The 141,913-nt window shown below is 35.0% G+C and overlaps 15 protein-coding genes and 2 long non-coding RNA genes across 25 annotated transcripts in view; 7 read left to right on the top strand and 10 right to left on the bottom strand.

Annotated features, from left to right (window-relative positions):
- LOC108984319 (F-box/kelch-repeat protein SKIP20-like) overlaps positions 1–435 on the bottom strand; it is a 2,134-nt gene extending 1,699 nt beyond the window's left edge. The window contains exon 1 of the mRNA XM_018956237.2: positions 1–435. This exon is cut by the window's left edge and continues 1,699 nt beyond it. Coding sequence (XP_018811782.2) covers positions 1–55 — 55 coding nt within the window. The 5' untranslated portion in view covers positions 56–435.
- Positions 436–24,425: 23,990 nt separating this feature from the next.
- LOC109011233 (MLO-like protein 1) lies at positions 24,426–31,917 on the top strand. Its single transcript, XM_035692650.1, has 14 exons — positions 24,426–24,792; positions 24,902–24,959; positions 25,072–25,337; positions 27,453–27,569; positions 27,662–27,722; positions 27,934–28,028; positions 29,118–29,192; positions 29,308–29,396; positions 29,706–29,755; positions 30,245–30,285; positions 30,758–30,967; positions 31,065–31,132; positions 31,236–31,296; positions 31,401–31,917. Exons 1-14 carry the CDS (start codon positions 24,670–24,672, stop codon positions 31,677–31,679), a joined length of 1,593 nt encoding a protein of 530 aa, XP_035548543.1. The 5' UTR covers positions 24,426–24,669; the 3' UTR covers positions 31,680–31,917.
- Positions 31,918–36,684: 4,767 nt separating this feature from the next.
- On the top strand, positions 36,685–40,171 carry LOC109019453 (MLO-like protein 1). 3 transcript variants are annotated; one of them, XM_035692651.1, is made up of 8 exons: positions 36,685–36,919; positions 37,002–37,083; positions 37,229–37,488; positions 38,080–38,196; positions 39,042–39,251; positions 39,349–39,416; positions 39,520–39,580; positions 39,672–40,171. In XM_035692651.1, exons 1-8 carry the CDS (start codon positions 36,797–36,799, stop codon positions 39,948–39,950), a joined length of 1,200 nt encoding a protein of 399 aa, XP_035548544.1. In that variant the 5' UTR covers positions 36,685–36,796; the 3' UTR covers positions 39,951–40,171. The 3 variants fall into 3 exon arrangements, with proteins under 3 accessions (XP_035548544.1, XP_035548545.1, XP_035548546.1); XM_035692652.1 differs by having other exon boundaries at positions 36,686–36,919; positions 37,026–37,083; XM_035692653.1 differs by lacking the exon at positions 38,080–38,196 and having other exon boundaries at positions 36,686–36,919.
- Positions 40,172–41,054: 883 nt separating this feature from the next.
- On the bottom strand, positions 41,055–48,790 carry LOC109009007 (serine/threonine-protein kinase rio2). The gene is made up of 13 exons (XM_018989363.2): positions 48,445–48,790; positions 48,301–48,347; positions 47,974–48,044; positions 47,748–47,861; positions 47,478–47,653; positions 47,285–47,373; positions 46,134–46,251; positions 45,842–45,915; positions 45,637–45,684; positions 44,090–44,258; positions 43,204–43,335; positions 42,377–42,490; positions 41,055–41,517 (listed from the first exon to the last, which is right to left on the bottom strand). Exons 1-13 carry the CDS (start codon positions 48,526–48,528, stop codon positions 41,329–41,331), a joined length of 1,425 nt encoding a protein of 474 aa, XP_018844908.1. The 5' UTR covers positions 48,529–48,790; the 3' UTR covers positions 41,055–41,328.
- A 1,636-nt stretch (positions 48,791–50,426) lies between these two features.
- Positions 50,427–56,254, bottom strand: LOC109009133 (guanosine nucleotide diphosphate dissociation inhibitor 1-like). The gene is made up of 13 exons (XM_018989542.2): positions 55,829–56,254; positions 55,044–55,106; positions 54,849–54,932; positions 54,614–54,721; positions 54,338–54,510; positions 53,831–53,942; positions 53,631–53,711; positions 53,456–53,518; positions 53,142–53,243; positions 52,833–52,957; positions 51,451–51,661; positions 51,279–51,353; positions 50,427–50,779 (listed from the first exon to the last, which is right to left on the bottom strand). The coding sequence occupies exons 1-13, from the start codon at positions 55,913–55,915 to the stop codon at positions 50,729–50,731; spliced, it is 1,335 nt and encodes a 444-aa protein (XP_018845087.1). The 5' UTR covers positions 55,916–56,254; the 3' UTR covers positions 50,427–50,728.
- Positions 56,255–59,729: 3,475 nt separating this feature from the next.
- On the top strand, positions 59,730–65,659 carry LOC109009221 (ankyrin repeat protein SKIP35-like). The gene is made up of 4 exons (XM_018989657.2): positions 59,730–59,804; positions 60,075–61,262; positions 61,947–62,379; positions 64,542–65,659. Exons 2-4 carry the CDS (start codon positions 60,658–60,660, stop codon positions 65,346–65,348), a joined length of 1,845 nt encoding a protein of 614 aa, XP_018845202.1. The 5' UTR covers positions 59,730–59,804; positions 60,075–60,657; the 3' UTR covers positions 65,349–65,659.
- A 1,577-nt stretch (positions 65,660–67,236) lies between these two features.
- LOC109009294 lies at positions 67,237–69,057 on the bottom strand. The gene is made up of 2 exons (XR_001999031.2): positions 68,520–69,057; positions 67,237–68,109 (listed from the first exon to the last, which is right to left on the bottom strand). It is a non-coding gene; the product is annotated as an uncharacterized LOC109009294 (long non-coding RNA).
- A 5,054-nt stretch (positions 69,058–74,111) lies between these two features.
- LOC109009381 lies at positions 74,112–77,801 on the bottom strand. The gene is made up of 3 exons (XM_035691938.1): positions 77,638–77,801; positions 75,538–76,493; positions 74,112–74,468 (listed from the first exon to the last, which is right to left on the bottom strand). Exons 2-3 carry the CDS (start codon positions 76,489–76,491, stop codon positions 74,463–74,465), a joined length of 960 nt encoding a protein of 319 aa, XP_035547831.1. The 5' UTR covers positions 76,492–76,493; positions 77,638–77,801; the 3' UTR covers positions 74,112–74,462.
- A 3,227-nt stretch (positions 77,802–81,028) lies between these two features.
- On the bottom strand, positions 81,029–84,495 carry LOC109008672 (inactive glucose-1-phosphate adenylyltransferase small subunit 2, chloroplastic). 5 transcript variants are annotated; one of them, XM_018989099.2, is made up of 9 exons: positions 84,105–84,495; positions 83,665–83,955; positions 83,195–83,464; positions 82,943–83,110; positions 82,677–82,780; positions 82,457–82,571; positions 82,161–82,259; positions 81,860–81,985; positions 81,029–81,356 (listed from the first exon to the last, which is right to left on the bottom strand). In XM_018989099.2, the coding sequence occupies exons 1-9, from the start codon at positions 84,288–84,290 to the stop codon at positions 81,240–81,242; spliced, it is 1,476 nt and encodes a 491-aa protein (XP_018844644.1). In that variant the 5' UTR covers positions 84,291–84,495; the 3' UTR covers positions 81,029–81,239. The 5 variants fall into 5 exon arrangements, with proteins under 5 accessions (XP_018844644.1, XP_018844727.1, XP_018844438.1 ...); XM_018989182.2 differs by having other exon boundaries at positions 82,457–82,568; XM_018988893.2 differs by having other exon boundaries at positions 82,943–83,464.
- Positions 84,496–86,050: 1,555 nt separating this feature from the next.
- On the bottom strand, positions 86,051–95,238 carry LOC109009474 (6,7-dimethyl-8-ribityllumazine synthase, chloroplastic). Of its 2 annotated transcripts, none has more exons than XM_018989985.2 (9): positions 95,135–95,238; positions 94,631–94,830; positions 94,430–94,545; positions 94,121–94,216; positions 93,583–93,678; positions 93,363–93,441; positions 92,571–92,617; positions 92,424–92,483; positions 86,051–86,547 (listed from the first exon to the last, which is right to left on the bottom strand). In XM_018989985.2, exons 2-9 carry the CDS (start codon positions 94,800–94,802, stop codon positions 86,509–86,511), a joined length of 705 nt encoding a protein of 234 aa, XP_018845530.1. In that variant the 5' UTR covers positions 94,803–94,830; positions 95,135–95,238; the 3' UTR covers positions 86,051–86,508. The 2 variants fall into 2 exon arrangements, with proteins under 2 accessions (XP_018845530.1, XP_018845612.1); XM_018990067.2 differs by having other exon boundaries at positions 94,631–94,827.
- Positions 95,239–100,759: 5,521 nt separating this feature from the next.
- LOC109009297 lies at positions 100,760–103,298 on the top strand. Its single transcript, XM_018989736.2, has 3 exons — positions 100,760–101,355; positions 102,600–102,645; positions 103,070–103,298. The coding sequence occupies exons 1-3, from the start codon at positions 100,760–100,762 to the stop codon at positions 103,115–103,117; spliced, it is 690 nt and encodes a 229-aa protein (XP_018845281.1). The 3' UTR covers positions 103,118–103,298.
- Positions 103,299–103,625: 327 nt separating this feature from the next.
- Positions 103,626–105,255, bottom strand: LOC109009300. The gene is made up of 2 exons (XR_001999026.2): positions 105,152–105,255; positions 103,626–103,960 (listed from the first exon to the last, which is right to left on the bottom strand). It is a non-coding gene; the product is annotated as an uncharacterized LOC109009300 (long non-coding RNA).
- A 132-nt stretch (positions 105,256–105,387) lies between these two features.
- Positions 105,388–114,043, top strand: LOC109009299 (4-hydroxy-tetrahydrodipicolinate reductase 2, chloroplastic-like). Its single transcript, XM_018989738.2, has 8 exons — positions 105,388–105,668; positions 110,285–110,522; positions 110,999–111,132; positions 111,302–111,376; positions 111,631–111,732; positions 113,070–113,179; positions 113,284–113,371; positions 113,784–114,043. Exons 1-8 carry the CDS (start codon positions 105,489–105,491, stop codon positions 113,850–113,852), a joined length of 996 nt encoding a protein of 331 aa, XP_018845283.1. The 5' UTR covers positions 105,388–105,488; the 3' UTR covers positions 113,853–114,043.
- Positions 114,044–115,414: 1,371 nt separating this feature from the next.
- Positions 115,415–122,132, top strand: LOC109009301 (poly(ADP-ribose) glycohydrolase 1). 2 transcript variants are annotated; one of them, XM_018989740.2, is made up of 11 exons: positions 115,415–115,733; positions 115,828–116,019; positions 116,218–116,321; positions 116,915–117,119; positions 117,298–117,402; positions 117,621–117,739; positions 118,160–118,303; positions 119,206–119,350; positions 119,522–119,716; positions 121,170–121,232; positions 121,773–122,132. In XM_018989740.2, the coding sequence occupies exons 1-11, from the start codon at positions 115,479–115,481 to the stop codon at positions 121,944–121,946; spliced, it is 1,701 nt and encodes a 566-aa protein (XP_018845285.1). In that variant the 5' UTR covers positions 115,415–115,478; the 3' UTR covers positions 121,947–122,132. The 2 variants fall into 2 exon arrangements, with proteins under 2 accessions (XP_018845285.1, XP_018845284.1); XM_018989739.2 differs by having other exon boundaries at positions 119,203–119,350.
- A 930-nt stretch (positions 122,133–123,062) lies between these two features.
- Positions 123,063–126,218, top strand: LOC109009302 (thioredoxin-like fold domain-containing protein MRL7L, chloroplastic). Its single transcript, XM_018989741.2, has 6 exons — positions 123,063–123,255; positions 123,484–123,671; positions 123,767–124,302; positions 125,144–125,225; positions 125,310–125,421; positions 125,858–126,218. The coding sequence occupies exons 2-6, from the start codon at positions 123,486–123,488 to the stop codon at positions 125,992–125,994; spliced, it is 1,053 nt and encodes a 350-aa protein (XP_018845286.1). The 5' UTR covers positions 123,063–123,255; positions 123,484–123,485; the 3' UTR covers positions 125,995–126,218.
- A 1,289-nt stretch (positions 126,219–127,507) lies between these two features.
- LOC109009298 lies at positions 127,508–127,846 on the bottom strand. The gene has a single exon (XM_018989737.1). The coding sequence runs from the start codon at positions 127,844–127,846 to the stop codon at positions 127,508–127,510; it is 339 nt and encodes a 112-aa protein (XP_018845282.1).
- A 3,787-nt stretch (positions 127,847–131,633) lies between these two features.
- LOC109009303 lies at positions 131,634–133,998 on the bottom strand. Its single transcript, XM_018989743.2, has one exon. It carries the CDS (start codon positions 133,875–133,877, stop codon positions 131,817–131,819), a length of 2,061 nt encoding a protein of 686 aa, XP_018845288.2. The 5' UTR covers positions 133,878–133,998; the 3' UTR covers positions 131,634–131,816.
- Between the last annotated feature and the right edge of the window lie 7,915 nt (positions 133,999–141,913).

The raw sequence follows: 141,913 nt of genomic DNA, 5'->3' as shown, positions 1-141,913 counted from the left end.
GTTGTTGTTGTTGTTGTTTCTGGAAATTCTCGGTACTGCTCTCTGTTTGTCCCATCGCTTGTTTTCCTATACTAGTAGGTATCTCTTCCAAGAATTCAAAAAACTCCCTTTAAAAAAGGATTCAAAGAAAAGATTGTATCAAGATTGAAAATAAGAAATAGGAGGTGGAGAAGGAAACGAGGAGGATATTCGGTAGCTCCTCTTGAAATTGCAGGATGAATCTTGTTTTCTCGTGTATACAAGGGATGGACACAAAACAGCTCAAGAGTATGGAGGCTGTGACTCTCTCTTAAAGGAGAAGAAGAGACATATATTTGACAAGTACTAAGAGAGGGAGAGAGAGAGAGGGAGAGAGAGATCGGGAATGGACCGGCATGACCGACCTTTGGGTAGGGATGGGACATTGACATAAATGGTTTTCAAGATAGGCTCTCCTCTTCGAGTGTGTGCGTATGTGTGAGAGAGGTTTTGAGGATAGACATCATGTGATTTTTCTTTAATTATTATGTACAGACAATTGTTTGATGTTCAGAAAAATATAAAAATACACACACATATATATACATATATATATTTATATTTATATCAAATTGTTTCATCCCCTAAACTACCTTTCAATTATGTTCTATAGCCTGGAATTTTTTTTTTTATTTTTTATTTATATATATATATATCAAGTGAGACTGTGAGAGGTCAAAGAGGAATGTCAGCATCACAGGGTGGGGGCATTTTTATTAATCAATCAAGCTATTAATTGTCTTTGCCCATTTCCACTTTAATCTTCTTTTTCTCCTTTTTTTTGTGTTTTTTTAGCATAATCCTTCCTTATTTCTGAAATATATCTGCTAAACACTTGAAGATGATATTTTTGTAAAATGGTATTATTTTTATATGATATTTTATAACAATACCTCTCATTTTAAAACATCATTGTGAAATATGTTGTGAAAAATATTTTATGTTCATCATTTTTCATACATACATACATATATATATACATACATACATACATATATATATATATATATAGGAGGTCAGAGAAAAAGAAAAGAAAAAAAAAAGTGGAGGATGATGGGAGCTTTATAGACACGTAAAGCTGATCCAACTCATAAATACATATTGCATTCTCTAGAAGGCAGACAGTGGCAACAAAACAAGGAAAGAAATTATATATATATATATATATATATATCCACACACACATTGGATCTTCTAGAAGACACTGGCAGCAAAGATAAAGATAAATGGAAAGGGCCAAAAGAAAGAAAAGGGGTCTTCTAGAAGGCAAAACAGGTAATGGGGAACCATCCCTACGCGAGGTGCTTGTAGATCCGTGAGAGTTTTGGATCTTAAAATCTCTCTTCACGGGACCATCTCTACTCCTAAATTCAATTTTTTATATATATATATATATATATATATATAATTATCCCAATTCGATTTGACTTCTTATAGTTCTGAAACATGACATCCTCTAGAATTTTTTATCCACCTCAATTTCAATTCTTTTCATGAATAAACATACCTCTAAACCAAGGCCACCCATGCCATTTGTGGCAACCGACCCTCGAATGTCGGGAAAAAGCAGCAGGACAACCCTTGAGGGCTTGGACGGCATTGTCTTCTTGTTATAATCGTGTTAAAGTGTTCCAGCTCCAAGTAGAGGCCGGACAAAATTTAAAAAGAATAGAAGGAAGAATAGACTAGTAGGAAAGAACCAATATTTCCACAGGAATTGAAGGTGATGGTGGCTAATCAATTACTTCTTTTGTATATTTATCACATATCATTTCACAGCAATATGACATCTTTTTTGGAAGTATAAGGTCTATCATTGATGAGGCCAACTTTCGAAATATTTTAATAATAAAAGGATTACATAAAAATAATCTCTTAAACTGATATAATTTGATGTGATTAGTCAGATTATAAAATTTTTTTAAATTATAAAAAAGATTTAATGAATCAGATGAAATCACGTCAATTTATAAAATTATTTTTTTATAATTCTTTTATAGATGTAATAATAGTCTTCTAGAAAATATCAAATCCTTTTAAAATCGAGACGATAAGCCTCATGCATCTTATCCTCCCTCTCTCTCTCTCTCTAGAAGAAAGATCTTCCAATGGCCGCAAATGAACAATCAACATTTGGAAAAAAGAAAAAGAAAAACTAATGCTTTCATGAGTCAGGATGATCCACCCACATCTCGATCAATAGTATCGACAAGTACTGCAACATGCATGGTAGCTGCGAAAAAGTAAACAAAACGCCGCGGGAGATGCCCCCAAAATCCTCCCTAAATTTCTCAGGATGTGATAAATGGAATGAAGCTCTTCAGTCCATGCATGCTTTGATTAAAAAGAAAACAAAAGAAGTTATAATTCAATGAATGCTTTTGATTAGTAGTGGAGAGAGAGAGAGACCTCACAGAACAACCAGTCAACAAGTCAACTATAAAGAACAAAAGTGGCCATAGGATTGAAAGACTTATCTCTGCAGTACAGTAATTAAAAAATCTACGTGGAGCATTCTCGCCATCAAGAAGATACCCAAGATGAGTGGTGATCAATATTGCCATTTTGCATGTGAAATATCCTTAATTTCTTTCTTCATAACTGCTAGTTTGGCTAAGTTTTCGTTTGAATATTAAGATGAGATGATTTGAGAAGAGTTTAATAAAATATTATTTTTTAATATTATTATTATTTTAAAATTTTAAAAAAATTAAATTATTTATTAAATTTTATATAAAATTTAAAAAAATTATAATAATAAAATAAGATAAATTAAAACTTAGAATATTTTTATATCTATGCCGGCCCTGTGATTAAGCAATAACATGCTGATTTGTTTTCTTTCCTTCTTCTTCTTACAAAAATAGTCACAATAATGAGTTTTTATTCTTTTGCTGGGCATCCTTCTGTTTCATTTAAAAAAAAAAAGATTACCTCCTTTCTTTGACTTGTAAACATGTTGATGTTGATGTTTTTTTCTTTTTCTTGGGCATGTAGAACTGTCCCATCAATCATTTTCTGGACTATTCTCAATTATTCATTAAACTATAATAATATAGAATTATATATCTGTATCTTTATCTCAATCCTCCTCTCTGCATACATCTAAGTAGTATTTTATTTTATTATTATAATATTTTTAAATTTATCTATAAGATATAATAAATAATTTAATTTTTAAAATTTTAAAATAATAATAATATTAAAAAATAATATTTTAATAATATTTTTGTAACTTTTATCTAAAATTATTTTATTTTTAAATCCAAAGATCCCCTTACATTCATAAATACAGAAAGAATATTGAGAAATCTGTACTACTTGTACTATGAAGTAAGAAGCAGATAATCTTGATCATTTTTTTAGAATGAGAAATTACTTACATCAGCTTATTATTTATGTAATTCTCAACACACTCAATATTATTGAGTTTAAAAAAAAAAAAAATTATAGTGTATTAAGAGTGCGGCTGATGCATAGCCGTGCTTTTTTGGAATTTCTTTTTACCATGGATGTTGCCGAGTGATACAAAACATCATTGGATGCCTTACCAAAAAGTAATGTTATATAGAGTCGTGAAATACGTAAACGTCGTATAGTCGTTTTGAAAAAAATAAGATCTATTATTAAAAAATTAATTTATTTTTATATAAATTTTATATTTATTTATTTTTTTCAAAATAACTACACGACACTTATATATTCACAACTGTAAATATTATTTCTCCTAACCAAAATAACGTTAGTCCCGACTCCCGCCCCCACATCCCAGCTGATAGTCAAGCACGTTCTGCATAATCCCAGACTAGATGAATGGGAAAAAAAGCCTCTGTTTTTAGGGGCCAAGAACCAGGCCAAGTCGCAAGAAATTGACAAGTTTAAATTCTTGAAAGAAAGAACAGCCAGCAATGATTACTCTAAAGTCAATCCACTAGTCTGGATCTTTTTCTATACTATCAGGACACCAGCACCATATTTTCATATATCCTTCATTGATCCCTTAAAAGTAAATCCAGAATACTGCCAGCAACTTGTTCATCAGAAATCATTATATATATTCTTTCTTATCCTCACGAGTCAGACAGTAGTGCCTTCATACGCTTTTTCTTGCAACAACTTGTTCATACGAAAGAAACTAAGAGAAGGAATAGGATTAAGATATGTTCAAGTTCTTACCTCAATTGAGAGAGAAATAAATAGAATAATGAAATCAACTCTATAATTAATATTTTAACAGAGAGTAAAGAAATTTTGGGGCTCTCAAGAACTCCAGAGATATTTTTTCAGAAGAATATTAGAGAGAACATAAAAATTAAAAGTTGTTAAGTATTCTTTATGATGCTATTTAAGTATAGTGAGAACTTTAATTTATATATATATATATATATATATTTTTTTTTTTGAGTTAGAGGAGGGAGATTTTGAATTCTAGACCTCCAATTTGAAAGTTAAGAATATACCAATCAGGTCACAAAGTTTTGATAGAATCTTTATTTATAAAAAAATTATATATATATATATATATATATATAAAATGAATGGAATTGTGAAATTTGGATCTATTTTACCATTGGCATATATATATATATATATATATAGCATTTATCGTAATACATGGTGCTTTGCATGTGTACACGAATAACTGTTACATGACTTAAATATCTCCATTATAAGTGCATTGCTTGTACTTTATGATAGAAAATAAATCAGATTATATATATTTAAGTAAAGCAGTTTTTTTTTTCTTGCATATCTTATACTGTTTATGTTACTGTTCATAAACAGTAATTATGAACAGTAATGAGTTTTTTTTTTCTATTTATTTTTGAGTTTGTCCGTGTGAATGTCAATGTGCGACATAATACCACAATCGTGTGTGAAGAATGAGAGAGAGTGAGAAAGGAAAAGTAGAAAAAAATATTAGTTTTTGGATTTTAAATTCCAACCCTTCATCTTTAATCTTCAGATTTAATCTAATAGTAGAAGTTTAAATATTGATTTAAACTAACATAAAATAGATAATTAAAATTTAAATATTATATCATACACTTAAAATTAACTTAAAATTATTTAAAATTTAAATACTGATTAAAATTAATTTAAAATAGATAATTAACATATAAATATCAAATCAAAAATAAATTATTAAATTTAATTTATAAAATACTAATCTTTCATCATTAAATAAATAATGAAATTTTGTTAAATATTTTAAAAAAAGTAAAACTATATAAATAATTATAATTTAAATATAATTTAAATATGATAATATTCTTAATTAACTAAAGAGAACTGCTACAGCTAGGGGTGTGCAAAATTTCGAGAATTCCGACTCCGTCCGACTTCCGCTCCGACGCCGACGCCGACTCCGACGGAGTCGGAGTTGTCGGAATTCGGAGTAGCTCCGAATAACTATTCGGAGTCGGAGTTCCTGGTAACTCCGACTCCGACTCCGATTTTTTTTTTAAACCCAACTGTAAAACGACGTCGTTTTACAGCTGGGTTTAAAAAAAAAAATTGAACTACACCGTTCCACTAAATATGGAACGGCGTCGTTGCATATTTTCTAACCCTCCAAAACGCAGCCCCAGGTCCCCCGTCCCCCCTTCTTCTTCCTTCTTCAGTTCTTCTTCCTTCTTCTGCTTCCTTCTTCCTTCTCCCTTCTCTCTCGCGTCTCACTGAACCAGTGAACTGTGAAGCCGTCTCGAGCCTCATGTCTCGTGTCTTTCTTACCAGCGTGCCGCCGTTCGTCATTGCTCCTCCGTGTCGCCATTCCTCGTTGCTCCTCTGTTCAGCTTCCACCTACGGTGAGAGAGTAAGGTTATGAGCCCTAAATTTAATTCAAGCACGTCTCTTATGAATTGGAGCCAGCAGTTGTGATTTTTGTGAATTGATTGTATTGAATATTCAATATAGTCCCAACACGGTGCTCAAAACCCTGATTTTTACATTGTATTGAAGACTTGAGCTCGAGCGAGGTGTCGAGTGCAAGTCCAGCGTATGTTGTATTGAACATTGGCTCGAGCAATATGTTGAGCGGAAGTCGAGCGAACCTTTCTGGAAGAGTTCTGCTCGAGCGCTACATCGAGCGCTCATCGAGCGAACCTCTCTGTATGAGTTCTGCTCGAGCGCCACGTCGAGCGAATCTCTCTGGATGGGTTCTGCTCGAGCGCCACGTCGAGCGAACCTCTCTGGATGGATTCTGCTTGAGCGCCACGTCGAACGCACATCGAGCAAACCTCTTTGTATGAGTTCTGCTCGAGCGCCACTTCGAGCGCACGTCGAGAGAACCTTTCTGCATGGGTTATGCTCGAGCGCCATGTCGAGCGCACGTCGAGCGAACCTCTCTGTATGGCTTCTGCTCGAGCGCCACGTCGAGCGCACGTCGAGCGAACCTCTCTGGATGGTTTTGGCTCCAGCGCACGTCGAGCGCACGTCGAGCGAACCTCTCTAGATGGGTTCTGCTCGAGCGCCACTTCGAGCACACGTCGAGCGAACCTCTCTGGTTGGGTTCCGCTGAGTCGAGCGCACGTCAACCGAACCTCGATGTAATAATACATTGATACAATAATATATTATGATACAATAATACATGTCATATTGTATAATACAATAGCCTAGTTTATTTTTAAACTAATTTTTTGCTTCTAATTTAATTTTTTCAGCTTCATTGATTGTGATATGGATCCTAGACATAGTGGGGATGATCGTCCACAAGGGGATGTGGCGGATGCCAATGTTACAACTCCTACACCGGTGGGTACTTCCACCCCTAGAGTCACATCTAGGGCAGCTACATCTAGAGCAGCTACATCTTGTGTGAGTAGTCGACTCTCACTCCCAGTTGATATAGAGGATGAGGATATGTTCAACGAAGAGGAGGAGATGTCACCTATTGAGCAAGATCAACCACCACGACCTTCTAAAAAGAGGTTGTGGACATGTGAACATTTCACCAAAATTCCTTGTGATATTGCGAACCCAGTAACAAGATGCCATTACTGTGGATCACTTTGTGGATGCCATTCGAAGAAGCAAGGTACCAGTGTGTTAATAGCACATATAAATGGTTGCCAACGATATAAGATAGCGAAGGGATTGCAAGCCACTGATCAGACCAACCTCAGTTACCAAACTTCTACAGCCACTGATGGTACACAGACTAAGAAATTGGTCATCCCTCAATACAGTGAGAAGATGTTGAGGGACATGCTTGCAGAGATGATAATTACTGATGAGATGCCATTTACCACAGTCGAGAAAAGAGACTTTCGAAAGTTTCTAAATTTTGTTGAGCCACGATTTCTCATTCCATCATGGTATACAGTGATGCGAGATTGTATGAAGAGGCATGCGAAGGACAAGGAGGAGATGAGGAAGATGTTTATTACCACTGGCCAGAGAGTGTCTTTTACGACTGACACATGGACTTCCATACAGAACGTCTGCTACATGTGTATCACAGCACACTACATTGACAGTGAGTGGATTTTGCATAAAAAAATTATTGGTTTTAAAGAAATTGTGGATCATAAAGGTGCATCCATTGGGGCGAAGATGGATGATTGTTTAAAGGACTGGGGAATTCGAAAAGTGCTGTGTATTACAGTTGACCATGCCAGTGCGAATGAAACAACAATTGATTGGTTTAAACGGAACACGACGGTGAGAGATGATGTCATTCGGGCCCACGAGTTTATTCACCTTCGATGCTGTGCTCATATCATTAACCTCATAGTTGTTGAGGGATTAAAAGAGGTTCATGATTCCATAACCCGAGTCCGCAACATTGTACGATATGTGAGGGGTTCTCCTCAAAGGCTTGCCAAGTTTAAGGCAATAGCAGAATATCTGAAAATTGAATGTTCTAGTATGTTGTGCTTGGACGTTCCGACTCGATGGAATTGTACATACATGATGTGGCACAGAAGTACCAAAAAGCATTCGAGCGGATGGAGGTCGAGGATAGGGGCCTGAGGTATGCTTTGTTGGAGCCAGCAGGACAGGGGCTTGGTGCGCCGGACGCACATGATTGGACCAGTGTGAGTTATTTTGTTGAATTTTTAAGAACTTTTTATGAGATAACCATGCGGCTATTTGGATCCAAATATACGACTGCGAACTCATTTTTCAGCGAGCTCTCGGAGCTTCACTTCCAGTTGAAAAATAGTTGTACTGACTCTGCTGGATTGTTATCTGCTATGGCTACGAGGATGAAGATCAAATATGATAATATTGGGGGAATATTGAGAAGATAAATAGATTGCTATTTGTGGTTGTGATCCTTGACCCCCGAGTTAAGTTGGCCGTTCTAGAATTTTGGGTAAATTCCGTCCTCGGGGCAGTGAAGGCAGCAGAGTTTATTAGATTGTTAAAAAGTGATGTTGATGACTTATATAATCACTGCAATACTAGTGCTCAGCCTTCATCCGCAATTGGTAACTCTTCACATTCGAGGCCGACAGGATCGACAGTTTCCTCAGGTGATACTGACCCATCTGTAGGGGTTAGAGGCAATCGTATTATACGGCAGTATCATCAACTCATGTCAACAAGGAACATTATGCATTGTATATCTGAGGTTGAACGATATTTTATGGAAGCTGTCGAGGCACCTAGTGATGTATTTCAGTTATTAACTTGGTGGAAAGTTAATTCCACCAAGTATCCAGTCATTTCCCGTATGGCCCGATATGTGCTAGCCATTCCTGTCACTACGGTTGCCTCAGAGTCGGCATTTAGCACTGGAGGTCGCGTGTTAGATGCTTATCGGAGTTCATTGTCACCGTCAACTGTGGAGGCCCTCGTTTGCACACAGAATTGGATAAGTGAAACGCCCATTGGACTAGATACCGTTGGCGTTGATGCCGAGAGCTATAGGCTTGAATCGGGTAAGTTTATATGCTTTTAAATTATGATTTAATTATTTTTAATGTTTCTAACTTCTACTTTTTATGATTTTATAGATCTAATTGTGAACCCTAACATAATTACCGATGATTGAGAGTCTGGAACGGACGCTACTTGAGAGTTGGGATGGAGTTGAGAGAACCTCCTTTCTTGGTCAGAATCAAAATATTCTTTTACCGTATTCAATTTTTTATTATCAATTATTTTCATCTATTGATTGCTACTTTCTATCTTCATTTCAGGCATGACCAATGGAACAAAAAACATTTGAGTGAAATCCGTGTTTAATTTTTATGTAGTTATATTTCAAGGCTGAGTCATATTGTTATTACGTTATAAATGAGATTGTTATAATTTATGGCTACATCATACATGTTATTTACTTTTTAAACTATTTATATAGTTATATTTATGTAGTTATATCCCGAGCAAAGACGTGGGATAAGTACTATTTATTCTATAATTTCTATTAGTACTTATCCATCATCTCTCAAACGTTTATAATTTATTATCCAACTGAAATTAATCGAATTATACAAATTCGTACCATCATTCTTTTCTATAAAATTTTAAATTTGTGTAATTTTCAACTCATGAGTCATAAACACTTTTAATGCTAAATTTCAGGCGGACATAAAACAAATTAAAGATATAATCAAAATTCAGAAACAAAATCAGAAGGAATATTTAAATTATTGAAAACTCTTGAATAAACAAAATATTTGTAGATGGTTCACTTTTAAAAAAATATATATGTTGCTCACTATCTGAAACGAAATTGAACAATAAAATTTAAATAATAATAAAAAAAAGAACAGAAAACAACAACTAGAAATTTATTTATTTATTGAGTTCAGAAATTTAATTCGGAGTTGGAGCTCCGACCTCCGTTCGGAAACTCCCTCCGAACTTCAGTCGGAGTTCCGATCGGATGTCGGAGCTCCGACTTCTGTTCGGAGTTCCGATCGGAGTTCGGAGCTCCGACCTTCGATCGGAATCGGACTCCGACAAAGTTCGGAGTCGGAGTCGGAAACGATAACTCTAACTCCGTCGGAGTCGGAGCCCACCCCTAGCTACAGCTACCGAAAAAGTAGTCCAAAAATATGTCCTGAATGTGTATTGCACTTTTTTATTTTTATTTTTATTTTTTCATGTATTTTTTTAATCATCATAAATATTTTTTAAAAAAATAAAAAGTACACAACATCATTAAAAAAACACTTCCTTAATCACTAGGAAAAAAAAAAAAAAGGGTGAGAGAGGGAGAAAGAGAAAGCGAGATGAAAATGAAACTTTTTATGATTTAAATCTAACCATTCATCATAACTCTCCAAATTTCATCAAATGGTAAAAATTTAAAGACTGATTTAAATTAATTTAAAATAGATAATTAACATATAAATATCATATCATAAATAAATTATCAAATTTAATTTATAAAATACTAATATTTCATCATTAAATAAATGATGAAATTTTGTTAAATATTTTTAAAAAAGTATAACTATATAAATAATTAGAGTTTTAACATAATTTAAATATGATAATATTCTTAATTAACTAAAAAGAACTGTTACAATTAACGAATAAGTAGCCTGAAAATATGTCATGAATGTGTATTTCACTTTTTTTTTTCTTTTTTTTTTTTCATGTATTTTTTTAATCATCATAAATATTTTTAAAAAAATAAAAAATTTACAAAATTATTAAAAAACACTTCTTCAATCACTAGATAAAAAAAAATTTTAAAAAAATTAGGCAAACGTCCCTTGGACGTTACTTACTGCTAGTATATATATATATCACCCTAATACTTAAAAGCGTGTATAAAACATGAACAGTAGTGAATAGTAGCAGCCTTTTTCTCAGTTGTTTTTTCTCAGTTCCGATTTTAATCTTGTTTTTCTTCTTCGTTCAGTTCCGATTTCTAGCTCCGATTTCCACACTCAAAATATCTAATCGTTACATACAGATAAACGTAAAATAAATATCTAATCTTTACATATAAGAGATGAGATATCTGATCTACACACTTTCATCTCAAATTTACAGAACACTTCAAATTTACAGAACAATTCTCGCATATTTTTTTCTTCTTTCTCCGTGTGGGTTTCGGTGAGGGACACGGAGGCTGCGCGTGGGGGATTCCGAAGGTGGGTGCCATGGTCGGCGCCTTGAAGGGGACTCGTCGGTGGTGGTCGTGAGGTTCGGTGGCCACGTACGGCGGCGTAACGTGAAACAAATGGGTGAAACCCATTTCCGTTCGGTCTCCGTGGGGGAGACGGAGGGCTGCGCGTGGCCCACTTCGAAGGCGGCTGGGATGGTCGCCGCCTTGAGGGGGACTCCTCCGTCGTGGTCGTGACCGTCGGTGTCGACGTACGGCGGCGGAAACTCAAAAAAATCAAAGAGACCCATTTCGGTTCTCCTTCCACGGAGGAGACCATGGCTGCGCGTGGGGAAGATTGAAACTGCCAGGGATGCTCGCCGGCGTGAGGAGAACACGCCGACGTTGGCCGTGACGATAGCCGGGACTCGGCGGCGCCGGGCAGCGCTGGAGGAGAACCACCGTGCTGCGGAATCGCCTACGAGAGAGAGAGAGTTTAAGAAAAAATAATTGTGTTAAATACATTTATTAAGTATTTATATGTCCTACAATTTAATGTTCAATAATAATAATTTTTTTTTTCTTTCCTTTACAAATATACTTTTGTTTTTACTGTAATATTATATTGTTGAATTTTCTACATAGGTTGAACTCCGTGAAGTTGAAAGTGAAAACAAGATATCCCAACAACAAGCTGCTCATAAAAGTATCTAAAGTATGGATCCTTTAACTTCTTAATTTCATACTGTAAATTAATAACTTAAATAATTTATTTTGCTTCATTGATTTTAGAATTTTTTAAGTCAATTTTTTAATGTCATTTATTCAATATTTATTCTGCATGAACTTTGAACTGTTTCAAATTATAATTTCGAATTAGTTTAAAAATTATTTGAAGGTTTTTACATTATATATTATTTATATGACATAATTTAATTTAAAAAATAAATTTTTAAAATTTAAATCTTATGTATTCAATAAAATATAACTAGCAACAAAAATAATATTAAAAATTGTAACACAGTCAATTACATTAATAAAATGTACAAATAAAATATAAAAGTGGCTACATATAGAATTTTTATATAGGAAAACTTTATCAACAAATCTATTTCTATATGTAAATACTTATATCAATATTTATAGTTTTACTTATATAATTATACAGAATCAATTATTGAAATATTAAAAATTTTAAAAATTGAAATTTAAATTAAAGATTTTGATAAAATAAAGTACGTACTTATTAAAAATAATATTGTATATAAACTTATACTCTAAAAGATGCTTGAAAAATAAAATAAAATAATAATTTTGTGAATATTCAATGATAAATTATCTCGGCTATATACAACAATAATCAACAGTACCACAATAATAAATGAATTTTACTACACAACTTCTATCAAATTTTACATTTTATATTTTTTTGAATTTTTTAAATTTTTAATATTTTTTTTAAAATTTTTTTGTGAGTTTATTCTTTTTTACATTATATATTATTTATATGACATAATTTAATTTAAAAAATAAATTTTTAAAATTTAAATCTTATGTGTTCAAGATAATATAACTAACAGCAAAAATTATATTAAAAATTGTAACACAGTCAATTACATTAATAAAATGTACAAATAAAACATAAAAGTGGCTACATATAGAATTTTTATATAGGAAAACTTTATCAACAAATCTATTTCTATATGTAAATACTTATATCAATATTTATAGTTTTACCTATATAATTATATAGAATCAATTATTGAAATATTAAAAATTTCAAAAATTGAAATTTAAATTAAAGATTTTGATAAAATAGAGTACGTACTTATTAAAAATAATATTGTATATAAACTTATACTCTAAAAGATGCTTAAAAAATAAAATAAAATAATAATTTTGTGAATATTCAATGATAAATTATCTCGGCTATATACAACAATAATAAACAGTACCACAATAATAAATGAATTTTACTACACAACTTCTATCACATTTTACATTTTATATTTTTTTGAATTTCTTAAATTTTTAATATTTTTTTTAAAATTTTTTTGTGAGTTTATTCTTTTTAAATTATTTCAAATTTTCTATTTATTATACATATAATAAATATTTGATAAAAAAATAATAAAAATTAAAAATAATATGGAGTGTAGAGTGTTAGAAGGCAGTGAAGATTTTTTTATAATAAATACTACTAACCAGTATAAATAGTAATTAACAGTGCTATAGTATGTGATACAATAATAAACAGTACTGAACATTACTCGTGAACAATAATAAACAATTACAGTAATAAACAGTTCTAAACAGTAAAATAAATGAAAGAATTTTATTAAATATTTTAAAAAATTAAAATCATGTAAATAATTAGAGTTTTTAATATAATTTAAATCTCATAATATTTTTAATTAACTAAAATCATTTCAGTAGCAAAAGAAACAATTATGTAATATTTAGTCGTTTTAGACTCTACTTTCAGTAACCAAAAAAATAATTATGTAATATTCACTTTCCTGACTTGCTTAAATATATAGTCTGTCTAAATCTATTATCAGAGACTTTAAACAATTATAGTTTACTTAAACAATTAATTATATTTTCTTCATAGACCTTATCATTAAATTCTCTTATTCTACACTAGATGTTTATATTTTAGAATAACCTAATACAGGGCAAACGTGCATCGCACGTACATACACTGCTAGTATATATATATATATATATATATATATATATGTATGTATATGAAAGTCGTATCCTATTGTACGTTTGATGCCAAGCGTTGAAAATTATCGTAGATGGAGGGAGATGTCACCTTGTCCTTTCACTTTCTGCTATTCACATAATTTCTAATCAATCTAATTAAAGCTCACCCATTTAAATCCTAATTATTAGTTTATTAGTAATCAAAACTTATAAATTTGATTCTCTCTCTTCTTCTTCTTCTTCTTCTTTTCTTTTTTTTTTTAATTTTTTGAATAATTGACTTAATCTTAAGAACATTGACATTGATTTCATCGAAATTATTTCTAAAATTTGATGAAAAGTACATGATTTCTATAAATACAATACCTCCGTAGCCATAACCCTACATTGAATTAGCCATTCAAAATAATAATATAATAATATTTTTTTAATAAAAATATTTTAATTTTAATTTTTATATTTTATAATTATACTAATCATATATTAATTAATAATTTAATTTGATTCTTACATTATTATTACAAGACGGTTAGAGATTAAACATGAATAAAAAAGATCTTTAGAGATTAAAATTGAATAAAACATAAATTTGATGAGTGAATAGTAACCTTTCAAATTTGAAGAAACTCATCCATTTAATGTAGCTCAAAGTTTCTCACTTATTTCTTAGACTAATCCAATATAATTCTATTTTGATAAAATTCATCATATTTTATATTTGACTAGACTTTTGATGAAATCAATGTCAATGCTTAAGAGATAAGGTCACTAAAAGGGGTGAATGCTATATAAAAATGCAGCACCATGCTCAACATTTGAAAACCAAATTAAAAGTATAGAAATTGGTCATTGGTGAATAAGTAATATCATATATATCATGCACGAGTCTCGTATATTCATTTTATAAAAAAATAAAATTATCATACAAAAATTGGTTTTTTATTTTTTTATGTTTATCCTAAATTTCCTTTTTAAAGGGTTTATAGGTGGGTCGACTTCAACGAGAGATAGACTTTTTTGGGAGAGACTAAGGTTTGCTTTATTTTCACAATTTTTTTCAACTCATTTCATCTCATTTAATCTAATTATTATAATTTTTTTAAATTTTCATATAAAATAAAATAAACAATTTAATTTTTTTAATTCTTAAAATAAAATAATATTAAAAAAATATATTCTAAAAATATTTTATTTAATTTTTAATTTTAAATTCAAATACTCATTTTATTTCATGTGTAAAAACAAACCAAACCAATTATCTAAAACGGTTTAAAAACACATGACAGAGTTTAGGTAAGAAATTTACAATAGTCAAGTATTCCCTAAATATAATAGAATATAGATTAACGTTGAGAGGGGGAGAGAGAGAGAGAGAGAGAGATTACAAGAAGTCTGGCCAATCTCCGTGGCCCGTGGGTGTCAGCCTCTTCGTTGAACAAACTGGGGCCAAATCTCCCTCGATATATGGATATTAATTGCCTGGCTTTACGGTGTTTACACGCCATTAATGGAAAACAAGGAATTAAGACGAACCAAAATCCCATTCATTCAGGTCAAGATCATTGTGCTCCGCAAGACACGTGACAATTAAGCTTGATATTTATGATCCGCCAATGCCATCATGTGAAGAGTGATCATCATGACGATTCAAGTTTTGTCAATGTAATGGATGGATTATACTTGTGTAAATTCTTATATCTCTTTTTATTTATTATTTATTTTATTGATAAAAGTAAAAAGCACCGTATCGACGTCCAAATTACTACCGTAAATTAGAGATAATTCTAATTTTCTCCCTTTCAAAATTTTAGACATTAACAATATCCATATATATGCGTGGAAAATATTAGCTAGCAAATTCAGCCTTTTAACCTCAAATTCATGGATAAGAGGATCATTAATGTTAGAGGTTTGCTATATAGAAGCCACTATAACAGTGCATTCGTTGTATACACTACGTGGCCGCTTTTTATTTTTGTTTGTTTTTTCCTCAAAAAAACCAAAACGTGCATTTTGATTCAATTTGAAAATTGGTTTCCTAATTTCATCCCCATTCGAATTCATCCCGCGAAACATCTTCTCCCTCGACAGCAACCTCAGTCAGCTTCCTCTACCCAGTGCCTCCCGACGACGCTGTCTCTCTAGTCAAAGCCACCGAGCGGCACTTCTCCGTCTACCCAACGCCGCCACTTCCTGCAAGCTTGTTGAAGGGAGCAAACCAGAAACCAGATTTGAATCCCGCGAAACCCACATTTCTTCCTTGCCACGAACCCGCGTCGGTTTCCTCTTCCCAGTGCCACCTCGCGACAGTTCCTTTGTTCAGCGCCACCTCGCGACGCTCCTACGTCTCCCTAGTGCCGCCACTCCCCTCAAACTTGTGATTGAACGGACCAAACCAACGACAAGTTCCAACAACTCTGTTTTGCCAAATGGTTTACTCAACTTTGTAGGTAAATATTGTACAATTTTCCTTTCCACACTATTATGTTCTTCATTTGTACATCGAGATGTGATTTTTGTATTTTTTGAGATGGGTATTGTGGCTTAGGGCATGGGTTTTGGTGAAGCTCTTGGGTTGCATTCTCTAGTAAGGTTATTTTTGTCTTGCCCTGTGATGAAACATTGATGCTAGAGGATTAATCACCGGATTTCAATTTTTATAGGTGATTGGAATTTCTTTTATGAGTTTAAACTTTTATATGCGGCAAGAGAAAAAATGCAAAGAGTTTGTTCAAGCTTTTGTTGATATTTTTTTTTCTTTCTCATTTAAACCTTCACCTTTCAATTTTCTTTATGTTGGCTTTAGTTGAATGTCTTTTATTAAGTCTTTGTTACTGAATTGTCCACTGCTGGAGAGTTCGAGCTTGACGAAATGTTGAAGTGTAGGTTGCTCAGACACGGAAGGTGTTGCAGTGTAAAAACTTGAAGGTGTTGTACTGAGCTGTAAGGAACAATTTATTACATCTTCAGCATATGAATTGACAGATATTATGTTTCAGCATATTACTTCATGAAATGCATATGCTTTGGCTTTGAACCACAGAGATGCCTTGTTTAAACCACCAGTGCAATCTTTTGACAAAGTAGGCAGGACTTGGAATGTGATTGCACCAAGAAGTATTGTTTTGATTTGGTTCTCTACACCAGAAAGTTGATGAAAAGTTGTTGGTAATCTTCTTCATAAACTCCTAGAACAACTTCAGGTATATATGATATGATCAACTTCATTGATCTAAGCATGATATGATGTACTCTTTTGGTTAAAGGTTAAACCCTAGGATCAGTTCTACTTGTGTGTGTTTCTCTCTAGGCATCATGAATTTTAGTAAAAACAAGTTATCGGGATTTTTATTTTATGAGGAATGTGAAGACAATTTATGCTGCATCCCAAGTCTGTTTTGACCATTTATGTTCACTATTTTAGGTTATTCCCCTTGGAGAAGAACCATTGCGTATGAGTATTTGATTTAAGTATCATTTGTCCTTAAACTCAGTATACTCATGGGTGTATAGATAGGAGTTCTTTGACTTACAGATTGTTTTATTGCTTTTAAGTGTCATTTGAGCAGGTCTCCAATGGGTGTATTTTTGCCATTTTTTAGATCTGGTTTCAACCAAGTATTTTGAGTGGCACTTGTTTCGGATGGAGGATTTTGACAAGATTGGAAGCGAAGACAAGACCACGATGCACTTCTTTTGGATGGAGGATTTTTACATTTTCATTTGCTATATATTTAGTTCTTGTATAACATGCACTGATCTCTGTATATATTGTATGAGGCAAGACCACGATTTTTATTTGTTGTAAGTTTATTACAGCGTTATTACACAGATTTTTGAACAGTGTTATTACATTTGTTGTAATTAGTTTATTTGATGTAAATTTATTACAGTGGTATTACATTTGTCGTAAGCTCATTTGATGTGCTCATTTGTTGTACCATTTACAATATCATTACATTTGCAGGTCTAATTTTGGTTTTCTGAAAATTTCTGCTGGACTCGCATTGAGTATTGGTTAAGCAAATTGCATAGTACTGTATTATCTTTGAAAGGTTTTGCAACTTCTGGTGGAAAGTTTGTATATTTTTCAATACCTTTTCCCAACTAACTAATTTCCCTTGCTTTTGAAGCTAAATGGAAATTTTGTGTTATGGGATCATTATCCTTTGAGCAACTAAAGTGCCTCTATTTTTATGGTTTTTTAAAAGTAATTTTCAGTTGTACATTAGTCAATGGTGCTTTTGTTATAGCTGGTATTGAAAAGAGAGAGCTTGTTTGAAAAGCACTGACATATTATAGGCTTGTTTTGGACTTGTTTGTGGAATTATGAAAAATTCACTGACCTCCCAAACGTCTAATTTTCATTTTTTGGGTTTATTTATAGCTTGATGAGCATGTACTATAATAATAATATATCGTTACGAGGACTCTTAAAATAGCAAAAAAGTCGAGATCAAACAATGTGCACAAGTTGTTTTCAACTTTTCATTACAAAGGTTAATTTAATGAACCAAGATATTTCCCTTTTGTACATCATAACCAAAACATAGCTGGAGTACCCCTTTTGTACATCATGACAAAAAGATAGTGGGAGTACCAAGCCAAAACTATTACAAATGTGACAACCTAATACAAAGATAATAATCTTTGCTTTTCCTTTTGAAGAGTTGTCTCTCTCTCTCTCTCTCTAGCAAGTGAAGTATATCCGCTCAAACAAAAAATTCACATCTCCTCGCTTCTCCCTGCACACAGTATACCATGCAAAATCAAACTCAAAATGTTGCACATAAGTTCAGATTTGTAATACTAAAATAGAGTCCTTTAATTTCAGATTTGTAAAAGACTAGCTAAATACAAGTACTAGACTGCTAAATTACAAAGTATAAATCCATCAAACAAGTTGTGTCAAATATAATTAGTACATCACTAAATACGTACTGACAACTAGAAAAATACAAGACATTTTAAAGCTTACAATCTAGCAAGTTATCATCCTTAATTCTAAACCCCAATACTGACTAGCAGCTAGGAAATTACAAAGTATTTTAAAGCTTAAAATCCATCAAGATCCAAGTTTCCACTGCAGGGTAGAGCAATAAGCACTTCTTTCGGATGGAGCATCTCCAAGCATGGAAGTTTAAAAAACATACAAACAATTCTACCCCAAACAGGTTCAAAAATTTTTTTTTTCAATGGTTGTGTTTGTAGTAGTCAAAGCTCAAGAATTCTGCCATGTCATTATTGAAAGAGGTTATGTACATGTGGTACTTGCTGATCTTTCTAAGCAAGATCTTTTTACAAACTGGGTGTGCATCATAACTTTGGCAAAATGGGTCGCTCCTCCTGATCACATTACGTCAAAGTTATTCATTTTTTTTATTCTTTGGATTTCAAATCTTTAGTATTTTTTTTCTTTATAATTTTTCAACAAGTATCCTCCATCATATGTTCATTTTACTTAACAGGAGTATGAAATGGAAAGTCACTCCACAGAAGTATGAAATGGAAAGTGACTACTCCTCAGACTTAAACTGGATCTGCCAATTTGGTTGTCTTAAAGACCCTCTTTGCATCCTCTATCACAGACATTAATCTGATAAAATTGCATGCATGTTTATCAATTTATTGTCAAATGTTACAAAGATCTGCTTGATGAATGAGTTGAGCCACAAGAAAGTGTTTATCATATAAGTTTGTGACATTTTGACTGAGAGGGATGGCAACAATTTGTGTGTTCATGGTGTTTCTGTCCATGCTTTATTATGTGGTCGAAAACTCAATATTTATTCTTAATGATTTTTTTTCCCCACAGCAAAGAAAACTCGATAGGATAGAGAAGGAAATAAAAACCCTAGATTTTGAGATCGACTACAACATTCAATCCAGAGATCGACTACTTTTAGTAAATTATTATCAATTTGGGGCAAAATTACAAATTTCTATATATGAACAATAGATCTCATGTTAAAGAAGATTATTTATGAAAATATATGAAAATACATCACCCCTCTCGTAGATCTCTGGACACGGGTTCTCTTCCGTATGGTCTAGACTCACACCGTCACAGGACTGAGAAAATGCAGCATGAAGGATTTTGGGTGAAAGGAGGGTGAGCTGAAGAAAAATCTTCGCGGGACTAAGATGGAGAAAGCTACATTAGTGGAGATTGAGGTGCTTGCCAGTTGAGAGGATGAAGGGAGGGGGGGAGATGAAGGATTTCTTTGGGGGAAATCATAGTTAAAGCAAACGAAGCAAACTAGTGGGAAATCACAGAGAAGAAGAAAAAGACATCCAGCTTCGCACTTGGGGTTGGGGGGGAGGATGGATGAATGAGGGAAATGAGGGCTAAGAGAGGGAACGGAGCAAATCGGTTCAGTAGTGTTAGTGAACCCGGTCTACATGTCATGTGAATGGCTGCTGTGAAGATTTTCTCTTAATGTTATTCTCCTTACCTAAAAGAAACAAAAAATAATTGTTAATCTCCAAAAGTGATGTTCACGTTTACCAATATTAATTTGGTATAAACCTACCATTTTAATTTTCCTCTCTACAACCAAGTTGGATGCTTGCTATCTTTTAACGGAGATAAAATGAATCGAGTTGGAAAACAACTCTAATGTTACGTTTAGCACCGTATAAAAATTCGAGATTCCGATTTTGATATCAATTTCGCTTCAATTCTGCATCATCAAAATCGATGCTCCTATAAAACGGAGATCGGGATCATAGTTTTTTTGCTTTTTTAGTCAGAGTTAGAGTCAAATCTGTTGTCGACTGACTCTAACTTCAACTCCGACTTATATCTCCGATTCCGATATTAGTATATATAGATTATAAAAATATGTATTATTTATATATTGATGATATATATTCATATAAATCGTCTAGATCTTATGTTATAGTATAAACAGACTAATGGTCTAACATATGTAAATATCATAATATTACTATCATATATAGTCAAGTATAGAAATAATATACTTGACTAGCTAATGGTGAGTAATATGTAAAAGTCTAGTATAATAACATGTAATGGTCTAATATAATAAATTAATAACATGTAATATTATAGTATAATAATATAAAATTAGACTCTGGTGAATTAGTAATTGTTAATAATCAATACTAACGATTAAATTTAGTGTTTAAAAATTATAAAATCCATAAATAAAAAACTTAGGGTTAAAACAAATATTAAAACTAAATATTATTTAAAAATGGGCTTAGTAAATTTGAAATTTGAAAGCCCACAAAAAAATCTAGTAATACATAAAGTATTATTTAAAAATGGGCTAAATATAGAGCCCAGTTAGGGGTGGGCAAAATTTCCGAGCTCCAAACTTCGTCCAATTTTCAACAAGGCTCAGACTCCGATGCAGTCGGAGTTTGCAGAATTCGAATTTTGACTCCGAATTCCGACATTTTGTAAAAATCAAATTTTTTTGTTCCAAGTAGGGCTGATATCGGTCCGGTCCGGTCCGGTCTTGGGCCATAATGTGGACCGGACCGGACCTATTCGGTCTACATTTTCTCCACCCTGGACCGGACCGACTCACATATAGGTCCGGTCCATTTCGGTCCGGTCCGGTCCAGGGTCGGTCCAGTCGGTCTGGACATGCCTAAAATGGGCCATTCAGCCCATCTAAATGTGATTTTTTTTTTCCCAATTTCAATTATTTTCGGCCCATTTCAAATTTAGTATATTTTTTTAACTAAAACTATTTTAAAAACTTAATTTTGAAAAATACAATGATAAAAAAAAAGTTAAAAGTTAAAACTAATCTATATAAAATAAAAAAAACCAAAAAAAAATAATAATAATAATACAGATTTTGCCAAGGATTGCTACCCACTGATTTTGTATGTTAATATATATGGAGTATCAACAAAAAATAATAATAATACAGATTTTGCCAAGGATTACTATACTAATACTATATATTATATAATAATACATTAGTAATTTAGTACTAGACTATTAGTATATTTTTTTCTAATACCATATTAGAGTCTATTACTATACTAATAGTATATATTATATAATAATACATTAGTAATTTAGTACTAGACTATTAGTATATTTTTTTCTAATACCATATTAGAGTCTATTACTATACTAATACTATATATTATATAATAATACATTAGTAATTTAGTACTAGACTATTAGTATATTTTTTTCTAATACCATATTAGAGTCTATTACTATACTAATAGTATATATTATATAATAATACATTAGTAATTTAGTACTAGAAGTAGACTATTAGTATATTTTTTTCTAATACCATATTAGAGTCTATTACTATACTAATACTATTATACTATATATTATATAATAATACATTAGTAATTTAGTACTAGACTATTAGTATATTTTTTTCTAATACCATATTAGAGTCTATTACTATACTAATACTATATATTATATAATAATACATTAATACTATAAACTTATAGTGATTAGTTATTATCAATCATGATCAATATAAGTTATAACTTATAACTATATAATAGATTAATAGTATTAGTATTGGACTATTAGTAATATAGTATAGGCTATAGCTATATGTTAGTAATATACTAATATTAGTTATAGTGATTTAGTATAAGTTATAACTATATTACTATAACTATAAGTCTATAAGTCTATAACTATTAACTATTGTCTTAGACTCTTACTCTATGTTAGACTATTACTAATTTACTAATATACTATTAGTATATATTTTTATTAATACCATATTAGACTTTAGAGTCTAGAAGTAGACTCTAGACTATTAATATAATACTTGTATTAGTATAAATATTAATAATTTAGTATTACTATAAAATTATAAATATTACTATTAGTATAAACTTATAAATGTGTATTAGTTAATAATTACTTAATGATGAATTAGTGATAGGATTAGGTTAATTAGTCAAATGAAAATTATATACTTAATATATATAAATTATTAAATTATATATATATATTTAATTCGGTCCGGTCCGGTTCGGTCCGGTTCGAAAACCAGCCGGACCGTGGACCGGACCGAATTAATTCGATCCTCTTATTTTTGGACCGGACCGGACCGGAACAACTCTCGGTCCGGTCCGGTTGTTCCGGTCCGGTCCGGTCCGGTCCGGACCGAATTGGCCGGTCCGGTCGGTTTTCCCGGTCCGGACCGCCCGATTATCACCCCTAGTTCCAAGTGATATTCACTCGAGTGTGGCTCGAGCGAAAGTCACACAAATTGTTTACTCGACATCACATAGATTGTTCGCTCGAGTCTATTTTTTATTCCAATCGGAGTTTCGAGCTCCGACTTGAGCCGGAGTAGGAGGTCGGAGTCAGAGCCCACCCCTAAGTCCAGTGAAGGTTTAAAAATGTGGGCCGTGCCAAAAAAAAAAAATTCTTATCCCGCAAAAAATAACCCAAAAAGTACAAGCATAATCACACCAAAAAAAAACTAGGTAAAAAAAAAATAATAATTAATGCATACAATTAATGAGAGGAAAACCTCTAATATGGGCTACCTACGTTTACCAGCTTCTCACGTAATTCCTTTTTTTTTTAATGACTGTGAATCATTAAAGAATATTAATATTTTTGAAGGTAGAGAGCGAAGAACTCCTTTTAAATCGAATGTCAAAAGTGTTTTTTTTTTCCCCCTCTCAAACAGTATATATAAAAGTGCTCCCAATTAGCAGTTAATGAGAGCAAGAGGCTAACTTGTATTGCCATCCATGGGATACTTGGTTGTTAATTAAACATCTTTGATACTTTGTTGTTAATGTTTATATTTAATGCCTTAATTAGCAAGTTGGCTGCCATAAGTAATTCTTAATTTTCTCTAACACATTTAATTATAATTTGCATATGCCGGCAGGTTGAGCAAGATCAGTACATGATCATTGGTGCTCAGATTAATCTTCTAGCATGTTACAGCTTCATTCATCATAAGGTTGTGTGCTGAGGATACACGTGAATTAATCTGGTACGTATATTAATTCATATATAACATGGTAAATCATATTGAAGAATGAGTTTTTATGTCCAATTTAAGAGTATTTTTAACATGCATGGATAATATATATACACATATATATATATATATATATATATCATTGTACGTGGACATGATTGAGATCCATATTGTCATGTTCATTTACGCGTTTTCATGCCATTAAATCAGATGAAAACTTGTTTAATCCGATTTATCGTCTTACTTTAATAATTTTAAGAGAAATAATATTTACAATGATGAAATACGTAAGTGATATACAATCTCTTTAAAAAAATGAATAAATATAAATTATATATAGAAAAAAAATTAATTTTTTAATAATAAAATCTACTATTTTTCAAAACAATATTAACTTGCATACTCCACGAAATTAGGCATTTGAATGAATCCAATAATATTTATCAAACATTAAATGTTATTATAAAAATCTATATAAATAGTAATAGCTCGATATATAATGTTGTACTTACTTAATGTGTATATATTATTTATACTTTAACCTTATTTGAATATATAGTAGCTTCAGAAAATCTAATTTATATATATATATATATATATATATATAAAATTAGATTTCTTCTTTGTTTTGTTTAAGGTTAAGTCAAGCCGTGTGTCAGAGTAGAGTTGAGCAGTTCTTTCTGGTTGTCCGTCGTTTTTATACGTTGGGTTCAAATTAACAAACCTGTCTCTCTCATTTTTTACAGTATTTCTTCTCTTCGCAACAAGCTGCGATACTGACGTATTTCTGGGGTTATCCTCCTCCCATTTTTGTCATCGATTCTATTCTCTTCGTCCCTTTTTTTTTTTTTTGTGTGGATATGGAGTTCTTCAAGACAATAACTTGAAACAGAAGACACCATATATATTCATTCTGGTTTTGGTTAAGGGGAGAGATCGGTACAGAGAAAGATGGCAGGGGGAGGAGAGGGAACAACTTTGGAGTATACCCCAACGTGGGTTGTGGCTGTTGTCTGCAGTGTCATCGTCCTCATCTCTCTCGTTGTCGAAAGAACCCTCCACGGCGTTGGCAAGGCATGCACATATATATTTTTTCATTTATCTTCTAGTTCTCACCTTGTATGTACGTGTACTAGACCGATCTTTATTCTTCAAATTGATGTTTTTATTTTTATTTTTGCAGTATCTCAAGAAAAATAACCAGAAGCCTCTCTTTGAAGCATTACAGAAGATCAAAGAAGGTCACGCGCGGCCATATCTTCATGTTCCTCGATCTCTTTCTCTCTACACAAATATGCACTTTTTTTTTTTTCACCATATATCTGATGGTATTTTGAAGGTGAATTAATGCAGAGTTGATGCTGTTGGGTTTTATATCACTGCTGCTGACAGTGTTCCAAGATCGGATTGCCAAGATTTGTATTTCGGAGGTTTTGGCAAATAAGTGGTTACCCTGTAAGAAAGAAAAAGATAATGATGATGATGATTCTTCTTCTTCTTCTTCTTCCACTGCCCATTTTCAAACCTTCTTCAAATATCCCAGCTTTGTTGATCTTCCTGCGGGGACTGCCCGCCGTCTCCTTGCAGAGGCCTCTGCTTCCACTGAGAGCTGTGCAAAGGTACTGTACTTAGTCTGTTACCTTCACTCATTCTTCCCACTCTCTTCTTCTTTAAAAGTCTTTGCCCCTTGTCCTATTAATGACCAAAGCTTTCCAAAATTTTCATTTTAACAAGAAACCACTTGTGATTGACTATAACATGATTAAGAAAGGTCACATTGATTAGTCAGTAATGCTAATTTAGAATTAGCACAAGTCTTGTACAAACTTTTTGTAAAAAAAAATAGACCCACTTAAAAAATTTATTTTTTTTACATTAATTTTTATGGTATGGTCCACTTTTTTTATAAAAGGATTATGCGAAATTTGTATATTTAGTATTTGTACAAAACATTAATTTAAGAAAAATATCAATGAATTTCTATTGAGTTGCCCAGCTTGCATCAAACTCCTTGGCAATATTTTAGGTGAATTAATTTTCATGAAGTTGTTTTAATTTGATCATTTCAATGCACCAATTCAGTTCATATTCGTTAAGTTGAGCTTCCTTGAAAAAAAAAAAAGAATTCCCATATGATTTGTTTTACATATATTAATTAAACACCTAGAATTCTAGATATAGGAATATTAAAATAAATATTGGCGAAGTTTCAGATTAATTAGAACAATAAGCATAATTACTCGATCATGAACTACCGAGGAGGGAGCATTAGTTTTAAAGTTTATATCTTTGGGCTCCTAATTAAATTTGACTTGACCTTCTAGACGAATGAGTCAAACAGTTGTGAACTTTGATCTTCTATTCTATCATCTAATTAGTTCAATCTGATTAATTTTGAAACTCAAAGCCTCCTCTGATTGGTTTGGTCTGTTTACTCCCTACACTACAACTCTCTCTCATTTCAGAAATACAAGATTTTTATATTTTCTATCAATGATCTTGAAACTAGGCGCAGTTAAAGCATGTAATAAACCCCAGTTTTCTAGCTGAGGTTTGCTGGCATGAATCTGCCCTTCAAGATTTGAAATCAAGCGAGTTCCCACTGTAAAATTTTCAGGTACCCAAAAAAAAAAAAAGGACTGTAAAAAGTTTAAGCAAGTCTATTCAAATTAATGTCCCTTGCTCTTGGGTGACAGTACCAGAGCGATTGTTCATTTGTAAAGGAGACATCTGACTTACACCATTGCTAAAAAGGAGAGAATTTTCACTTTGCTTGCATTTTGTTCATACTCTTACCTAAATTGATCTTAGCTTCTTATTCTATTATAATATAATTAAATAATTAAATTTATTTATTCTTATCAGTTTAAATTTGTAGAATAAATGATAATTTAATATAATATTAGAGTCGTGTTCTGAAGACTCTTTACTGTACACTTCATCACCATAAAATTAAATATTTCAGGTATTTGAATGGGAGTCTGCCGAGGAGTGTTTTTGGATTTGATATCATAAACTCTGTATAAACAAAAAAGTAAATCCTCGTGGCCACTAGACGGTACCATTTCAGTGTGTAATTACCCAGAACTTTGTTTGGATATCACCAATGAGGTCAAGCCAGAGAAAACAGGCATGACCTGCTTCCCAAATAACCTCAGATATTCACATGGAAGAATTTATGGGGTTTATATTCCAAAGCTCCAAAAAGAACCACTAAAAACAAGCATTTGTGGACTCATTTGGGTAGAAAATAATCATTTTTATTGAAAAGAATTAGTCACAAATAAGTAGTTTCTAACTAAACTTCGGTTCGTTTATCTTGTAGTGTTATATAAGTAATGTATCCTTGTCTTATGGGAATTGGGATATAACTCGTAGTTCCAGAGTAATATGCTTTTCCGTCATTGGTGACTGCAAAAGAATTGCAGAGGATTCAATTTCATGCCCCTTTTAAAAGCTATGGGAAGTTGATTGGTGTCCCACTGTCCCCTCTGCTTAGCAGTTTCCCTCCTTTTCTTCTTCTCCTCCTCCTTTTTCCGTCTTTCTAATTGCCTACACGCCAATGTCAGCCACAAAAATGATATTTTTACTCTGTACTGGACGAAAAATACCATATATTATATACCTTTCAGGCATACACTCGAAGTCCCATTTGTTAACCATGGTTTGACTGACACCTTTTTTGAACTGACATATCTGATTAGTTTCTGCTTTTCTTTACATCGTTTTTCCAGGGAAAGGTCCCAATGTTATCTCTTGAAGCGCTTCATCACCTTCACATATTTATCTTTGTGTTAGCTGTTGTTCATGTGACTTTCTGTGCTTTAACCATCCTTTTCGGAGGAGCAAAGGTAAGTTGTCCCTATTCTTGTTCTTGTCTCCTAGAGTTTCTATTCTAAAACCTTATTGTCAGTTGTTCTGTTTTACGTTTTCAATGGCATAGATACGTCAATGGAAACAGTGGGAAGATTCTATCTTAGGAAAGGAATATGATCCAGAAAGAGGTAATGCTCATTAAGCTAATATCTACAGACTCTCTCCCCTGTTATCTTCACCTGAACTCTTTTGGGCTGAATAACACAGAAATATGCGGAAAATTCTTCACTATAGATGGACTAAAACAAGTTTACCCTGAAATGTGTGGATTTTCTTCAATATCCAACAGCTAGTTGCCTCTGTTTACAATTTTTTTTTTTGAAAATACCGTGCGTGCAGTTCTGAAAACAAAATTTACGCATGTCCGAGAACATGACTTTATCCGGGGACACTATCGGGGTTTTGGCAAGGATTCAGCTTTGCTAGGATGGGTGGTAAGCTTTCGAATCCTTCATCATCAAGTGAAGACTAATACCAATTGTTATCACAACTTCTAAGAAAGCGATTGGTCGATGTAATTGCGAGGATACTCGAAGATATTACTTATGAACTGTTCTGATCAAGATGTAACATTGTCAATTCTCCGCCTTGCTTTAAAGTGTCTCTTTTCTTCCGGAATATTAAACTTTCGCTGCTGAAATTTATGAGAAATTACAGAATGTTCAGACTAACCACTTCCCCGTTAAATTTGTTTGATAAGAGTTGGCTTATTGTAGGATTTACAACTTCGGAATGTTTCTTGTTTTATCCATATTCCTAATAGAAAATTGTTGATATTATCACATTGTCTGTAGACAAGATTTTAGGTATGTTTATAAAAAATAAGCAATCATCTCTTGTAGAACCGGTTTTATGAGATGAGTTAGGCCCATGAATTTTTTCATAGTATCAGAGCCTGCCACAGGACGAATGGGGGCCCACACTACTTATCCCGTGATAAGGACCAGAAAAAATACTGGCCTGAACGCGAGGGAGGGTGTTGAGGAATAATCACACATTACTTGTAGACAAGGTCTTGCGCATGTTTATAAGGAATGAACAATCATCTCTTATAGAACCGGTTTTATGAGATGAGTTAGGCATAAGAATTTCTTCAAAAATTAACTTATTTTTTCAAAAAAATGTATCAGAAATTTTTTATATGTTCCTTCATGTCAGACTCCACCTAATCTTTTTCCCTTTTTTTTTTCTTAACCCAAGTTTCACTTAAATATTAACTACTCTGAAATACATAGGGAAAGGCAAGTTTCACTGCATATCAAGCTGAAATTAGAACATAAGTATAAATCGCTCTGAACCTCAAATGATGCAGATAATCTTTCTTGTGCTGTTTACATGATAGTAATGATCTAGAATACATACTTCAGTTACATAAATATAGAAATTCAAACCTTTCAGTTTGTGCGCCTGACTTGTGTGATGGATCAAAAACTTGGGCAGTAAATAAAATGCACTATTGTTTTCTTCTTTTTCCTGCCATTACTAACAACTGATTTCCTTTTTAATGTCCTCAATAATTTCAGAACTCTTTTTTCAAGCAATTTTATGGGTCTGTGACCAAAACAGAATATGTGACAATGCGACTAGGCTTCATTATGGTAAGTGATATAAAGCTCATTATTTATCCCTTTTTTCCTTAACTCTAAGATACTCTTCCTGAGTTCTTGTGTGTGTGTGTGTGTACACACACTTATATATACATATATATTGTAGACTCATTGCAGGGGAAACCTACAGTTCAATTTCTACAAGTACATGATACGTGCCCTTGAAGCTGATTTCAAAAAAGTTGTTGGAATAAGGTTAGTTGTGATAAGGAAAGATAGGCGAAGTGCATAGCTTCATTAGTTTCTTTTCTATGTTTATTTTTACTGTTCCTTATGTGAAGTACATCTCATAAGGTTGGCATGGATGGTTCTGCCCTAGACTCAACTTCCTTTTTTCAAAAAGATTCTGTGGAAGCTTGAAACCATGTATTCTGCTTGTTTTATTGTTTTTTTTCATGAGTCCTTTTATCCTGCATGTGCTATCTCTCCTTGACAGTAGTAACTGCTAATATGATACCTCGTAGTGGATAGATCTAACTAATTTTCTAACTTCATCAATTGCAGTTGGTATCTTTGGTTGTTTGTTGTCATCTTCTTGTTGCTGAACGTTTCTGGTAAGTGCTCTCCCTCTCCCTCTCCCTCCCTCCCTCCCTCCTAGATGACTGCAGCATTTTTGTTAGTGACAGTATAATTGGTTTTGGGCACATCGTGCGATGTATGGCCTCAGGCCATACTAAGAAACACACTTTTCTAGCTAGAACTTGAATTTTATGGTGAACTATATGTCAAAATTCTTATTTCATACTGAACTGACTATGGAACAGTATATTACATGCTTATTCTCACTCATAATATGGTCCTATCACTGGCTTGGAAAGTGGAGTGCAAAGTTTAGAGGTATATGTTTGTTATCATCCTTTTTTGATGTACACAGTTCTCTGGGCCACATTGCTCTATCATATTATTATTTAGAAGAATTCCTGGATTGGTATTCTGAGTTTAAAAGATTCTAATGAACATAAGGCCATGATCTTGCATCTCTATTCTAAGCTCTTCTACATCAAGATCACCACTTCCAAAGCATGCTCTGATTTTTCTTGCAGGTTGGCATACATATTTTTGGATTGCATTCATTCCCTTCATCGTAAGTTGTCCATCTTAGTTTTCCTTTCAAATCTCCCTTAATTTATGCACTTTGATTAATCACAATGTGTGAAAACTAGACCATTTGGTTTTTTTTTTTTTTAAATTCTAGGCGAAAAGGAAAGTCCAGCAAAGTTTCTATTCACACTTCTCCTTCCTCGAATTTAACCTTTTGATATCCACTAGCTTGCATGACAGATAGTATCAGAAGCCTCACACAGTTCAAATGCTCACATTCTTCTATGTTGAGGGTGTCTTTAACAATCTTCCTTTCAGGGTCAAAGTGTAGACACTGATGTATCTGATTTTTTTCTATTCCATTGACCATGGTTTAGTTCTTACTAATGAGTGCGTGATTCATGAAAATTGCACATTTCACTGCTCTGATCATCAGATTACATGTTCATCTAGTAGAAGTCCCAGAGAACATTTGAGGATAAGGACCTTAACATTTTAGTGATTTCTTTTCACAGCTTCTTCTGGCTGTTGGCACCAAGTTGGAGCATGTGATTTGCCAGTTGGCCCAGGAGGTTGCAGAGAAACATGTGGCAATTGAAGGGGAGTTGGTAGTTAAACCTTCAGATGACCACTTCTGGTTCCATAGGCCCAAGCTTGTTCTCCTATTGGTTCATATCATCATGTTTCAGAATGCTTTTGAACTGGCATTTTTCTTTTGGATATGGGTAAAACATAACTCAACGCTCATTACCTACTTACCAAAATCCATAAAATTTGAAACGTGAACTACAGACCGATCTTATCTTATGCAATCTATTGCAGGTTCAATATGATTTTGACTCCTGCATAATGGGAAAAATCGGTTTTGTCATCCCGAGACTGGTGATAGGGTATGCAAAACAATGATTTACATATGTTCTATTCTTGGAACCATATCTCTATATTGAGGCACAAAATCTTATGATTTGGTTCTATGCCAATTTGCATTCTCAGGGCATTCATTCAGTTCGTCTGCAGCTACAGCACCCTACCACTCTACGCAATTGTCACACAGGTTAGTTGGATCAGCATTGAAAACTTGTCTTCTTGTTTCAACATCTTTATGTTAGGATTCTTGGCTGATGAAAGTTGTTGTTTTTATGGTTCCCTGAAACGTAGATGGGAAGTTCATTGAAAAAGGAAATATTTCCAGAGCACGTACAAGAAGGACTAGTTGACTGGGCTAAACATGCCAAAAAGACCACAGGTTTGAGAAAGGCTGTCAATGGCACTAGGCAATACGGCTCTACCACTACTCATGGATCTAGCCACGTGGTTGGCAGAGAGACTACTGGTTTGGCAGTTGAGTTGACAGAGGCAGGCGAAACAGAAACTGCAATGGAAGAAGGCAATGCAGGAGAGATTGAGCATGCGAATGTCTCCCATGAACACAAATGAATTGAGGCCCTATAGTCGTTCGAACCTCTTACTGGAGTATACTGTTTTCAAAATTTACTGATTACATGTATAAAGCTCATTGGCTGGCAATCAATAAGAAGAGCAATTGAAAGAAATATCTTCCAAGAATATACAAACATGTAATATTTCTGGAAAATAAAACAAATTGCCATCCAAGTTTTGGTTTGCTGTCGATACAATATGTTGTTTTAGTCAATTATCATGATCTTTCAGATTATGTTTACTATTATGTGTGTGAAAGGCCTCCCCATCACCCGTCTAGCGAATCAGTTTATGAGCCTAAAGATTTAGGACCCGTTTTGATAGAGTAATTCTACTCTTAACCCACTTAAGTCTCCAGCACCAGGCACCAGTTGAGCTGGTTTTTTTTTTTTTCCTCAAAATGATTTGTTTTGAGGACTACTCCCACCGTCCCACGTTTTCGACCTTCTCCCCCAAATCTTCCATTCGGATTTGCCCCTCTGCCGTTTCTTACCAACCCCAACTGAACATTGTAGTGGATGGCGTGGTTGAACAAAGTGCTAAAAGAGAAGATGAGCATCTTGCAAGTGTCTATTGGGGGAAAACATAAAATGAAGGGAAATTTCGTGGAAGGCGACTTCGTCTTCGTCTTCATCTTCATCTTCGTGAAAACGAAACCAAAGAGTTGTTGCGGTCGCCGTCATCGTCTTCGTCTTTGTCTGATCCCAATATTCCATCTGTGGTCGTCGTCGTGGGTAGGACCAAAGCTTGTTGCGGTCGTCATCATCTGGTGTCATCTTCGTCCGATCCAAAATGCCATACCATATCTCTCTATCTCTTGCGAAGAAGAAAAAAATTGGTAGCCATCAAAACCATTCAAACCTCTTTCACGGTAACCAAACATGGAATTTTCCACACAAAAGACCCCTCAACACAAAGATTTTTTTTCTGTGCCTCAGCAAACTTTTCAACTGTCGAAACATGCAACGAATATAGAAACTTGGAATTATCTTCTTCTTTTTTCCCTTCGTTTCGTCCATTTTCTTGGGAACCAAACGGAGCAAGATTTGACGGTTACCTTAAATAAAGCAAACGAGCGTTAGCAGTAGAGCAAATCCAGTAATGTGTAATGCAGAGAAAGTCATTCATGGGGATTCGCCTGGCCTTCGTAGATGGAGATGCGTTCGTGGGGATTCGGCATTCACAAATGGAGATGCGTTTTACTCGAAGGAATTGGACCATTTTACTTAAACCCGGTCGGCCACATCAACTGGTGTGGGGGAGTTGGAGGCTAGATCGGCTTAAGACTAGATTTTCTCTACAAAGTATCTCAATTTATTTTATCAAAACGAGAAAACCTAGTACATGATTGGTGCTCAGATTCTTCTTGCACTCATCATAAGGTTGTGTGCTGAGGATACACGTGAATTAATCTGGTACGTATATTAATTCATATATAACATGGTAAATCATATTGAAGAATGAGTTTTTATGTCCAATTTAAGAGTATTTTTAGCATGCATATATGGATAATATATATATATATATATATATATATATATATATATAGTAGGTATTGTAAGCACCTAATCAACTTACCCAAAAATAATAAAAAGTTGCACCATGTAATAATTATTATTGTCATTTAAATGTAGGGATATTCAGATATTACTTCATGTGTAAGAAAATAAATCATTGTACGTGGACATTGAGATCCATATTTGTCATGTTCATTTACGCGTTTTCATGTCACTAAATCAGATGAAAACTTGTTTAATCGATTTATCGTCATATATATATATATATATATATATATAGTTGATGCGATCAATAATTTTAAGAGAAATAATATTTACAATCATGAAGTACACAAGTGCTGTACAATTCTTTTAAAAAAATATTAAATATGGAATAAATATTAAAAAAAAATTAATAGTAAAATCCACTTATTTTCAAAAAAATTACGCGGCATTTGCATACTCTACAGAATTAAATATTTGAATGAATCCAATAATATTTATCAAACATTAAATGTTATTATAAAAATCTATATAAATAGTAATAGCTCGATATATAATGTTGTACTTACTTAATGTGTATATATTATTTATACTTTAACTTTATTTGAATATATAGTAGCTTCAGAAAATCTAATTATATATATATATATATATATATAATATATATATATATATACACACACTAGCAGTTGGACAATATGCGAGGCACATTTGCTCGATTGAATGAAAATAGAGGAAATATAAAGTTTAGAACCAAACTAATTTCTCAACCAACTCTTTGGATAACTGTTGTGAACATACTATCTCCGATCATCATCAACTCTACAAACCTCTCGCCATCAATTTTTTTCTGGTGCAAGTAACCTCATGCAGCTTAGGTTCCTTGCATAAGCCACCCCCACCCCCTCCCACAAAACCCTCTCCCCTCTACTTTCTTTCTGTTCCTTCCCCAAAGGAATGGGAAAATCCGAAAAAATACAGTCCAGTGTATGATCAATAAGACATGAAAACAGACGCCAATCAAAGTTTCAAAACCTATAAATCATACCACTGTTAAAGGCCACTTCTCAGAAACTTAATTATAATCCAAAACAAAGAATAATATATTGATTATATACAAGGAAACACTCCAATTGACGGACCAAAATCTCAAAAGAGAGCAGTTCAAATTAACCACTTAAAGGCAAGACACTTGCCCATATAAACAAAGAGAAGTTTGAACAATAATGGAACATACGTATAGTCAATGCAGAGTCCACCTCACAATGAATACATCCAATAGAAGTAAAAAGGAACACGGCTGGATCACAGACTTCAAAAATCACAAAAAGCAACCAAAAATTTTGTACCATTAACTCAGCAACAAGCATACACCATGATGCAAAAGATGTCCAAGAAATGCTCATAAAAGAAAACTTCCTATAAAGCAAAAACGACCACCTCAATAACAAAATAGGACATTCTTGTTCAGTCCAATAAAAGCGATTTCTAAGCACACTTGATGAAGTAACCAAAATAAACTTCCAAACTCAGTAAAAGAAGAACAGTCAAAGAAACCCATTTATAACAACTCAATACCTACAAACCAAAATAAAAAATAAAAAATAAAAAACAATAATAGATTTTAAAAAACAAACCAGAACCCCAAGAAATATGCTGAAGACAACTTCAATAATAATAATAATAATAATAATATTGCATAACAATAATCAGGATGATGAGGATAAAAAAAATTCTTCATTACCTACAGTTAGCAGTTGTAGCTGCAAGGACAATGGTGGTGAATAGAGAAAAACACATTATTGGAGTGCAAAAGGAGTGGAACAAAGTGTCGATTTCCGTTTTCCTCATTTTTCACAGCAACCAAATAAGAAACAAAACAACACTTAAGATCAAATCCAATACGCCGATCAGGGAAGAAAAATAAAAAAAAGAATTTACTATTATTTATTAATAACAAGTAGTTAGATATTTTTTTAACATATATTATTTTTTTTAGTGATTTTATTAAATTTTTTTTTCTTCACTTTGTCTCTCTCCTCTGGCCCGATTCATCCCCACGGCCCATTCTCCTTCAGCCCAGCTGGGCGTCGCCGTGCGCAGGCCAGCCTCATCGCCACCACCGGCAAGCCCCCCTCTCGCCAATGACCAACCGAGGCACTACCAATGTCCCCCACGTGCAACCCTATCTCTCCCCTGCAGAAACCCATCCGAAATGAGTTTCTCCCATTTCTCTCAACCTGTGCTGCCGTATGCGGCAACCTAGCGTCACGACCACCACAAGCGACTCCCCCTCACGCCGGCGACCAACCCAGCCACCACCGATATCCCCCACGCGCAGTCCTATCTCTCCCCCGCGAAAACCCATCCGAAATGGGTTTCTCCCATTTCTCTCAACCTGCGCAGCCATACGCAGTCACTGCACGTCCACCACTTCACACCGTTGACAACCTCTACCAAACTCAGCCACCACAAACCTCCATTTCCCTCTTCGTCGCACACTGGCATTCGCATGCACACGACAACTCTCTCTCTTCCTCTCTTCAAACTAAAAAGAAACGAAGAAGAAAGAAAACAAAGATGCAAAAATAAATCTGAAACGAAGAATAAATCATACTGGGAAGAAGGGAAACGAAGAAGAAATATATTTATGTTATTAAGCTGTAGAAAGGAAACAAACATGCGAGAAAGAGAAGAAGAAAAACAAGATGCAGAAGTGAAATTAGAAGACTTTTGCATACCAAATGGCAAGAAGAAAAGCCTCAAACAGCACGGCAGAAAATTTTTCTTCCTTCACTTGAGTCTGAAAGGTTTGCAGATCCTAGAAAACCACGAGACGTATCTGCACTCCATCCCTTCTATCAATACTAGATATTTTCAACTGTCAAACACAATAACTAACCAGATGTTTGAGACTCAACGAAGAAGTAAAATTGTGACCGAAAGGAAGAAAATATCATGCAAAGGAATGACAGACGAAGAAGTAGACGCTGGACATTGCTCACTGTTTTTAACTGTTCATTACTGTTCATGTTATAGACGCTTTTAAGATACAGGAAGATATATATATATATATATATATAAGAGTAATGTTAGAGAGAAGCCACTATAGCAGGTCACACTTTGTACTCACTGCGTGACTATTTCTAGTTGATTGTTTCCAACACTCACTTAGGGAGATGTGTGGTCTAGATGATGTCACATCATGTGTACAAAATGAATACTCCCAATAGTGACTTCTATCTATATTTATACTATATATAATTAGATTCCTTCTTTGTTTTGTTCTAAGGTTAAGTCAAGTCGTGTGTTAGACTTGAGCGGTTCTTTCTGGTTGTCCGTTGTTTTTATACGTTGGGTTCAAATTCACAAACCTGTCTCTCTCATTTTTTCACGGTATTTCTTCTCTTCGCAACAAGCTGCGATACTGACGTATTTCTGGGGTTATCCTCCTCCCATTTTTGTCATCGATTCTATTATCTTCGTCCTTTTTTTTTTTTTTTCTTATTTTTTTGTGGATATGGAGTTCTCCAAGACAATAACTTGAAACATAAGACACCATGCATATATATTCATTCTGGTTTTGGTTAAGGGGAGAGATCTGTACAGAGAAAGATGGCAGGGGGAGGAGAGGGAACAACTTTGGAGTATACCCCAACGTGGGTTGTGGCTGTTGTCTGCAGTGTCATCGTCCTCATCTCTCTCGTTGTCGAAAGAACCCTCCACAGCGTTGGCAAGGCATGCACATATATATATTTTCATTTATCTTCTAGTTCTCACCTTGTATGTACGTGTAGACCGATCTTTATTCTTCAAATAGATGTTTTTGTTTTTATTTTTGCAGTATCTCAAGAAAAATAACCAGATGCTTCTCTTTGAAGCATTACAGAAGATCAAAGAAGGTCACGCGCGGCCATATCTTCATGTTTCTCGATCTCTTTCTCTCTACACAAATATGCACTTTTTTAGTGGATTTTGGGGTGTCTTTTCTTTTCTTTTCTTTTTTTACCATATATCTGATGGTATTTTGAAGGTGAATTAATGCAGAGTTGATGCTGTTGGGTTTTATATCGCTGCTGCTGACAGTGTTCCAAGATCGGATTGCCAAGATTTGTATTTCGGAGGTGTTGGCAAATAAGTGGTTACCCTGTAAGAAAGAAAAAGATAATGATGCTGGTGATTCTTCTTCTTCTTCTTCCACTGCCCATTTTCAAACCTTCTTCAAATATCCCAGCTTTGTTCTTCCTGCGGGGACTGCCCGCCATCTCCTTGCTGAGGCCTCTGCTTCCACTGAGAGCTGTGCAAAGGTACTGTACTTAGTCTGTTACCTTCACTCATTCTTTCCTTAATTTTTTCTTCCCACTCTCCTTCTTTAAAAGGCTCTGCCCCTTGTCCTATTAATGACCAAATCTTCCCAAAATTTTCATTTTAACAAGAAGCCACATACGATTGACTATATCAGCGTAATTACCCAGAAGACTATATCAGAGTGTAATTACCCAGAACTTTGTTTGGATATCACCAATGAGGTCAAGCCAGAGAAAACAGGCATGATCTGCTTCCCAAATAACCCCAGATATTCACATGGAAGAATTTCTGGGGTTTATATTCCAAAGCTCCAAAAAGAACTTCGGTCCTTTGATTGGTGTCCCCCTCTGCTTAGCAGTTTCACTTCTTTTCTTCTTCTTCTCCTCCTTTTACCGTCTTGCTAATTGCCTACACGCCAATGTCAGCCGCAAAAATGATATTTTTACTTTGTACTAGACGAAAAATACCATATATTATATACCTTTCAGGCATACACTCGAAGTCCCATTTGTTAACCATGGTTTGACTGACACCTATTTTGAACTGAAATATCTTATTAGTTTCTGCTTTTCTTTACATCGTTTTTCCAGGGAAAGGTCCCAATGTTATCTCTTAAAGCGCTTCATCACCTTCACATATTTATCTTTGTGTTAGCTGTTGTTCATGTGATTTTCTGTGCTCTAACCATCCTTTTCGGAGGAGCAAAGGTAAGCTGTCCCTATTCTTGTTCTTGTCTCCTAGAGTTTCTATTCTAAAACCTTATTGTCAATTGTTCTGTTTTACGTTTTCAATGGCATAGATACGTCAATGGAAACAGTGGGAAGATTCTATCTTAGGAAAGGAATATGATCCAGAAAGAGGTAATGCTCATTAAGCTAATATCTACAGACTCTCCCCTGTTATCTTCACCTGAACTCTTTTGGGCTGAATAACACAGAAATCTGCGGAAAATTCTTCACTATAGATGGACTAAAACGAAAGTTTACCCTGAAATGTTTGGATTTTCTTCAATATCCAACAGCTAGTTGTCTCTGTTTACAACTTTTTTTTTTTTTTCCTCATGAAAATACCGTGCGTGCAGTTCTGAAAACAAAATTTACGCATGTCCGAGAACATGACTTTATCCGGGGACACTATCGGGGTATTGGCAAGGATTCAGCTTTGGTTTTTTTTTAAAAAAAAAATTCTAGGCGGAAAGGAAAGTCCAGCAAAGTTTCTATTCACACTTCTCCTTCCTCGAATATAACCTTTTGATGTCCACTAGCTTGCATGACAGATTGTATCAGAAGCCTCACACTGTTCAAATGCTCACATTCTTCTATGTTGAGGGTGCCTTTAATAATCTTCCTTTCAGGGTCAAAGTGTAGACACAGATGTATCTGATTTTTTTCTATTCTATGTACCATGGTTTAGTTGTTACTAATGAGTGCATGATTCACGAAAATTGCACATTTCATTGCTCAGATCATCAGATTACTGCATGTTCATCTAGTAAAAGTCCCAGAGAACATTTGAGGATAAGGACCTTAACATTTTAGTGATTTCTTTTCAGAGTCTTCTGGCTGTTGGCACCAAGTTGGAGCATGTGATTTGCCAGTTGGCCCAGGAGGTTGCAGAGAAACATGTGGCAGTTGAAGGGGAGTTGGTAGTTAAACCTTCAGATGACCACTTCTGGTTCCATAGGCCCAAGATTGTTCTCTTATTGATTCATATCATCATGTTTCAGAATGCTTTTGAACTGGCATTTTTCTTTTGGACATGGGTAAAACATAACTCAACGCTCATTACCTACTTACCAAAATCCATAAAATTTGAAACGTGAACTACAGATGGATCTTATCTTATGCAATCTATTGCAGGTTCAATATGATTTTGACTCCTGCATAATGGGACAAATCGGTTTTGTCATCCCGAGACTGGTGATAGGGTATGCAAAACAATGATTTACATATGTTCTATTCTTGGAACCATATCTCTATATTGAGGCACAAAATCTTATGATTTAGTTCGATGCCAATTTGCATTCTCAGGGCATTCATTCAGTTCGTCTGCAGCTACAGCACCCTACCACTCTACGCAATTGTCACACTGGTTAGTTGGATCACCATTGAAAACTTGCCTTCTTGTTGTTCGGATTCTTGGCTGATGAAAGTTGTTGTTTTTATGGTTCCCTGAAACGTAGATGGGAAGTTCATTGAAAAAGGGAATATTTACAGAACACGTACAAGAAGGACTAGTTGACTGGGCTAAACATGCCAAGAAGACCACAGGTTCGAGAAAGGCTGCCAATGGCACTAGACTTTACGGCTCTACCACTACTCATGGATCTAGCCACGTGGTTGGCAGACAGACTACTGGTTTGGCAGTTGAGTTGACAGAGGCAGGCGAAACAGAAACTGCAATGGAAGAAGGCAATGCAGGAGAGATTGAACATGCGAATGTCTCCCGTGAACACAAATGAATTGAGGCCCTATAGTCGTTCGAACCTCTTTACTGAAGTTAGAGTCTACTGTTTTCAAAATTTACTGAATACATGTATAAAGCTCATTGGCTGGCATTCAATAAGAACAGCAACTGAAAGAAATATCTTCCAAGAATATACAAACATGTAATATTTCTAGCAAATAAAAAAACAAAAAACAAATTGCCATCTAAGTTTTGGTTTGCTGTCAATAGAATATGTTGTTTTAGTCAATTATCATGATCTTTCAGATTATGTTCGCTATCATGTGCGTGAAGGCCTCCCCAAAACCCGTCACCCGTCAAACGAATCAGTTTATGAACCCAAATATTTGTCTCGTTTGTTTTTTCAATCATTCTCATTTCATATCATTTCGTCTAATCATTACAATTTTTTCAATTTTTTATATTAAATAAAATAAAAATTCAATTTTTTTAAATTCTAAAATAAAAATAATATTAAAAAAATATATTTTAATAATATTTTATTTAATTTTTAACTTTAATTTTATCTCATCTCATCTGCAAAAATAAAAAAAGTTTAGAAAGCACATGAAAAAGATCCAATTCCCCAATTACACCCACGAAATTAGTGCGTTCACTCGGTAGAAATTTTGGAATGGGGCGACATGTCTTCTTGCGAAGGTTACAATCTCTAAGATTCACTATTATGGCGAAAAATCGACGACTATGGACCAAATACCACTTAAAAAAAAAAATTCCAACTCTAAATTGGATCCAAATATTTAGTGGGAATCAGAGGGATGGAATTAGGAGTGGTTTAGATTCACAGATGAGTTAAGATAAATTGATATGGTTTGCAAATAGTAAAATAAAAATTAAATTATTTATTATATTTTATATAAAAATTTAAAAAAATTATTTTAAAATTTGAAAAGTTGAATTGTTTATTATATTTTATGTGAGAATTTAAAAAAATTATAATGATAAAATAAAATGAGTTGAGATAAATTTTGAATGCAAATGAAGAATTTTGTATCCCAGGTTTGGTCATATCATTTGCCTGTCAGACCAGCTGAGAACAATAAACCATCTATAATACCAAGGCAAGCTGAGAATACTTCACATTAACAAGGAGAGCCCATTTAAGTAATAAATCTATAATTTACCCAAGACTTTTATATTACCACATGTAGAAAATAATTTTGTAATACAAAATTTTGGAGTAAGGCAAGCCATATGTGCCCCCGCTAGCTAGCTATATTATAAGCCTCTCTGGTAGTTTACAAAGCGATTTGGGTTTGTTTTCTTATTTCCCATCACCATGCTTGTTTGATGGTCAGAGCTATGCAGCAAAAGGTCTAGTTCCTCTCATAACTTCTTCACCATAAACCACATGATGTTTCTTTCACAAAATTTCACCAGCCGCTCATTTGTCTCTGGACTTTGGAATTTCGAGAAGAACTGCCACCCTTGTCTTTGTAGCTGTTTCTGGAGGCAAGACTCTTCCGTCCTCCACGCACTGATGCTATGACTCGTCGATTTTGCTTTCTCAAACGCTTTGTCAATTCAGCATCATTATTGTTCATAGTCTCGTTCTCTTCCTCCTGGAGGTTAAAAAATTACTGTAATGCCTCGTATACCATCACTAGCTTCTAATACATAATAGATATGTTTTAAGAGAAATGATACTTGCAGTCGTGAGTGTGCAAGCGCAGTGCAGTCGCTTTACAAAAAGTGAATAAATATGGAACCCACATGAAAAGAAATTAATTTTTTAATAGTGGACCCCACTCTTTTTCAAAGCGATTGCACGGCGCTTGCGCACTCCACGACTGTATGTAGCATTACTCATGTTTTAAACATCTCAGATAAACAATAGCTCTAAATTTACAAAAAATTAGACGCGAAGTGCAGCCCCTAATATGTTTTTTCAATTCTTTTTATTTTATAAGTAATCAAGAAGTTTTATTCATGGTAATAGGCAAAGCCCAAGTACATGTTTTTTCAATTCTTATTGGCTATTCTCAATATTTTTTCTATACAGTTGTCTTAACTGTAAGTACGATTTATATATCACATCCACAATATCAACAATGGAAGAGGATGAATGACGGATGAGTGCTAAAATGGTCCAAGTATTTTTATTCTAATTAATTAGTTATCCTAGTACACATGAGCTCTTAAAGTACCCAAACTTTGAAAGTAAAAGGACAAGAATCAGCAGTGACAGTAAGTAATAAGCAAAATCATGAAGAATTAGGCGTTAGTGGTGTGTTTTTGTTTTAATTGTAGGAACCATATCTAAAAACATCAATATTAACAGGGACTATCACATGGATGATATATCTGCAATATCATGAGTGAGACTGTACTCCAGCATCTTAAAAAGAAAACATTTACTTATACTCCAAACTTCACAGCATTTGCAACCACAGAATCAGAAACAAAAGAATGACAGCATACCTTGTCACTCGCATCTGGACATTCAGGTACACTGGTTTGACTTTGACCTGTTTCAGAATTTTCTTGGTTCTCCTCTACTCTGGCTTCTTCATCACAGTGAATTGTCTGCCCTTGCTGAATTTTATTACGTGTTAGCAATTACAATGTTCAATGCCCAAAAAAAGAAGCATAATATTGAAGAATACTACTAGAGAGAGAGAGAGAGGAAGATTTCTAGCCAAGCCCAGATATTATAAGATTCTAAGTTATAACTCAACTTTTCACAGCTCAATCAGTAAATATTGTTCCGACTACCCTATAACAAACAGAAAAACTTTAACCCCAAGGGGTTGGCCCAAGTGGTGAAAGCCTTGGTCTTGGGGTATTACTCCATTCAAGGTCCAAGGTTCAACACCTCACAGGTGCAAACAATCCTTTGGGGCCACACCTTCTAATGAAAATCCAGCGATTTAACCAATTCCGTGTAGGGAAATTTCCGAGAGTGTGGTGCATAGGACCGGGATTTACTCTGCAAGGGTGGGTCCACAGGGTCTTGCCTTGGAGAGGTTCCCCAAAATTTAAATAAAAAAAAAAACCACCAAACAAACAGAAGAACTTTAAATTTAGTTTATTCTATGCAAATTCATAGGTTGTGGCAATTTGCATTAACAGTGCTTTCTCTCCAAGCAACACTTCTAATTCCATCTATTGGGTGTTACCTTAAGGCCTCAAACCCCAGCAAATCTTTTGAGTCGGAAGCATAAATAGCTATACTAGAGTGAAACATGAATAACATAACTGCTAAAAAAAGAATAATATATTTGCTCCATCTCTTTTTAAAAAAATACCTGATCTAGCAAGTGCAGAGAATCAACACCATTGATATCAGATTTATTTAACTCAGAGTCAGAATTGCGTCCACCATCCTCACTTTCTTCATCGCTTGAATCCACATCCTTTTCAATCCCTCCTTCAATGAACTATATAAAATAGCAATATATTCAAGACCATTGATAGAGAATAATATATTGAGCCAGGTACACCCCACACCAGGAATAGTCCTAAAAAATTATAAAAAGCCTACCGCATGTCAACATTTGTGGAGCAAGCAGAAAACAACATCCATGAAAGGAGGAGCTTTCGGATTCCATAAACCTGTTATATCAGACACATCCTCTACAAGGAAGGCATCTGTACCATGGATGAAAAGCTTTGCAGAAAGAGTACAAAGTAATATATGATGACACCAGATTTGTCTAGTTCAAGAATGAACTGACGTCCACATGCAGAAAGATTTTGGCTACATGCATAAACTCTTAGGACTTTTTTTTTATCAGCAATATTTTGGAGGGAGAAGAATGAAGAGAAAATTGCTGACAAAACAGAGTAGGTTCAGCAACATGAAGTACTTCCAAAGTGCGCCCACTGTAGTAGAGTGATTGGTCCTAAAAGCTAGTATTAAATGAACATCTGAACGAGAACACAAATATAGGTGCGAGGAAGACAAGGTAAAAGGAAAAATGTGTGCAACCACGAACAGAGTTAGAACCAATACAGCAAGAGATGACAGGAAAACTATGGTTATAATAAGAACGATATTTTTTTTGATAGGTAGGTTATGATAAGAACAACATTCAGTGCAAGTACCTATGCTACTTAGATGTACAGCCATCCCTCCTCAGCCTATCTCTGTGAAGTGGTAATGGAAATTCAATAAAACATACTTTAGCATACCTTCTCAATGTCTTCTTGATCCTTTCTAGTAAATCCACTAGCTGCAAGTTCCTTGTCTAGAAAACCAACACCTTTTGCTATTGAAGAAAAGCGAGGCCTGCCACTTTCATCCGTGTCTACCTCTGAACCATCATTTTCATCTGGGCTTTCTTCAAAAGATAGGTTGAACCTACAAGACAAAAAGAGAATGATCAGGCATACCTAACTTTTTAAAGAATAATTTAAGAAATTAGCACATATACTAAACTTGAAGTTAGTTTGCATATATAAAATGTAACTACACTGTTTAATTAAACAAGGAATTTCTAGTGATTTAGAACTACATACTCTCATTCAGCTCTCTTAAGGTTTTAAGTAAAAAATTTTGGTCTTTCTTCCAGTAGGTATTGCACCATGTAATCATTTCTTCTTTGAAACTTTTTTTTATAGGTAATAAAATTGAAATAAATGGCAACAAAGTCTGATATTTTTATATTTCTACTTTCTGAGGTTTCTGTGGGACTACTTTTGCAGTGTGTTCCCTATTCTCCTCTTTGGAAGAATTTATTTCTTGATTGAAGGCTGAGGTATACAACCTCTGAGAAATACTCCTGACATCAGAAAGTGCTAAATGAGAACACACTTCTTACTTTGTGCATTCATAATTTGGTATCGACCGTCATCGATTTTTTCTTCTTAGTGATCCTTCTTCTTACAAGTATACAGAAGAAAGTTTAATCCAAACCCCCTCCCCCAAATGAAAAAAGAAATCCTATGGGTGGAGTTCAGTATTCCAACCTCTTAAAGTATTCCAATCTCTAAAAACCAAAGCCCTACTCCACAAAACTGATCAACAGATTATCACTTCAATACCATACAAATAAACAGTTAGATATAATATATTAAAGTTATAGTGCAAGTGTACTTGGGATATGCCTTCTTTTCTAATGAATAAAACTTCTTGATTACCTATAAAAAAAATTATAGTGCAAGTAATTTTCACGTTCTCATGAGTGCCCCTTCTTGCAATGGTACCATAATTCCTATGCTCATTCCCTTGTCTCCTCTCTTTACTTTCTGTATACTTTCTGCGTACACAGGCTATGCCTACTTCATTCATATCAATAATATTTATCTCTTACTTATAAAAAAAAGACTTTCTAAAAGCACTATTACCATTTATACAGTGCATATTGGTCCGTACCACAATAGCAATGGATGGCATGATTATTGATGGCATAAATAGGTTATTTAAAAGCAAAGACTGAAGTTAATTATTAAGAACTGGTTTGATTAATGGTAAGGTTGCTTGTCAGTAAAAGGGTATGTCAATATTTCTCATACAGAGGCATTTAAATAAATGACAGACTATGAAGCTTCCATCAAGAGGTAGTAATGGACTTAGAAAATATAGGGTTTTCTCCTTTATTTAATTTCATCTGGATAACAAGTAACAATAAATGTTGTTATATCCATTAAATTGCCACACATTTCATAAACATTCACGTAGGCAAAAAGCAAACCCCAAACAGCTTAATAAGAATTAGACTTCCAAGATACACACTGACCTCTTTCTGAAAAACTTGAAGATGCATTCAACATCACGATCAAAGTACCTGAAAGACGAGAACATATTGAGATACAAAAGAACTTCATCTGTCATCCAAATCACGAATATCAAATATAGCAACTAGATATTATAAAAAGCAAATGATCAGATATAAAATCAATAGGACGAAAGCATAATACATCAGAATAGATGGCATTTCTTACATCTGTGCATTACGATGGTCCATAGATACCATTTGTGGAAAATCAATCATGGTGACCTTCTCATCATCATCTATCTACACCGCATACAAATTGGCAAATAATTAATAGTTCACCAGTAAACTGAATGAGGAAGCTGATAAGAAATTTTCCACAAAAAGCATCATATCAATCCGATGAGGGAGTTGACAACCATGTGTGACAGATTAGGTCATTAGGAATATGGAGACCCAATATAAGTTTAATAATAAGAATACAGCTCTTAAGATGCAAACAGAGTGCCTTAATTGCCTACCATAATATTGAATTCGTTGAAGTCACAGTGAATGAGGCCATGTTCTGCCATACGAACAACAAGACCAATGATCCTTTCAAAAACCATATCTGGATTTTGCAATTGCTTAACCTGGACACTGCATTATATACAAATAACTGATAATTAGTACTATTTGATTTACCTGTCAAAAAAAGAAAAAAAAAGTACTATTCCATTGCTCAATGAAATTCCATTGGTGTTTTTCTAGTAATTCCAAAGCATATAGGCAAACAGAAGAAAACAAAGGAAAAAAGAGGGGAGGAGGGTGAAGGAACCAGAAGAGGACATGTCAAACAAAGAGGAGCTCATTGTAAAATTACCATCAGTTCTTATATTTCTTATCTCATTTTTAGACCGTTTGTATTCTATTTGATTGAGAAGTGGTGGCAAGGATAGGCTTTGTTGGGCTCTCTCAAAGTGTGATGTGTTTAAAGTAAAATCTTTTAATCATGTTCTATATCCCCATGATGGGAACCCTTTTCCATGGAAGAATATTTAGGAACAAGGCACCAAGGAGAGTAGCTTTCCTTGTTCGGACATTTGCTTTAGGAAAGATCCTTACTATAAATAACTTGAGGAAGAAGAGCATTGTAGTGATGGACTGGTGTGGCATGGGTAGGAGTGAAGAAACGATAGATCATCTCTTTTTGCATTGTGAGGTAACTCTTTGGAATGCAATACTCAGTTTGTTCAGTTTAGATTGTACATGCCCCGTAGCATGATGGAGCTTTGGGCATGTTGGAAAGGAAGGTTGAGTTTTACTTAGAAAGAAGCATGGTGGAAGATGATCCCAGGTTGCTTATTGTGATATACAAGGAGAAGACAAACTGGCCCTTAAGGGTTTCTTTTTTAAAACCTTGTATCATGGATGATTGCTCATTTGGTGTGTTTCTTTTCCTAACCTTCAGGACTTTATTATTTTTTTCGGTCAAAATACTATTTGTACCTCAGATGTACTAACAGTTCATATTAGACACCATAAAAAAACCTTTTACATCTTTCATTTCAGATTCATGGACAAGGGTTTGTATTTCTCCCAAAGTCATAACACATTTTTTTTTATATAAATGAGATATAAATTGAGACATGAACTGGGAAACCGATGAGTAAAATAAATAAGGAACACTCACAGAGGGTAACCTTGGACGAGTGACATAATCACACAATGCCTATTACAGTCCACAGCATGTGGAACAGGAAAACTGTGTTCTTCCAAAGCCTAATTGAGCAGAACACAAGTGTCAAGACAACACCTAATAACATCACAATAAATCGATTAAAAAAAAGGTAACACACACATGGAAAATAAAAGCAGCGGAGAACCTTCATAAAAGCAAACTCTTTGAGTGCAGCAAGCCGAGACAGATACAGCCAATTATAACTAGTACGATGCCTCAAATAGTCACGCTTAGATTTAACAGCTCTAAAAGAAACTCTACCGAGTCTGTGCAACTTCATTGCTAGGACTGTACCATCTTCAGTGGCAACCTCAAAGATATCTTGAAGAAAACAAACGAACCCATTCAAGAATGTCGTCAAGAAATGCTAACATATACTAGAAAAGGTAACGCATTACAAGGCAAGAAAAGATACCAGACTCTTTTCCAACCCCAATTTGACGACCAACAGCCACAAAAACTCCTCGGTTAACCATGGTCTTAATAGCAAGAAAATCATAACCCAGGTAGGTGAGCCGAAACCCATCATCTAGATGCACATAAGCAGAGATACTCAAATCAGGCATCAAAAATAGAAATAAAAAATTGTCGTGAGCTGTTCCATCAAAATTAAAGAGTATACTCAAGCGCAGCAAACTCACATTTGGAGGAGTCATGATGCAAGAGCTTATGCTTTAGCAGATTCTTCAAGACTTTGTAAGTACCCCCGTGTCTACATCATGCAAGGATTCATATACTATCAAAACAATACATAATACTTGAAGCATAGGAAGTATTACTAGCTAAGGAGTTAAGAATAGAAAGCAAGAGAGCGAGTAGGTGAGATAGATATATCTTATATAGCTGGAAAATAAAGTAAAAGTAACGGGAAAAATAAAAAAGAAGATCATACTTTTTTTCTAATCGTAAACAAAATTTTATTGAGCATACAATAGACAAAGGCCCGAGTACGAAAAAGAAGATCATACTTGAGAGAGGATATGCTGTCCACGAGTTCTGTAGGCACAATTTCATGCTGAAACCAAATGATAGTCAGATTTCAAAACATTAAAAAAAAAATTGAAGTATAATCCACACTGATAAATAAGAAATTGACTAATATAAATAAGTACATTGCGCATTCCCATTTCGACCGCGGTGAGAACTCTGAAATCATCCTTAGAGAGATATCTCAAGGCGTTCACGTCCAGCTTCATTGCGACCGCTACTTTGGAGGAAAACCGACGCCGCCGCCGCTGCCAAAGATGAATGCGCTGAAACCTAAGGATTGATTCACCTCGAGATTGGTTCAAGTATAGTGAATCAGAGCCTGAGATCAGGCCGGAGATGGAAAACGGGTGAATCCTCGGGTCAAGGACTGACTGTTCAAGGACTTTATTATAGAGTTAGAAGCGGCAGCGGCCGGGGAGAGGGAGAGAGAGGCCGAGGGGCGTAAGGGTGCGTAGGTTATAGGGTTTTGTAAAAACATAATAATAATAATAATAATAATAGAAAATAGAATCGGTGACGTTATCGTTATGGACTCCCAAGGGCATATGACGACAGGTGTGGCCTCGTGCTCGACCAGTATCCTTCTGCGCATCAATTTCATACCGAGGATACTGTATACTCAATTCATCTCATCATATTTAATTATTATAATTTTAAATAAATTTTAAATAAAATATAATAAATAATTTAATTTTTTTAAATTTTAAAATAAAATTAATATTTTTTATAATATTTTATTCAATTTTCATCTTAATTTATCTTATTTCAATTTACTATTTAAATTTATTAATAGATAGATTTTGCATGCTTTTTTGTAAAAAAAATATCACTATTAAAAATTTACACAGGACTGCATACTCTTAAATTATAAATATTACTTTTCATTTCATATTAATATTATTATTTTAATTATTATCATTTTAATTACTTATATAGCTATGGTATATGAATAATTGAATCTTGTCTACATTGTATTCTTGTTTAACGTATTTCTTCTTATTATATTGACGTGCTGTTATTTTAAAATAGAGCAATACTTGAATTATTTTCTTTAAAATTAATTCGATCTAATGTTTGATATATAGTATTATATTAAGGTAATGGAGTAATGTCAGTTTTAAGATATGTCATCGCGTATTTTTTTTTTTTTAAAGTGAGACATATCATTAAAAGGTAAATTTCTTTCATGTGGGTTTCGTATTTGTCAACTTTTTTTAAAGATAATGTGCACGAAACTTATACAATCTAGTAGTGTATAAATCATTTCTCAATACGATGAAATCAAATTGAAAATTTGTAAGTTACTAAACATTTTCGCAAATAAGATAATGATTGGATAGTCATATAGTTTTGGAATAACTATAATATAAGGTCTCGGCACCACACAACATCTATTTGATATAATTTTATTTGTAAAATAAATTTTAAAATTTAAATCTTACAAATTAAATTATGTCATATAGATTGTATGTGGTATAAAGGACTTAGAATATTGGATCCCTTGACTTGGCAGTACCACATGACATTGCCATGTTATAATAAAAAAACAGAACATAAAACTCATTTTGTTTCTTGTTATCACCAATATTAATTTATTATTATAATGTTATCACCAATACTAACTACAAACGTAGAAGTTTCGATCAATCTCCCTTATTTCCAAAATCATAATTTCATTTCTATTTTGTTGTGCCAAAGCAATATCACATCCTAAAATAATTTGAAGAGAAGATGACTCATAATTGAAAAAAAGGACTATTACGTTCTGTTTTTTTGTTTTTTTGTAGTAATATCACACTGTCAAGTTCAGCAGTCCATCTAAGCAGTAAACTAAAATGGCCAAGTACTCTTCAAAACCTATTAATTTACTACATTGTCGTCATCTATAGAAACATGGATGCGAGGAAAATGATAGGGAAGTGAATATTTTTTGGAAGAAAAATAGAAGATGTACAAAAGAAAAGGGTGGAAAACCGAGAAAAACACCACAGAGAGGCGATTTTGATACACTTTTCCCAAGAGAGATGCGATCCTGCGGCTGGATGCGATGCAATGGGGGCAAGGGAAAAACCACTCACAAAGAAAGCAGCACTGAATCCAGGGATTGCAAAGACCAAACAGCAGGTGGGGCAATAAGGAAAACGTCATACAATGCAATCCTAAGTAGGTTTCATTTCAAAGCTGCCACCATAAGTGTGCATCTTCTGATGCATGTCTTAAATCTACACATCGAGTACGTATGACAACAACATTTTATCACAATAACATATGGTCTAAGACAGCAAAAGAAAACAAGACAGACGAGGCATAATGCCACTTTCTTGACTGGCAACTTTGACACTCATGAGGAACTTGGAATAAAGCAGAATTATCATTTCAAGCACCAAGAGTAGCGTTCGTCAATCCTCATTCTTCTGCAGCACTGGCAGCACTTAAATCCACACTGAGGTCAAGAATCTGATCAAAAATACCAACCAATTATTATTTAACACATGGCGAGGGTAGAACAGGCACATCCAACTACTGATACAATTTTGTTTTTTCATAAAACAACTTTTTTTTCCAAAGAAAATATTCTACTGGCCACTAAAATAGTTTTTCTTACTATGTGTGAAAAGCTTATTTTCATCTTTCAATGGCCAAGCTGGCCCTTCCTAATTGTTGCTCAAAGCAAGTAAAACCTGGCCCTGATCAAAGATTATTTTAAGCAGTTCAACTTGAACATTATGGTGAAATTACTAGGCCAAAAAACTGTCCAATCAACTGTGATGCTTAAGACTTATCCTCATCACGTTCCATTTCGTTATATAGGTGCTCCATTTTTTGTCAACATATGTGATTAAGGTATCGTGATTTATAAAAATGGATATGCCTACAAGCATGTCCATGACATAAATGTGGACCTCAAGAGATGACTTAGACATGGACAGAGGAACAATTAATAAAAATTCACTACCTTTCCAGTTATCATGCTATACATGTTGAGTACATCCGTGACAGTTGACTCGAAGTGTGTTGTTGGATCGTAACTCTGTTAAATGTGAAAAATGAACTTTGTTAGCGTCCATCACATGCTAAAAGCTGCACAAGTAGCAATGGAATCAAGAAAACTTTATGAGATCACATACTGTGGATATGAAGCAATTATCCAGAGATGGTTCATTGACTGGTTCAAATCTGTCATAAATATCAAAGAATATCTCATCGACAGGTCCCAGAAGGTCAATTCCTGGCTTAAGTTCAGTCTCAGGATGATCAGTCTCTGCCTCTGCTGATACAAATGCAATAAATTTTCCCTTTGGAGCAACATTGTGGGAATAAGAGCAACAAAAAAGGTACCTGCCCAACCAAAGAAGGATACAAAAACTGAGCCTCCAAATAAAACATAAGAGAGGAAGAGTAACAAAATAAATATCCAACAAGTTATTGCTCCAACAATATATGCAATCTCCGACATTTTAAACATCTTGTCTGGGTTTTTATTTTATTTTTTTGGGAGGGGGGGGAAGAGGAGGGGAGGGGAGATAATGCTAGCACTATGATCGGGCATGCTGAGAGTTCCTTCTGGCACGAACAATATAGAGAAAAACCGAGAGATACATCAAAGCGTCCTGCAGGGGAGAGGAGGCACTTCACATATATAATCGCATGTGAAAAACATAACAATTAAGATGAATTGATGAGAAAATATAGTATTTTTTCACATAGCTTTTAATAGATAAACTGGTCATGTGAATTTTTTCTGCTGAAATACAGTATTTGAAACATCCTCTGATAGACCGAGTGAAGTGGCATCAGCGATTCAACAGTATGTTCAGGGAATAACTGTCTTCTCATAAAAAGAGAAAATTGGCAAAGTGAAGAAGATTTTTCAACATAACTTTGAAAATGACAACACGGCAGAAAGATCAGTGGACTGAGAGATTGGAAAATTCGTCAGACATACTTCCAAGCTTTGTTCAATATTCCTGTCTAGGCGCCAAATAAATTGGAACAGATACAGAGGGAACTTGTTGATTGGAATTTGACCAGTTCCCTATCAAAATGGAGAGTTTGGTGTTGAGTTCAATTAATATTTGCTTAGCTCCATACTCCTAAGATCTTAGTGTGACTAGATGCATCCTTGCAAAAATTCAATGTAATTTCTTCTGGAACTTTCTTCCACAACTAAATTTAGATACATTTAGGATATGACTGTCTATATCCCCAGTGCATGAGTTAGTCTCAAAAGACGGCTGTGAGTTTTCATAAGATATCCGGAAGCTTAATTAATCAAAAGTTCCTATTATCATCATCCTATCTTTTGATCTTCCTACTCCCAGTAAAAGAGTTGGACGCCAACTTGCACCCAGGTTATTGATAGATCCCCAATTCTGTTGACAAAATTATGTGCTACTACATAAATGCATTCATACATGGGGAGAACTCTTTTTTTGGGGTAATTATATAACAAAAGCCCAACATATATCACACGATAAATTTTTCTCAGAAGCATTGCGTGAGAACTCACATGTCTGATCTGCGTCCCAACTGCTTCTGTGGCAGGATAACCTGCACTGAAGGAGAATCGTTGGTGTTGGGGATGGGGTGGCTCATTATGGCAATTGCCCTTGCAACCCGGCCAACCTTCCTAACCTGTTTAAAATGCACAGCTTTTCGTGAAGCAAGCAAAATTCAATGTCCTCTGTCTTCAGAAAGGAAAGAGAGCTTTGGGCTCTATGATAAAATCCTTCCAGATTCACCATGTATCTAATGAAAGAAGTTCCACTGGATATGGTAGAAGAAAAAGAAGAGGGGTGTGAAATAGTATAATTATTACCTTGTTTGGCAAGTATGAAGGATCACAAACAACTTTTTTGCACCTAGCAGTTTCCCCTTCTGATGAGACACCAACAACTTTGCCTTCCTCATCGAACTCAACCTGGCATCCAAATTAAAACAGAAAATCTAGCCCATTTATCGAACATACAGAATAATTCTCCTCATAAAAAAAAATTAAATAAATAAAATAACAAAAAAAAAAAGAAAAAAAGAAAGAAAGAAAAGAAATGCTTCAACAATAAATAAACCAGACCAATGGTAAGTGCAACTACACAGATAATGTTGATACGAGACTGGTAGTAGAGGAGTTACCTTACACTCAGGCTTGTTCAACATATATGTCCCACCATAAACAGCACTAAGACGTGCAAATGCCTGAGGGAGAAAAAATTGGCATTAACTGAGTGAACTTCCCTAAAACCCCAAATTTATCAAAAGAAGAAGTCCAAGGGAAAGATTGGTGTGGTGGAGAGAAGGAGAGAGAGACCTGTGGGAGCTCTCCCAATCCATACAAAGGATATATGTATGGGGATCCTCCTTGAAAACGTGCAAGGGATTCCTCATAAAGCTATAACACAAGTGAGAAACAAAACAAATCTAAGTGGCACACAAAACTGCTAAGCATTCAATGTACAAGAATCCAGGACAACAAAGAAGAATTAATTATCAACCCCAAGCAGTTTTCACCTTTATTCTCTTCACGGTATCTAGTGCAGGTTCATTGAGGTAGCGATCATCTCTGTGAAGCGCTAATGCATGACCAATAAAGTCCACAGTGTTGTCATCAAGACCATACTTTCTGTCAAAATGCCCAGTGTATAGTGAGCAAATGGGCTATAATGCTCAATATGTTCAAGACAAGAGTACTGTAAACAATGCCATCAATTGAGACCACCTACACTCTTTTGAAAAACTTTAAACAGAAAAAATATACAAATTATGAAATAAGAATTCAAATTTATTACTTCCACTTACAAACTTCAACCAAAATTATCCGATTAGATTAAAGGATTCTATGGGTTCGCCTGCCCAATAATATTTTTTTAGTAGTATTTAAGTCGTTATGCTTAAAACCTCATTTTGTATGACATTACCCAACACAAAAGGCAGGACGACCTATATATACAATTGGATATCTCAAGACACGATGCAAGAAAGCAAAATGTACAGCAAATGCAAGGAGCAAGAGCTTACGCAATTAGTTCTCTAGTTTTCACTCTGGTCAAGTCCATCCCATCATGCGTTTTGGGATCACTTTCAACATAATCTTGAACGTAAATGAAGAACTTGCGAGCTCGGCGCTTTTCAAATAACCCCATCAGTGGAGATTTGAGTGCCTCCATGTCAGTTGCTGGAACCTTGTGAATCTATAACAATGGGTTTACTCAACAGCAAAGCAAGTTAAGATCAAACATAAAAGGTAAGCAACGTGGAAAGAAAAAATTCAACATCTTAGGAATAAGATTACACCTTTCCTTTATTGTAGACGAAGCTACCATCAACAGCTTTGAAGTACAAATACTTAGTAACATCGGTATGAATGAGTACGCGTACAAGAGTGCCATTTGCCATCATAAACTGCCAAATGATAATTATTCAATATATCAAAGGAAATTGAAACATAAGAGAATCATACCCACAGTTGGTGAACCAAATGAAATCAGAGATAAAGAAAGAAATAATACATAAGAAAGTAATCTCATACCTTAGGGATCATGTCCACATTATAATCCCTACTAGAGCCTAAATGTGCTGGAGGCTTATCATTGCCTCTGAACCTCTTCCAGAGCTGAAAATAAGGATAACTAAAAGAGTAAATAAGTAATCGAATTTTAACAAATAAAAGAGGAATATTAAATTTCAGACACCCAAATCTCAAATGAAAAGTCAAAAATAGGACCTGAACAAGATTAAGTGACGTTGATTCGCCTCCATAATAGTCATTCCTATCCATGTGCAGGACCTGGTTCATAAAATATGAATATCAATTATTGCAGTGCAATCAACATAATGGTATTAATCGCCACTTTAGAACGGTGATATTCACCCACTACTGCATCCCGTGAATTGCATGGAGCCCACAAAAAATACAAGATAGTCTATAAGAGCATAAATACAAGATAGTCCAATGAAATTAAAAGAAACCATAAAAAATGAATAAGCAGTATTCAGGCTGACAAACACATTTCACAAACAATCTCTAGACTTCCCAGTCGGTCATGTATTCCATTTCTTTTTCAGTAAGTAAAATTCTCAATAGCCCACTTTGATACGAGTTATTTAGTTGGCCACCTCAGCACAATTGACTACAAATCCATTTCTTGCTAAGAGGAAGCTGTTACCTGGATCTCTTTCAATTTTTCGGGGAAATCGCAGTGCTATAATTGGGTTTCCAATCGCAATCGCAATCCAGATCTCAAATAAAAAAAATCCAAAGCCACATATAGTGCTGTTGGCTAATTGAAATGAGGAGCATATGATTACAAAACAAATGGACATGCAACCGAAATGAAACCGCCATATTAGATACAGAAGCAGGGATTTAACCCAGCAGATCCGCGACGGTCAAATTCAAGTTTCGGTTACCCTTATTCGATCTTAATGCAAGACCCATCAAAATGAGTAATAAATGGGAATTGACAATAGGAATTAACAATTGGGAAGAAGAAAAGAGAGAAATCTAACCTTGAGGCCATCAACGGAGAGAAGGCCGCTAAGGATGCATTCCTTGAGACCCGTACCCAAAACTACGACGTCATACTCTTCATCCATGGCGATCGAGTCGCTTTGGCTTCCCGGATAGATCCACGAACAGACAACCAGAAATACGAAAAGGGAAGAAGGATAAGGGTTTAGAGGTTTGCGAGCCAAATGTTTCTCAAGATATATATATACTCCCACACTCTTGTTCACAGAGAGACAGAGACAGAGAGAGAGAGAGAGAGAGGTGATACTTTGTTTGATGATGGAGGAAATGCTCAAATGGGTTTTGCTTGACTGATGACTCCAATTAATTAAGCTCAAGGAAACTTCTAAACTGCAAAGACGTGAGAATACCTTTACAGGCCAGCCATCAGTTTACATTTCCGGCCAGTTCAGATGAAATTATATATTTTGAAAAGAGAAATGATTTGTATAAGTAGATAAGTTTCATATAATTTTTTATAAAAAAATAAATTTTATTTTAAAAAAGTATAAAAAAATATTATTTATTAATAAGATTTATTTTTTATAAAAGGTTTATATAAAATTTATCTATTTAAAATTTATATCTAGTATTATTCTTTTAAATAATAAGGAGATTTTTAAATTAAGACGAGATGGAATGATTTATAAAAAAATATATGTTTAAATAATAAGATAATATGAGGTGGTTTGTAATAAATTATGTATTTTGACAGTGAGATGATATGAAATGAGTTTAATTTTTTTATATTTGATAAAATGGTCTTATCAATTATCAAGAAGTATTTAATTATTTAATAGAAAAATATTATGAATATATTAAAAGTAAGTAAGATCTATTATTAATTTAAAAATTCATAAATATTTTGACTTTTCTAAAATATATTTTTTGTAGTTGGTCATAATTATTTTAATATTTTCAAAACATTTTTTTGTTAAACGAAATGTTTTTCTAATTATATATTACAATAAAATATTCCCAAATATTTCCAAAATTATTTATTTGTTTTTCTAATTATATATTATAATAAAATAAAAAATTATAATAGATAATTATATATATTAAAAATGCTGCAGTTATTTTTTTCCCCAATTTATAGTTTCAAATTTTGTAATAAAATCTCAAATTTACACCCACCTTCAATTGTTAGGTGCATGCATCGTCGTGCTAACTATAGTGTCAAGATGGGCTGGAAAGCAATTGTTACATCAATGCACAATATACAGATTGTAGAGATAAGTTAAAACATAGTTTAATGTGCGTTTGGATACGCAGATAAAATAAATATTACAATTGAGATGAGATTGTTCGAGCCTTATCTCCGTATCCAAACCGACCCGAAATATTTATTTTTTCTTTTATTTTTCAGTAAACAATTCGGCTTATAAATATATTTTTTTAAAAATAAATAAATTATTATATTATCAAGTCAGTAGGTAGAACATAACATTCACATCACTTAAATTGAAAGTTTTAATTTGTAGAATTCAAATTTTTAAATTTATTATTGAAATCAAATTATATCACGTAAACAGTGCGACGTAAATGTCTTAAAATAACAGTACTCAAAATAAATATATATATCTTCTTTTTTTCTTCATACGCAAAAATAACTCTCAAAATATTATTCTTGGATATGAACATGAATCATGATTGTATTAAGTTATTAAACAAAGTAAATCAATTCGTAGAGATTCATAAAAAAAAAAAAAAATGTACACACTTTCTTAACACAAATTTGAGTCATAGTTTGATCATAGTTTAAAAGAACAAAATGATATTATAATTACTAACCTCCAATCACAGCCCATGAGATCCAATAGACAGTAACACCTGCCATGCCAATATGGTTGGCACACAACATGAACCCACCAGCCTATCAATGAGGTATTTAGGGTAATCATTAAATCACGAAAGATGATTCTCCTATGTCTTATGTGGTGTGTTTGGTTTGAGATGAACGCGCCGTTAGAATAAATCAAAGATTGTTTATTCCAAACATTATTACGTTAGACATTTGCTATTGTAATTGATGGGGTATGTTTTCATTATTTAATTGTTGTTTTTTTTTAATCCCTAACTTGTAATTAGGTGTTTTTTTTTATATATATATGTACTTTATATGTACTTAAGCTATGCCTTATAACTTGGTTTAACAAATTTATTTTCATCTTATGAAAAATTTTAGACATAAGCCTCACATTCTGCACACCTATTTAAAAATATATCATTTTATTTTTTTACCCATGCAATAAAAATTATTTCAAACATGTTTGTAAGTAAAATAGGATAAAAATATAAAATAATATATTTTTAAAAAGGTGTGTAAGGTATGAGACTTATGGGTAGCACTGCTCATACCTTATAACTTAGTTTAACAAATCCGTTCAAAAAGAAAAAATTTAATTGTAAGTGATTTTGCGCATTAATATTCGCACTCATTCAATATAATTGATTAGAAAATAGATTTTATTGAAAAAAATACTAATTTAAATTTAGAATATGAAGACAATAACATTAATACGCAGATTGATATATAAACTTGCTTGTTTATAGTAAAATCCGTTCAAAAAATAAATCAAAGGAAAACTCAGCCCATTCAGAACCAGCAGAGCAAACACAAAGATGGCCCAAAAAGCCCAGTGGGTTTGGACTTTTTTGGGGCCCAATACATAATACACAACCATTGCCATCAGTATCATCACTATCAGCAGCACCGCCAAAATATTCTTCACTCGCTATCCCTCTGACCTATGCCCTCCACCATTTCCCATATTGAATAAGCAAGCTCTCTCTCTCTCTCTCTCTATCTCTCTCTCTCTACATAATTATACATCCACCAGTCCAAGGGCTGGCAATGATGTATCTTTTTCTCATTGAAGTTAGGCAGAACATGAGGAGAGAGGAGTAGGTGCCCATATCATTAAAGCAAGAGAAATGAATTTAGGAAAGGTGCCAAGAAAACATAGCAAAGAGCCAAAATAAAGGAAAGACAATGAGAAGAAGAAGAAAGAGAGGGGATGTGTGACGTGTAGTCATCTTAGTGGTGGGGAGGGTAACTTTGTACGTGTGACCCTTTATTTTCCTGATTAAGAAATACAATAAGCGACAGTGAAGATGCTGACATCCTATTATTAAAAGAGATGCAAGTCTATAATTTAAAATTATTAACGGACAACAGGTGTCATAAATTTAATCCTAGTTCATGTTCTTAATTTCAGTTAAATTAAAAGATCCTTAAAAATAATAATTTCCATATAATTTAACTATTTTTAAATCTACATCTACAAAAAATGTAAAACTTTGGAGATTGTGAACGAAGATCTTCCCATTCTCTCTCTTTCTTTTTTTCATCATTATTATTTTAAAAAATTTATAGTTTCAAGTTGGTATATATAATATATTTAATAAAATATTTATGTGATATAATTTATTTTAAAATATAAAATTTAAATTTTACAAATCAGATCTTATTATTTAAATATTATAAATAATATGTTCCACTTTGACAATAGAACAACTCAAACAAATAAAAACAAAATTATATTTGAACAACTAACATCAAACAACTCAAATGAAGTGACTCATTTGGATATAAAAATTATATTTCAGTTCATTTCATTTTATCTTATCATTATAATTTTTTTAAATTTTCATACAATATATAATAAATAATTTAATTTTTTAAATATTAAAATAATAATAATATTAAAAAATAATATTTTATTAATATTTTATTCAACTTATTTCATCTCATTTATGTCCTATTCATTTATCTTTTTCAGTCACTTTATTTTTTAGAAATAAAAAGAGATCTAAAATAAAATAAAATCGAGATTTTTTGTTTGTCTGATTTTTGACCTTTTTCTTGTTTATAAAATAAATAAGTAGAAATATTCTCAAAGAGTATCATAGGCAGAGGGTTTTGCTTTGCTCCCATGTCTCTCGCTCTCTCAGCATCTTTCCATTTATCAGGTTGGCTGTCTATTCATTTCTCCTCTCTCCCTATCTCAGAGTAATATTGCTATTTATGCATTTGGATTTACTTTTTTCGGCCTGTTCTATTTCCTTAACTTTCTCGCTTTCCGAACGGACTCTCTATTTAGCTGCTAATTACTCAAAAAACCTGGTCTGTTTGTTAACCAAAATGGTCTTTGATGGTCCTGGATTGGTTCTGGGTCTCTAAAGATATTTCTGGAATTCCCGTGGATTTATTAAACGGGTGCTTTCTTGGGATTTCTACAGATGCAGCTGTGGGTCTAATGTTTATGACTTCTCTGGCCAATGCTATTTTGATGGGTATAACTGGTAGATTTGCGCTTCTTTCCTGGGTTTACTGGTTGTGATCCCATTGATGCTTATTTCTCATTTGCTCGGATCGTGTCCGAAGACCAAGATATATGTAGTTTGGCCATATATATATCTCACTTCTCAGTAATTCGTGGTATTGTGGTTTAATTTTTGGATTTCACTGAGTTTTGGCCCGTGGGTTCTTTTTCTTTTTTCGGATTTTACCAAAATGGGATTTTAATTCTCATTCTCGTTAACTGGGGCTACTTTTAGTAGCGTTTGAAGCCTACTAAAATTACGCCAGCCTTCAAAAAAATTTAGTAGCGTTTGAAGGAAAGAGAAAAATTTGTAGGTTTTCGGTTTTGATATACCATTTTGAGTTTGATGGGGTTAAGATTTTGAGGGAGGGGTTTTTTTCGGGCGGGAGCTTAGTTGTTTTAGGATGCATCCTGTTGTGCTTGTTGGGGACATCGATTGTCTACTTGATTAGGGGTTTTTTAATTAGGGAGGGCACGGCAGAATTGTGTAAAGGGTAAGGATGGAAGCGGAGATATCTGTTGTGGGGTGTCAGGAAAAAAATAGTGACGACTCCATGTTTGTGGAAATGGAAACTGAAGAAAATGGAATTGATAGTCCAAGGAATGGCTCAGAGCAAGGCGAGGGAAGTGATGTGGTATTCTCTAGAGAAGGATCTCTTGTGAGGAAAGAGTTGATATTATCCGGTGGTTGTTGTTGCAAAATCAAGAAGCTCAAATCCAGGATTATTACAACAGATTCCGAGGTTGGAAAGAAAGAGAAACTTGGGCATGAGAAGAAGCTCAGTAGACAAGACAGGATTGAGTTGGGTCGGTTGTTTCAAGGTGCCGCGAGTTCTCACGATTGGGAGCTTGCAGAGAGTTTGATTTTGTTGGCAGATCCACAGACCCTTAATGATGCTTTGTGCATAACATTGGACTCCATCTGGTTCCTGAGCACACAGCAAGAGCTTCATGGGATTACGGGATTGATTAAGAAGATCATTGCCAATGGTGCTTATGACTTTACTAGAGCTGCTTTGAGGACTTCATTTCTAGCTTCGTGCGTCTCCGCATGCCAGAGTCGAACAATGAGTCTTGCTGATACGGTCGCTGTAATGGCTCAGAGGTAAGTGTAATCTTCTTTTACCGTTTATTGAGATGATACTTGTGTAGCTTACCAGCCGCTTGAGAGGATTTAAAATTCAACACTTGATCAAAAATATTTTTGTTTCTTTTATATTGTAGGAGTAGCACTTGTTTGTTAGTGTTGAAGACAAATTTCTTTGATTATGTTTTCATAACTTGTTTTTTCTTTAAGGTGTAATTCCATCTAGTTGATGATTTAGAAGCAAGCCTCTCTCAATATTTTTTTTTTTCCTTTTTTCACTTGAACGAACTTTTGATAGGATGAAAGGGAAACCATGTTACTTGGGCTATGTGTATCATTTGCATCAATCAAGTTTTTGTTTACTGATAAAAAAGCAAAAAAAGAAAAGAAAAGAAAGGGAAACTGCATGTCCACTGGACTGTTACAATTGATTTTGACATCATGATGCTTACAATGTAGAATGGAAGCAGTTCTTTACTTGTGCCTTTTTATTCTTAGCATAACCTTTTGGGGATGCTTGGAAACAATTATGATGGGAAAACTCATCGTTGGAAAGTCTCCCCACTGATCTAGGGAGGGCATGGACTATTAACAAATTTCATGCTATGCAACAGAAAATTCCACACTTTTTCATTATTAAACGTAAGATATGTTTTACTTTTATGCTGAATGATGAGGCGTTCTGCTCCATATTTTGATCAGGTTGCATGAGCGTCTTCAGGAGTGTAATGGGGATGAGGTCTTGAAGGCAGAAGCTAGTGCTAAGGTTCAAAAGTTTACTGAATGGGCTCTAAAATGTATAGGCTTCCATTCTCGTTGCCAGGGCAATAAGGATAGGGTGAGTCACAGCTCAGTTTTTGAGATCCAACTCCAGTTATCTGCTTTCAAGACATTTTTAGATCTTGCTGGCAACCAACTTACTGGAAAGGACTTTACGGAGGCCTTTGATGCGGCCTGCTTCCCCCTCACTCTCTTCTCTAGCTCGTTTGATCCTGGTTGGGCAACTGGGATATCAGCAACTGCAATCCAAGGATTGTTGGGTATGTTGGTAGAGGGTGGTGCTGACAATGTCAATCAGTGTTTCCTTGAAGCCTCACGTTTTGGGAGTACAGAACTTGTGCGCATCTTATTGCAGGTATTGTGTTGATGTTCAATGATGGTGGCATGAAGTTGCCTAATGGGAACTTTTGTTTTTGTTTTTGTTTTTGATAAGAATAAAGGTTTGTTGATTAGAAAGAGGCATAGCCCAAGTATATAGGAAGTATACACGGATTACACCTAGCATCATCTAGGAACTAGAAATTGATACAAGCAATTTGTGAAAACTATCCCCATTATAATCAATGACCGAAGCCCCAAAAAAAAGTGTTGAAGAAGAATCTTTTCAGCTCATCCAAGGAATGCTCCCAGTCTTCAAAACACCTACTATTCCTCTCCATTGTTGTGAAAACTATTATTGTGTTGATGCTCAATGATGGTGACATTGCATAATGGGAACTTATTAAAAAGAAGAAGAAGTTGCCTGAGGCTTTTAGCTGTTTTCCTTTTTAAAAATTATTTTGCTAGTTTCAAGTCGTATGTTTCTCTTCATGTCTTTGTTCTTCATGTGCATGTGTCAGTGTTACATGTTCCCACGTTGTTGATATCATGTTTGTGTATGTAATACATAATGAAATTTTGTTGACTGTATTTGGCTGAAATCTTTTTTTTTTTTTGATAAGTGGTTTTAACATTTAAGACGCTTTTTTATATTTGGCTGAAATCTCTAAGTTTTAGGGCTAGTTTGGGTAGTGGAGTATTCATTATTTTATTATTATTTTTCACCTACTTTTCACTATTATTCACTATTATTCAATATTCTATCATTACTTTTTCACTACTATTCACAGAATATCTGAGATCATCTCCCTACCCAAACGCAACCTTAAACATTTCAAGTAGAATCGGAAGTCATTCTGACATGCTTTCTAGCAGTTTAAATATTGTTGAGTTATATTACAAAAAGATGGTATCTTGATGGACATAATTTCCTCAAACAGAGAAGTTTTGTATGGGATTCTAATGGAAAAAGGATTTTCCAACTACTAGTAGTGAAGATTAAATGGTAAAGCTGGTCATACTTAAACTTAAACTAACCATTAGAAAGATCAGATATCTCACATCCCAAGCATTTATGTCAAAATCCAATCAATAGAGAAAGAAGATAAAAGATTAATGCAAAGCAAGAGATAAATAAGAAAGTATGGTGACTCCCTAGCTTCTCGTAGATTTTCATTACCTTGCCATGCAACAGTGTTTATGATTTGAAATTACTTCCCTGCTTATTTATGTCATAACTGGCATGGAAAACAGTATTGTTACAATTTTTTGAGAGAGAACTCCCTCATTTCACATGTATGCCTAAACTTGATGCAAACTTTTCTATTTTGAACTGCTCTCCTGCCATGATTGGCTTTTAGAGAATCTTTGAAAAACAATGAGTGAGAACCACGAGATGTAAATATCAGTTATCTTGGGTCTGATCCTTTGTTTTTTCTTCTTTTCCTCCCCCCCTTTCCACAGTTGGTGTTTCTCTTACTATTTTGTTGGTTGGAGGTTCACAAATAAAAATTTGTCCAATTTTATCGGATTGTATCTAAATTGGGGAGGTGTCCATATTCTCTCTCAGTAGAAATGTTCCTGCTTTCCAATCTCTGATGGGTTCATGGGATTGCTTAGGTTATAGAAAAATGTGTCTTTGCAGCTGTCATGTTAAATCTTTATAGCTAACTGTTAGCACCAAATATAAAGCTTCAGATCTGGACAGCGCATTTTCCAAATATATATGCATATATATATATATATATAAATAGAGAGAGAGGGATCCTTGGGAGGGGAGGGGAGGGAGGGGTTCTAGCAGACATTTGAAGTGGTTAGAGCTTGTCATCGTAATCCCTTGTATTATTACAAGTATGCGTGTTGAATCCATCATCATTACGATATTGGCCAGTGCACTAGTGCATTAGCAATCATTCCATCTCCTGCGTTTGGTGGCTCTAACGAGTGGATCTAGCATGTAATAATTTTTGGTCTATGATTACAATGTTCAATTTAAATGGTATTCTTGACCTTTATTATATACTTGAGCAGAGTGTTTCCTCTCCGTTCATGCCTTTTTGCTTAATCGCACAGACACACAAAAACACTTTTTTTCATGAAGTTGTCTTTGACAAAAATGTAACTATTATTACTGTTTCCCTTTATATGATCTGTTTGCGTGCATGTTTTGTTGCCTAACATCTCTCTCTCTCTCTGTAGATTGCCCAAAGAAACAGCTTGGATGTTGATGTTGACCTTGCTTTGGGCTTCGCTTCCCACTACTGCAAGATCGGCACTATGGAATGTCTGGTGGAAGAGGGTAATGCCATTGCTTTTTTGGGCCCTTTGATGAGAGCTGCTGAGAGAGGTTGTATGCAGGTTGTGGAGTGGTTTGTGAAAAGGGGTTGCCGAGACATGGAGCTTTGCCTTGCCCTCACAGCTGCCACTTCAAGCAGTCAAGTAGGTGTCGCTGCCTATCTTCTTCCATGTGTTCCTCAGAATGTCCTTGCTACACTCAGCATTGAGATTCTCAAGGCTGCTGGTGAACGGAGTGGTGGGTCCCTTGATGGTGTAGGATTTCTTCTCTGTTCGGACTTCTTGGGCGATCCAGCAGCTACTTATGCTGTTGCGGACAGTATTGCTAGGTCTGATGATGAGGCTGTAGCCCCTGAGCTAAGGTCTTTTCTTCGAGAGTATTGGTCAGAGGCAGCTTTCTTGGATGGACAAAGGCAAGGACAAGAACATTACATGAACCTTGTGAGGATTTTGAAGTGGGGTGGATCTCCTATTTGCTTGAGAGATCTTCCGGGTCCTCTGAAGGTGGCAATTGCTTACCTGCCGCTGTATAGGGAATGTATGAAGGCAGGTGGTTGTTTGATGTCTCAAAGGCTAAGAGGCCAGCTTGTTGAAGCAGTGAGGAGGCTTGGTGGTGGGGTCTTTCAAGAGGTGAACCAGGGCAGAGAACTCCTAGCTGTTTTGGAGCATCATCTTCCTCCATTTTTGGTTCATACGTCCTGGCTTACCTAGCAAGATTTTTCACCTGCTGATCTTTCAGATTTTTGCTTCTCCTTCTTGTTTCCAGCCTATATGTGCCATAGATAGTAATAATATGCTTTAGCTGGAGGTCAGGTGACGTGGCAATCAAGGTTTGGCAATTTTCTTTCCATCATATGTGGTCGCCTTATATTTTAGGTCTCCCTGCACACTTTATATATATATAAGCATTATAGCATCTTTATATCGCATGTGCAAGTTGATCTGTCTTGTAATGTAATACACAGTGCAACTATCTATTGTCAAAAGAGGTTGGAATATGATGGTTGTGTATATTGGCTGGCATTGACCTCCTGTTTCCTCTATTCCCCTCACGCTTTTCTGTTCTCCTTTAATTTGTCTTCTTTACCGTCCAACTTGCTGAAACTTTTAAATTGATTTCAATTTTTTTTTTAGTTCGAGTGAGATGGCTCACCCACCCAGACTCTAAACACAAAACGATAAATTTGCCATGTAGCTCACTATCTCACCACGCATATGCTTGCCTGCTCGGGAAAATAATCAGAGATGGTGATTGGTTTGTCACCAACTATGCAAGACGTAATCTTATCTAGCAAAATGGGTCGTTTCCATGGCCACTTTGAAAGCAATCCTTTCCGATTCACAGCCAGTCCAGTGCAGTTCACAGCCTGTCGGATTCTAGACCATTTAGGTGCTGTTTGAATAGTGAGTTAAGATGAAAGTTAAATAAAATATTATTTTTTAATATTATTATTATTTAAAAATTTAAAAAAATTAAATTATTTATTAGATTTTACGTGAAAAGTTAAAAAAATTATAATGATGAAATGATATAAGATAATATTTTTACCATCCAAACGGATTAGTTGTTCAAAATATTGTAATGCTCTGTGACTCTGCCTGTCTCTCACCCCATATACCACCAACGGTGCAGATCTATTAGATTATTCATAAATTGGATCGGTGGGTGACACGTAATCTCCATTTGATCTAATATACGTTTGGGAAATGAATAATAATAGCCTTATCACTCTTTTACTACTCTTTTACTATTTTTTATAATTTTTTAATTTTTAAAAAGATTTTCTTTTACTTAATGATTAAGAAAGTAATTATTAGTGAAATTATATATTTTTTAATTTTTTTAATGATTAAAGATATTAAAAAAATACTTAAAAAAAATTAAATACACTAAAAATAGTAAAGTGGTGATAAAAAGGTCGTAGACTCGTAAGTCTATCATATGGTGTGGAGAGATCGCATCCTATTTGCTGCTAAATGACATCTTACTATTAAAAAAACAAAGGAAAGAATAATTGGGCATTTGAGGTGGATCCAAGCACTGCTTTCAAAATGCATTTTGGAGACCCAATTACGGGCATTTACACATGGACATGGCATATATGAGGATGATCCTTGTAATGCGCCATTCCATGCATCATGTTATGATGTCACGTGCACATTCACGATCTCCTCTAACTACTGGTCCACGTCGCCTAACCCCAGTACAAGTTGGTGGTGGATTCAATCACTCCATGAATGACATGGAGCTTCGAGGTTACCTATGGCCTACTCAAGAACACCATTTTACTCACCAAAATGGCAAAATGTTCAAGTCCATGTATAGGAGCCCCCCTCTAAGCAAGCAAGCAAGCAGGCAGGCAGGCAGCCTGCTCATATCAATTGAGCTACCAATTGGTACGATTCATTAAACCATGCAGGCAAGAGACCTTGAAGATTTTAGGAACAACTGCAAAATCAAATGCTAATTTCGGCAAGGATTTTTCTGGTGTAAAACAAATGATGAATAAGAAATGAAAGAACTGTTCGTCTTTTTTTTTTTTTTTTTGGTTCTTTTTAAGTAGAGTTTTACAAAAATTGTATGATGAGAAAGGTGCATGTGCTGCTGAGCATGTTTATTACAACATTTACACATATGTATAGGTTATATCCCTCACATTAGAAGGCATGAAAGCCAAAACCATAAGAACAGCTAGGATCCCTATGGGAAGCAGAAGCAGCATGAATGGTGGGGGAGGCAAAGGTGGAAGTATCAATGGAAGAATCAGCAAAGAAGCCGTGAGACATACGAGCAAAAGCAATGACTCTAAGCTGAAGTAACTTGCAGCCAACAATCTTCTGCTGCTCCCCTTCCCATGTGACAGGCTGCGTTGGTATTCAATCTTCTTTCCTTCAAACAGAGGGCCAGGAACCTTTCTTGATCTCGCATCCATAATGCAACTTGCAGAATGATTTTGTAAACAAATCAAACCTTTCAACAATCTCAGATCCACCTCAGGAAGTTCAAATCTCATTTAAAGATCTCCTAGCCACCTAATTCACAGCACCCCAGTTCAGATTGAGCCAATGCAAATGACAAATGACTCAATTCAAAGATATATCCACCCAAGAAATGTGCAAACTTCAATACTCTTCAAAATTCTAACACAAGTGGGCCATAGTTATAATGCTGGTGCAAATGTGCAAATGTGGGCCATAGTTGCTATCCTTGTACTTCAACAGCCCAATGCAGTGTTTCTTCTTAGAAACTAATGCTGCTTAGATCGCAGGTTCAGAACTTACAGCTTTACCAACTACAAATGCAAAGTGGAAGTAAACAAAATCTTGCAATGAAAATAGACTTTTGGTATCACTAGAAGAAAATTTTCCAGCCGTCTTCAAACAAATCAAACCACGTGTCTTCGTCTGTTCCCAAAGAATCAAAACTTAAGTTCAACTCGCAAACCATGAGACGTCGTCCCCAATAATCCAGCTGCACTCCGAGTTTCGAACAATTGAAGGAAATCATGGAAAAACATTCAAATCAGTCACAAACATCCCACCAAAAGAATCAAATAAATCTGCAAACAACAACTCGAACAGATTCAAAGTCCTGATCCGGTATAAAACCATGGCAAGTCAACTCGATTTGTACAAAACGTTGGGACACCACAAGTGGAAGTCTTGATTTTACTGAAGATGAAATTTTGATTCTCCAAGATTTAGATTCCAAGTGACCCCCATTAAACTTTTAGGAGTGGCTTGCAACAAGAACCCAGTAAATTAATGAGAGAAGGGGAAAAGGGTATACCCAGATTTAAAATCTAGTTTTTTTTTTCAAAAAGAGAGAGATCAAGCAAAAAATAGGAAAAACAAAGATAGAAAAGCAGAAATCGATGATACCTGTGATGTTGATAAAGCTGCTGAAGCCTTTGATGCTGGTGGTAGTAAAATTTCCAAATAAGGCAACAAGACAGAGAGGCACCTTTATGCACTCTTTGCATCTCAGCCCCCTAATTTTCCCAAACTCCTCTTTACAATTCCTATCTGTTTAGTGGTAGCCTGAAGCATAAAAGACTCATCAAAACAAAAACAAGCATAAAAAAGTAGTGGGTTTTATGATATCAAAATTTCTGAAGATGGTATGGAAGTTATATGGTGAAACGGAGGATTGGTACCCCTTCCCTTTTGATGGAGCTCTGGGTTGTAGCACTGTATTTGAAGTATCACTATTATTACTATTGCTATCATGCAGACACAGACAGAGAGAGAGAGAGAGAGAGAGAGAGGGTTGGGTTCAGTGAATTCCAAATCCAAGTGGGGTTGGTTGCTGACATACAAGTTGCTGGTTTTAGAAACTGCGGGGAGTGTCTCCCAAGGTTCTTCTCCCCTGGACTTCTCTCTCTCTCTCTCTCTCTCACCTGTCTCTCTAGAAAGTTCTGTGTCCTGTCCCTCAAGAAAAGCCTAACACCAAGCATCAATTATATTTAATTGAAGAGTAATTATAAAAAAAAAGTGAGTAAACGTAAACGTTTAAAAAAAAAAAAAAGTGAAATTTATTATTAAAATTTAATTTTTTATATAAATTTTAAATTTTATTTATTTTTAAAAATAATTATATAATAATTATACAATTCACTATTACAAATCTTTTTTTTTAAATTGAATAAGCTTCTGAATTCACTCCAATGGCCCCACCCGTTTCCAAAGTTTTTTCAAAATATGAAATCATTCCATTGAAATTCACTCTTCCTTTCCATTTGCAAATGGGTCCATATTGCTTCCCACACTGTTTTGGATTAACTTCTTGTCCCCTCTCCACCTTAACTTCTTGCATCCATTTTGAGATTTTTTCAAATATGAAAGTCTCGAGTCTCAAAGTCTCGTCCATATATTCTCTTCATTTTTAGGCCTAAATTTCTACGCATTTAAATGATATTTCTATGGAAGGACTAAACAGAGGTAATTAAATAATAAAATGATTTTTCTTTTGTGACCTATATGAAGGAAGCTTCACTTATCAATTTTCATTTCCAACACTACCATAGGCTGACCGATCCTTTTTTTTTTTTTAAATGCAGAATATTACAATTTCAAGCAAGACGTCATAATTAATGAGATGAAAAATAAAATCCAACTTTTAATTTTTGAGAAAAAAATAAGTTTGTTCTAAAAAATTGGTTGAAACTTTTAAAGATTTATAGAGTAATGTTATCTACCGTCTCTTCTACTATCATTCTTTCATCGTTCGTAAATGATTAGAAACGGATTGTTATGTTTCACTTGTGAGTCAATAACTTCGTGCTATATTAAGAGATATTGAGATGATGATAGAAAAATGATGAAAATATAATTTCTTAAATTTATATCGAAACTCTAAAATTTAGAGTGAAATATATAAACATGTAAACTTAATCACACCATATTTATAATAAATATTCATAAATATTTTGAGATTACTTTTATAAATCTCTCTCTCTCTCTCTCTCTCTCTCTCTCTCTCTCTCTCTCTCTCTCTCTCTCTCTCTCTCTCTCTCTCACATTCTACATTCAGTGTACATACAGAGATAATACCAAATGGACATTTAAAAAAAATGGTTCCATAATGTAGCCTGAATGGCATGTGGATATATCCCTAAGATGGGAATGTGCCAAGTGGATTTCCTCTTACTTGTTTATTTGTAATTTTTATAAGAGCTACCTCGTCCTTCAATTCATTGCATCTGCATGTCATTCTCTTCCTCGTACATCCACACTACCCAGTAATAGTGTTATTATATTTGGGATTCAAAGCATGGGCACGCCACTTGCCACGCTGCATCCAATGCACGCCTGCTCTTCACCTTCCCCTAATTAATGCAATGGAAGTTCATGAATAATATCAGCTCCAGAAATAAAGTTCAGCAAATGAATGCACAGGTGCATGAATCAGGATGTGTAGAGACCTTCATTGGGTTCCATTCATTCTCCCAATGACTTTTCCAGCATGTTCATAAAAAAGATTCCAGCCATAGCAGAGTTTGAGGACTTGTAGTACAAGTTTGAAAAAAGAAAAATCAGAATACCTTTTAGAAAGAATAGAGAAAGGAAATTTATAATTTTAGATTATGTAAATTCTGCATGCTTTATTTTTAACGATAAATCTAATTTTTTTAAAAAAAAATATATAAAACTTGCACTTTTTAAACTACATTTAACATTACTTAAAACATAAACAATTTCCCATGAATTTGTATTGTCAAGTTCCAAGTACCGATCCCTTTAGTGCGGTTTTTGAGTAAAATAGATATCGACTGACGTCTAAAAAAATAGGAGAGCAACCGACCGTAACCGATCGATGGGGAGGAGGAAAACCAGCCGTATCGACTCCGGCGGTTCTCGGTCGGAGTTCAATTCTCTTGACGGTGAGCTGCTTCTGAGAGAATAGAGAGAGTGTTGCAGAGGAGAGAGAGAGAGATAGAGTTGCAGAGGCGTGAATCAGGAAGAAGGCCTGGGGAAGAAGACGACTCCATCTCAAAATAATATTGTTCAACTTAAACTGGCGTCGTTTTGATTAGGATATATTAAAAACAAATAGTTTTATTTTATCGATCAATTCAGCGGTCCGGTCTAGCTTCAAATGGAGACCGAACTGCTGAACGCAAAGTTTTGAATACCATACTGGACGTCGTATCAGTCAAGGCACTTGAACGAAATATTTCGATACCGGTACCGTTCATGTACCGTTTCGAAATAATCGATATATTAATAAATTATATATAAAAATTATATTCTAAAATAATAGTCTATAGATGAATAAATTATATATAAATACATATATATATAAATTATAAATAGTCTAATCTAAATTGAGAGTAAAAAAATAAGCTTATAGTTTGAAAAAATGAAAAATTAAAATAAAAATTAAAAGCCAAAATACATGCCAATACGAGCCGAAATACAAGCTAGTATATGCCGAAATATCAGTTGGTACGGTCGGTATTTGAACAGGTACGAAATATGTGTAATATTGTATCGAACTAATATACTAGTCAGTATTTAAAATAATGATTAAACGTCGGTTCTTTTAAATTTCCACCACACGGCGACCGGTTCCGGTGTGTCCCTAATATGGCCGGTCAGTTTCCGTCAATGGCAGCCGGTTGCATCGATTTCTGTCCACCACTAGTACCAAGTTTGGTGTCCAGATTCACCAATGGGGTTTCCATTAAAGGCATAGCTTACAATTGTAATGCAGGTCGGCTGTATTTCCTTTTCTATTTGCTGCAGACTTTGTTTCTGTTTCAAAGATTCGGCTTCCCATTTAAAGAATTCTAATCAAATCTTGACAGTATATATAATCAATATTAAAAATAATGAAGGAGGGGGACATTGAAATCCTATTTTATAAAGAAGTTAGTCGATTCGTTTCTCACTAAAGTAATGTTTCTGCATTTGCTGGCCGAGGGTTTTGCCTGCCGGCCCCATGTTGTTCCAGGAAAATTTGCCCCAGGCATGCCCTTTTGAAAGCACGTGAAGTGCACATGCTTTCCTCCGTATTTCAAATAATAATAATAATAATAATAATAATATTTTTTTTTTTTAAATAATCGTAACATATGACGTGTTCAATGTCTATCGCTAATCATCTTGCTCCGTCCACTTCGTGGCTGACACCGCTGACGTCTACCAACATTTTTATTTTTTGTTCCCTAAGCATAAAGGAAAAAGTATTTTGCCTTCCAAGTTGTACTCTTCAAATATACCGTTTGATAATTTATTTTTTATTTTATAATTAAAGAAGTAATTTTAAATATATTAATTTATTTTTTTTTATTTTTTTAAATATTTAAAAAAATAAATAAATAAAAAATTACAAAAACTGAATGAGCTACTCAGACGAGCAGCACCGCTAAATATGGCAGTATTTTTTCTTTTTTCTTTTAGCACATGATAATACAAAGTAAATTGTGGAGACTCGATATTATCCAAGAGATCCAGAATCAGATCCCAATAACATCCAAATTTCCAATCATATCATCCAAATTCCCTCTCTTTCTTACGGTCTCATGATGGCTTATAAATCCATGTTAAAAAGATGTTTGTGCCTAAATTATAAAGATAAATGTTTTTTTATAAAAATAAATTTATAAATTAATATTATTTATTTAATTGTAAAATTATTTTTATTATAAAATAAATTTAATGCGTCACATTATATCAATTTATAAATTTATTTATATAAAATTTATTGATTATCGTAACATTTCTCAATTATAAAACGGTAGATAAATTAACACTTTAATTTTGAGATTGATTTTATGTTCCTTTTCGTCCCTTCTCAATCATAAAAGTTAGCCTGTTAAGAAAAGAAAGGAGGGGGAAAAATATATTTCTTTCTTTAGAGTCAAGAAAAAGAAAACTGAAATCTTATTTATTTTCATAGATAAGATAAAATTAAATTAAATTAAATTAAAATTAAAATTAAAAATTAAAAAAATATTATTAAAATATATATATTTTTAATATTATTTTTTAAAAAAAATTTGAAAAAATTTAAATTTTTTATTTTAATTTATATAAAAAATTTTAAAAAATTATAATAATTAAATAAGATGAGATAAATTATAAAAACAAATTTATCGTTGGTATACAAATTGAAGAAGCTTCGAGGTGTTTGCGGGGACATATGAGGAAAGATGGTGAGCACATACATACATACATTCCCCATCCACCACCAATTTTAAGAATTATCACTTGTCACATCCCCCCGGCATTTGCTGAGGCATGCCATTTAACAACATTATTATTTTTTAGTTGCACCCTATTCTCTGGTTAACATCCACACTCTTCGACAGCTCCTAAATGGTCCATTTTAATAATTATAGCCAGACTTCCAACCATACATGTCTATTTCATGATACATATTATATATATATATATATTTATATCTTAAATTTTATAAACTAGGATTTTTTAAGTGGTTTATATTCGAGGAGACCCTTCACTTCAGTTGCAAAGTGTCCTCACCTTGGGACTTCCACGCATACGCCTATGACAACAGATGACTTGGTCTTTTTTCTCCTTTTTTTTTTAATATATGGTTTCATATGTGCATTGACATGTGCTGGATTAATCAGAAAGAATATGCACAAGGAGTGAGGGTGTCCAATGAAGAGTTTTATCTGACTGGCTGTGATCATGCCCTGCCCACTTCAGCTTTCCCAGAAATAAAATCTACAAGGGGTTTCAGATAAAATAAAAATGGTTGTTGGGTTTTGGAATTCTGTCCATTTCAATCCAGGATCTTCACTGGTGGAACATGCTTATAGAGGAATGGATTCATGACACTGCAAGTTTTGCTACAAACTGCTCATCGTTTACCAGAAGAGACTATCAAGGGGATTTCTGGCTTTAATACTTGCCCACTAGGAGAGGTGCCCCCCACAATCGCATGAATATGCCCTTGACTAGAGTTTAGAAAAAGGCATTAGCAAATAAAAGGAAACGCACTTGGAAACATATATAACACTCTCGTACTTTCCTATTATGAGTTGAATCATTAGTAGCATCATCATCATAATTCATAAAGTGAAAAACAAGAGTTCCATCTGCCATCCAAAGGTCTCGACAATATGGTGGCCATGCAAGCTAAAAAGCGCCAAACCTCACATACATCAAAACAATATAAGCATAGATATGCATACAGCATAAATAAAAGTCCTCAACTTCAGCTAACAAGGGATGTACATCAACACCAGAAGTAAAAACCTTGAGTTCAAGCGCCTATTTATCAATTATTCTAGGGGATGAGTGCTGATAAACAGACCACAGCTACTGGTATTAGCACTCCTGCCAATGCAGTTTCTATTCCTGCACCCAAAAAGAAAAATAAAAAAATGTATTATGGAAATATATATAAGTTGGAGGGTAGTCTGTTATGAATATAAAGTAACAATACTCTAAACATTAAAATAAAAGGGTCGCATGCACCAGATGACAACATGGCAGGTTACCGAGTTAAGTAAAGTTGTCATGAATCCATTCAATCCGGTGAGCTCAAAGTAGATGCAAAGCCATCAAAGTTAGTGCAAGGAATTATGGCTAAGAGTTTCATATTATCATCATAACTAGCCAATTCAGAAGCACAAACCACTAACTATCATTATAAGACCAATAGACTTATGGGTTTGTTACGTATTTGCCTACTAGATTTCCTGTTTTGAATTTTGACTAGAAAATTTTCAATCCGTGCATTGCAGATACATGTATCCAAATATTTCCATCCTACCTTTTCAATCTAGTCAGGTCACTTGCACACATCTGTCCAGGAGATCAAGCTCATGGTTCCCCTTTCAATTTGTTCCATTAAAAATGTTGGTACCAATGCAGGACTTGTTATTCTTCTGACACATACAAATAATTCACTGTTTCTGGGACGGAATTGTGAGTACCATCATGTCTAATTTTCAACAGCCACTGCTTAATTTCTTGTGAAAGCATAAGAATATGAGATGGCTTATCAGCCTAGTTGACGTGGTAGATATCAACTTGTGTCATCGAAACATATGTTACAATGTACAATATATCATTTAATTATGTAGAATTTCCAAACTGAAGTACAAAAATACAAGGAAATAAGAGGCCTATACTGCACCAGAAAGTATGAAAAGAGAATATAAAACAGTTTACGTGATGCGTGTAAAAACCTATTGAGTTCTTCACGCTTATAAAAATGAAATTAGAGTAGGATAAGTAGATTTTACGTCTTGTGATTACTCAACTGATAAAGCTATATAGAATTAACCAATCTATCATTTCATTCACAGAACTTTGTGAGCATGACAGCACAAGATGAGAAATAAATATAAATTTTTAACGTAGGTATGAGAAATAAATACAACTATTGCGTCTTTAATAGAAAGAATTAGAGCTAACATACCTCGTCGTCATCATCGTCATCCCCACCATCTTCTTTGTTCTTCTTGAGACTGGTAGTACCTCCCTCCTTGCTGATGGGTAAATTCATTGCTCCAAAGGGTGTATCTACATTAAGATGTCCTTTCATGGAGTAACCAGTGCCTTTTCCTCTCATCATGTCCCAAAGTGCAGAGCCAAATTCTTTAGGCCTGAAGGTGATGGGAAGATCAATGTAACTTATTCCATTCTTATCAATTTTTGTGGAGTTTGAGAGTTCCGCACCTCCAATGCTCACATCAGCAAGCCAAACCTCATAGTCTAGTGAATTTAGTCCCAAGTCAAAGTCATTCTTATTTGCCAATTTCACATGAAGAACTGCAACAGTTTCTTCAAAAGAGAACCTCTCAAATTTAATTTTCTCAACATCAATATCAGGCTTGTATGGTATGGGCATCTCTCCAGTTTTCTCAAGTGGTATAGTCAGCCTACCAAAAACAGGCACGTCCACAATGAAGTCAACCTTGATCCTATATGGAACTATGCTTCCAGGCTTGATATCATCATATGTGTTTTTTATATCATCATAAACTAGCTTAATTGGTATTTTGACCGTCTCCTCTCCATGCGCCTTGATCGTCCCAGCATCTGGGATCAACCCTGAAATTAGTTTCCTTCCATCACTCTCAATCAAGTAGTTTAAGTCAATCAGCGGGATGGGGACGGGATTTGGGTTCTTTATAAGAACATCAACAACAATCTCTGCCTTTTCAAGATTGATAAGAGGGACGTGAATCTCAGTAACATCCGCAGTTGGCTTTCCAAATCCAATAGCTCCCTCAATCTTCTCGCCAATGTCATGAATGAAATCCTTCACCTTCTCAATAAATCCCCCTTTCTCTTCATCTTTCTCATCTTCCTTGCGCTCTTTGTCCTTAACATCCCTTTTAACTACCTCAGGCGTATCAGATGAAGCCATGCCTTTATAGCAACAAGATTTTAGATGTAAAAAGAATTAGTTGGTAGCATAACCAGGATAAAAGAAGCAACAATTAAGTGGACAACATGGGCAAGCAATAATGGATGAAATAGGAGTGCACTTGTATTATTGATCAAAAAATGAAATTCCACAAATCCACATGCTAACCACAAGCAATGCCTAGAGAAGTTTCTACAGGATTAAAACATACATAAGAACGCAGACATTTCTACAGGATTAAAACATACATAAGAACGCAGACATTTCTACAGGATTAAAACATACATAAGAATGCAGACGATTGCTTTCCTTTGAAAAATGCATAAAATATTGGCTCAATGTCATTGCTGCTCAGATCAAGAAATTGCTTCTATATCTTTAAAAGGTTTCGACATGCAACTTTATCACGGGAATGCGTCACCCAACTTGCATTTTCTCATTTAATCATGTAATAAATTCCTCTCAAGAAAGAAATCAGTGATATATCCAAATGTGACTAGAGGATTAAAAGGTGTGAGAGTCAGCACCCCCTTTTTTTCTTAATTTTCAAAGAAAAACCTAAGAAAAACATAATACACTCAGAAGTGGCACTGTTGACTCTCTCATCCAATCGAGTTAGCCGTACCAACCATATGCAACCCTATCATGTTAACTACTCTTATGGGAGGTGAAAATTAAACAATTTAAACAGCTAATTTGATCTAAAGCCATCAAATTTAAGGATCCGGAAATGCCAACCAGTCAACTTTGAGAGCAACATCCAAATCAACATCCATCTATCCAGAAGAAAAAGGAAAGGTACAAAATTGCATATCAATCAGATCAAAGATCAGGATGCGGATCTGCAGAATGCACATGATGGTGCCCTCAAAATGGAGCAAGCAACCGAACATGTTAGAGATCACATAATAACAATAATAAATCGGAAATCGCGTTCTTTTAGTTGGTTTGTGAGAAGGAAATGAGCGATCCGCGATCCAAAAGGGTAGAATTAGATCTATAGTAAGATCAAACAGATCACAGCAGTATATTTGATTCTGATTACAAAATATGAATTCACAAAATCGCTATTAGCAATAGCAACGACGAGGAAGACGACAAGTTAAATGCAGAATCAGAGGTGCATATAAAAATATATACGCATACCTGGAAATGAAAACGAACGAATTTGATATGAAATATCTTTGTTTAGGCTTTGGTAATGGTAAAGCCACTATCAGAACAAACGATAATATAGAGCCATATATACATGCGCGCGTGTGTGTGAGTGAACGTAAATGTAATGACTAATTCTGATGATAGAATTTATTTAAAAATAATAATAATTCTGACTCTCTGATTCTGATAGAATTGCCGACCTATAAAAAAATTAAAAAAAAAAAAATTGCCGACATGGGACTGGGCCCCACTTCGTGATTACGCGGCTATCGCTACGTGGTCTCACACATTTAAGTCGGTTTGGATTGAAGGATTCTCGTTATAAAAAATCTATTTATTATCTTAATTTTTATCATTTTATAATATGATATTAAATAATAAATTTATAAATAAAATATAATAAATAATCTAAATAATACGTCATGTAATAATAAACATTAAAAAATAAAGACTCGTTTATTTTTAAAAATAAGATGAGATTAAAATTAAAAAATTAAATAAAATATTATTAAAATATATTTTTTAATATTATTTTTACTTTAACATTTAAAATATTTAAAATATTTATTTTATTTTATATTAAAAATTATAATAATTAAATGCGATAAAATTTTCTTAAAACAAACGCTTTCTGCAGTGTCTCCTATAAACCTTATATATCGGAACCAATAGGAAGCTGCCATGTAAGGGGCACATGAATGAAATTAGGGACCGCTTACACAGGATCTCTCTGTCTCTCTATCCGAAAGGAGATCGCCTCCCTCTCTCTGCTCTCTCACTCTCTCAAAAGGAGATCGAAGCCTCCTGAGAAAACCCAAACCTCTCTCACTGCTCTCGCACCCGTTGAGATGGAAAATCCAAACCCGACCACGAGCGATAGCACTAGCCTTGGCAAGAAATGGGAATGGGGATGACTTCAGACTAAGTGACAATACACATGTAGAGAAAAACGGCCATCTTGGTGGCTGAGTTACTAAGGTAGGAGACATCAAATTTCCCGAAAGGCACGGGGCCCTAAAAGCGTAGTCCATCTCTCGCACTCTATACCGCCACCCTTTGCTGGATCATTTATCCTCACTCTTTGCTTTTAAAAAAATACACTAGAAATCAAGCTCGTAATAAAAGCTCAGCCTTTGCAACTTAGGATTGCAATCTCTCCACTTGAGTTTCTTTGATGAAAATGGGGTTATTCTTGCACTCCCTTACCTTGATTTTTCAAACTTGGCTCCAGAGAATGTAGAACAGTTTTCAGCCCTTAGAACTTCTTAAAGCTTGATTACCTGCACAATGACTGGATGAGCAGATTGTGTTGCCCGTTTAAGTGGTGATTCTTTCTTAGTAGTATAGACTTTGTCGCCATTCTCGTTTATGTAAAACTGGAGATCCATTTTCACTAGTCGTTCTATCCACTGCTTGGCCCAACAGAGTCTTCGTGCTAGGGTTTAACAGAGGGATTTCGTGAGAGACATCGAAGGAGAAAGAGGGAAGGAGAGAGAGAGAGAGAGAGTCGAGCGATTTCGGGAGGGATTTCCCGTGAGAGATCGAAGGGGAGAGAGAGAGAGAGAGAGAGAGTCGAGGTTTCCCGTCCCGTGAGGTTTCCTGCCATGCATCCTCACTGTCACAATTCAGCATCCAACGTTTGTTCTAGGAAACATTTCATTTCATCTTATTTAATCATTAAAATTTTTTTAATTTTTAATATAAAATAAAATAAATAATTCAACTTTTTCAAATCTAAAAAAAAAAAAATATTAAAAAATATATTCTAACAATATTTTATTCAACTTTTTAACTTTAATCTCATCTCATCTCATCTCATTTCTAAAAACAAATGAAGCCTAGAGCACTCTCATTGGATTAACCAAAATTAAAGAATAATTTTAATGAATATAAGAAAAATTTAACTTTTGAATATTCCATTCACATAAATCTCTATATTAAAATAGCTATTTTTTCATTATATAATAATAAAATAATATAAAATAAATTTAGTTTTGGTTATTCACATTAAATCTCCACATTAGATTATACATTTATTCATTATATGGTAATGAATAATTAATAATTTAAAAAATATTTAATTTTTTTAATTATTAATTTATTTAATTTTATCATATTTTACTATTTTACTTATTATATATTAATTAATAATCATGTTCTTATTAAATTAATATATCACTAAGTCAAATTAATATATTAATTATGATAAAATATGTGATAGAAAGAAATAGAGAGAGAAATAATTAATAAAATATGTATTTGATGCATGTACAGTAACCTTCAAATTTGAAAAAATTTTTAAAAGTCACTGTAACCAAATTCTAAATATTTAGAATTTGATTAATCCAATGTGAGCATATTTTATTCTTTAATAGTTAAATACTCATTAGTTTTAGTTTTTAGCTAATCCAAGCTTTTAGCTAATCCAATGAGAGTGCTCTTAGAATGTGTGTGGATGTTGAAGTGAATTAAATTGAATTGAGATGATAAAATATTATTAGAATATTATTTTTTAATATTTTTATTATTTAAAAATTTAAAAAAATTGAATTTTTTATTATATTTTATGTTAAAATTTAAAAAAATTGTAATAATAAATTAAGATAAATTTGAGATCCAAACTCACCAGTCTCCGATAAGACCATTAATACACTGGCCAAAGCGGCTCTGTATTTGTTATTATTCATAAATTTTACTATTATTGATAAAATATCTCATTTCCTCTTATCTTTAAAGTTCTTTAACTCAATTCAAACGGAGCTTAATAACAAGAAATAAACCATAACCAAATCAACGATAACATGTTAACTGCAAAAAAGGCTAGGTTTGTATAGAACGATTGTTTTAACTTATTTTAATTCATTTTATATTATAATTTTTTTAAATTTTTATATAAAATATAATAAATAATTCAATTTTTTTAAGTTTTAAAACAATAATAATATTAAAAAATAATATTTTATTCAACTTTTAATTTTCATCTAAGAGCAGTGCTACTCTGCTGCCTGAGTAGCACCGCTCAGTGTTATTGATAGTTGTTTTTGCAACTTTTTTTTTTTATTTTTCTCTTCACATTTTTTTAATGTATTTAAATATTTTAAAAAAAAAAAAATACACGAATACACTTAAAATCACTTCTTTCATCATTAAGTTAAAAAAAAAAAAAAAATTATTGAGCGGTCAAATGGAGCGATCGGCAGCATAGTAATCTATTTTTTCATCTAAAATCATTTCATCTCTATCTTACTATTCAAACTCACCTCTATTCTTAGTTTGCGTTCTTTTTTTCCCTACTTCCAGTGATGGATAGAAAATTGAAAAGAAAAGGTAAAAAATCGTACCCTTTGATGTAAAAGGACCACTGAAATATATACATACACACATACAAAATATCCATTAAAGACTATTTTCAGCATGAACAATGAAGTATTTGTGAATTTTACATTCAATAAAATCTGTGAATGAATATAACTTTCTTATTGTTGGCGACTCATTTCGTCAAATATACATTTGACTTCTAAGCTACATGCATGGTTCTCTTATATCAATTGAAGAACCAAACTGGAGATAATTCTTTTGACTCAAAACTCTCATATAATGCTGCCGTTGGGGATGACTGCACTATGAAGAACAACCACAATTCCCTCACTGATCATGTAACCATTGGCTTCACTGTTCCCTTCTCTGACGCTGTCTTTGTTTATAATCTGCATTGAATTACCAATACATTACTTCTATATCCGTCACATAGGAAAGGCCCCTAGTTTAGAACACATAAAGGACAGTGAAGTGCAAAGAAGAGAAGCCACATATTGATTCAGTTGCAGGTTTTAGACAGACATTCACACAAAAAAAGCTTAAACAGATAAAGGCTCAATCAATACTTTCTAGGTAGCTCCAACCATGCCGAACTTAAAAAAGATGTCCAACAGAAAAACCCTGTTCTATCACTCTTCTGCAATCTATTTTAGAAATGTCAATGCTCAGTCTGTGCATAGTACATATTGGCATTGGCAATAATAATAATAATGCAAGTGCATTGCAGGAAAAATCTGAAAATGAGTGGGAATATTAGATAAATGAAGTTGTTTTAGCTTGTTAGTCTAAGAATACATATAAAATTTCTTGATAGTTAAGCTTTAATATAAATATTAATGATGTAATGAGATTGCTGTTGAGAGCCAATGACTATTTCTTGTACTTTCCATACCAAAACATTTCTGCCAATTCTTGCATTCTTATCTACAATGGCCTTCCTTATTTGAGTATCTTCACCAATTCCTATAGGAATATCTAGGCCCTTCCTGTCCATGCCACTCCGCCGAATATCTTCCATCTGTGGATCGAGAACGCACACGTGCACTATATATAAGATAATCAATGGAGATTTGAAAAGAACATTCATGAGTCCATCTGTGAGGAGGATGGGGGGCTAAAATGTTTTATTTTTGAGTTTTTAAACACTCTCCACAACAGAGACATATATGGATAAACATTTAGAGCCATCTTACTTGATAAATATCAGAACCCATGATCACTGAGTCCTCTATTACAGCCCCATCTCCAATTCTTGTCTTCATACCGACTACTGTACCTTTGATCTTGCACCTCTACTCTTAGAAAGGTTAGAAATATATTAGAAACAGTAATTTAAAGCACAGTTAAGAACAGAAAAAAATACATGGTATGCATGCGTTATAACTTATTTTCCTCTTCTATGTATACGTATTTGTTTCCATACTATGTAACTGCCTATCATTGAAATTTACCATTGCAAACTCTAGAGGCAGAGAAAGCAGTTCCTTACACCGAGAATGCAACCATCTCCAATGACGCTGTCTATTATTATAGCATCAGTCACATGAGTTGGAGGCAGAACCCGAGGTAAAGTGTAGATGGGAGACTTTTTATCAAAGAAGCTGCTATGAAAGGATGAAATTTTTGTTAGTTTGTGAGGTGTCCAATATAGGCACAGACATTCACTGGGATGATACTTTCAGCCCTTTTCTGGTATTAAAGTTACTGACTTAAATGCCATGTCTGCTTTCTTTGTACTTTCCATATTTGCTAGGTAGAATGCTTCAATGCTCCTCATGTCTTCCCAGTACCCATCAAAGAGAAAAGCTTGTACCTGACTATCACGAAGGAGGAGAATCTTCCTATCAATTGCAATTAAAAAGATGAAAATAACTAGAGTCTACCACAGCATCATTATGTAGGGACAGAAATAAAATAGTACTACCACATTTGAAAATAAAAGCAACATGAGAAGGGCATACGAAATAAGTCTGACCTTCATTCCTAAGGATATTGCACCTGGTATTACTTCACTTGCGAAGTCATTTGCCTTGGGAAAATGTTCTCTTAGAAGCTTTACCATTATATCTCTATTAATGACATATATTCCCATACTTGAAAATTCTCGATATGCAACATCATTGCATTTCACTGGGCTTTCCTCCTGAATTTCAGAAGTAAACTTCCTCAGAGAACTCCCCCAAAAACTATAACATTTAAGCAGAGCGGAGCTTGGGGGGAAACCTACTGAAACAAAAGTGATTGGCTCACTATCTGACTTCAATCTAAACTCTAGAACTTGATTTTCTGAATTCAAACTCAAAATGCCAAAATTTGGGTCTTGCTCTCTCCCAGCACTCAATGCTGCAATAGTCATGTCAGCCCTGCTGTTTCGATGTGCTTCTATGATTTTCTGGTAGTCCATTTTGTAGAGATGGTGGCCAGGAAGGATCAGAAACTCAGTCACGGGATACTCTTCCATCAACCACAAGCATCTTCTAACAGCATCTGCAGCTCCCTAATATAGAGAAGGAACGTGAATATATGCATTTATATAATGAAAAATGATCTTTGCAGTTGTGGAGTGCGTAAGCACTATGCAATCTCTTTGAAAAAAGTAATTGCGTGGCACTTTCGCACTCTACGACTGTATATAGCATTACTCTTATATAATATGACATCAAGACTAATAGTATAGAGAACAATATGCTTTTAAACCTGAAACCAGTCATCGTCTTCAAGGCTCTGGTAAGCAGTGATAACTTCAACGAATCCCTCTTTTCCAAGACCTTGTCCAGTATAAGCTCTAGAAAGGTGGGAATTGAGAGAAGTTGAATTAAATTGAGTAAGAGCATATATCCTGTTTATGTTACTGTTAATGCAGTTGCTGACCACTGCATCAACGAGTCTGTAATTTGCTGCTATAGGAATGGCCCCTTCTGATATTTTCTTCGTCAATGGGTAAAGCTTTGACTGCGATCCATCTTCTAACAAAATAGCTGCTACACTCTGACATCAATCAATTCACATATGTTAATCCAGAAATACTTGGCAGCACTCTTTCAGAACCATGCCAAAGCAAAACAGGTTAAAGTGCTTATAACGAAGTATAAGAATATGCATGAGGAGAGAACATTAGGTAGTAGTAAACTTTGGACCTGATTAGTTGAGGGAAACAGCAAATTGGGATACTGAGGCTGCTGTGAATTGGACATGAACAATCTTGGAGGAAGTGTACAATGGAACTTTGATGAACGTTTTCGACGAATTCTTGCTGATCCATTAATGGAACCATTTTTTTGGAGATCCATGGATATAGGAAGAGAAAGCTGCAATATCACCATGACAAGAGAAAGCAACAGGAAGCAATGATATGATATGCCACTCTTCTTCTAACAAATTATTTTAATCTCTTTACAGCATATTGCTTCTCTTGTTCCCCACAACGAATGAGATTTAATAGAGAGAATAAGAATGGAATACTTTGGTTTGATCTTCTTCCTCATGGCTACTGGAGAGGAAATCTTCCTTGCATTGCCCATGGGTAGGAGCTGGTTTTCCGACCAAATACTGTCAACATTTTCTTTTTAGTGGATCCCAAAATATAAGCATGAAGCTCAGCTAGCATCAACCTTCTCAAAGAAACTTGTTTTGTGGTGTTTAACTTTGATTCTAAGTTTCTTATTGCCTTTAGGTTCTTTAATCTTTAACAATTCTTTTGCTTTGTTAGTTGAATAATGGTTAAGCAGATGTTCAGGAAGAGCAAAAGAACTTGTACAGGAATGGCTCGTTCAGTATAAAATGCCAATGCAAAATTACCAGTTTGCCCACATAACCCTTTGAAACAACTATAGAATTGGCAAAAAGATGTTTCGCATTGTATATAGTTAGAACACGTTTTGGCCTGTCATCAATTTCAGAGTCAAGTGTTCGAGGCTTGTGTCCAACGTCTGCATTTTGGAATTGAGTAGAATCGAAGGCAGGCATTGTCTCAGCTTTTATGCTTCAAGCTTCCTGCCCATCTCAAAATTCGACCAACAAAATAGATTTCATCCTCCAATTGACAGTTGTTTCAACTCTTTTGCATCCAGAGTTTTGTCGAAGCAAATTGCTAACCAATTAAAGCGCAATCACCTTACAAGTTACCTTTGGTCATCCAGCTCATGTTGGTCCCAGAATTCAATAAATAAAGATAAAGTAAGGCTACGCTTATATGTTAAGTTGAGTTAAGTTTTCTATGAATAATATTGAGTTGAGATGGTGGAGCGGATTTTGTGGAATCTACCTAAGATAAGTTTAAATATATTTAGATGTTAAGAAATGATATATACAAGTCTCAAATGTATAAGTCTCGTACAAGTTCTTTATAAAAAAGATGATCCCACCGTGAAAAAATGTGAAAATTCAATTTTTTTTTTTTATGGGGCCCATATTTTTACAAAAGACTTATACATTTGGAGCTTGTACCTAACATTACTCTTGAATGTTAAGATGAGTTTAGATATATTTATGAGAAGTTGAAAAAAGTTATGGGTCCTACGTGTAAATATATTTTGAATTGATATGAGTTTAGTGATTTGAAAATTGAGTGTTTAGATATTAAAAGATGTCTAAATCTAAACCGAATTCAATTGAGTTAAATGCAATCAATGAACCAAACGAGTCCTAAATTGCATAGATCGGGATTTTTTATAAATTTTTAATCAAACCACAATTTTTACAATTGAGAGAGATAGCATATAGACTCTACTACTTTAAGGCTACGTTTAGATGTTGAACTGAGTTGAATTGAATTGTGATGATAAAATATTGTTAGAATATTATTTTTTAATATTATTATTATTTTGAGATTTGAAAAAATTAAATTATTTATTATATTTTATATTAAAATTTAAAAAAAATTATAATAATAAGTTGAGATGAATTTATGAAGCAAACGAAACCTAAATGCTAGTGTCCATATTACCTATGGACAACAGTTAATGCAGAGTTCATATGCTGGATCTATTTCTCTACAAATTATAGAAGTGGTTGGAATTGCAAACTATTGGGACTTCACAACCAAAAAAAAGCACAGCAGACAGAAGCCACATGAAACACGACCAAACACAAAAGCAGCATATCATATAAAGGACTATTGAGAACAAATTACAGAAGGCAGGAAAATGCAACCATTTTTTAACAATAGATGCGTTACACACTGGTCTGTACTTGTCTCTGAATTTTATTTCTTTGCAAAAAGAGAGAGATGACAATTATATCCGAAAAAAAAGCAAAGGGAGCCGTGTAAAAGATAATTTCTGATTCTAAACATCAAGCATACATCTTTTCCTGTGTCTGAGCAGTTAGAGCACTAAGGCTCTTTCGAGGTGCAGCAAAGCAATCGATAAATACTCATTATTCTTTGGGATGATGTGGCTACCCTTTGGAAGTCCCTCACTCAACATAGAGACATTCTGGCAGTTGAAAACGAAACAATACGTCTAACTGAGGAGAGGGAAAGAAAAACAAGAAAAAAACTAGGCATCATTTCATGACATCCAATGGTCCCCAATATTTTTCTCACTTCAGATGGTGCTCAAACAAAGATGCCATCTCAATCTGCATGACAAACAAAGTTAATTGATGTGAGAACTCAATCATCTAAAGAATAAGATATATATATATATATTTTTTATAAGTAAGAAACTTTATTGATCGAATGAAACTAGGCAAAGTCTATATGTACACATGAAGTATACAAAAGAGACACCTGATTACATTCTAGAAAGCTCAAAAGAAAGTAAAAACTCATGAACATCCCCTCTCTTTAATACAATTAGCAGAAAACCATTGGACCAAAGAAAATACAAAAAAAGTTCCATATTTCCCCCACAGCTCTCTCCTTCTTGTTGAAGCACCTCTCATTTCTTTCCATCCATATACACCACAATAAGCACAAAGGAACCATCCTCCACGTCACTGCCAGTTGAGAGCTATGATGATGCATATTCCAACATGCTAAGAGTTCCACCACACTCTTGGACATAACCCAAGTCGACCCAGCTCTACTAAATATACCAGCCCATAACTCCCTCGCCACCTCGCAATGCAGAAAAAGATGGTCAATCGATTCACCATTGTTCTTACACATGTAACACCACTCCATTATGATCATTCCATGTTTCCTTAAATTGTCAGCCGTCAAAATCTTTCCTAAAGCTGCAGTCCAAGTAAAAAAATGCAACTTTGAATGGCACGGGAACTCTCCAAATACCCTTCCATGGAAACACAATGGGCTGATGGTCTGTCAGCACCTTATAGAAGGATTTAACAGGAAATTTCTTACCCCCCGAATGTTTCCACAGCATTCTATCTCTACCATTTCCTCTTATCTTCTTGGAATAAAGATAGCTGAAAAAACCTGCTATCTCCTCAACTTCCCAATCCTGCGCATTTCTGGAAAAAATCATATTCCAATGCGCACTATACCATTGGCTCGACACAACACATTTGAGACAGCAGCCTGCTGATTTTCAGCCAATCTGAAAACAACTGGCAAAACAGAAAATAGAGCTCTCTCACCACACTATTCATCAAACCAGAAACGAATTCTTGTGCCCTCTCCAACCTCAAAATTGATGTGTTGCAAACACCTTCCACCCCTTTCTAAGAAATTTCCAAAGGCTCACACCATAAGTCCCCCCTACCCTCCTTGGAACACCAATCCCCCCAATCACAACCATACTTCCGATCCACGACCATTCTCCACAACGAACTAAATCCCTTCCAATTGGAATTTCCACAACCACTTTCCTTTTTTTTTTATAACCGTGGGTGTCCAGGTCAGCTTGTGCCAACCTCGACTAATTCCATGGAGCCCTGAAGTTAACGACTAGGTAAACTTCTAGTGGCCCTAAAGGGACTCAAACTAGTGACCATTAAGGAGCAAACCCAAGGCCGGACCAGCTAAGCTACCCCTCAGGGTTAACACACAACCACTTTCCTAATAGAGCTTTATTAAAAATGATCAAGTTAAGCAACCTCAAACCTCCCAACTCCTTCGGACTGCACACTTTTTGCCAACTCACAAGATGAAATTTATTCTCCTCACCCATGCCACCCCACAAAAAAGCTCTAAATAGTTTTTCAATCCAATTAGCCACCCCCATTGGTAAAAGAAATAAAGAAAGAAAGTAAGTAGGAAGATTGGAAATGGTACTTTTGATAAGAGTTAGTCTCCCTCCTTTTTATAGGCAGAGCCGCTTCCAACCCGACAACCTTTTTTCTACCTTCTCTACAACACCATCCCAAATATTTTTTGCTTTTAAAGAGGCTCCCAAAGGAAGTCCGAGATATTTTATAGGAAGAGCAACCACTTTGCATCCCAACAATTCTGCTAGAAGGTTGATATTCTCCATCTCCCCTACCAGGACCAATTCCGACTTTCCCAAGTTCACCTTGAGTTCCGAAACAACTTCAAAACACAAACAACCCTTAAAGCTTGAATCTGTTCGCTGTCAGCATCATAGAAAATTAAAGTGTCACCCGCATACAATAAATGGGAGATGGATAAAGCCTCATTATTAATGTTACCCACTGAAAAACCGGCAAGAAAACCTCCCCTTACAGCAGCCTCCACCATGCGACTCAAGGCCTCCATTACTAAAACAAAGAGAAAAGGAGATAACGGGTTCCCTTGTCTCAAACCCCTCGAACTCTGAAAAAAATCCACAAGGTTTGCCATGAACTAAAACAAAAAACCGGGCGGTTGAAATACAATATTTAACCCAACCACACCACCTATCTCCGAAGCCACATCTTCTCAACATATATAGCAAAAAATCCCAGCACACGTGGTCATAAGCCTTTTCCATGTCCAACTTGAAAAGAACTCTTGGAATACCATCCATCAACTGACTGTCCAAACACTCATTTGCTATCAAAACTAAATCCAAAATTTGTCGACCCCGTACAAAGCATTTCGAGGTTTGAAAATTATTTTATCCATCACCAAACTCATACGATTTGCTAATACCTTCAAAATGATTTTATAAATCCCGCCTACCAAACTAATAGGACAGAAATCTTTCAACTCAATGGCCCCTGCTATCTTTGGGATGAGGGCAATGAAAGTAGCGATAAGAGACTTCTCAAACTTGTGACTAAAATGAAACTCATGAAAAACCCGCATCACATCATCCTTCATTGTGTCTCAATACTCTTGAAAGAAAGCCAAAGAAAATCCATCCGGGCCTGGGGATTTATCTTTGCACATACCACTCACCACCTGCTACACTTCAGCTTCCTCAAATGGTCTCTCCAACCAACTTGCAACACTGACATCCAGCTGGTCAAAAAACAAACCATCCAGTTTAGGATGCCACACCGCAGTCTCTTTGAGAATATCTTCATAATAGTTCACATTATGGTCTTGAATATCCTCCGAGGATTGGTGCACCATATTACCGGATTGGATCACCTCAATCACATTATTACGCCTGTGGGAATTTGCCGTGAAAGAACTTATAACATTTGTCGCCCTCCTTCAACCATATCATCCTAGATTTCTGTCTCCAAGAAATTTCTTCCATTAACAAAACCTTTTCTATCTTAGACACCACCTCAATCTTTCTCAAAGAGGACTCCTCATTGACCTCCCCAACTTCTAGAGAATGCAACTCATTCCAAAGAAGACTTTTTTGCTCATCTGTATGTCTAAAAACCTCAATATTCCACTTATTTAAATCCAACTCAAGGGCTTTAAGTTTACTAAGTACAATAAAACTAGGGGTACCATGAAAGGAATAGGAAACCCACCAATTCCTGACCCTTTCCTCAAAACCAATCGTTTGTAGCCACATATTCTCAAATTTGAAGTAACGCCAAACCCCTTGAATGCCCTCACAATCTAACAAAATGGTAAAATGATCAGAGCATACCCATGGCAATCTTTTCTGGCTTAGATTCGGATAATGTGTCTCCCAAGAAGTAGAAACTAGAAATCTGTCCAACCTTGACCCCCTCTACTGTTAGAGCACGTGAAAAACCTCCAAACCAGAGGAAGATCAATCAAGTTAAGATAAAAAATCAACTCCGAGAAGTCTTCCATCGCTCTTGTCAAAGAAGTAGCCTCCTCCCTCTCACAAGGAAAGTATACAACATTAAAGTCCCCACATACGACCCAAGGTAATTCCCATAAATAATACAAACCTGCCAGTTCCTCCCACAAAGAGCTTCTTTCTCAATCTGCATTAGGCCCATTCACTCCTGCAAGAGCCCACCTCCACCCATCCTCAATATTCTTGAATGAACCAACCATTGAATAGTTTCTAATGCAATCCTCTACTAACTTCACCACTCTGATATCTCACATCAACAACACCCTCCTTAAGCACCCAAAGAAGCTAAATAACTCCACCCAAGCCTTCACAGGAAATCCCCACACTCCTGTAACTCCGCCACCTTTTTCAGCACCCAATTCGAAGATTTAGGAACTGGGTTAGGTGGAATAACACATAGTGGGGTAGGACTACTCAACTCATTCTTATCACACCCATTCTCACAAACCACCATCTAAAAGCCATCTGAAGAGTCATCTAACCCCACATCCCCTGTAGCTCCACCACCTTTTTCAACACCCTTCTGTAAGCCATATAATACCACTTCCCCTGAAGAGCAAGCCAATTGCAACTCACCAAACAGCACCTCTAATGTATTCCCGATGCCACCATCGACCATTCCACCCAATAAAAGTTGGTCACCCATCCATGGGACAAGCTCCCTCGAAGGTACTTCAACCACTGGAAGGTTGGACTGTGCTGATCTCCCCATCAAAAGCAACCCCGCCGTCAAGCTCTTCTATCAACTCCCCTTCCTCGGTTTCCTCCCGCTGATGTGACGGTACCAACCCACCAAGATGATTGTCGGCAACTGGGTCCGACAGGTCACATGCTGGTGCTATGGGAGAGCGGCCAAGGCCCTGGACCAATATATCGGGTGAAACCCGAAACTTTTCCATCCAAACCCATTTTGGGCCTATTCCCTGGCCTAGCTAGCTCCCTTTGACGGCCCAGCCTGATCTGTAAAACTGAAGCCCCCCCCTCACTGCAATAGAGCTCAATCCCCGACCCAAGCCCAAGCCCATCTGTAAAGCCCCCTTCCCCTTAACACACCGTTTTAGCCAGTGTATATTATCAATCAGAAAACCCACTTGTTGCTCCATTTCAGCCAACACTAGAAGCACCCTTACCTCATTCAGACCCACCACGTCCCTGCCACCCCCCTCGCGACTTTGTGCATCAGTTAAAATAGAAGAGCCACCTAAACCTGGCAGACCTGCCCTCTCTACATGCTTCACGGCTCGAGGCATCTCCATCTGACCTTGGAGTACCTCTCTGTACAACCGAGAAGTCGACTTATGCATCGTCAATGGTGGAAGCACCCGTGGAGAACCACCTTTTCTTCCAACCTCCTTCAACGCCCCTACCTGTTTCATCCTTGCCCAAGCCACCTTTATCTTTGTTTTCCTCACACAAAACAAAGGATGGAGATAAGAGCTCCTTCAAGGTTTCACCAAATTTCCTCCAACCCTCCCCTTCCTCCCTTTCGGCACCACGATCAGACTTCGCTTCTTCTCGTGACTGAACTCCGATAAAGAGGAGAACCTGCCAAAGTAGTTGTGGCACCTCAGCACCACAAGCACCTGATTCCCTTCTACGAGTTCTAAGAAACTCAGAGGATCCCACTGAAGCAACACATTCCCTCACCATTGAAGCCAACCACACCAGAGCTTCGTGATCGATAGAGATGTATTTCACCATGCGGCGACTACTCTCTGTCATTCTACATCACATCTCGTTTTCCCTCTTAAACACAAAAGTCTTGTGATCAATAAGAACATTTATGCACAACCCCGTCGCAACCATCCAACGCGACAAACAAAAGAGAACAAAACAGTAATCACTGCAATATTCTTATGCCATTAACATAACACCACCAACGAAGTAACACCAACTACATGATATTTCGCATGTGTACGGAGAGAAAAGTGTTTAGGAGAGAGACAACTAAGCAAGTGTGCATAAGAATAAAATAAATAATACACATCCATAACCAATATACAGTATAAGGAGTATAAAATCAGTAGAAAGATGCGTACAACAACTAATCTACTTCCCAATATTTTAATTTTTTTTATAAGTAATCTGTCTCCCAATATTTTAATTACTCAGTCAAAGGAAAAATATGGAAATAGAGACATTGAAAATATTAAGAAACTGAAATCAGATTATTATATTTAAAGTTCTCAGGTCAGAACTAAAATTGAAAATAGATGCCATGTTTGTCAAACCTTATGATTTACACAACCATACAACTATGAGGATTACGAATTTGCATCTTAAAATTCTAGTCCAGGTTTTTGTTATTAAAAATACATTGCATTGGTATCATCATTGAGACATTGAGACAAAATGAACTTAAACATTCCAACTCACAGCTGTCAAAGCAGTCTCGGAACCCTTATTGCCAGATTTCCCACCAGCTCGATTTAATGCCTGCAATAATTATAAAGGCAACAGTCAGAGATCACATCTCATCTAGCGGCACTCTCCCATTTACCTTCACTTTAACTACCAGATTACCTGCTCCATGTTATCGCAAGTCAGAACACCAAATATGCATGGAACTCCTATAAAATCATGTAGAAAAAGCTTCAGTCTATCATTAGGAAGCAAAACATAAGCTAAATTGGATATGACATCAATGTAAGAATGACAGCTGCGACATTCCATCTCATTTCACCAATTTAATAGCAAATTCAGATAGTTTATAGATCACCTTGCCAATGCGCAAGGACATACAATTGATGTGTGGGCTGCTTAACAACATAGTGAAAAGAAATAAGATGCAAAATTGATGTGTAGCTGTACTTTGTCTTGTCCTTCAGCCAAAATAGCTATCAAAAAATCAAAAGACAAATTTCCAAGCCCATTCAAGAAGCACACTCAGGGCCCTACATGTAAAGTAAGTTTCCTACGTGAAAAAGATATGTACATGCATAGACATCGTAGTCTAGACAGACACCCATGGGAAAACCATGCAACAAACAAGATGCTTTTTTCTTTCTTTCTTTCCTTTTTTTATAAGTAACAAGATGCAAACTAAAGCTTCCCCCCCTCCCCTTGTTTGTTTGTAAGTTACATATGCACCCAGAGGCTCCTGATCCAACAATCTCACCCTCCATCCTTGTCATGAAAGGGGAGGAAGAGGTATTTGAGCTAGAGCCCGTTGCCTTTTAAGCAAACTATATATGTAATATTGCTACATACAAAAGCCGGATTCACGCAATAATAATTAGATCACAATACTATATTCCCATCTACTGCTATAAAATAAAATCAGCTCAGCAACTAATACAAAACACAGAGACCAACCTGAACTTAAACCTGCTGAAAGAACTCCAGATGCTGCCGAATTAGCAACAGCATCATAGTGGGAAGTATCACCTCTAATCTAATGACAACAAAAATGGTTCATAAATTAGGGCACTCATTACAAGCATGTTCTCAACATATTGAGTTAAAGAACACTGTCATTGAGAGATATTATATCTCATCAAAAGATTTTAATCAGTAGCGCATCACCAAATCATACCACTGCTCCAATACATAAAACTGCATGATATTTTCCTGACTTCCCAAGCCTTTCTGCAGCAATACCAATTTCGAAACTACCAGGAACCCATACAACCTGATGGACAAAGCGAAGAAAATAATTATCCATTGTCATAGTGTTATCATGCAAAATTAAAACCACAGACCAAGCTAACAATCACAAGGCACAAAATCCCTGTAAGCTTCAATACATTTATCCAATAAGCGTGTCAACAAGGGATAGTATGAGGATCACCACCATGACAGGAATGTTTAAAGAAGGATGGTTGTTAAAACTAAAAAAAGGATGGTCATGGTGATTTTGGCTTTCGATCTTTTCCATGCTCTGACAGCAACGGCAATAACTAGTCACAACTACTACTTCCTCAATGATTGTACTAGTTTAAGAAGATGCTATACTTAGCCACAACAATCAAGATATTTGCAAAAGTCTACGTTCTATAACTCTCGTAGATACTGTGATAATAGGCATAACAACATATGACAATTAAATTGTTTTTAAAAGAGTGGCTACATACATCGATGTCTTCATCTTGGACAGAATAGTTCTTGAATGTAGCCAACGCTCCTTCTAACAGTTGCTTTGTCACAATCTCGTTAAATCGTGCTACAACCTTCAATAATCAAAATTCAGTGAAACCAATATCGGAAGTGAAGGGAAGCTAATGCTACCCTAAGCAGAATCATATCATTAGCCGGAATTAAATTTTCGAGGATTTCACAGCCAATTTCGGAAAACTGCAATTCCCCAACAATTACAGATATGTATACAAATGATTTTTTTTTTTGTTACTCGAGTTATGTGTAGGACATTCAGAGTAACTGACCACGGCAAAGCGAAGACCCTGAGTTCTGGTGACAGATCCTGTCAGATATCGAACTGCGGACGTTTTTACAAAAGACGAGCGGTCATTCCTCTCAACGGAAACGCGAGGAATCGTTCCTGAAATTAATTCATTTTTAAAATATTAAGCATATACATGCAGAACAGTGCATTTTTGCACGAGGGACTGATTAAATGAAGCTACCTTGCGCAGAAACGGTAAAGGAGAGAGATTTTGACTTGTGAGTAGCAGCACGTTGAAGTTGTAAGAAAGTACTGCAACCACCATTGCCATGATGATGCTTATGCTGCGTAGGCAAAGAGAGGCGCGATTGAGGGAGGGGAAGGGAACACTCGGTGGAAGCAAACGAAGCCATTTTTCAACCAAACACTAGTGAGAGCCTTCTGAGAACAGAGGAGAAGAGAAATAGTGAAACTTTAGACATAATATTAATCCAAAGGTATCAAAGCCAATGTCACTGAATCTGTTCGGCTGTATTTCCTGGCGATAAGATTTATCCCAAACTGTTCTTTAACAAAGATTATATAAATATAAACTTTTTTCTGTGGCTGAATTTGCAACCTCGCGGTCAACAGGAGAGGGCTCACTAGAACCACCAACTGCTAAATCAATACGCCTCGCAGCACAGAACTACAAGTAATGCCAATCAATCGGCTTAAAAAAACGGAAGATCTGGGAAAAGCTTACCTCGAAGAGCGGCGGGTGGTCGAAGGCGGCGATGGCTGGGTAGTGTCGCTAACGGTCGGCGGTGGAGACTGAATGAGGGAGATAGATGCAACATCGCGGCTTCAGTTTAGTTCAAGGTTTATTATAAAATCTAGAAATTTACCATTTCTGCCATTTGTGAGCGCGTGATCAAACACTACCGAAAATATTCAAAACGGTGAGTTTCATAATTGAAAAATCCTTTATGAAAAATTCAATGGACTACGACATCATCTTATGGCTCATTTAAATAGTAAAATGAGATAAAATAAATTGAGATAATTTTTGAATAGTAATAAAATTATTAATTAAAATTAAATAAATTAAAATATTTCATCTTAATTCTCTATCTAAACTGACTCTTATTCTTATTATATTACGATGAGGTGAAATTCTTCTTCAATTTTTAAATTTATTTATTTTAATAAATAAGAAATAATTTAGAATAATGGAAAGTGTTATATTTATAAAATGAGATAATACTAGATTTTGTAGCATCACTCATTGATAATATATATTTCATATGGATAATACACATTTTTGTTGATTGCGAGCATCATTATAATTGTTTTATTTGGAGCAACAATATCCATCTAGTGATTGGTCCTATTAAGATTTTCATAATGCATCGCTATTAAATATACGAATTTAATTGATGTAGTTCTAGCAATACGTCTTGCAAGTGACCTTAGCATGAGAAATGTTACTATCTTGTCTAAGTTATATGGTTCACTTTACTTCATGTGTCACGTAGTTTATTAAAAAAATAAAAAAATAAATACATAAACATAAAAGGAATAAATGAAATTTAGAATTTCAATCATTTTCTATGTGTTTTTGGATGTAATTTTGTTTTAAATATAATTTTTTTAATAAATCATGCGGCACCACCATTAGTATTATGTTAATGAAATAAAATGAGCGATATAACTAGGCAACACAATAGCAATTCTCTTTGGTTAATACCTTCTTGCTTATTCATAAAAATAAAAAATAAAAAAAATACTTGTGTGCTCTCTCTATCTAATAGATAACATACTATTTTATTTCAAATAAACAAGTTAACATAATGTCCCGCTAGAAGGACCGAAGCTTGCACGGAGAGATGCTGTAACCTCTTTATGCAAGGTTTAAATTACATGATTTTTATTTTAAAATAATTAATTAATGATATAATTGGAATCTTATTGAAATCTTATAAAGAGCAATAACTTATTCTTTTCAAATAATGTGAGATCTTATAAACCATCTATTCTTACTCATATCATATGAGGTATCACATATGCAAAGTCCTCTATACATCCTTTCATGTATTTAGGTCTCGATTAAATGTTGAGATGAGATAAAAAAATATATGAATAATAATAAAATAATTGTATAAATAATAGTAAAATAGTTTGAATTAAAATATTTTATTGAGTTTTGGAAAGGAGTAAAGATTCTAAGACTTTGTTTGGATTCAAAAAGTGTTTTATCTCATTTCATCTTATCTTATTTCATCTCATCATTACAACTTTTTTAAATTTATACACAAAATATAATAAACAATTCAACTTTTTCAAATCTTAAAACAATAATAAAATTAAAAAATAATATTATAATAATATTTTATTTAATTTTCATATTTAATCTAAAACCATCTAATCTCATCTTTGAATTCAAGCAAACCTTAAATGGAAGTCATATTACAAATTTCCACCTAACCAATATGAGATTTGTCATTATATTTTAATACTTAAATATGTGTTTGTTTAAATAGAAAAGTAAAAATGATAAATCACATGTTGAACATGTAGATGTGAGAATGTGTGTGGTGTAAGACTTTATTGTAGAATAACTCATTTAGGAAATGATAGAGACAAATTAAATAAAAAAATTATAAAATAAAAAAATTGTTAAAATATAATTTTTTTAATATTGTTTGTATTTTGGGATTTACAAAATGTTAAATTGTTTTTGTTAAATAAGGTTAAATTGAATTACCTCAAGGAGCAGAATTTCCACAAGGTCATATCTTTGCTCATCTTACAGTCCACGTCACTTTGTTGTTTGCATTTCTACGTCGTTTAGGAGACTACTAGAGTCTCTTAGAAAATTCCACACTTCAAGATTAAAAGATCTAGATTAGTGTCTCTAGGAAAATGAAAATGAGAGAGAGAGAATAGTTTTTGTCTTCTTTTAAGACTCTTTTTCATCTGCTCAAAATAATGTACGTACTCTTATTTTAAAGAGTTTACTCACCTGGAAGTTAATTAACTTCTCTAAATATGTGGAAGTTAAATAACCTCCTTAGAGTTGTGATAGTGGTGGGGAGTTAGCACATTACTTCCCCACCCATGTGGACTCCAATTGGTCATAGGATTTACCCATTACCAACATCTTTCACTTGTCCACTATGGGTGCTATGTACATTAACAATGTGATACCCCATATGATATGGATAAGGGTAGGTGGTGTATGGGATCCCACATTGCTTGGAAAGGAGAAGTTATTGCTCTTTATAAGGTTCCAATGGAGCTCCAATTGTATCATTGACTAGTCCTTTTGGAGTATAGGCCATGTTGTTTGGGCCTTCTATTGGGGCGTTACAAATGGTATCAGAGCCTATTCCAACTAGAAATGTGGGACTTGAGCCATGTCACCTACAATGGACAAGCCCGACGAGGACGTCGGGAATTTAAGGGGGGTAGATTGTGATACCCCATATGATATGGATAAGGGTAGGTAGTGTATGGGATCCCACATTGCTTGGAAAGGAGAAGTTATTGCTCTTTATAAGGTTCCAATAGAGCTCCAATTGTATCATTGACTAGTCCTTTTGGAGTATAGGCCATGTTGTTTGGGCCTTCTATTGGGGCGTTACAAACAACCTCCTCATATTCTTTCAATCAGTTATCCCTCATACAGAAAATTAAGCGTACGATCTGACGATAAGACAAATGGTAGGAGTATTATATCAAGTCATCATCATACTAACATAGTACATCACTCATTATATCTCGTCTATGCCCCAGGTTATTTGATCTCACTAGATCAAGTGTCCTTAATCCCTCACAAGTTTATGACTCAAAGCAATTATTGATCTCACATATATAATATGCTCATGATTATATCGAGTCAAAATGACATAATCGTCCAGGCTATAAAATATAAAATAACAAGTAAGAATCTAAACAATTTTTCCTAGACATTAATGTAAATTCAATTAGACTTTATTGCTTTCCTAGACATGTATTGCAAGACAGTATTATTCGTGGTCCTAATAAAATATGCTAAAGTAGCAACATCAAGTTTTTATTCATGACATAGTTCAAGATTCAATGGCATATAAATAGATAATTTAATGATAGTTTAGGGCTCACATAGTGATGGAGCAGGGACTCATCCAATCACTCCCTCATATGGTCGTCTGTAGCATATACAGTATGAAATGTATGTTACGACGAAACTCCCACTTAATTGGGCTTGTCACATTCAAACGTTGTAGGAATCTTAGTCTAATTACTACAAAAGTGCTCTAACTTGAGTTTCTAAGCACAATCACTCCTCTTACGGCTGTCTAAGATCTCATATCCCGCTTTAATCAGGCTTTATGAATTTGTGCAAATACTTCATATACGATTCTTGTAAGTCTCATCTTAACAAAGCTAAGGCGATATTTTTTAAATTTATCTTAAATACTCCAAATCATTAAGATATTTACTAGCTCGCTTTGCCTTGTGACTTCTTTATAATATGTGCTTTTCACTTAGTATCAATTATTTAATAATACGAGATAAACACAATAATCTCACTGCAATAGATACTAACAGTGTTAAATATAGAATAAAGTCTAAGGTATTCTTAATACAACATATATCAAATTCGATGAAGTCTCAAACTCTTAACATGAGTTTGGAAAACATTTCTACTAGTAGCCTTAGTGAGAGGATCAGCTACCATCTTGCTAGTAGAGATATGTTGTAGGATCACCTCATCTTGAGCAACAATATCTCGAATGTAATGAAAACGAATATCTATGTGTTTGGTTCTGTCATGGTATTTGGGATCATTGGCATATGTCAAAGCTACCATATTATCACTGTATATCTTAATGGTTTTACTTGAAAGAGCCGTAACCTCTAGATGCTAACAAAATCCCATCAACCAAATAACCTCTTGTACAACTGCTAAAGAAGTAACGTACTCTGACTCCATCGTGAACAAAACGATGCATGATTGTTTTTTGCTACACCAAGAAATAACTTCCCTACTAAGCGTAAATGTGTAACCCATCGTGGATTTTTGTTCATCTTTGTCACTAGCCCAATTAGCATCGCTATAACCCTTCAGTTTCATGTCTCCACCCTGGTAGCAAAGAACAAGATCTATTGTCCCATGAAAATATCAAAAAATCCTCTTAACTGTTTGCCAATGAACAGGTCCTGAGTTACTCTGATAACGACTAACCAATCCAACCGCAAAACAAATGTCAGGTCGTGTACACAACATAACATACATCAGACTTTCAATTGCACTTGCATAAGAAACTCTGGTCATTCATTTATTTTCCTCATTATTCTTAAGACAGTGTTCTAGACTCAAAATATAACCATTCTCAATTGGAGTGTCTATGAGTTCGGAGTTGTGCATACGAAATTGTTCTATAATTTTTTTAATGTAAATCTCTTGAGACAAACCAAGAAGCTTCCTAGATCGATCCCTTGAAATTTTAACTCCCAGTACATAAAAATACATATATACATTATACATGATCCCAACAAATTACCAATGTCAACTCTATCAATTTCTTATAAAAAAAAAAATAAATCAATCATACTGATATGCATAATGGTTCAATGGATAGAGAATCCACAATTAATGTATATAAATATCACATAACACAGAAAAATTGCTCTTGAGGAAGTATGACAAAAATAAAGTTCCCAAATCATTTTTTTTAAAAAATGATTTTCGGCTCTCTGTTTTAATAAAAAAAAAAATAGTAATCAACTTTAGACACCAACACATAATTACACGTGCCGGAAGTGTAAAAAAATGGCATCGAAATTCTTTGCAAGCCCCCACACGCGCCACCTACGCGCGTGTGATTCATTTTTGCTCTAAAGGCTGTTTTGCCTCTGTTTCACTTGCCACGACGGAGAGTGTACATCACCTCCTCCGCTCACGGTGTTTTGAGACTTCTAAACTCAAAATTTAGTCATTGTAATGTGTGTGTTCATAAAATGATTAAAAAAAAGAGTCAAGTAGATGGGTGGACTACACTCTCTATTATCGAAAGTGGGACTGGAAAACAAAATATTGTTCATCGTCTCCTTCCTCAAGCCAAAAAATTGATTTTTTTAGATTTCGAGTAGCCATGTTCAATCGATCATAACTTATTCATAAGAAGTCCAAATTAAGCATATGATATATCAAATTAAAGCTAATGAACCCAGATTTCCAACTATATAAAATTTATTATCAAAACATAATATTTGGTTGGCTAAAACTTGGTTCAAAGTCACGGTCCAAACAAAAAGTTTTAAAACTAGGGTTTCGCATTTCTTCTTCTATATACAACGAAACTTCACCAAATTTAATATACATGTTTATGACATTATAAGGATGAGTAATACTAGGGATCAGTCTACTGTAGCTCATCATCCGTTGCACACCATACGTGGCTTTAATTTTTTTTCAATCAAATCACACGTTTTGCATCGTGGGTTTTACATTTATGAATACCGAAGGCATTCGAATTTTGATCCATATCCCGCACCCACCCTCCCTCCCTCCCATTCTCGCGTCCCCCTCCCTCCCTCTCGTCACCCAGCACCTGCTCCGCCCTCCCTCCACCAGCACCACCGCACGACGCACCGCGATTCGTCGCCCTCCCTCCCGTCGCCCAGCACCCGTGAGCCTTCCACTGCACAGTTCAAATCCTACCCCCCTATTTTCTTCTCAGCTCATATTTTGGAAGAGTTAAAGCAAAATGAAAGTGCTCCTCTCATTATTTTCTGCGTTTTCTTTAGAGTGAGAAATTGCTCCAAATTTGGTCTTCGTAGCGCCAGCTCTCTTCAAATTCTTTTCTGGGTTCTTCCTTGCCTGAAATTTGGAGGTTGTGGAGTTGAGGCGCCTGAACGCAGCTTGAAAAGAGGAACCTTGCTTGCAGGCTTGCTTCTTTGGAGTCTCAATCGGCTTCTCTTGCTAAGGTTTCTGAGGTATTATCTGCAACTATTCTTTGTAATGGAAGCATTTGGTGGCCTAATGCTTTGTCTGTTTGGTTACTGGGAAAATGTTACATAGGGAGCTTCAGTTGTGATGATTTCTTTTATTTATATATTAGGGATCCAGATATTTTAATCATATTATTTGATTTAGTTAGGGTATTATCTTCGTTAGGATTAACGGCCAAGGGATAGATTATTTCTAACCCTTTTAGTGCAACTTATCTATGCCTCCTAGTTTATCTGGTATAATGCTGTTTATCCTTCTTTAGACGAGTGGTTCATTTTTCATAATTTATCGACAACGAGTACAGAAATGTTATGTTGTTGTTCCTCAGTTTTGTTGGAAACAATCATGGGCATTCTTCCTCGATTTTAGACTACCTCTGCTTCAATTCATTTTCCTCCCAAAGTTTAGGCTTTAAATTTATTAAACTGGGTCAATTTCTTTCCTAACAGTGTGATTTCTTGTTGATTGATAAAGTGACATTGTTGCAAAAATTAAAACTGAAGCGTCCTTGCCAAGGCATTCGTGAAGTGGCTTGATGATGAACTTTGCTTTCTTGTGAGTACATTGCTGTCACTTCGAGAATCACCATTTTAATTTCACAATTAATTTTTCCAAATATTGTAAAGAACTTCAATTTTTTTGGCCATTTCTCTTCACATATATTTTATGTATGCAAGTTATAAATGTGAACTCGACGACAAAGATAATAAATTTAATGCAACACAAAAGTTTTTATATGATTGATTTACATGAATTGTTAATTATTATTTTTTATTCTTTGCTGTGTGCACGTTTCTTTGTGAGCAATAAGTTTTGAGTAGTAGCGATGATGTGGAGTTTAGTAAAATTTTTGTGATTATTCTCTGTTGGTGGTGATTCCTCTGTTTTTATTAAAAAAAGAAAAGAAAAGAAAGCTGCTTCATGTTACAAAGGAATCAAAACCAGGTAATACAAAATTGATTGCATATGATGGTGAAAATAAAGAGGATAGAAAGAAGAAAATCAAGCACAAAAATTGATAATTGAACAACAAATGTTTTCCACTAAGTTTGTAAAGATGTTTCTATGACAAGAAGTTTTTGGGATGTGAACATGCAAGTAGCTAATTTTCCTTTTCTCGAATGGTTCCTATTTGAACAGTTATAAGCATTTTGTAACTTCTCTGTCCATTCGTCACTGGTGCAAATTTATTGATTTAATTTCCCGTTTCTTGGTTTGTGAAAGGCAGGTATAGCTTGAGCTACATCCCTTTCTCGAGGTCCGTGGTTTCAAAGGTCGCATTTTCCTGTTTTGATACTGATTTTTAGAGCGATGCACACCATATATAAGAGACCATGATGTAATCCATTCAAGAACTTCTTAACATGATCACTCTGTGTCATTTTTGCGAGCTGATGCACACAGGGAATCTATTGACAAGATATGTTAAAAATTTTCAACATTCTTATGAGGAGGATATGTTTGATACAAAATAAGCTATATGAGTAACTCATAGATTTTTTTAAGCATCTTCAAGCATTTAAAGGTGTTTTTTTGGTTCCCTTATTCTAGTCTGACTTCATATATTGGGATCTGATGAGGACCTTGTTCAAATGTGCCATGATGAATTCTTTTCGTATACAGGTTAATAATCCTAGCACTAAATGTAATATTTTATGAATTTTAAGGTTTATTTATATTGTTTTGTGATATTTTCAGGTGGTTTCAATGTTTTGTATAGTGGATGAAAAGCCAGATTGGTGCTAAAAGTATGCACACTGAAGGAAACAAGAAAATGAGACTACTTAGATTAGAATCTTGGATTTTGGAATGAATATTATTAGACTATTTAGGTTGTAATAAGCTGCTTTGTAATGTTGTATCCAATTGGAATGAATATTATGATTCAATATTTTACTAGATGACTTAATCCAAGGATGATTATTTGATGTCATTGTGAAGGTGTCATAATTTTTGCTATTATTTAGATCAATCATGTTCTAATATTGAGAATTGTCGGTGTGGCTGTGTAAATGTCATACTAGTTTCATATGTGAAAGTGGTATTTAGAGTCGCAGCTTAAATGGACAAAAGAAGTAGGAAGCTACACGAAGGTGGGATTTAACAAAGGCATTACGTGTCACATGCATTATCAATCAACCTAATTACAAGTCACATGCCTTCGTTAAACTTCACTTCCAAGTAGCATTTATTTTCAACCCGAAACAAAACAAAAAAATTGCAAGGTTAATTACATAACTTTTCATTACAATGGTTAATTTAATGAACCTATAGATGCCCCTTTTGTACATTATAACCAAAACATAGGGGGAGTACCATACAATGTGCTATTTACATACAGTTTATCCAAACCAATCAAAAACTATTATAATTGTAACAACCCAACATAAACAAAAATTATTTTTGCTTTTCATTTAGTAAAGTTGTCTCTTTCTCTCATACTTTATATTCTCTTTTACGAACTTCATGCTCCCACAGTAATATGGCATCCTACATCTTCCAAACTTTATTCTCTCTTGTACGAATGTTTTCTTTTAGCAAGTGAAGTATATCTACCCAAATGAAAAAGTCACACCTCATCACTTCTCCCTGCACATAGTACGAACATTTGATTAAAATGATAAAGCATACCATGCAAAATCAAACTCAATATGCTAATTAATATGATAAGTTGCTTTACTGTATTATAGTTTGGACAAGTGAAAAATTTTCTTCTAGGATTTTGCTTCATGTACGATGTCTTTAGTGGTTTTACGAACCACACCAACAACTCGGTGTTCCAACACAAAATCATCAATTACAAACGATGATGATTGGGTTGATGTCATGCATTATTCAGAAAAATCATTATGGTACATGATGATGAAGAGAAGAGAGACCGATCAACAGAAGAGACTATAAAGAAAACAAAACAGTCACAAATACAAGAAGAGTTTGTATTTAGCTCTTTTGCAAGATTATATGAAGCAAAGAAACCACTTAATGACAAACCCTTCCAACATATGCCACACCCTGTATTCTAATATACTCCACTTTTACACCCTAAACTATTAAAACTAACAATTAACATCATGATCTACCAAACTTTAATAACATAAACATGGATTAAGATTTTAAATTCAATGAAAAATTGGACATGTTGTACACTGTTAATTGTTAGATTTTATTTTTTTGATCGGGGATAAATTGTAATTCATTTCTGGGGATAAATTTATAAAAAGATTGGCCCTTTTGCCTTTTTTCCGCATATCCTCCCAAGTCAGCTTTTCCACCATTGCAATGGGTGCTTGCCAATGGCATGAGTCAGTTGTGGCTAGTAGCTCCGTAGGTTGGCTGATTCCACCAAACCTTGCTGCCAATTAACTCTTTCATCCCTCATTTGAGATAATATAATAATCACTTAGTGAGAGCAAGGTATGAGTGTCATCACTTCTGCAATTTCTGGTTTTTCTCCTCCCATATAAGTCCCAGTTGGAACCTTTTCTCTCTAACCCCTCTACATGATTTGCAAGCCATTAAAGCTTTCTTTAAGTTGTCTCATAAGAATCTACTATGTTTAACCCAAGAGAGTTGCTCATCGAAATTATCACAATCCATGGAACCACACCAAGCTAACAGCTCACTCTCAAAGATACCATTAATTTACAGCTAATATAACTAAACACAGAGAAAAAAATATATGTATGCCTAAACCCTAGAATCTCAGAGAAAAAAGGAGTAATACATAGAAGAAGAAATCTCAGAAAGGAAGAAGAAAGCAGAAAAAGTTGTTAGGATCACCTGCAGAAGACGTCGAAATCGCATTCCGAACTCGAAATCACAGTGCAGAGGAGTTGGGGGCTTCGGGGTGGGGGCCCCGGGGGGGGAAGAGAGTGAAGCTCGCAGCGTGGGGTGAGAGCTCGAGAGTGGTCTAGGTGCAGGACCGGTTCACTTTTAGTGAACCCGGTCTGCCACATGGGGTGTGCGATGTGTGCGCCCAACAGCGGCTGATACCAAGATTTTCTCTTATCGAAATCACGTTCCACTTCCAGGATTTTAGATTTTAGACTTCAAGGCTAAACCCCAACTCTAGCCTCGCGCCTCTAATACTGTCTCTCTCTCGTAGACGACGCAGAGAATGGCGACCTTGCTCCACCAGCTGACGTTCTTTTCTGGGGGGATTAGACCTAAAAGTGCCATTCATCTGAATCAAAGGTCAAGATCAAGATCGCCTCTCATCTCTATGTCGTCGTCCGTATCACTCGTTCAACATCTCGAGAAAACGGCGTCGCCGCAGGATCTCAGCATTCCCGTCATGGTAAACGAAGACAACACCCTCTTTATAAATAATTACTAATGCTTAAACAAAATGCTTGTCCTATGAAAGGTGGTTCATAGACTTCGTCTCTGCATTTGCAGTCTAATTTATACCTGAGACGCAAGTAAACTGCTATAAACCTAGTAGTCTAGTACAAGAGTTGAGCTGGTTTTGTTTTAGACTAGATTAAGATGTTAATTAGATTTTTCTGAAGAGTAATACAACTCATTATCCCAATTCTCATCGTTCTCTCATAATTCATAACGTGGTATTAAATGATTGGAGAGTATTTATTCTATCTCACTTGCAAACCCATCATCTAACGCCACATCATGGGATGAATATATCATCTAATGCCACACCATTAGACCATGAGATGATGAGAAAATAGATGATGAATAGATTTTTTCTTTTCGGAAATATATTTTAGCATGTACTTATAAAAAATATATATTTTAGCTTGTGCCAGATTTATGATGCCATTTTTTTTAATAAGCACTGGGTATCCAAAAACAGCATCCAACAAATCCCGATTTATGTTGCCGCTTTTGATGTCGAGACAGAGCAAAAGAATGAAACATTTAGATTCTAAGTGATTATGTTACCAAGGACATTTTTAAATCAACGATATATCGAAGGCCCTTTTTTTAGGTTCTCCATTTCTTACATGGGTTTATGTAGGGAGGGTTCAACCACCTACTACATAGCCTTAATATGCATGTGCAGGTTACATTCTGAATTGAACATAATATCACTTACTTTGATTTACTATTCCACTCATTCCTAAAAAGGTGGGGGCTGTAGGGATTAGAGACTTTCAGCCTATTAGTTTGGTTAATGGAGTGTACAAAATTATTTCAAAGGTGTTAGCTAATTGGATGAATAGGGTGATGGAGAGGATTATTTTGAAGTCTCATAATGCTTTTGTAAGGGGGAGACAAATCCTTGATTCTGTTTTAATTGCTAATGAATGTTTGGAGACTAGAATCAAGTTGGGCGAATCTGGAATTTTAATTAAATTGGACATGGAGAAGGCTTATGATCATGTTAGCTGGGAGCTCCTTTTGTATTTGCCTAGGAGATATGGTTTTGGAGAAAAATGGTGTTTGTGGATTAAGCATTGCGTTTCGACGTTGAAATTTTCTATTTTGGTGAATGGTTCTCTGGTTGGGTTCTTTAACAGTTCGCGTGGTTTGCGACAAGGTGATCTACTTTCTCCTTTTCTATTTGTTCTTATTATTGATGCATTGAGTAGAATGATTGAAGTGACGGTGGCTGGTAGTTTTTTGTCCGGTTTTGTGGTGGGAATTGAGCCTCGGAATTACCTAAAAGTCTCTCATCTATTATTTGTTGATGTACTTTGATTTTCAATGAGCCTAATCAAGAACATCTTTATGCTTTAAGAGCAGTCTTGCTGTGTTTTGAAGTGGTTTCGGGATTAAGAGTCGACTCATCCAAATCTTGTTCCTGTGGGTTCCATTTCAAATATTTCAGATCTGGCCAATATATTGGGATGCAAGATATCTTCGCTGCCTATGAGATACCTTGGTCTCCCCTTGGGGGCTTCGCATAATTCTTTTTCAATCTGGGATGGGGTGATTGAGAAAATTGAAAAGAGATTAGCTGGATGGAAGATGCTATATTTTCGAAAGGGGGAAGAATAACCTTGATAAAAAGCACGTTATCTAATCTTCCTACTTTTTTTTCTTTCTCTTTTTCCTTTGCCGGCAGGGATAGCAAGAAGAATTGAGAGGATTTATCGGAATTTCTTGTAGAGAGGCAAATGAGAGGATAAAAAGTTTCATTTGGTCAGTTGGAACAAGGTATGTCAACCGATTTCTTGGGGTGGTTTGGGGGTGAGAAATTTAAGGCTGTTTAATAAAGCACTACTTGGGAAATAGCTTTGGAGATATCATATTGAGAGAGATACCTTATGCAAAAATGTTATTGATATTAAATATGGGAGTTTGTGGGGGGAATGGTGTTCTAATGAAGTTAGAGGAGCTTATGGGGTGAGTTTGTGGAAGTTCATTTGGAAGGGCTGGGGGGGGGTTTTCTAATCATATTAAATTTAAGGTGGGGGGATGGGAAGAGGATTCTTTTTGGCATGATATTTGGTGTGGGGATTCAGCTCTTAAGGTTGCCTTTCCCTCTCTTTATAAGATTGCTAGGGATCAAAATGCTGCTGTGGCAGATTCTTTCTCTTGTTCGAATAATAATATTCAGTGGAATACCTATAAAAAAAAAAAATTCAGTGGAATGTGGATTTTGTTAGAGATGCTAATGATTGGGAAGTGAATGTTGTTTCTGACTTTTTGGGAAGACTTTATAATTCAAGAGTGGTGCAGGGAAGGGAATCTGCTATGGGATCATGCAGAAAATTACAGATTTTTGGTTAGTTCTTTTTATAAGGAGTTAACTTGTCACTGTGGCTGTGAGTTCCCTTGGAAAAGCATATGGAAAGTGAAGGTTCCTACTAAGGTGGCGTTTTTCTATTGGGTAGCTTCTCTCGGTAAAGTTTTGACCACTGATAACTTAAGAAAGCGTGGTATGTTTATAGTGGATTGGTGTGTCATGTGTAAGAAAGATGGTGAATCTTTCTTTTTAGACTTTGCTAGTTGCTAGTTTCATAGCTTGTATTTAGGTGTTTCCTCTTGTATACTACCTGTGTACTTGGGCTATGCCTATCTACTTACATTAATAAATTTCTTATTACTTATAAAAAAAAAAAGATGGTGAATCTGTAAATCACCCTTTCTGTCACTGCGAGGTGGCCAGGTCTTTGTGGAATAAGGTTTTTGGTTGGACGGGATTAGTTTGGGTGATGCTTAAGGAAGTGGTGGATCTACTTGCATGTTGGTATGGTTTTGAGGGAAGAAAACGAGTTGCTGCCTTATGGAAGATGATTCCTTTGTGCTTGATGTGGTGTCTTTGGCTGGAAAGGAATGAGAGATGCTTTGAAGACAAAGAACGTTATTTGGGAGAACTTAGGGATTTCTTCTTTAGTACTTTGTGTTTGTGGGCTAAGACTCTTGTACTAAATGATGAAAATTGTCAGAATTTGTATTAGCCTCCTTTTTTGTTTTTTAGTGTGTAATAGGTATTTCCTTTGTATATGTCGTGTACTTGGGCTTTGCCTATTCTTGGTTAGGGGTGATAAACGGTCCGATCGGACCGAACGGACCAACCGTTTCGGTCCGGACCGAGACTTAGATCGGTCCGGTCCGGTCCACATTTTAGAGGATCGAAAACATTCGGTCCGGTCCACGGTCCAAGGCTTTTTCGGACCGGACCGGACCGAATGAAAAATAAAATAAAATAAAAATATTTTATCTATATATTTTATATATAATAATTGTACAATTAACAATATAAATTTTTAAATATATTATTAATAGTTGTTAATATTCTATAAATTAACAATATTTTATATTTATCTTCATCTAACCTATCACTATTAACAATATAAAATTTTAAATATGCTATTAACACTTGTTAATATTCTATGAATTAATAAATATATAATATCAATTAGTTAATTATATAGTAATTATATAAATTAATAATATAATTTTCATCTAATCTATTATCATTGACCATATAAAATATTTTTTTATTGAGTTTGTTACATAATCTACATTAATAAGTCACTTAATTTAATTTAGTATTTTAAATAATTTTTTTTATTAATTATTTAAAAAAATAAAAAAATAGAAAAAAAGGTCAGACCGACCGTACCAACTATCGGTCCGGTCTGGTCCGGTCTGGTCCGGAAAAATGATGGACCGAAAATATTCGGTCTATCGCCGGACCGGATCGGACCGGACCATTTGCAGCCATATTCTTGGTAATAAAATTTCTTATTAACTAAAAAAAAAGAAGATATACTATTCCAATGTTAATCTTAAGGGATGCTGGTGTGTGAATTTTGTTATGAGTCTTGATTTTTTTAATTAATGGAAATATTCCAATTTAAAGAATATGGGATTTTATTTTGAAATATGAGAGCTTAAAAGAGGTCCTACAGGTTAGCATGCCCAGAGATTACTTATTTTTGGGCATCTTGCATTTGGTTGGATCAGATGCAGTTAACATGCATTGATTGGACTTAGTCGCACACGTACATATTTAGGTTCTGATTATTCTGTACTTGGTACCATAGAAAACTATCTAGGAGGGTAACAGGTGAATTTGCTTGGGTAAAGATAATGCTAATTCACGTACCTCCAGAAATATGGGTTGTTGTTGAAGTTTGGTCATTCATGAAAGATATGGCTATCAAAACATGTAGTATTTTCTAGCAGATAATTTTTTTTTTGTCATTGCATGTTATTATGGAAGCAAACAGAGCTGTATTGGCGAGGATTGACATATGCATAATGTCATAGCTGTATGGTGCCAATGGTATCCAATACTTATAAGATCATTGAATGACGTTTGATCTTTTTTCTGTCATTTCATATCTTTTGTGCTGATAATTATGCCATTATATGTACTGCTTATATGACTTATGAGGGTAGTGGTACATTTTGCAGTTTATGAATTTAAGACTAGCTGTTATTTCTCATCTGAGATGGTGCGCTTCAGGCATTTTTTTGTTACCACATTTATTTCAGGTAAATGGTTGTACAGGCAAAATGGGGAAGGCTGTTATCAAAGCAGCCGATTCTGCAGGACTGAATCTTGTTCCTGTATCATTTGGCTCTGCAGAGGAGTGTGGAAAAACTGTGCAAGTGAATGGGAAAGATTTTCTGGTACATGGTCCTGCTGACAGAGAAAATGTCCTTGCATCTGTATTTGATGAACATCCCAATTTGATTGTGATCGACTATACAGTGCCTTCCACAGTAAATGGTAACTATTTTGGAACATACTATTTGAAAAAAGGCCATAACTTGGACTCCACACACTTGTTTTTTGTTTTGGTTTGTGGCTAAGGGAGGCTTGATATAATATCTTACAACAAAGCGATTTAAGTCATCGTGCACCTTCAATAGATATCAATTATATGTTATCAAGTAGGGGAAGTTAACCTAGTTGATGCTATATAATTAAACCGAAGTCATAATCATGTTCTTTCAGTATTCCTAAAAAGTTGACTCAGAATAACAGTGCTTAGTCGTTGTTCCTGGACACCCGGTGCCAATAAAAAAAACAGTGCTTAATCCACGTTTGTTGTGCAAAACTGTGTCTTAAACCACGATTGTCCTGTTGTCATCAGAAATCATGAATAAATATATCCCATAAGTACAACTTTACCGCATTAATGCACATCCCCTAGTCTAATGCGTATATTCATCTTTTGTGCCATTTGTGTTGTGGATATGTAGATAACGCAGAGCTCTATTGTAGAGTTGGAGTGCCCTTCGTGATGGGAACCACTGGTGGAGATAGGGGCAGGCTCTATAAGACAGTAGAAGACTCTAAGGTTTATGCAGTAATTTCCCCACAAATGGGTAAACAGGTGATCAGACTTCGTGCTCTTAGTTTTTTGTTTCTTGTTAGTTTGAATGCTTAATTGTGTATTCTCCCATACTTTGTTACTGTTTCTTTCATGTTTTTATAATTCATTGGTTTGGTCAAAACTTGAGTGTTCTACTTAACAGAAAAAATAATTCATTGGTTTTGGTCAGGTTGTTGCATTTCTTGCAGCCATGGAAATTATGGCAAAGGAATTTCCCGGGGCCTTCTCTGGGTACTCCCTACAGGTCTCTCTCACTCATTCTCTATCTGGGGTTCAGAGTCAATGCTGAATTGCTTCAAACATTATATGAACTAACTAGGCTCGAAATTCAGCCCTCATGATTCGTTTTGTCTGTAAAAACAATTGAACCTTATGTGAGACTTCAAGTTACTCGTGTATTATTATTTTTTTCTATCAGTGAAGGAATTTTATTGATAGAAATAGGCATAGCCCAAGGGTATTATTGGCAGTGTCTGATGCATAGATTTCAAATTTTAGGTGATGGAGTCCCATCAAGCAAGCAAAGTGGACACATCTGGAACTGCCAAAGCTGTTGTTTCCTGCTTCCAGAAATTGGGCGTGTCTTTTGATATGGACCAAGTACGTTAAAAATAATTGTATAGTATTCTTTTGATTATGTATGCGTTAGTTTTTCTTTTTCAAAATAATTCTTGTGAAATCTACTGGAAAAATGTGATGGTAATCTCTCATAATTTTGGGGATAATATCTATCTTTTACTGATAAAAAAATAATAATAATTTTGGGCATAATTTGTCATCATTTTCTCCTATAATTGGAAAGATCAAACTCCAATTCTATCTCTGGTAGCTGTGCCGCCAGCCCAAGACCTCATCCTATTGAGGAAAAAATTACATAAACATAGAAATAAATTTTAAATTAGGCTATTTTGTTTAGGTTTATGGAAGTTTTGCTCATATATATTAATTTTCTACTGACCTGAAAAAAAAGTTAGAGAAATGTGTTAGAATTCAGCCAACTTGCCTTGAATCCATGTGATCTGTTTTCTCTTATATAGCTGCCAACATTCATTCCACATTAGCAGTTAAAAGGCTTTTTTGGAACTATATGGGCAATATCCATGTTCCTCCAGTTTTATTCTTCACTTATTTAAAATACCAATACTAATATATGATGTCAAAAGGACCTCTATTATAGTGGTCTTCCTTTATCCTCTGTCCCCTTTCTTTACTCCCCTTTTATGTGCTTTTGGAGGCTATATAAATGGGGGAGCCTAGGAATGTAGGATAAATGATAAAAGTGCTTTTTAACTATTTGTGGTAATATTTTTCTGACATACATGCATGTTGATAGGTGCTGATTGTCAAAAACAAATGAGAGTGATCTTTTGCAGTTATGTTGATTGGACAACAATGTATAAAATCTTAGAGCCTGTACAGTTTTATTAGTACCTTGGAGTAGAAGAGTCTGGCAGGCAGATATCAAAATTAAAATTTTCATCAAGTCGTTGCCTTAAGTCGCTTGACTAAATATGTAGAAAGCATTCTGATTACAAAGCTTAGTTTTTCCAATTTGGTACAGTTATGTTGTTAATGGGAGTATGTCATTTCTGACTTGTATCTGATCGCATTTACTTTATGGTGAGAAACGATTTTTGTCTGAATTCTGAATGCTTTCCAGAAGTTTTGGCATCTTCATTAAGTTTTTTGTTTTTAGAAATGTTTGGCTCATAAAGAGATCTCGCAAAAATAAACTTACAAATTGATGTGACTTTCTGTAATACATCAGATTATAAAGCACTTTTTTTTGTAAAGTATATCCAACGATCACATGTAGCTATGTCAGTTTGTGAACTTTACTTTTGTAAGATGTTTTTGTGAACCTAGCACTTCTTTCTTTTTCCCAATCTTCCAATTTACTCATCAAACAAAATTTGAATTGTATATACTTTTGTCAGATACAAATGATACGAGATCCCAGGCGACAATTTGAGATGGTGGGAGTTCCAGAGGAGCATTTACCTGGTCATGCATTTCATATGTATCATCTGACGTCACCTGATGAAACGTAACAATAGATATCCTCTGTTTTCTCTCTCCTATTTTGTCTATGAACTTTTATTGTCTGATAATATGCTTTGAATGATTTGATCTCCTTTTTTTTTTTTGCAGAGTTTCCTTTGAGTTTCAGCATAATGTTTGTGGTAGGTCAATATATGCTGAGGGTACCATTGATGCTGTGTTGTTCCTTGCTAAGAAGGTTTTAATGCTTCCATTCCTCTCTTCCTCCTGTTACAATGTTCTGCAACAAGGGTTTAGAATGATGTAGACCCTATTGTTCTGACCGCTGTGAGAATGATGTACAACCTCATGCAATCTAACTGTAACAGCAATTAATAACTGCTGTGGTTTTATCTGACATATTGCGGAAAGAAGGCAAAAGAGACAGTGCTCTCTTTTGATTCTTTCTGCAATCTCTCTTTGGTTCTCAAAATATTTGAAGATAATATTTGAGTATCTTTTTTTAATTGAATTTCTAGTAATAAAAACTCTTCGATGAATAAGTCAGAAGAAGAATATTGATTGAATTTGTAGTAATAATAATCCTGTTGTTTCTCCAGAGTCTGTCCAGCCATTCACTGTTTGATTGTGCAAATGTTGTGTATTTGCAGGTCCGGTCAAAGGCCGACAAGCGGATCTACGACATGATTGATGTCTTGCGGGAGGGAAACATGCGATGAAGTTGGGTTTGCATGCAACTTTGTATCTGTATTTAGCTTAGCTAAAGATGATCTTGGTCGAGTAACATGGGGATTGCAATTTTGGATTCATAATTTTGAGCCGAGTCAGTTTCTTGTTTATTTTAGTTGAACAACATGATTGATTGTTCGTTGCAATGATAATTTGGATCGGAGGGAAATATGGATGTTCACTAATGAGTCTCTATCGAACACAAACTGAGTGTTCAAGGAGCCATGCTCGAGTACTACAGAACCCTGGCTGAGGCCATTGGGCGGCATGCCTGCAAGGCTGCAAACAAGCAGAAATTTTCTTGAATGCATGTTCAGTCTGGCTTGTGAAAGTCATGTAGACGTGGGAAGAACTAGCTTCTGCTAATCTCAATTTCTGCAGGCTACAAGCCTATTCCTATTCCTCGGTTCCATAATTAAACAACCAACGCTCGTCTTTTTGGGTCTCGAAACGAGAATTAATTCCGACTTGATAATGATTGATAGTAAGCATATGGCGAGAATTGAGAACTGGGATATCTTCATTTCATATGGGAAAAACTCCTGAAAATTTAACTTTTATTGGGTATTTTTTTTTGCCCTTTAGTAACTTAGTTTATAACTTATGACGACTAAAATCGGTTTTTGATGCCAAGAGCCTGAAAATATATAGTCCAGTTCTTCAAATGGAAAATTTTGGTTCGAAGCCCCCATCCCCCTTAAAAATAAAAAAAATCAGTTTTTGCCGTCCGTTCTCTGATTTCTAGCCTTTTGAGTTTTTATTTTGGATTTTTGGTGTTTTATGTCTGGTCTGTGTTTTGGGTGGGATGCAAGGGGGCAACTATCCGCACCCTATAGTGAAGAGCGGGCAGCAGCTTAAATTGTATATTAACTCATCATAGTGAAGCTTTGGCTGCATCATGGGGACTACAGTTCGTATTGCAGAAATTTATGGTCAATGATAGCGGAAATTCAGTGTCTTTTTCGGTTTGAGAGAGATATGAGGTGATTCACATTGGTAGACAAGGGAATGAAGTTGTTCATTTTACAAGACATGCTTATTTTGTGGAGGCTACTATACAATAATGGCATCAATGTCTAGATGTCATCCAATATCTGATTTTATTAGACGCTACGTTGTAATGTAGTTTGTTGTGCAGCCCCATCATTAAGGATATAAAGTATCATCTCCTATCTTTTGAAGTTTGAAAAGTCAGGAAAATTCATCGATCTAAAAATCGACGTGCACATGATTTGACACAATGGGCAGCGGTAATACATGCCTATGATAATATTCCTTTAATTCAAATTTCCTCCTTCTTATTGTCCTTTCATAGTGAGAAAGATCCTCCCCCTTTTCTGTATAATTATGAAACTGAGACCTAAATTGTTGCTGTTGTATTCTGATACCTTGTTTTAATATAACTAGTAGTAACTGCTCAAAAAAAAAAAATTGTACTTTGTTGTGCTTCTGAATGAAACATGTTTTATTATTATTATAAAATAAAATAAAAAACTTACACACAGCGCGTGTTGATTTCACGGGGTCCGTGAAAATAGACACTCACATAAACAGAAAAAACGCCGCTTACTGTGAACGAAAGAACACGCGAAATTAGAGGGAGAGAGAGAGAGAGAATGGAGAGCAGAGAAGACTTGAAATCGATATTACCGTATTTGCCACTGGTAATAAGGTCGTCGAGTCTGTCATGGCCGTCAGAGGCGATGGTGGAAGCGCTGAAAGCGATGGCTAGAGGACCCAGTCACAGCGGGGTGAACTCAGGGGAGGTCCTATTCCTCGCCATTTCCGATCTCAGGAACCACACTTTCTACCTCTCCTCCGACGTCTTGGCTCCTTTCGCTCCCTATGGCTACGCCCTCTTCTTCGATGATGTAAACTCTGAAATAAATAAATAAACTTCCACGCTTCCTTGTTTTAGTGCAGCGAAATTTGGATTTGATCGGTATTTGGTTCCCTTTCGTGCAGTTGATGTCGAAGGAAGAATCGACAATATGGTTTGAACAGATTGTACCGGCATTGGCAAATTTGCTTCTGCGCTTTCCATCTTTGTTGGAAACGCACTATCAACAACATGCAGGCTCTGGCCGTGTCAATGGAGTTCAATCTGGTCTTCGTTTATTGCCTTCACAAGAACCTGGAATAGTCTTCCTCTCGCAGGTATCATATATCGGAACTTCATAAAAAATTTTGAATTTCCAAAGCGAAACCAATTTTCTTTAAGCCTGCGGGGGTCATACTTTATAACGTATAAGATTATTGTTTCTTTCTTCTTCTTCTTCTTCTTCATTTTGGTATTACCGTTTTTCTCTTTATGGCATGACTTGTTGATATTTTATTGTGTATGTTGATTTCCAGGAATTGATCGGTGCTCTTGTTGGATGCTCTTTGTTTTGTCTGTTCCCGGTCTCTAATAGAGATGTTGAACATCTTCCAATGATCAACTTTGATCATATGTTTGCGTATGCGAGCTTCTGCTTTCTTCGTGAAATCTTTATTAGTCTTACATTGCATCTAAAAGTATTGGTATGAAGTTTGATTATAACAATATTTTTCAGTTTTCTACTTGTATAGATTTGCTCACGTCTAGTTATAATATTCTGGATGGAAAAGTTCAATTTCATTTGATCGGTGTCACATAAAAAATTCTAAGAAGATGCAGTGGGCAAGTTTTGCTGAAAAGTGTCTACATTGATACCATTTGTATTAATCTGCAGTAGAGGGTTTAATTTTTCCTATGCATCTGGACGTCTGCGGGAACCCACGCCATATATGTGGGGACTATTACTTGCTTTACCCAAATATTTTTAGATTTTATTTACTGTAGGTAATGAATGTTTAACATAGAAGGAGCGGTTTAGAAAATGGCATAGCTAGATGTTTTAAGTTGATATGGTTTTATAGGTTTAGTATCCAATTTATTGACTGATTCATCTTCTTCAAGTTGCTGTATTCTGTATCATAGTTTCCATATTTCTATCTGCAGGAGTTTCACTAACAATCTCATCATAGTGATTGCATGGAATGCATGTAACTAATATTTATGGATCTTCAGGAGTCTCTATGACAGTTACAAAGAAAGTCAGGAAAATAAGATAAGGTGCATTATACACTATTTTGAGAGGATATGTTCATATATACCTATGGGCCACGTCTCATTTGAGCGAAAAGTACTTGCTTTGGAACACCATCCTCCATGTATTTCATATCCCAAAGATACATTCTGGAGCAATTCTGTGATTCCCCTATGCCATTTTGAGGTAACAACTGAATTGACGTATTAAATAGTGTCATTTAGATGATTTATCATACATGCTTAATCCAATTTCTTCGTTATCTTTTTTCTATATTAGAAAAATCACAGATAGCATCTTAGATGGTCTTTTTTTTTATTTTTTTGATAAGTATCATCTTAGGTGGTCGTTCCATATCTTGTAGGTCCAAAACTCAGGCTTGATAGAAGATCAATCTGGTGAAGCTCTTGAAGTAGATTTTGCAAACAAGTATATTGGGGGTGGTGCTCTAAATAGGGGCTGTGTACAGGTATGCCTCACGAAATTATCAGAAGCACATGTTTTTTCCCCCATACACTTAGGTATTTAGTATATTGCTCATGATATGTGTTCCCTAAAGGTTACTTGATTCTCATTCGAAATTCCACATGCATATTTTACTTTCCTGTGAGTCAAACAGGTGGTGATCTTATTGCACTCTCACTTATAATTAGTAACTTTGATGTTGTTTTTGGTCCTGTTATGCAGGAAGAGATCCGTTTCATGACCAATCCTGAATTAATTGCTGGCATGCTCTTCTTGCCTTCCATGGCAGATAATGAGGCTATAGAAATTATTGGTGCTGAAAGGTTTTCAAGTTACAATGGGTGAGTTGAAGAACACTAATGAGCTAAATCTATTTACTGCAAAAAAAACACTAATGAGCAAATTCTAGTAGTGGGTGTTCGTTTTATTGAAAAAGAACACCCACTAGTGTTTCCTTGGAAATTGTATCTAGTCCATAGGCTAGGCTTCTATTGTGAAAAAGGTGCTTCTCCAGCTAGACGCATTATAAGTTATGTCAGTCAATGAGTACTCTTTAAAACACTTACTCCAGACATGTTTGCACAAATATTATCTTACCTTTATGTTATGAGTATATTAAAATTCGATGTTTACTGGGTTTCTTATATTGATATTATGATGTCCAAGTGTTAACTTCATAAGATATTAGAACTTCACTTTTATTGTAGTTAACTTGTGTTTCAGTTGAAATCTGATTCAAATATCATCTACAAGTGGTATAGGTATGCTTCTTCATTCCGTTTTTCTGGTGACTACGTGGATAAAAGAGATGTAGACTGCTTTGGAAGACATAAAACCAGGATCATTGCGATAGATGCATTATGCAACCCAAGACTGAGACAGTACAGACAAGAGTGTCTCCTCCGGTATATAAATTCTCTAGCACCACATGGACACATAGATGCATGGGATGCTGAAATAGGATTTTATTTGAATGGGAAATCTTGTTGATGTTTTCGTCATGTCTGTTTAAGCCAACTTGACCATTGCAATACTTGTGACTACTCGGCTTTGCTTGTTTGGCTTCTTAGGCCTCTTTTATTTTTACAGATGAGATGAGTTGAGATCAAAGTTAAAAGTTGAATAAAATATTGTTAGAATATATTTTTTTAATATTATTTTTGTTTTGAGATTTGAAAAAGTTGAATTGTTTATTTTATTTTGTATGTGAATTTGAAAAAGTTGTAATGATTAGATGAAATAAGATGAGATAAGTTGAGAGGAGTGGTGAAAACAAACAAGGCCTTTAGTGTGACTATATATAAATTCTATGATTGTGCAATAAACTAGACTTTACGGCTAGTGTTAAGATTACAAGATTTTTTTTTTGATAAGTTTAAGCTTACAAGATGGCAATTGTTTGATTCAGAATGCCAATTGTTGAGTTCTAGGCCTGAAAAAGAAGTTGGTTGAGATGGGTTAGCTATTGGCAATGAGATTTACTAGCTGAGCATATGAAGGGAGATGTGGTTCCGCTTAGAAGTGCTGCAAAGACAAGATTTCTTTAAAGAATATGGGTGAAATGCCTGAGCATTTGAATTTACAGAATTTGTGGACAGTTATAAGGCTTAAAAATTACATCTGGCCTAAAAAATTAAATAACTAGACTACTTTTGTTGGTATATGGATCAGATTGGTGCATTGCTCTCCCCTTTATGATCAGTAGGGTTTAGATGCATTCTTGCCTGAAAGTCTTCTGTAGATATTTTCCTTTGTGATCTTTTGTCACCCAGAAAATTTTATCATTCCAACTTGTTTGCTTTAGCAGGGAGATTAATAAGGCATTCTGTGGCTTTTTTGATCAATCTAAATCCCAGCAATATGAGAGACTGTTTCAAGAGCGTGCATGTTCTGGAGCTGAGCCTGATCAAAGCATACAAGATCTGATGGACATGTCTGAGAATAATCTTTTGGTGCGAGTTTCTTTAGGACTTTTTCTCTAATGTGGGTTTTTGTTATCTAGTCTCTCTACACACGTCTTTATTATTTTAGCATGGTCTGAGTTTATTCATGTGCCTGAGAATTTGATTTTGCATGTGTTACTAATCTGCTAAATTAATTATTTGTCTTGTGCTTTCTGACAGTTGCATGAATCCACCTATACTTCAGATGAAACAAATAAAGGAATATCTTTAAATCAAGTGATCGGAAATTATGTGGATTGTCAGAATCTGGGCTATGAAGATAATTTTGGGATTGTGACTGGTAATTGGGGCTGTGGTGCTTTTGGAGGAGATCCTGAACTTAAAACCATAATTCAGTGGCTTGCTGCTTCTCAGGTAATCTAATATCTTGAGCCTTCAAAAAATAAAGCGAAAATGGTCAGCTTTATTTTCCCTCCCTTTTTATACCTTTTTAATGAATGTTTTAGACAGTTTGGTGGAATATAAATATACTTACATATACATTACTGACGAAATACACTACTTATTTCCTCATAGTGACATATGTGCTTTGTCTCTTGGGTGTGCAAACATGGATTTCAAAGATGAGTCCCCCTTGGGACAGGATGCGGTGAAAATATGCTATTTACATTATCTAATATCAGTGAAACACGTCAGCCTTCAAATGTTTAGAACATTAAACCGTGATGCATTGAATCATGCCTCTTTATAATGAAACCATCTTTCTCCAATGTAAAGAAATCCTCTCCTCCTGCAGTTCTGCTATCACACTTCAACATTTTACCCACCGCCTCTAACCCCATTGATGTGCCACCTTTCTCCACCACAACACACATGCTCCAAATTTTATTATTCATTACAAATCACTTATTAAAAAAAAAAATATTCATTACAAATCACTTATTAAAAAAAAAAATATTCATTACAAATCAAATTGAGAGATTTCTCACCAACTCTTCAATGTCTTCATACATCCTTAAAATCCTACATTTTATTCAGAATTTCTAGTGAAAAAGAAAGAACATGTATGTCATATTCTATTTTTGGGAAGAAAGAATCAAGGGAAGCGAAACCCCAAAAAAAATTGCCAAAGAGGTGATTTTGAAATTTCTACTCATTACTTTTTATATTTGGACCTAGGAAATGGGGTGTTTGGGGTTTGCTTGTTGTAACTTGCCTCTGCTTAAGCTCGTATGGAAATCCTACACAATGACCTGGCAATGAAGGCCACCATTGAGATCTACTAATTTTCTCATGAAAGATTGGTAAGATCTAGGAGGAGTGGAAAGTGAAATCCACACCACCGTAGCTTCTATTAGGTCAGGTTATATGCATTTTGCTGTATTTGGTTTCGGAGAAACTGGCGAGAAAGGTGTATGGCATTTGGAAATGTTGATTTCAGTTTTCTTCTTTTTTGGGGCTCTCCCTATTTCTAGGGACGAATTGAAGGAGGAGAAAATGGGAACTGTTTTGGATTAAAATGAGTAGGGATCATGGGAGGTTGACGTGGTGCTTCCCTTTTGGGGGGTGGGAATGTTTTGTGTACACCGCTTCCAGCATGAAGATTAATCCTTCAAAGATTGGGCCAGCAGAGGCCCTCATTTCTTGCATAATTTTCACTGCTCATGTCACACAAAATCATATATTTTGTGTGAAATATTTCTTGTACATTGTGGTTCTCAAGGGTTGACATTTGAGTGGGAAGTGAAACTGATAGTTGTTCATGATTGAAAACAGAGAAAGACTACCTAACCCTGCTCTCTCTCTCTCTCTCTCTCTCTCTCAAATAAATTCCGATCTTTCTTATAATGCAAGTTTATCTTTGTAGGCCTTAAGACCTTTCATTTCATACTACACATTCGGCTTGGAGGCATTGCAGAATCTAGACCAGGTATTTATATTTTCTTTTCAGTGTGTGGTGCATTCCATAATCTTTACTTTAATTTGTTCTTTGGCTTTTGGTAGTGTAAAAAGGGCCTACTAAACTCTAAATGCCACAATCAGTGTTTTGTTATTCTGCTTTTTGCGTGCACAGCAAAATATCACTTGGACAACTTTGGCTGCAAATATTCACAATACACAAAATTCTTGCATAGTTCAAGCTTCTTTCCCCTTCTTTTCTGTCAGCATTGCGACTGCCACATTACTTTCATTCTTGTACTCCCAAAATTTCCATCCAAGCCATTGATACTGGAATTTTTCAAGGTTATTTATGCTAATATTTCAAGGTATTTGGTAGTTCTGAGATCTTGTATTAAATATTCTGAATTTGTTGTTATCACATCCTCATTAAGGATTACATAAGTCCTACTTATGAATTTTTGGGGGAATTATTAGTATTATTTGTGCCTATTAATTTCAAAGTTTTGGCGTAAATGTATTCTTTTAATTTTAACATAGCGACTGTGTTTCAATTGACATTGGACAACAGGTCACACGATGGATTTTGTCGCATCAGTGGACGGTTGGAGACCTCTGGAATATGTTGGTGGATTACTCATACCAGAAATACAATGGACATACTAGCGTTGGCTTCTTTACATGGCTCCTTCCATCTCTACATGGCCATGACACCCAGATGTCAGACTTGCCAAATATGCCTTGACACTTGCTGCATTTTTGAATTGCCTAGGCATGCTCGCTCCATTTTGATGGAATTTGTTTTTATCAATAAAGAAGAGAAATTTTATTTAGATAAGTTATCACTAGAAGAACACTTATCAATAATTTCTTTCATGGGCACTCGGCTCCTTTTGAGCTCAAGAATGAAATGTGAATGCTTCATGAGATAGACTGGGATGGAGATGACCCATTTTGTTAGGTTAGGCTATGGAGCTAGATGATGTCCATATCTTTCACTAGTTGAAAATCCCCAAATTTCTAACATAAAAGTATAAATATTTTACTAATTGAAACAATTAACAAGTACGTGGTTCTAACTTCTACTGCCATTTCATATGTAATTTTTTACACCGTTTTTTATTCTAAGCATGACATGATTATTTAAATGACGTGAGATGTGTAGGCTCGAATCCTCCTAGTTGCATTTCTTCTTATAATATATATTTGTATTTTCCTTTAGTTGTTTGATCCAATTAAATTATCTATTTTTAAAAAAGAAAAAATAGACACATATAATTATATCTTATAATAATAATTATTGTTGCTCTTATGGAATTTTAACACAATATAAGTCGAAGAGAAATATTTTAACCGTAAAGAGATTATACAAAAGTAAATCTATAAAATGATGTTGCTTAATGTGATGTGTAGTAGATGTAGCATATCATATAAAATTACGTCATTTTGTAGATTTATTTTTGTATAATTTCTTTATATTTGTAGCACTTGTCAAGTCATGAGTATGTTATATTGTGTTTATATTTTTTTTAAGACAATCCCTCCATGTTTTGAATATACATATGTAGCGACGATACGTGGTCTTAATGGAAAAAAATTATTCTTATTGGTCACTATTCATTATTTCATATCTCAAATTCTATGAAAAATATCCCTACACTTTATAAAAAAAAATTATAAGTATAAGATATGAGAATGAATAGTAACTGATGCATAATATTAGAGACATTAATGTAATGAAAAATGATAAACTTATAATTATTTTATAATTGTATATGAAATGGAGGATAGATTTGTAATATTAAAATTTATTTTTCTAATCCATGTGTCGATCCGATGATAAGAGGCGCCACTCTTGGGAGTCTGGAGAACCAAAGGGTCCAAAACCCCCCTTGCCCTCTACTTTCTGCCTTCTGGGTTTTAGGCTTTTCGCTCGAGGTGTTCTTTTACCTGGCAAATAGAGGAAGCCACACCCTTCAGGGCTTCACCCACCATTAACATAAATTACACAACCATATCTTTAGCTTCATACTCGGCAAAGTAAAAGTACCCAGGTCAGTCGTCAAACAACTTTCCTATGTTTTTGTGTACACGTGTTTTGTGTACGTGCTAGCTTGGTAGGGAAGTTGAAGACTGCTTCCCAGTTGTTTGCTTTTATGCCAACATGAAAGGGATTCCCACGTTTCTGGGCTTTCAAGATTTTTCGTACTTTTTTAAATATAAAAATAAAAAATTTATTGCTGATATGGATTTTGGTTCTGCGTTTCTAATCGGTTGTGTAGAAATGGCACTACAACATACGATAAGGTTACCGTTATCGTATCTGTTCTCACCTCTCAAAGAAAACAAATTCAGAAGTCCCAATTCAGCTACCGGTGTAAGTCATCACAAACGATGCAACCGTAATGTCTCTTCCTTAAAAATGGAGGGTTTTAGTCTCTCATCGAACTTGCGAAAGTTGCCATTGCTGGTGTGTTTAAGTCACCTTTAGTATCTAAACTTTACAGTATATTTGAAACTTTCTCAGCATATATTGTTATATGAATCGATTGTGTCCAAACACAGGGTCTTACAATGAGAACAAGTATATTACCAGCGTTCAGAAGTGTAGGGAAACTCAAGTCTAACTATGGAAAGAATGAGCGGGAAGCATCTAGTGATAGTGATGAGGAGGATGAACCTCCTTCAAAGAAGGTGGATGATCCTTATCTTATGGATGCTGAAGAGAGACGTGAATGGAGGAGGAAAATCCGAGAGGTGATTGATAGGAACCCTGATGTTGATGAGGTAGATGCTGCAGAAAGGAAGAAGAAGATGCAAAAGCTTTTGGCTGACTATCCCCTTGTTGTAGAGGAGGATGATCCCGATTGGCCTGAAGATGCTGATGGGTGGGGATTCAACTTGGGTCAGTTCTTTGACAAGATTACCATCAAGAACAACAAGAAAGACGATGATGATAGCGAAGATAGTGACGATGAAATTGTCTGGCAAGATGATAATTCTATCCGTCCTATCAAAGACATGACCACTCTAGAATGGGAAGAAGCCGTGTTTAAGGACATCAGCCCATTAATCATTCTTGTACATAATCGCTATAAAAGGTCAGTTTTTGTTATAGTTTATCCGTTATGCTTTTTCTTCTCTCGTTCTATATTACCTCACCCGCATTCAATTATTTGTTTTGTACCTCGCTTATTGATTGGCATAAAAGTTTCAGCACCCTATGTTGTTCGATTTTACTTGCTTTCTTAACCTGGTTATCATCAGATTATTTTAATCCTCATGAGTAATCATATCACTCATGCCATGAACGGTCCTGTTTTTCCACAGTGAAAATGATGTCCCTGAAAATTTTGTAAAATATGTTTAACAAAAAAGAAACAATGAATTACCAAAAATGCACTGCAAGGGGAGAAAGTCTGCAGTGCTGTCCTTCCCAACATTTACTCTCTGTTTTTCAGCTCCATTGTACCTATTCTGTAGAACTCAAGAAGTACAAGCAAGAGGAGAAATTCCAAAGAACAAACATTCCCTGCATTCCATAAGTTTTATGGATTTGTATGAAACTTTCAACCACTGTTTACACTCTTTAACTGCTTGGATCCTTGGATCCTCTCCTTGTAACTGTCCTTTGCGCGTGGTCATACTTCCTACTGGCTTTACCTATATGGAGCTTAAGGTTAATGGTTAGAGTGTTAAAGGCTTAAGTTTCTCTGTGTCTATCAACGTTTGATATCAGGATGATAAACCAAATGCTGAACACTGTCAATATTGAATTCTCTGATGATCAGGATAGGTTATTGTCCTTCTTCTTTGTACTTTGTTTCGAATTTTATTGAAATAACATCTAAAACTGTATTTATATAACAGCATTCTTGCGACTCTTACTAGTTCTGATAAACAAAGTATATTTTATTGCCAAAAATCCTTTGTTCTATTCAGACCTAAGGAAAATGAAAAAATACGTGAGGAACTGGAAAGGGCCGTGCACATCATATGGAATTGCAGGCTACCTTCACCGAGAGTGAGTAAAGCCACCAAATTCCTGCTGTCAACTTGATCCCTACATAAAGACGATTGTTTTCTGATATTTCCATTATTATATCAGTGTGTTGCAGTTGATGCTGTTGTAGAGGTTGAGTTGGTCTCTGCTTTAAAAGTGTCAGTTTTCCCCGAGATTATTTTCACTAAAGCAGGGCAGATTTTATACCGCGAGAAAGGTAATTTCTGGAATTAAATTATTACCTTGAGTTTCCTATGCTTACCATATGATTTTAAGGGTTTTTTTGGAAGAGGTTTCATCTCATCCCATCTCATTTCCAAACATCATTCAAATGCAAACATTTTTCACTTTCAAATGTTCAACTTTTTCATCTAATCATTACAACTTTCTCAAACTTCTAAACAAAACACAAAAACAATTCAAAATTTTCAAATCCCAAAACAAATATAATGTTAAAAAATTATATTATAATAATATTTTAACTTTATAATATTTTTATTCAACTTTTTATCTTTCCTTTCTCAAAACCTAATAAAACATCACAACTCAAACAATTTCACTTCTATTTACAAATTATTTCACTACTATTCACAGATTTCTTATCTCATCTCATTCTCCAAACATCCCTAACTCTTTATATGTTGGTTCTTCAGCAATTCGAACTGCGGATGAGTTGTCAAAAATCATGGCATTCTTTTATTACGGGGCAGCCAAGCCACCTTGTTTGAATAGCATTGGAGATAGCCAAGAAGCAATTCCATCTGTTTCCATCAACAGTCAAGTGTGCTGATATAATAGCTTACCATTATGGAATTGTTCATCAAAGTGCATTCTTCTAGAGTTTGTGATCAAGTCTTAACGGTACAGCCATTACACAGTTTACACTTACAAATCTCTTGAGAATGTACTTATGTAAGCTAGGGGGATGTATAAGATATATTTACTGCAATGCAGGTAGTTGTTATGGTGAATAATTTTGTTCTCTGTTTGTATAAAGCATAACATTGAGGCATACTTTTACCGAATTGCTATTATGTGCGTGGTAAGTAACCCAGTAAGCATCTGGTTTTTCGTTCTGTAACTTTCCTTGTGTTGCAGCGGAGTGACCAAATTGAATAGGTAGAAATTAACTCTGCGCGGTCACTACAATGAGATTGGTCTTTAATGGCATCCAAACAACAGTTGCGGCCATTTTTTTTTTTTTTTATGTGGCTGTTACAACTGCTTCGCAATAAACCAAAGACAGCGGTTGATGCCAGTGCTGGAAACAGATCTGGCTGTTACGGCAGCTTAAAATCACCAGAACATGTTTGATTTTGTCTAGAATCGCCGCCGGAATAAGTGACACTAGTAGCATGAAGAAATTACGAGAACGAGTGAGGTCGCATGGCAGTATAGAACAGAAACCGTCGTAACAAATGGAAGCCGCTGTAATAGATCAAATCTTACTGCAGTTTTTGCAACCTATATCGAAACTGGGGTGTGTCGGCGGTCGTAGGCAATTATAAAGTGCCGCATATTACGTCAAAAAGACCAACGCCGTAAGAAAGCTTTTTGAGACAGCTTTAGAACCACCGAAGAGAAAAACAACGATAACACAACGAATAGTACAGTGTAGGCTATGAAACCTAATCTGTCATTGATGCAATAATACTCATATGACTCGGTAGTGCAATGGGTCTGAAGTTACTCAATTACTTTACTTATTTTCCATGGATTTGGGCCCGCAGATCTGGAATTGCTTTGCTGTCTAAACTTGTACAGTTTATGCATCAGAAATCATGTAGAAAATATATACAATATGTGTATATATATATCTGTGTGTGTGTATGAATGTGAGTGAGAAGTACCTGTCAGTCTCACAGCAATCTAGATCTGCTTAGATCTTCCAGCCTTGGGATTGGTCTATGGCTTGGGTATGCATGCTAATCCCAGAAACCAGAATCAAGGCCGGCAACACAGTTTAAAATTAAGATAAGGAAAGCAAGAGTAAGCCCTATAGAAGTTCAGACATCCTTATTAGCCTCGGAACAGAACTTGATCCGACTCGATATTGGCTCAGATTTGCAGGCCGTTGGACCTAAGTTTAATGACAAAGTTGCATATAATTAAGATTTAAGCATTGCTTTCATCAAGACTCGCATGTTACCACTCACTCAACCTCCCTCTACTCGCAGGGAATTGACCAAGCAAACCAACATTTCCTTACCAAAGTAACCAACCAACCAAAGTGAAAAGACAAGGGCTTTGATTGATTTCAACATTTTGACGGTACCATGACACAAGGGTGCGTGGATGCATTTCTAGGCACCACCATTTACACATGAGAACATTCTGTGGCTCCTAAACCGCACAAGTTGATTAGGGGCAGGTGGTGCAGCTTCCATTCTCTTATCTTCGGGCAACGTGACCCCAACGCCATAGTTTCCGACAGAGTTGCACCGCCGGTGACCATTTCCCTCGGTATGAAAACCACCATCAATCTTCTGGGTCGAAGGCATCGTATATACATGACTCTGATCAACGGTGTAGAAATCAGCTATGTTGTAACCGTGAGCTGACCCGGACGAGAGACTGCGGTATTCCCGGCGAACTTTATTCCTCTTAATTACCTTGTATACCATGGGGATCAGACCCTCCATCTTTGACCTCTTCTTTTTTGTTTTGGGAAATTAAAAACGAAGACAATGTGTGAAAATAGATCAGAAATGCAGAACTTTTGAGGCCTTTTATTATTGGGTTAGTTGGTGTATGAAGTTATGAACATTATGGGAAATTAAGTCTTTGACACGTCATATATGTTTGACTTTTGAGATGGGAGATTGATCATTTGTAAACCCAAATCTATATTTTCATTTTGAGTGGGGAAATAAATATCTATTTCTATAAATTGGACAACACATAATAAAATCTCTTAACACAAATAATACTAATATGGATCTCAAAATCGATAAGCACATCAATTTAGAAAAAAAATAAATATTGCACATAATATTGCAGGCTTTGTTCTAAAGATTATCATATGAATAATATTAGATATAATTTTAAGATTGGATTTATAAATCTGACACACTTATTTTTTAAAAGAATAGGATCCATCATAAAAAATAAAAAATAAATAAAAAAAAAATATTTTTCTATATAAATTTTAAATTTATTCATTTTTTTTAAAAAAATATGTAGAAACTAAAACTGTAAATATAATTTCTCTTATCGTATATTATCATCAATGTCGTCATTCTCATCCCAACCACAAAGTCATAGACTCATAATGGCATATAGTTGGACACGCAAAATAAAGTATAAATATAAAATTAAAATGCATTAGAACATTGATATGGACATGTAAATAATAGGCTTATCTTGTTTATTTTTGACTGGTTATGCTCTTATCTTTTTTTAGGGTCACCGAAATTATAAAAATATTTGGAACATATGGATGATATAATACTCATGCTATTATAAAGTCTTGTTATTGAATTTATTTATATAATTATTAATTTTCAAAAACATGAAATTTTATAATAAGAAAGAAAATATCACGTATGTGTATTATAAAACTAGTTAATAATTATTTTATAGTCACCGTCAAGGAAGAATAGGCTTGTGGCGGCCGTGCCAAATGGGGGGTAGTTGGTATTGACGTTGTCGTTGTCGTTGGGTTCTCAGGTATTGAAGGACAGGTAAATGAATTATGACGTTGTCGTATTAATATTGCTCGTACTCCTTATATCGTCCCTACCATTAATGGTCGAATAGAAAAAACAAAGCCGGCCTGAGCTGAGTGAGTGGAATTTGGAATTTCCATTCCAATAAAACTCGTGTCTCACTATCCTTTCGTGCCTACCTAATCCTTTTAGAAAGCTTCTACTTGCTTTATCATTAATAATAATACTGGATCTAACTTATATGCCTTCTTCAACGAAGAGAATCAATGTAATAATCTCTCTCTCTCTCTCTCTCTCTCTATATATATATATATATATATATGAGAAATTCTTTAATCACAAAGAGATTACAGAAAAATAAACTCATAAATTGATGCGACTTGATGTAGTACGTCAGATTGTTAAATTATTTTTATTGTAAAGTAAATCTAATAGATCACATAAATTCATGTCAGTTTATATGTTTATTTTTGTGTAACTTCTTTATGTATGTAATATATATAGAGCCTGGATAGTTCTGTGTGACCCCTCAAAGGATGTCTCCACATGGAGCATGGAATTAATTGCCTTTGAATGTCGAGTCATTACAATATATGTGCAAAATCACGCATGTGTGCCGGCATTTTTTGTTTTTTTTGTTCTCTAAAAGCCAATTCTATACTTTAGATGAATTTTAAGAATAAAGAAACAGAGACAAATTATAGTTTTTTTTTACAAAACTGATACTAAAATATAAAGAGAGAACATATTGAACAATACTAGCTAGGAAATAACTTTTCCACTACATTAACATTAACATGTAGACCCAAAACACCTAACTACGAGTGGGCTGAGAAAAAATAACAAGGAAAAATGGGAGTTTCATCTAATTAATGCATACAACAGATTCATCCACAGAGAAAGGAATGCAGAGAAACCGTGGATAACTACAAGCAAAGTTTCAGTGTACTTGTTTTATGCTGTCTTTAACAAATGTAGAGACTTCAGTAAGAGAAACAACATAGGATTTCCAACAAAACAAAACAAACTATAGTCCTGGATTCCCAGCAAGTGTAATTGAAGACTTAAGGGTGGTCAGTAAACATGAGGCTGACCATTTTTTTTATAAGAAAAAAAATTCTAAGCTGACTTTTGATTGCAACAAAAACTAGGTTTAGGTTATGGAGAGGATTCTGTTCTCAGACCTCTAACCAACCATGACCTCCAACAAACTAATCTTCTCTGTAAGGTCATCCTTGGCAGCTCCCATTTTTGTCCTACTGCAATTGCCAGTTTACCACTGATCATCTAAAGATCCGATACAGGTTATGTGTTCTAAACTTGGTCAGATATGTAATTCTGGAAATCGGACATACTCTGGCTCGCCTTTTTCTTATTTCCTGGGTCTATTTTACAAATTTTAGGAGTTAATTCTAGGACACATCATAAGATTCTATCAAACTCCAATCCCATCTGCATGCAATACTTGCTTGGACTTCTAGGTTCTACATATTGCCAATGAGGTCCATCCACAAGAGACATGATATTTAAGTGGAATGTTCAGCATTCCATATATGCATATACGTTGACTCTCCACCTGTCTTAATTTGACTACCTGCAAAGTAAAAAAGAAAAAATTGCACCCCAAGTTGGTTTGGATTTTGATGTCTTTCCAATCAATAAATGGTCTATCATAGCAGTTAGCACGACAAACAGATGGATTCCTTCATCCTTTATTCACCAAGTCCATGTTTCTGGCTCCATTTTTTCCTGTGTTGCATTGCCATGCCTTCTTTCGAACATCATTCCCAGGCTTATCCTCTATCAAATAACTTCCCCATACCACTAAAGCACTTTCAACCAGTTACAATCATATCAAGTCATACATTAGGGGTCCATACACACCTACCTTAACTGGGAAGAGCAGAACCCAACATAAAAGGCATAATTCCATCTAGCCTCAAAGATACCATCTCCCATATTTCTCAAGCATTTCCAATAAGCTCTGAAACAATTCCCAGTTATCTGGTTATATATTCAGCTCATATGAGTAAAGACAAAAACTACCCATCCTACAACTCACTTCTCACTTCTACTCAACCTTCATATCTTCTACGGATACAGAATTAATACATGGCACTTCTTTATCAAGGAGTGTTGTCATCCTTTCTACCTTCCTACTAGGAATCACTAAGAAACCCATTCCCTTTCTCAACCTTTTTTTCCTAAAATCTCAGTGTTCATTGAATCTTTTCCATTTTCACTTTCTATCCCACAATTACAATACATCATCTAATAGGATTGGAAACTCAAAAACTTTACTGAGTCCCTTTGTTTAAATTACTTCTGCCTGAGTGAATTGGGAAATTGAAAGGATACTAATCTTGTTTAATGGTGGAGCTGCATCAATTACCAAAACAACAATGTACAGCAGCATTACATAAAATTTCCATTGCAATTTATAAACCTGGACCTTTGTTTCATAATAGTAGTAGTAGTAGTGAGCTTTTACTTCTTCTCCATTCTGTAATTTACTTCTTATTTTGTTTTTCTTGTATTGGTAAGCTATCCACACTCCCAATGGATCTTGAACCCATGACTACCCTAATTTTCTGCCGGGTGATATGGATAAATAGGTCACATAGTTAACAGAAGACCTATGGCTGAAGTTTCTTTCCCCTTCATTTTCCTCCAGATAATAGAAAAATAGGATCTCTCAAATCCTAAGATTCCAATGAGGTTTTTATAAACCACATATCTGGCAAACTCATATGCATTCCACTAACAATGAAAAGCAAAGATTTAACTGAAGAAATTGAAGCAAACACAACACTCAAAACATTTGAAAGAATAGAATAAAAGAGGGGTTCTTGAGTAGTAATTCTAAGTTAAAAATCCATATTTGTACTCAGGTTAGTTAGCTGTACTCTACTAGAATTAGAACTATTTGAGAGAAGGTAGTAGATTATACTTCAAACAAATGGTTCTTGTAGCAGAGAGTCCAATCTGAATCCCTCGAAGCAACAAGGCCACCTCCATCAGTGCTTATGGATTCTGCACAGGGGCATGATATCTGAGAAGGAAACTGTTCTTTACCGTTGCCCTCAGTTCTCGGTTCATTATCTACAAATTCAGTAGACCCAGAGTTGATAGTTAATGTCTGATCACTTGCTACATCAACATTGGCATCGGGACTCCGACAGGATTTTAACTGGTCGTCACTGCAGCCATTGGCATCTTCCTCTTCATCTGACAAGCATCTGCAACAATCGAAATCATCCATCTCATATATCCGGCTAACTAATCCGTCCCTCCATGATATTCTCATCTGGGATTGTGATACGTTATCCAAAGTAGAATTAGAAAGCCAGGAAGCCTGGTCATCCAAAATTTTCTGAAATTGGGTAAGATCAATGGACCTGGAAGAAGTAGTTAGACAATCAAATTGGAAACTTGAGTCAAAAGGACCCCCGATTGATATATGGCTCTTGGGAGACAAGCTTGTCATTTGAAGAACTTCAGCCACCAAATTGAGTTCAGATTCAAAGTGATCTTTCTTGTAACTGCCTTCATTTAACCACGACAGGCCAACAAGTCTACCTGAGCTCGATTCTGATTGTGGGGTTCGCATAACATTTCCACTACCCAAAGAGTCCATGGAGAATGGAGAATTATTACCTTCAAGATCGAAAACGTTTTCTCTACTTTCTTTTGCAGTGATAGCTTCCCCAATAGGTGTCGCATGGGGAGAAGACGCGGTGGATAACCCTTCAAATTCAGGAAGTACATTTGGAGATATTAAATAGGTGTCCCTTCTCCTGTTATTATTAGTAGTACTTTCCGTATTACCCTTATTACCTTTATCTGAAGCAAACCCTTGACCAGTTGACGGTGAGGAAGGAGACTGGATTATATCATGCCCTCCTAACCGCCGACGTCTACATGACCCATCATCTTCTGAATTCTCCTTCTGACCCTCATCCTCCTCATTACATGGAGATAGAAGCCAATGCATCGAAGCCTCGGTGGGTTCATGGATAACAGTCGAATCATCACCAATTCCTATAGCATTTTCTTCTTCATCACCATCAAAACTATCAAAAGGCTTAACTCCGCCAAAGCTAAAATCATGTTCTCCTACAGTTAGAACCCCTCTAGGCTTACACTTCCTCTTGTCAGCTACCCCAGAAACAATGTGGCCAGCACCATAACAAGTAGGTGTGATTGCGGTCGAGACTATTGACCCACATTGTATCTCAGGCGACAGAGAGGCCTGAATAGGAGGTGTCTTACTATTACTCTTGTTTGAGCTCTCCTCCACAACCTTTCCAACTTCGCAATCCAAAGCTGACCCATTTGATATCTTACTTAACGGAGTACAAGTTGCATCAGCATCCCGTGGTTTGAGCTCAGTGGCCTCACGTGGATCATCAACCATCCTCACCAGGCCTTTTCCTTCAGATCCAAACGGCAGCTTATTCGCAGAGTCGCCACAGTTGTTCAAGACTACAAAATTTTTCGACTTTTGAGCAGTTCTAGAATGGGCTTTCTTCCCAGATTGCCACTGGTACAAGCAAGGTGGGTTTTTCTTGAATCTCGGCGCTTTTTGTGATACGTGTCTATCTGGGTTTTCTTCAACAGTTGATTTTGACAGATTGTTCTCCTTTGAGGTCTTGGATTTTGATAGCTTTGAGACCCTTCCATTTGGGGCTGATTTGGGGGTTTTGGAGAGAGTTTTGGGTCTTTCAATAGGAATTTTCGACTTCGAATTAGAAGAAGGAGAGGAAGAGTTAGAGGAAGAGTGGTGAGAGAGAAAAAACCTGAGGCAACCTCTAGGAACTTCAACAGACGCAGAAGAAGCCTCACTGCAATTGCTATTGCTGCAACTAGAAATGGCATCGAGGTCCTGAAACGGGTTTTGAGAAGTACTCTGCTTCTTCTTACTCTGGTTGCAGTCTTCGTTCTTCGCAGGTGCTAGTGATAGAGAAGGTTTCTTTGGGATCTTCGACGAGAATGTCCGGTTCATTGTGCAAAGAGACCGCGGGTGAGAGAGACGCGATCTTTACTGACCTGCACTGTGTGCTGCTACTGCTATGGCCAAATTATTTGAAAATGAATGCAGGAGGGGAAGGGAAAGGATGGCTAAATCTTCGCTTGCCTAATGTACCCTCTTTTTTGTACCACATTTGCTTCAATGCCTAGTTGTCTTGAGCTGATAAATGAAAATGAACGCGAAAACTTAGCACGAGCTCTCGGCCCACATTGGGCCCAATATGGACTTTGCTCCCTTGGCCCATGCTAATGCTACCAAACAGTCTAAACTCGTCATTCTAGCAAGTTTCTTGTTGGAATAAATCGATTATCAAAGGTTAATTTGATGTATAACAGCAAAAGAAAAAATAAAAAACAATACGACAAACACACATAGAACACCAAAATATAACTAGTTCGGCTCAATATGAGCCTACGTCCACTATCGGGGTCAGTCCCAACGAATTCACTATCAACAAAGGTAGAGTACAAGAAATCAATCCCAAAATCTCAATACACACAATGACCTCTCAGGATTATTCATAAAAGGATTCTCTCTCTACAATGTTCGGCTGCTAATCAGTTCCACATACATGAAGAAAGGCATGTATATATAGTCCACGGCGCGAAAATCCCTAAAACTGAATATTCGCTCGAGTGACATGTCGAGTGGACGTTTAGGGTAGACACTTGCTCCAACTAACTATCGAGCGAGTGTTGAGCGAACTCACAAGTTGGCCTCCCACTCGAACGGATTGTTGAGCGGGTGTCGGGAGAACTCACAGATTGGTTTCTCGCTAGAGCCAAGGTCGAGCCACAGTTGAGCAAGATCGAGCAACAATCAATCCAAGCCTCTGAAATGACATTTTCAATAAGAAATCAAGTCAAACTCAACAAATCTCCACCTTGGTTTGAATTCCGTCAAACCTAAACAAAAAATCCATTAACTAGAGAATCGATCTCATCCAACAAATCTTCTAAGGGAATCACAAACCCCGAACACAACACCCATCCTGAATAACTCAATTTCCACCCAAAAGTCTTCAATTTCATAGACCACTTAACCAAATCACAAGTTTGGTCCGAATGAAAAGATTCGACCTCTTCACACAAAATGCAACAAACCACTACACAGACTTCTTACTTGAACAACACCTTCTGGATACACATGAAGACTAACAATAAATATTCTTTGTCAAAGTAAGAACACCACAAAGTCTACATGAGCATATCCTGAAAGTGGCCAAACTGCCTCCTTTATATACCAGACGAAATTGTAGACTTGCTCTTACTGTGCGCCAATGCCAAAATCAAAATCATGTTCCTTTCCAATAGCATGATCTAGAGTACCACTTGCACTCTATTGTGAAACTCTCCCAGCAACTCCACCTTCTAGCTATAACCATGTTCTCATTTCCTGTGGAAACAACAACTGCAAATTTGTGAAAGGAGAAAGATTTATCCAATAGCAATATCTTGACCGCTTCACCCAAATCTATAGACAAGTCTGGCAAACCCAAAAGCATACTACGGGCTCTTTTTAAGAGTCTGATTCATCTGTTCAGTAAGTCATCACCATTTCTATAGAGTGGACCCAACTGTATTGTCTTGAAAAAAAAAAGTACTCCACCTTCTTGTCTGTAGATCACTAGCCTTCTCAAGTGCTTGAACACATCAAACATATCACAAGATAAAGAGTTTAAAAATAAATAAACTCAAACGTTTTCTCAAATGGTCATCAACAAATAAAAGCATAAAGATGGAACCACCTTGCACAAGGTGTATTTAGAAAATCAGAAAAAATAAATTGCAATAAACCTAATTTTGCACTGCTTTACAAGAATATAATGCCAACAAAAAATAAGCTTTCCTGTCATTTGATCACACGGAGCAAAAAAACTGCCTACTCACAAATGACCACACTCGTTCACCCATATGGCCCAATCACATGTGTCATAAACGAGTAATAGCTGAATCTAGAACATCTGAAGATGCAGCTCCACCAATCACTGTACTGCCCTAAAGAAAATAAATCTTCTTCCCTGTCATTACCACCAAAGAGCCCTTATAGACTTGAATGATTCCACTTATAGTTGAATACTAATAACCAAAAGAATCAAGAGTGTCCAAAGATATAAGATTTTTTTTCAAAGACGAAATATGTCAAACGTTAGACAAAGTTCTAACGGTTTCATCATACATCTTAATCTTGACTGAACCAATCCCAACAATATCACAAGCCATATCATTCACAACCAAAACATAATCACCATTGACTGATTCATAAGTAGTGAGCCAATTTGTCCTGAAATACATATGGAACGTACAAGCAAAATCCATGATCTACTTGTCACCAAAACGGCTGTTAGAACTGCTGACTGCTAGGACATTATCAGAGTTGTTAGATTGTTCTTCAACGCTAACAACTGGTTGAACTGAATTATTGCATATTTTATAAATCTAGAACCAATATATTTCAATTATTTCATGACATTATTATTGGTTTTAGATTAAAAAAAATGGTTAAGAGGCATAAATCCAAGTTGTGATTTAAATTGGTTTATAGCATGGTTTATGCTTAATTTTATAACTTGTGATTTAATTGGACAATATTTCTTTACATACACAACACATTTTTTTATATATATTTTTTTAATTTTTTCTAGTTTCTATTTTTTTTCATATAGGCCAAAACGCACGTACGCGGGAAGAAAAATAGGAAGCACATTGGGGGGAAAAAAAATAGGACCACGTAACAGGGAAATGGACTCACGTCGCCAGCTTTGAAGAGCTCCTCGAGGGGTCCAAACCACCATTGTCTAGCCTTCCTATGCCGCTTGCCGTCTCCATCTCCATCCATCTTACTTGCTCTTTCCATTCTCTAACTTTCTATTCAGTTTTAGTTTGAGTTTTATGGTGTATTGTTTGAGATTTTTTGCTTAGAACCATTCGGTTTTGGGTATTCTATTTTCTATTTGTTTAACTTTGATATTAGTTGTTTTTCTTGCTCCTTTAAGCTTCTGTTTACTAGGTATATTACAATTGTTATGGATTGATTTTGAAATTGCGATTTGAATATAAGGATGAACCCTAGAATCTTGATTTGAGGGCTTTTCAAATTTCATTTCAAATTTTATCAATTATTTTCTAATCTATCTTACTTCTTAGCTTAATTTTTTTAATCTCTTAGTTTCATTAGACATTAGATTGATTAAGGGTTAATTAGGGCTTACTTAATTTTAGCTTTGTTAATTAATTTTCTATTAATTAAGATTGTTTAGCTTAGTTGGCTTCTTGATTGTTTAATTTCAATTTGTTAGATTTAGCTATTAATTTTGAGTCTTGCAATTAGTTTGGCAATTTTAGTTGGTTAGTAGGTGGGTAATTTAAATTTATTTTTATTTTTTATTTTTGCCTCATTAGTTGGTTAATGTTAGATTAGTTAGCTTGCTTTATAATTTGGTGTTAAATTAGTTTCGAATTTAATGTTTAATGTGCTATTAATTAAATTAGTTTAGTAAATTGTTTCTTGGTTAATTAATTTAAGCGAGTTTAGTTTAGTTATTAGTTTACTGTTTTGCATCTATGTCTTTTACTTTTCCTTACAATACTAAAAATTACAAAAATATGAATCTGGTCAACCACAAATGATATTTTCATTCCCGTTGTACTCTTTCATTCATTGCACATATCACCACTTTTACTTTCTCTTTGTGAATATTTTCACAATTTTACACTTGTTTGATTTTAAGCAACCTTCCCGATGAGACGATTTAAGAATTTTATTTCTAATTATTACGCGACACCCTCCTGCACTTAGAATAACCTTTGTGCATCTGATTTTTTAGTGAGTCAACAACATTGGAGGAACTTTTACCTTATTTATTATTTTTCAATCTAGGACACTCATTCTTGTAATGACCAAACACATGATAGTAATGACATTTAACATTTTCTTTATTAATTTTAAAGCTACCACTAGAATTACTCATACTCTTTTCCGAACTTCTTTGCCCGAATCTACCACCAGAAGAACATTTCACAAACAAGCAATCGGCTTGATTATCCATGCCTTGTACACCCTATTTTGCTTTCAACTCCTTAGAATTCAAAGTAGATTTTACATATACTAAGAATATAGTATATTTACCCTACAACATTGAGTTCACAAAATTATCAAATGAAACCAACAGCGAACACAACACAATTAAGGCTTAATCCTCATCATCAAGCTTAGCACTGTTCGTCAGGGCCATGTTTTTTCCCAGCCTTATTCGAAACCCGGGTCAACCCGGGCCGGGTATCGGGTTTAAAACCTGGGTAATCAAAACGGCATTGTTTTGACACAAGGGTTAAAAACCCTTGTGTTTTGATAGAAAAAGCCTTTCTCTCTCTCTCTCTCTCTCTCTCTCTCTCTCTCTCTCTCTCTCTCTCTCTCTCTCTCCTTAAGGAACCCTAGCCCCCCTCCTCAGTGTTGTTAAGGAACCCTAGCCTCCCTCAGTGCCGAACTGCCGATCGAAGAAACTCCATCATCCTCATGACCCACCATCGTCATCGTTGTCATCATCGTGACTCCAAGATTTGTTCTTTTCTTTTTATTTCGATTTGGGTTTGTTTTTAACTTTTCATGCTCAAATTTTATGACTGAGTTTGCAAATGCTTGAGGCATTTTCTCGTGACCCCATCATCTGAGATGATTCATCTCTCTCATTCCAATGTGGGTCTGTGTTGGGTTAGTTTTGTGTGAGGTACATGGGAATCTCTCCGTGCGAAAACTTTCAGCAAATCTCACCTGGGTCTCTATAAATCTCTCGATCTCACTTCCTTAGAGATACTGTGTTTGTATTATTTTATTTTAGCTTATTTTTTCTTGCTACAGATTTATCCGATTGGTTAATGTGTTGTGATTTTGAGCCACTCAAAGCATCCGTAGTTATTTTTACTGATAGTGTGAAGGAAAATTATTGATATGGGAAACTGTACCATCTTTAGTTATTTTTATTAAATAACTAGCTAGAAAAGGGCACATGTCATATTTATACACAACTCGTTTGTAAAAATTCAAAAAGTATAAAAGCACCATAGATGAAAATTTTGGACTAATTTACACAATATTAGACATTGAAAAATATAAAAGCACCACATATCCCATAGAAAATATCCATTATAGGACTTTCTAGACATAAAAAATGAAAGATACAGTATGAAAACACACAAAGTCTCTATATGCAAAGTTGAAAGAGAAAATGTGAAACCTTCAACAACGAATATAGTGTATGAAGTCGCTTAAGTCTTTTGATAATGAAAGTTGTGAGTTTTTCAATTAGAATCAACCCCGATGAGAAATAGAAAGGATTGTCTCAAAATAATCGTGGCTATTTTTGTATAAAGTTTCAATCTATAGAAGGTTACAACACTTGATGAGATTGTACTTTTACTGACTTATGTAATTTACAAAATAATTTACTTGAATAATTGGACTCCAACCAATGTCTTTCATTGTATAGACTTTCAAGCTGGCAAAAGGTATTTTTTGGCTAGTTGTTTGAATTAGGCTGCAATAAATTAAGAGTTGATTACAATTGGAAGGAAGGGATTTTTTTTCCCCTCTTATAGCATCTAGTTGGAATTGAGCTCAGCATTTAGAGCTGTTAGCTCCAAATGCTCAAAGCCTTCTAATTAATAATGATGAAGACAGTGGTGGGGTTGAAGGAAAATGGACTTAAAGAGAGGTTTGATTGAGAATCCATTCATGCATGAAATTAGATGCCATTGTTATTATGGTTCTGTCCAGTTTTTTAGAGTTTTATTTTTGTTAAGTTTATGTACACCTATTTATATTGCTTTTAGTTTGTACAAGTTGTAACAAATGCTCCTTTTTCATATGGCGTGCAACAGCATCAAATACTAGTTTATGATTCAGCCAAGAGAGATATCCTGTGATTGTTGGAAGAAGAGCTAATTGATGAAAAAATTTCTGATTTTTTGCAAACAATTTGTTATGTATTAGAGTTTGATTAAAACAATGTATGTGTTTTGTAATATTCTTAGCAAATTAGTTCAAACAATATAATATGTAGTTGATTGCATTTTGTATGTCGCATGCATTTTACATGATGAATATTTATTTATTTATTTATTTTTACATGCATTTAGTTAAAAAGTCAATTAATTATTTATAAGCTTATGTTGTATTAAGAAGTAAGACTAAAAGAGATTTATATTGGTTTTCTATTGAGAATATGATTTGAAATTCTAAAGGGAGACAAATTATTTGAAGTACAATTAATAAAAAAAAAAACTAGGTACAACCCGGAACCTGAATTTTCGGGTTTCAAAAAACCCAGATCTACCCGGTTTCCGACCCTTGTCGGATCCGGATCAACCCGGTCCGAGTTCCAGCCCGAGTTTGAAACCCAGGTCCTAGTCCGGGTATACCCGGGTTCCCAGGTTGGAACCCGGATGAACACCTTTAATCAAGCTTAATATCAATATTCCTCAAATTTATAATGATTTTATTAAATTCATCTAGATGATATCGGAAATATGAGTAGATTCTCTCATCTTGAGAGTGTATGACATTGTTTCAAATATAAACGGTTGGTGAGCGACTTATTCATATACAAACTCTCAAGTTTCTTCCAAAGACCTGCATCGGTTTCCTCATCAGCAATCCCTCTCAAAACTCCATTTGATAGTGAAAACAAGATAACACTATCTACTTTCTAATTTTATTCTCTTGACTATGCAGGAGAATCATCAGTCACATTCTCATCCAATACCTTCGACAAATCTTGTTGTCGCAGTAAATCCTTCATCTTGATGCACCACAAATTGAAATTGTTCTGACCATCGAATTTCTCAACTTCAAACTTTGTCATAGTCATCCCTCAAGATCCCGCATAGAGCTTGGTGCTCTTATAACAATTTGTTAGGATAAACCGATTATCAAAGACTAATTTGAAGTATAACAGCGGAAGTAAAAATAAAAGAAAATACGACAATCACACACAGAACACCAAGATATAAATGGTTCGGCTCAATGTGAGCCTATGTCTATTGTCGGGGTCGGAATTCACTATCAACAAAGGTGGAATACAAGAGATCAATCACAAAATTCTCAATCTCAAAGTCCCAATACACCCAATGAACTCTTAGGATTCTTCACAAAAATATTCTCTCTCTCTCTCTCTACAATGTTCGGCTGCTGATCAGTTCCAAATATATTAAGAAAAGCATGCATATATAGTCCACGGTGCAAGAAGCCCTAAAACTGAATATTCGCTTGAGTGACGTGTCCAGAGGACGTTAAGGTCAGACACTTGCTCAAACTGACTGTCTAGTGAGTGTTGAGTGAACTCACTAGTTGGCCTCCCGCTCGAGCTGATTGTTGAGCGGGTGTCGAGCAAACTCACGGGTTGGCTTCTCGCTCAAGCCAGGGTCGAGCCATAGTCGAGCAGGGTCGAGCAACAATCAAGTCAAGCCTCTGAAATGACATTTTCAACAGGAAATCAAGCCAAACTCAACATTTATAGTCTTTCTAATATTCCGTTTTTTTAATTTTTATATATTTCTCATGGGTATTATTATGTCAAAATTGTGACAAAAATGGCAAATGACAACAACTTTTTAGTAGTTAAAGAGGGTGATTATCAAAATTTAATAACTTGAGGGGGTGATTGCAAATTGGATAGTAATTTTGACAAAATTTGTGTATTTATCCCTTATTTTTTTTATAGGTTGAGTCTTGAAAAAATACAAAAATTGAAAAACGAAGTGTAATAAGATGATGGGTCTTGTCCACTTGTCTAATGATTACAACAAGAGAGAGTAGCACGTGAAATTTGTCACATTTTGTCCAACATTGTCACACATGCATCCCATCATTTTAGTAGAAACATTCGAGTTGAACTACCACTTTTTTTATCCAAAGATGCAATTAGGGGTGTAACCGGTCCAGTCCAGTTTTGAATAAAATTTAGGACCGAACCGATATGTACCGGTTTTGTATATTCAAAAACCGATTACGCA

Source organism: Juglans regia, chromosome 7, assembly GCF_001411555.2.
Source record: "Juglans regia cultivar Chandler chromosome 7, Walnut 2.0, whole genome shotgun sequence".
Classification (NCBI taxonomy): domain Eukaryota; kingdom Viridiplantae; phylum Streptophyta; class Magnoliopsida; order Fagales; family Juglandaceae; genus Juglans; species Juglans regia.
Note: the sequence above shows the minus strand (reverse complement) of the source record. Positions and strands in the feature narration are given on the sequence as shown.

Excerpts from the sequence above, each read along its gene's own strand:
- LOC109009299 (XM_018989738.2), top strand. The coding sequence starts at position 105,489 with ATGGCGACCTTGCTCCACCAGCTGACGTTCTTTTCTGGGGGGATTAGA. Across the intron at positions 111,133-111,301 it reads CCCCACAAATGGGTAAACAG|GTTGTTGCATTTCTTGCAGC; the intron begins GTGATCAGACTT and ends GGTTTTGGTCAG. Across the intron at positions 111,377-111,630 it reads TCTCTGGGTACTCCCTACAG|GTGATGGAGTCCCATCAAGC; the intron begins GTCTCTCTCACT and ends TTCAAATTTTAG.
- LOC109009474 (XM_018989985.2), bottom strand. The coding sequence starts at position 94,802 with ATGGCTTCGTTTGCTTCCACCGAGTGTTCCCTTCCCCTCCCTCAATCG. Across the intron at positions 94,217-94,429 it reads AGGGTCTTCGCTTTGCCGTG|GTTGTAGCACGATTTAACGA; the intron begins GTCAGTTACTCT and ends TGATTATTGAAG. Across the intron at positions 86,548-92,423 it reads CCGAGACTGCTTTGACAGCT|ATTGAGATGGCATCTTTGTT; the intron begins GTGAGTTGGAAT and ends TTTGTCATGCAG.
- LOC109009007 (XM_018989363.2), bottom strand. The coding sequence starts at position 48,528 with ATGAAGCTGGACGTGAACGCCTTGAGATATCTCTCTAAGGATGATTTC. Across the intron at positions 48,348-48,444 it reads TCGAAATGGGAATGCGCAAT|CATGAAATTGTGCCTACAGA; the intron begins GTACTTATTTAT and ends ATTTGGTTTCAG. Across the intron at positions 44,259-45,636 it reads TTCAAGTTTTTCAGAAAGAG|GTTCAACCTATCTTTTGAAG; the intron begins GTCAGTGTGTAT and ends TTTGTCTTGTAG.
- LOC109009221 (XM_018989657.2), top strand. The coding sequence starts at position 60,658 with ATGGAAGCGGAGATATCTGTTGTGGGGTGTCAGGAAAAAAATAGTGAC. Across the intron at positions 61,263-61,946 it reads GTCGCTGTAATGGCTCAGAG|GTTGCATGAGCGTCTTCAGG; the intron begins GTAAGTGTAATC and ends TATTTTGATCAG. Across the intron at positions 62,380-64,541 it reads TTGTGCGCATCTTATTGCAG|ATTGCCCAAAGAAACAGCTT; the intron begins GTATTGTGTTGA and ends CTCTCTCTGTAG.
- LOC109009297 (XM_018989736.2), top strand. The coding sequence starts at position 100,760 with ATGAGTAATACTAGGGATCAGTCTACTGTAGCTCATCATCCGTTGCAC. Across the intron at positions 101,356-102,599 it reads CTCTTGCTAAGGTTTCTGAG|GTATAGCTTGAGCTACATCC; the intron begins GTATTATCTGCA and ends TGTGAAAGGCAG. Across the intron at positions 102,646-103,069 it reads CGAGGTCCGTGGTTTCAAAG|GTGGTTTCAATGTTTTGTAT; the intron begins GTCGCATTTTCC and ends TGATATTTTCAG.
- LOC109009381 (XM_035691938.1), bottom strand. The coding sequence starts at position 76,491 with ATGGCTTCATCTGATACGCCTGAGGTAGTTAAAAGGGATGTTAAGGAC.
- LOC109009302 (XM_018989741.2), top strand. The coding sequence starts at position 123,486 with ATGGCACTACAACATACGATAAGGTTACCGTTATCGTATCTGTTCTCA. Across the intron at positions 123,672-123,766 it reads TGCGAAAGTTGCCATTGCTG|GGTCTTACAATGAGAACAAG; the intron begins GTGTGTTTAAGT and ends GTCCAAACACAG. Across the intron at positions 125,226-125,309 it reads GCAGGCTACCTTCACCGAGA|TGTGTTGCAGTTGATGCTGT; the intron begins GTGAGTAAAGCC and ends TTATTATATCAG.
- LOC109009298 (XM_018989737.1), bottom strand. The coding sequence starts at position 127,846 with ATGGAGGGTCTGATCCCCATGGTATACAAGGTAATTAAGAGGAATAAA.
- LOC109019453 (XM_035692651.1), top strand. The coding sequence starts at position 36,797 with ATGGCAGGGGGAGGAGAGGGAACAACTTTGGAGTATACCCCAACGTGG. Across the intron at positions 38,197-39,041 it reads TCCTTTTCGGAGGAGCAAAG|AGTCTTCTGGCTGTTGGCAC; the intron begins GTAAGCTGTCCC and ends ATTTCTTTTCAG. Across the intron at positions 39,417-39,519 it reads ATCCCGAGACTGGTGATAGG|GGCATTCATTCAGTTCGTCT; the intron begins GTATGCAAAACA and ends TTGCATTCTCAG.
- LOC109009301 (XM_018989739.2), top strand. The coding sequence starts at position 115,479 with ATGGAGAGCAGAGAAGACTTGAAATCGATATTACCGTATTTGCCACTG. Across the intron at positions 115,734-115,827 it reads ACGCCCTCTTCTTCGATGAT|TTGATGTCGAAGGAAGAATC; the intron begins GTAAACTCTGAA and ends CCTTTCGTGCAG. Across the intron at positions 116,020-116,217 it reads GAATAGTCTTCCTCTCGCAG|GAATTGATCGGTGCTCTTGT; the intron begins GTATCATATATC and ends GTTGATTTCCAG.
- LOC109009303 (XM_018989743.2), bottom strand. The coding sequence starts at position 133,877 with ATGAACCGGACATTCTCGTCGAAGATCCCAAAGAAACCTTCTCTATCA.
- LOC109011233 (XM_035692650.1), top strand. The coding sequence starts at position 24,670 with ATGGCAGGGGGAGGAGAGGGAACAACTTTGGAGTATACCCCAACGTGG. Across the intron at positions 24,960-25,071 it reads ATTACAGAAGATCAAAGAAG|AGTTGATGCTGTTGGGTTTT; the intron begins GTCACGCGCGGC and ends GAATTAATGCAG. Across the intron at positions 29,193-29,307 it reads TGCGACTAGGCTTCATTATG|ACTCATTGCAGGGGAAACCT; the intron begins GTAAGTGATATA and ends TATATATTGTAG.
- LOC109008672 (XM_018988893.2), bottom strand. The coding sequence starts at position 84,290 with ATGGTGATATTGCAGCTTTCTCTTCCTATATCCATGGATCTCCAAAAA. Across the intron at positions 83,465-83,664 it reads AAGACGATGACTGGTTTCAG|GGAGCTGCAGATGCTGTTAG; the intron begins GTTTAAAAGCAT and ends TCTCTATATTAG. Across the intron at positions 82,781-82,942 it reads CAATATCCTTAGGAATGAAG|GTACAAGCTTTTCTCTTTGA; the intron begins GTCAGACTTATT and ends CGTGATAGTCAG.
- LOC109009133 (XM_018989542.2), bottom strand. The coding sequence starts at position 55,915 with ATGGATGAAGAGTATGACGTCGTAGTTTTGGGTACGGGTCTCAAGGAA. Across the intron at positions 52,958-53,141 it reads CTTCATACTTGCCAAACAAG|GTTAGGAAGGTTGGCCGGGT; the intron begins GTAATAATTATA and ends CATTTTAAACAG. Across the intron at positions 51,354-51,450 it reads ATAATTGCTTCATATCCACA|AGTTACGATCCAACAACACA; the intron begins GTATGTGATCTC and ends CACATTTAACAG.